General features: G+C 35.2%; 1 protein-coding gene across 1 annotated transcript; it reads left to right on the top strand.

Moving 5' to 3' along the window:
- The first annotated feature begins 10,023 nt into the window (after nt 1-10,023).
- Nucleotides 10,024-88,957, top strand: ANXA10 (annexin A10). Its single transcript, XM_044225970.1, has 12 exons — nt 10,024-10,044; nt 11,808-11,889; nt 20,464-20,558; nt 48,213-48,326; nt 55,596-55,686; nt 56,750-56,829; nt 79,348-79,401; nt 79,498-79,591; nt 80,264-80,359; nt 82,755-82,813; nt 86,579-86,701; nt 88,889-88,957. The coding sequence occupies exons 1-12, from the start codon at nt 10,024-10,026 to the stop codon at nt 88,955-88,957; spliced, it is 978 nt and encodes a 325-aa protein (XP_044081905.1).
- Nucleotides 88,958-144,179: the final 55,222 nt, after the last annotated feature.

Consider the following 144,179-nt stretch of genomic DNA (forward strand, 5'->3'; position numbering starts at 1 on the left):
TAATTTGAATCTCCCTGAGGGCTAATGATGATGAACATTTTTTCATGTGTCTGATAGCCAATTCTCTCTTTCTTAAACTACTTGACATCTATTCATTAAGTTGTTAAGACTTTTCAATGACCAATTTAGTAATTAATTCATATTTGTAAATACTTCTGCATCAATTTGAAAAAGTAATGTAACTAAGACTATCTTAATATCATTATCTGTATTAGTCATCTGATCATTAGGTTTTATTTTAATTATATAATATATACAAGTTTTCTTTGCAAGCATAACCTAGAAGTAAATTGAGGTCATACCGTCTTTTAAGATTTAAACTAAGTTCACAAAAAATATTATCTCTGTGACTCTGTCTCCCTAAATATACTTGTCTGAGTCTAGAGGAACACAGGGAATAAAGATTAACAAGTCTCTCATTTCAAGCTATGTTTCTATTTCTTTTTAGTCTAGCCCATGCATGCTATCCCCTCTCTACAGTTGATAACTCTATCATGGACACAACCCTAAATTCATTCACTCTCTCAAAATACCATCAACTAAAAGCCATCGCAACCAACATTTATTGGGGATTTATGATAACAGGTGGGTTGTTTTGGGGTTTCCACAAATACTTTGAACTTAAATATTACACATTCTGTTCTCAAATGCATTTTGGTGATCCAGCCAATGGAAATCTATTTTTGGCTATTTTTTAATATTCTTTCAATCCCTCCTTCTAACACACACGTACACACACCCCTTTCTTTTTCTCTTAGAACTGACCTAAGGGCAAGAGCTTATGCTTTTAGAGTTTTATTTTTACCTGCAAGATTCTTTGCAAACAGAAATTTTTTCTTACAAAGATGAAAAAAAAAAAAAAAAGGCCTCAATAGTACATGTTATTTTATTTTACATCAATTACAGCTATAATGGAAAGGGCACTAGCCATGAAGTTAAATTTGGATTTGAGTGTTGGCTTCATGACACACTGCCTGTATGGCTTTAGACAACTTACTCAGCCTCATAGTCTCATCATCTGTGAAATAAGATTAGTATTATCAGTCTCACAAGACTGCTGAGGTGATTACCAAGAAAGTGAAAGTGAAAATATGTAGAGCATAGCCTGCTTATATGAATAATGAATTTTAAAAATCACTGGATAAACTAAAGATGTCACTATGGTACATGTATTTTTATATTTTGTAAACATTCCAAAAGCCTGTATCTAAAGCACTAGCCCCGTGCTTTACAAAACAAGAAAAAAAAAAAATGTACCTGCCATCCAGAAGTTTAAAATTTAAACGAAAAGACAAATGCAAAAACCGCAAGGCCATGTATAATAGAGATGTAAAGTAAATGATAAATAATACCTGATACAATCTGAGAAGACCACATAATCTGGCGTTCGGGTAAGATATAATCCATGTAGATGGAGCAAGTGGAGAGTTCTGTTTTTTAAATCCAAATCTGAGAAGTATGTGGTCAATGAATATTAAACAGTCTAGTGACAAGTATGAATGAAACCCAAAGACTGAGATTAGAGGTTGACTAGTTTGGAGATTTTGCACAAAATCATTTATTCCAGCTTTCTTTCTCTGCAACTATCCCTCTAAGGACAAACTATTTTCAGTTTTCCTCCAAGCCAATTATATTGCACATGGTATAAGGTCAGTGATCATTTACTTTTATAAAAGTGAAGGTGTGATGTTTACCACTGCCTTCTCTATCACCAGAATAATAGAGCAAAAGAAGAATTACTATACCCCCAAATAAAAGAAATAAAAGAAATAACTTTCTCTGACTAAACTACTAGTTCTGATATGTCTCAGAGTAACTATAAATTTAAAAAAGGAACTATTTTTACATTTTATATGTTTACTATATAGAGAAAATTTTATTGATTTGCAAATCTAAAATATTCTAATAACTAAGAAAAGATTCTTTATAATAAATGGAACTACTAGAAATTTGTGTCATTCCTCCTAGAGGATGACTACCAGAGCTCAGTAAGGCAAATATTTTTCTAGAAGTTGGGATAGGTTTAAGCTAACTCCATTCACATTTTTTAATCCATTCATTTTGTGATCCCACTAGCTAAATGAAGTTTTGTTTATTGAAGCATAGGATAATGAAACACTATGCAACTTATTATCAAAATTTTATTTTCTATTTAATTTAATAATTGACTCCAGGTTCACTAATTTCACAGTGTATTTTTCACTAAAGGAAAAAAAAGGGGGGGAATTATCCAGCTACATTACTTTTTATATCATTAGTCCTGCTTTCAGCTAATTAGAAATACCAAATCCATCATTAACTGATGAATATTCAAATAGCTCTAAAAGCAATATGGAAATAGATGCCCCCATAAGGATACTTGAATTAGAATAATAGTGTGTACTCCAAAATAACTTCTTTTAAAAATGTACCACACTATTAAATAATAAATATATGTTGTAGTCTTCCAGTTTTTAGCAGGAATAAATCATATCATTCCAGGTTTCTTATAATCTTTGTCTTCCCAACTAAGTACCAAGCTTCTGGTGAACACATGTAGCTGTGCCTTTGTATCAAGGGTTGGGGAGTGTTGTAAAGCTATAAAAGAAAAGGCAAAAATGCACGTTTAGCCTTATTGGCATGGGACATTAAACAATAGAGCTTTCAAAAAGATCATATAATCATATAAAAACCCAAGTTCCTCTCTTTCAGCTGAAATAGTTACGAAGAGTACCATCTAATGATTAGTCTCACAGTGGTCCCAGCCTGTGTTTCTATTTTGGGGAGGAAGCTATTGTAACCCTGCAGGTTCTTTTTACTCACTTTGATTTATGCTGTGCTTTCAGGTCCTGAAAAATCCTTTAGACCAAACAAAAAGCAAAGTGATTGTAATGTGATTGCTCTCTCAGAGCAGGAGGGATTGCATGATGGCACCAGTATTCTGTCTTTTCTAATAAGTCAAACTAATGAATGGGGAGTTTTTGCCTAAATTATTCAGAATCCTTCCGGTGTTTCACTCAGAGAAAGATATTAAGACTTATAGATCATATTCTGTTCTATGGAGAATTTCTCCCTCAAAACCATTTCATGATGTGGAAGGAGGTTTTCAGAGATTTACTTAAAAGAAAGAAAAATATATATATTAAGTGAGAAAAAAGACAATTCTGAAGATATTGCTGAAATGCATAATGATACCTTTATGATATATTCTTTGTTTGGAGTAAAAGATAATATAAGAAATAAAAATGATTATCCATGTTTTTTTAATTCTCTAAATTTTATACTATTAATTCTAAACTATCTGGATAATATAAAATATTTGTGCAAACAATAAGAGATAATTAAAACTCCACTAGCTGAATACATTTAATCCTTATAATGCTTGTTTTTATATTTAATTATGAGTGGCTTTATTTTTATCGAATATTTTCCTTAGAAACATTATATATAATACAAATGTATGGTAAGGTGTATATTTTTTCCATGATGTGTAAGAATATCTTATACATCTTTTGTTCTCTTAGTTTCAAGCATTTAATATTATTTATAATTATGAGGAGAAAATTGGGCTAGAAATCATATGAAATAGCAAAAAATGAATAATATCAGTCCGTAAAACTATCTAAGGAAATGAGGTAGAACCTCATGAAAAAACATGAGACTTCCAAACAGCACATTTCCACTTCTCAAAATCTAATCAAATATGAGATTTTTGACTCAAAACTTCTTCAAGAAAAACTTCCTTTTACCCTTTCCTATCTTCACAGTTTATCTCTTTCCTCCAAACTCTGTGGTATTTTATTAGATTTTTATGATATGTTATCATCTGCCTTGGATCAGTTGTGTATGTGCATTATATTTACAGTAGTAAAGCTAATTATAATATATAGCACAATCTATTACACATATTGTTGCTTATTTTAACTTTCTTTAAAGAAAAACTGGATAAATTGATAGGAGATATGATAAGTTATTATATGTAAAGCTAAAATAAGTAAGTATTTAAAGTACCTTTAATTATGTAGTAAAGATCTGCATAAAAATAAATTATTCTACCTATGAACACAAAATAATTTATCTAATTCCTCAATATAAGACATAGAATATTTAAATTCTATAATACTACAATAACTATGAGCTGCAATTTTGTATATCAATATACACACTTCTTCAAGCTAATTGTCTTGTTCTATTTTCGATAATGTCAAGCTTAACTCCAAAAGTTGATTTAAAACACATTACTGTACACTAAATACTTAGAGTTAAAAGTTGAGAACATTTGCTGTGCTACTCAACTGAATTCCAAGTTTAAGCCTTTTAGAATATTAAAGATCACATTCTTATATTCTAGTGCATACACTAAAAATATTTTTATTTCCCATACAATCTCAATTTTTCCCCTTGAGTATGTCTTTTTAATTCACATTCATTCTTTTTTAGTTGCTCAACTTTTTTATCCTCCATTTTCACCCTGTACTAATAAGATTCATTCTCTGAAGTCCATGTGAACTGCAAGTCTCTTTGCATCAGTGACCTTGTTTGGATCTTTGGATCTTAACCTTGTTTCCAAGCCTCTTAATCTCATTAGAGATGTAAGGGTAATAAGAGGAGGGAGAGGGTGCTTCTGACTGAGATTAAGGTGATTCGGAAAGAATTACTTTTCTATTAGATTGCCTAGTAAGTAATTTTTTTTCAAGATTTATTTATTTTAGAGAGAGAGTAGGAATGGGAGGGGTAGGAGAGGAAAGAAGAGAATCTCAAGCAGACTCCCCCTGAGCAAAGAGCCCCATGTGGGGCTCAATCTTATGACCCTGAGATCATAACCTGAGCCAAAATCAAGAGTCAGATGCTTAACCACCTGAGTCACTGAGGACCCCTGCCTTGTAAGCAATATAACTGGGAATTTGCACATAATCTTGAAGTCCAGTCCATCACATTACATAGTGTAAAACTAAATTCCAGTTGTGAATTTTAAATGCTAAGAGGCAACACTTAAAATCGATGTGAATTATAATATATTTTGCCAAATTTTAACTCAATTTGGTGATATCAAAATTCTTACAGTCTATTGAAAACTTAGAAGAAGCTAACATCAGCAATGATGTCAAATCATATATAGCATCTCTAATAAAATACACCATACAATCTATGTTTTGGGGGACTTAAAAGTCTTAAAGGAGCAGAGAGACAACATAAGCCAGCATCTGTGTGGAGGGTGTACACATGATACTTCCTTAAATACCCTGATTATGTGAGGTAAATTCTAAAGCCTTCCTAAGGCTTCAAATTCTTAGCATCCTATATTGTCAAGATATGAACCTGTACAGCAACATATTATTTTTTTTCACCCAGACTGAACCCAAAGCCTCATCCTTTTTCCTAGTCTAAAAAGAAAAAATCCATATACAATACCTTTTAACAACTATTAATGAAAAATTGTGAATATCAGGGAGAAATCACAGAAAGTAATTCTTCCTCACTACCCATGCTTGCTGCTTATCACATCTCTTCCCAAATTGTTTCCTAGAAATCCAAATATTCTTCCTTTATTCATAAGAACAGCTCAATCTCCAAATTTGCGCAACCACTCACATTAAGGTTCATTCTCAACAAAACAAAGAAAGCCGAATTAATTCAACTCATTATTCTTAGAAACCTGGTAAAAATAGAAATGAGCATTTTCTGCCGATATACTACTGATGCTCTAACGGGATATACTACTGCTCTGGCACAGGATCAATTGTAGGCGCCAGGGTAGGAGTAGACAATTCTACTAGAAACATTAGGAAGGGCTCCCTATGAAAGATGACACTGGAACTAAAGCTTGAAAGTTAAGTCTTGAAATAGATGTTTACCAGCATCATAAGATGGAATCAAGAGATGAGTGTATGTGTTGTGGGATGAAGGGGGACTATTCCACAAACACCGAACAGAATAATGATATAGATGTCCCTTTTAGCTGCAGTGTGCAGCTGTGTGTGTATGGTATAGGAGTTGAGAGGTTCAGGAGAAAGAAAATAAAACATAAACCCATACAGACAGTGAAGGACCAGGACATAAAGAACCTTGTTTATTGTATTAAAATATTTGAATCAAATCCCACAAGTCATCTATGTTCAGACATAGGAATGAGTTGCAGTAAGCACTGAAAATAAATATTGCCATTAATACTAATAAGCTAAAGTATGAGTGTATTTTTCTATTCTTTACAATTCATGTTTTGAGAGTCTCATTCAGCATTACAGTATACTTTCTGTTGAGTAGACAAAAATAAAATGTCATTAAGGCTAGCATACTGGTATGTGTTCATAACCCAGATGTTCCCAGGGATGTTTCTTTCATGTGAAAATCATCCATTCTGTGTACCACAGTAAAAAACAAATATTGAGAAGTAATATTTTGTATATCAAGAATTTTGGGCATGGAAAGACAAATGATGTGTTTGATCTTTTAGAAGGATCATTGTAGTGAAGGAAAATTGGACCTACATAGCAGCATATTGAAATAAGTTTAAAAGAAAAGTGGTAAAAAGCTAAGGTAGTAGTAACAGAAGTTTTATAAAGGTGAAACACGTGAAAGCTATTGTGAGGAAAGGACTGATGGAACTGGATTGAAGGGCAGATTAGTTGTGGAAAGGTAAGAGAGAAGAACAGTATGTTTTTTTGGTTTTGGGGGTTTTTTGATTTTTTTTTTTTCTGAAAAGAATCTGATTAGCTACGTTATTGTATTCTGCCAGTATTTTTTTTCCAATTTATTTATTTTCAGAAAAACAGTATTCATTATTTTTTCACCACACCCAGTGCTCTATGCAATCCGTGCCCTCTCTAATACCCACCACCTGGTTCCCCCAACCTCCCACCCCCTGCCCCTTCAAAACCCTCAGATTGTTTTTCAGAGTCCATAGTCTCTCATGGTCCACCTCCCCTTCCAATTTCCTTCAACTCTCTTCTCCTCTCCATCTCCCCTTGTCCTCCATGCTACTTGTTATGCTCCACAAATAAGTGAAACCATATGATAATTGACTCTCTCTGCTTGACTTATTTCACTCAGCATAATCTCTTCCAGTCCTGTCTGTATTGCTACAAAAGTTGGGTATTCATCCTTTCTGATGGAGGTATAATACTCCATAGTGTATATGGACCACATCTTCCTTATCCATTCGTCCATTGAAGGGAATCTTGGTTCTTTCCACAGTTTGGTAACCATGGCCATTGCTGCTATAAACATTGGGGTACATATGGCCCTTCTTTTCAATGACATTGGGTAGCTTATCAGTGTTGACTTTGGAGGGATATGGTTTTATGGATCCTAGCCCCTGGATTAGTTGTGAATAAATGAAATATGAGGTACTTATTGATATACCTATTGATATGAGATGATGCAAATAATTTTTTCAATTTCATGAGAAAAATATATGTGAGTTTTTTGTCAGTTTGTATTCTGTTTCAGATAATAATTTAAAATTTTTTCTGTCAGTTAAAGAAATCTATTCATCATTTATTCAGGGTAGATTCTAGAACCAACTTTAAATCTATAAATTACTCATGCTCTTCTGCTTAGTGACTTTATGAGGCAGTTTATTCTGTCTTTTAAAAAGGGAGTATTTTGTATTCCTCTGTCAAAACCTAAATTCACAAATGACTAGAAGCAAAGATTATATTTTGATTGCCTTGTGGTAAGAATTTAAATTGAAATGACATACATTAGAATTTATTTTGCCTTAGACAAGTGATACTATTTCTAAATCTGTCAATTTTCAGAGCAAGAAAAAGAAAATAATTTTACCATATGCACATTATTTTTCATGTCACACTAGAAAGTGTCAAATTTTTCAAAATTTCCAATTTGCTTTAAAATGTGAAAAATTAAGAACACATATATAAAAAGTAGCACTGCTTTAAAAGGTTTATATGCTCAAAAACACCTGAAACTAAAGTCTATGCCTCTTTCAAAAAATTTAACTGCTGTTACTGTGTTAAGTTAAAATAAATCTTAAAAATTAGTAAGTTAAATTACATTCAGTTAACTAAGCAATCTATATTTATTAAGAACATGCTATTTGTCTCAGTTCAGGGATGCACTGAATTTCAAATGGGTTTCTAAATTAGCTACCTATGCCACCCATATTATTTCTTTTTATTTCATCCTTTATGCTGCTTTAGGATATTACTACTAGAACTCAAATCAGATTAGTTTACTCTCGCAAGAGAGTCTTGAGACACTGTGCTCCCATCTTCCAGATCACTTACTTGCTCATATGTAAGGCTGGGAAAAAATTTTGCCCTATCAAACTAGGAACACCTCCCTCCCCTGCATCCTCTTCTCCAGCTTAATTTTTGTTTGTCTATTTCATTTATTTGTCTCTGTTCAATTTTCCTAACATAAAGCAACAAATATGATAAGTATAACAAATTTTTAAAAATCTGCTTAATTCATGTATGTAATGTAGTTGTACAAAACAAGTTTTATCATGTTTATTGTGTATAAAACCAGGTCATTCAGCCAAAAATCTCATTTTTTAAAGAAATCATTTAACTTAAGTGACATCACCAGTAGATGTAAACATTTTGAAAAGAAGTTTCACATTGAAAATCACAGTATAGATTTGATATACCATAGTCAAGGGACATAAAATCAAATTAGAGGGACACTATGTTATAAAACATGTACCATGTATTACATAGTGAAATTATCAGTTTTTTGGTTTTTTTTTTAAGATTTTATTTATTTATTTGACAGAGAGAAATCACAAGTAGACAGAGAGGCAGGCAGAGAGAGAGAGGGAAGCAGGCTCCCTGCTGAGCAGAGACCCCCGATGCAGGACTCGAACCCAGGACCCTGAGATCATGACCTGAGCCGAAGGCAGTGGCTTAACCCACCGAGCCACCCAGGCGCCCCGAAATTATCAGATTTAAGAATAGATAGCAAATGGGAAAATATAAGGTACTGATTTTAAATAAAAATGCAGTAAGTTCTAAGGGGTTAGTAAAAGAAGAGGTCAGAATAGATTCATTTCATCAGAGAGACTGGTGTTGGATATTAAGGAATGCATAGACTATGGTTGAGCACAAATTTTGAGAAAACTATCCAAAGGAAATATCAAATTACCTTAAAAATAGATGAATATATACCTATAGGTATATCATAGTTATTAGAAAAAGTTTTATGGCCCAAAATAATTAATCAATTTTTTTTCAAATAACTTTAATTCAGGAGACAACACTAAAAACTAATAATTAACCATTTCAATAAATTTAACTGGTCAGTTTAGTCAAAATGATCATTAAAAGAATGGTGATTGCCAGGGCTTTGGAGGAGTGTATGTGATTGGTGGGTGCAGTGGGATTAGGAAATGTTGGTAACAGAGTACAAACTTCTAGTTATAAGGAAAATAAGTTTGGGGATCTAATGTATAGCATGGTGATTATAGTTAACAATACTCTATTATATACTTGAAAGTTTCTAAGAGTAGCTCTTAAATGTTTTCATAAGGGAAAAAAAAGGCAACTGTGAGGTGGTAGATGTGTTAATCAACCTTACTGTAGTAATCATTTCATAATATATCCATATATTATATCATGTTATACAACTTAAACTTATACAATGTTATATATCAATGACCTCTTAATAAATCTGGAAAAATATTATCATCAATAGACAAAATCAATATTCCAATGACAAAATAAGTAAAAAAGAACATTAATATGAACCATATATAGAATAGTGTTGCTCACCTGAGCTTAAATGAAACATAATAATTGGCATAAAAATAAATATAATGGTTTACTACTCTATTTAAATAGTAAATACATTCAAATGGGTTATTATTATATTAAAAACAAATATAATAGTTTGCAATATAAATGGGCATAAATGACAAATGCTTCCTAGAAAAACTATGTTTTGTGAATTACTAAGCATTTATAATTTTCTTTACTTGTCTTAATTTTTTTTCTGAAACATCTTTAGTGTATTATATGGTTGTACTTAAGAATAGATACCACCTCACACCAGTCAGAATAGTTAAAATTAACCAGTCAGGCAATGACAGGTGTTGGCGAGGAGGTGTGGCCACTCTGGGAAGACAGTATGGAGGTTCCTCAAAAAGTTGAAAATAGAACTACCCTATGACACAGTAATAGCACTACTAGGTATTTACACTAAAGATACAAATGCAGTGATCTGAAGGGGCATGTGCACCCCAATGTTTATAGCAACAATGTCCACAAAAGCCAAACCAATGAAAGAACCTAGATGTCCATCAACAGATGAATGGATAAAGAAGATACATTATATATGTACAATGGAATACTATGCAGCCATCAAAACAAAGGAAATCTTGCCATTTGCAACAACATGGATGGAACTAGAGAATAATATGCTGAGTGAAATAAGTCAATCAAAGAAAGACAATTATCATATGATCTCTTTGATATGAGGAATTTGAGAGGCAGGGTAGAGGTTTGTGGCAGGGGAGGGAAAAATTAACCAAGATGAAACCAGAGAGGGAGACAAACCATAAGAGACTCTTAATCTCACAAAACAAACTGAGAGTTGTTGGGGGTTGACGGGTTTAGGGATAGGTAGTTGGGTTATGGACATTGGGGATATTATGTGTTATGGTGAGTGCAGTGAATTGTGTAAGAGTGTAATTCCCAGACCTGTATCCCTGGGGCAAGTAATACATTATATGTTAATAAAAAAGAAAATATAGCCATATCACAATTATTATGTAGTTTCCAGTCTACTTCAAATAAACAACTTCATCATCATTAATAGTAATCAAATGAAATCCAAACTGAATTTTTTTTTAGTTTTAACTCAAGTGAACAATATTCTTAGTCACTCAAAATCTTTTCATAAGTATTTTGGTATAAGTATATGTATATTTCTTGGGCTAGATATTATGGTGCAATCTTAATTCTCTACTGTTAGAAAATGGGCACTAGAAAACTTTACCTTCTGTTAAGATACCATTCTTATAGAAGAGCTTCATTAATGCCAGATTTCTCGAGGGCTAGTAGACCCCATTTGCTATGGGAAGGCATTTTTTCCCAATGTTCCTAGACACACTGACAACAAACAGGGAGAGGCCCCATTCTTAATAAACTTTGACTGATGGTTCTCCTGTGCTGAGTGTGATGTTATTGTGCCTAGTCCTGACTGGCTCTGTCTGAAATAATAGACCATATGGATTCAAAGCCTAACATAAATGTGCTGCCATTTTTATTATTAGCAATAAAGAAAATTTAAATGAAATGTCTGTCAGGTTTTTATGTTTTTCTTTACAGCTGTAAATTCCAACTAAAAAAATCTCTGCCCTATCTATATCACCCATATTTTCATGAATCTCATAAACCAAATTCAAACATTTCAATTTTCTCTAGTACGATTTTAGGGCCCCTGATGTGGAAAAAAGCTGTGGTGGCAAGTGCTACTTCTGATCCATAAAAATGTCATGAATTCCCCCAATAGAGCTCTCCCATTCAGTTTTGTTAACTAGTCCCCAATTCCTAAGAAAATGTTCACTGCTTATTACAAAGATTTATATTTATTTGATTCTCACATTTTCTAGATGGCTCTAGTATTTCAAATTTCTAGATGGAATAGAGCCAATATAATAGAGGTCATTGGATTTTTAAAAATTCTATCAATTTGCTCCATATTATTAACATACAATTAACACATTTGTTTGATAGGCTTGTATGTGTGTTTTAGAGTAATTTAAACATATAGATTGTTTTTGTTTTCATTTATCTGCAAAAAAAAATGTTCAAATATTTCTTATAAAATACTGTTATCTCTTTCTCATTGACTCTTCCCATTAGGTTCAAGGAACCATCTTCCCAGCTCCAAATTTCAATCCCATAATGGATGCCCAAATGCTAGGGGGAGCACTCCAAGGATTTGGTAAGCCTGATCATTTCCATCATCTTTTATTGTAATTTTTTTCACTCTACCTTGTTTTAAGATTGTAATACGGGTGTAAAAAGTTGATGTGTAACAGAAGGCAAAAGCAGATTAAAACAAAAAGCTGGGCAAAGAACTAAAATAAGAAGAAAAATAATAGAAAAGGACAATCATGGTGACCTATTTGCTCTCTCAATTGCAAGTATGATCTTGACATGTTTTTGCCTTAAATCCTTAAATGTCTCATCATTAACTACATTAAATGAAATCCCAAACCAAAAATCATCCTAGGAAAAAACATCTTTCTTTGCCCTTGTTTACTAGCCATTTATTTACTTATTTGTTCGTTTATTTATTTATTTATTTGGAGGGGGTACTTCCATTTCCAGCCAAAACAAACTTTCTGCTCTTCCCCAAACTGGATCTGTGTTTCCTCGTCTCTATAAAACTATTCCAATAATCCCCAGCCTGGGATGCCATTTTCTTCTCCTGTACTTTGCTTCCAAATTATTTTCAAGATTCCGTTCAAATTATTCTTCCTTTTTGAACTGTACTTTGGGCACTCCAAACTCAACCAGCCATGCCAACGCCCAAGGCACCCTCCCCTACACTCTTGTGTCACTGATCTCATTTTCATTGTGCTTGTCCTTTTGTGTCACCGCAGACTTCAGAGTACTCCCAAAGCATGGAGTCTGGCATGCAGGTGCTTAATAAATGGATGTTCAATGAATAAAACTAGAGTTCAGAAAAGGAATGTAGAGATAAGGGAGGAAAACTGTTGAGTTCTTAAAAAAAAATTAATCTTTAAGAAATGAAATGGAGCTGGTAAGCATCCATATATTTTCCTTAACTAAAACTTGTTTGAAGACTTCTGGTGAGCATGAAGATAAACACTGAAATTTTGCATAAAACATACAAACCCTTTTATAAGAAAGCAAGCTCTTTGAAGACAAGATCGCCTTTATGAGAGCTGTACTGCCTGTGTATGTGTGTATGTGAGCACGAACACATGTATGCACGCTCATTTTCATGTTTTATTCACTAACAGAATCTCACAAGAAAACAGTAAAGGACTTTAAACATGCTCTATAAAGCTGACTTTAGGACTTTGTGATGCTTTTATGCCTTTTAAAATCTAGTCACCATTAGAAAAATAGAGGCAAGTTAACAAAAAGTTATGGATTAACTTTGTCTTCAGGAGAGTAATTTTTGCTTTAAAACTATACATCAATCTATTCACTGAAAAAAATTTCTATGCTCCAGTTTCAATTCTCCCGTCATAGCAACGTTAGGGTCCGAATGCGGATTCATTCTGACCGTTGTAAGTTTTTGCTTGTCAGTGTTTTAGACTGAAGAATTTCAAGGGGTTTAGGGCTTGATTGCATACTGTCCACTCCAGCATTGCAGAGCCAGAACACATCTCAAAATGCTGTGAAGTCTATCCATCCTGATGCCCCTGGCAAAGTGTAACTTAAAAAAATAATTGTTAATGTTTTCCTTGGCTACTATGAGGGTTTTTTTTATAGTTTTAGTGAGATATAATGGATATCTAACATTGTATAAGTTTAAAATGTACAATGCGATAATAGGACAGGGGTGTGTGTGTTTGTGTGTGTGTGTGTGTATACAGTGAAGTTATTAACACAATAAAGCTAGTAACATCTCTTTACCTGACAAAATGATAATTGTTGTTGTTATTATGGTAAGAATATTTAAGATTTACTCTCAGCAACTTTCAAGAATACAACACAGTATTGTTAACTATAGTCACCCTGCTGTGTATTATTAGATCCCCAGAACTTATTCCTCTTACAATTGAAAGCTTGTACCCTTTGACCAGCGTGTCCCCATTTCCTGACCCCTCAGCCCCTGGTTGTTTCTATGAGTTCAGCTCTTTTAAATTCTACATATAAGTAATATCATACGATATTTGCCTTTCTCTGACTCATTTCACTTAACATAATACCCTTGGGATTTATCCATGTTTTCTCAAATAGCAGGGTTTTCTTCTTTTATATGACTGAATAATATTCCACACATATGTATATGTGTGTGAGAGAGAGAGAGTCACATTTTCTTTGTCCATTCATCTGTTGATGGAACTTCAGTGGTTTTCACTACAGTGAATATGGAGGTACAGATATCTTTATGAGATAATTAATTCATTTATTTTAGATAAACGCCCAGAAGTAGAATTGCTATATCATTCTGTTTTTAATTTTTTGAAACACTTCCAAACTGTTTCCCATTGTGGCTATACCAAATTACATTCCTACCAATGGGAATTCCCCTTTCTTCATATTTCTTCTTTTTTTTTTATAATAGTCATTCTAACAGGTATAAAGTGATATTTCATTATAGTTTTGATTTGCTTTCCCCTGACAATTAGTGATGTTGAGCATATTCTCATGTACTTATGGACCATTTGTATGTCTTCTTTAGAAAAATGTCGATTCAGGTTCTTCACCCATTTTTAATTAGATTATTTGTTTAGATATTTAATTAGATTATTCTGCTATTGAGTTTTATGAGATTCTTATGTATTTTAGATATTAATCCCTTATCAAGTATATGATTTGCAAGTATTTTCTCCCTCTCTGTAGCTTGCTTTTTCTTTCTGTTGTTTTTTTTTTTTTAAGATTTTATTTATTTAACAGACAGATCACAAGTAGGCAGAGAGACAGGCAGAGAGAGGAGGAAGCAGGCTCCCTGTTGAGCAGAGAGCCTGATGTGGGGCTCAATCCCAGGACCCTGAAATCGCGACCTGAGCTGAAGGCAGAGGCTTAACCGGCTGAGCCACCCATGCGCCCCTCTTTCTGTTGTTTCTTTTGCTCTTCAGAAGCTTTCTAGTTTGATGCTGTAGTTCCACTTGGTGATTTTTTTGATTTAGCTGCTGTATTTTTCTTACAAAAATCAGAAAGCAAAAAGTACTCTAAAGCAAATGAAAATGAGTAGTTTTAATAATAGTTGCCTTAAGTTGTGTAAAAATTCACCAGTCACTCTAAAAGGGAATAACCTTCAGTTATAGTCCTTAATAGTTCAGTCCAATATCTAATTCCTTCCCATTAAAAACTACTTTCTCAATCTGTGCAGCCTTAGAATAACTGTGTTTATTTTGTCTCAATTTACATATGTAATTTCCAAGTCATCCATGTGAGATGCTGGACAACTGGAACTATTTTTAACCTACATTCTTAATTCTTGACAAAGCTACATACAAGTCAAAATTAATATTTTTTGGAACATTCAGTGCTATTTAGAATGGACATTTTTGCTTTGTTCCTGATCTTTGTCCCCTTTAAGTTCCCTATAGGTTTTGCTGAGAGTCTTCATTTTGAACAGGTGTTAGATTTTGTAAAACGCTTTTTCTCCATCTGTTGATACACTCAACAGTTTCTCTTTTTTATTCCATTGATGTGATGAATTATGTTAACTGATTTTTCAAATGTTGAGATAAGACTTGCACACCTGAAATAAACACCACTTGGTCATAATGCACGATTCTTTCTATACAGTGTTGAATTCAATTTGCAATATTTTTGAAGAATTTTTATATCTGTGTTCATGACAGATATTGGTCTATAGTTTTCCTTTCTTGTAATGCTTTCTCTGATTTTGGTATTAGAATGATAATAACTTCATAGAATGACTTAGGAAGTATTCCCTCTGCTTCTATCTTTTGGAAGAGACCATAAAGAAACAAACAAAAGAATCACATAATTTTATTCTTTAAGAGTTTGGTAGAGTTCACCAGTGAACCCGACAGGGCCAGGTGTTTTCTGTTTTGACAAGTTTTAACAAGTTTAACTTGTGTTTAACTTCTTTAATAGATATAAGTCTATTCATATGTTTATTTCTCTTTGTGTAAGTTTGGGTAGATTGTGTTTTTGAAGAAATTAATCCATTTCATCTATAGTATCAAATTTATGAGTACAGAGTTGTTCTTAGTATTCCTTTCTTATCCTTTCATATCCATAGTATCTGCAGTAACATACCCTCTTTCATTTCTGATATTAGTAATTGTATCTTCTCTCTCTCTCTCTTTGAGTTAACTGGGCTAAGGACTTATCAATTTTATTGATTTTTTCAAAGAATTAAGTTTTCAGGTAAATTGATTTTTCTCTTTTAATTTATTGCTTTCAGTTGAATTAATTTCTCCTCTAATTTTCATTGTTTCCTTCCTTCTGCTTACTTCAGACTTACTTTGTTCTTTTATTCTAATTTCCTAAGGTGGAAGTTTATATTAGTTAATTTAGGTCTTTATTTCCCACATATTTATTCAGGGCCATAAATTTTCCTCTAAGTATTCCATTGCCTCGTGCTCGCTTCAGCAGCACATATACTAAAAAAAAAAAAAAAAAAAAAAAAAAAGTATTCCATTGCCTCATTTCATAAATTTTAATAGCTTATATTTTCATTTTCACTTAATTTTTTTTTAATTCTCTTGAGCCTTCTTTGACCCATGTATTATTTACAAGTGTGTTTTTCAATCCCCAAGAATTTTAGGGTTTTCCAGCTATCTTTTTGTTATTGATTTCTGGTTTAATGACACTCTGGTCTAAGAACATAATTTGCATGGCTTCTATTATTTTAAACTGGTTAAGTGCTGCCTCCTGACGGTGCATGGGAGAAAAATGAGGCACAAACAAGTCAGCTGAAAGAGAATGGGAGCTGGGGATGACTATCTTTTCTACTCGCATTCTCTTGCAGCTGATTTGTTTGTGCCACATTCTTCTCCCATGTGCCATCAGGAGGCGGAAGTTGAAGTGTATTTTATAAGAAGTCTATCTTAGCATTACATGTAAGCTTGAGAACAATAGATAATCTGTTGGTTTTGGATGAAATATTCTATTGATATCAATGATACAAAGTTGACTGATGATGGATGATGTTGTTGATCAACCATATTCTTATAAGTTTTCTGCCTGCTGGATCTGTCCATTTATGATAAAGAGGTACTAAACTCCAGATAAAATATTGAATTCATCCATTTCTCCTAGCAGTTCTATCAGTTTTTGCCTCATGTATTTTGATGCTTTTTTATTGGGCTCACACATATGAAAATTTATAATATCATCCTGGAGAACTGAACCGTTTACCATTATGTGATGTTTCTTTTTATCCCTGATAATTTTCCTTCTAAAGTCTTTTGTGTTAAAATTAATAAAGCAGCTCTGTTTTTTTTCCCAATATGTTAGCATAGTATATCTTCCTCTATCCCATTATCATCTATCTCAGTGCTATTCAGATATAATTTGAAATTTTACAAATAATTATTTTCTTGTTTAGTAAACCCCTTTTACCTATTTGACCATATAGTCAATGTTTATTATTCACAGATTCCACACTTGCCAATTTGTCTACTTGTTAAAATTCATTCGTAACACCAAAATCAACATTTGCCTTGCTTTCATGGTCATTAACAGATGTTTGGAGAGATGTGTAGACTTTGAGTTACCAGAGTGCATATTCCAGCTGAGATTAGACAAGATGATATTCTGTCTTCTTGTTTCAGTTCTCATACTATAAATGTGTCCTTTTTGTGATCAATTTAATGCTACATATTTTTTTGTAGGTCTATATTTTTTGTTGATGATTATGTTCTTTAAAATGCCTCCCAAATGTTGTGCTGAAGTACTGTCAAGAGTTCCCAAGCACAAGAAGAAATATTATTGAGAAGATATGTACATCAGCTAAGCTTCATTCAGAAATAAGTTCTAGTGCTATTGGCTATGTTAATATAGTACATAGTACATCCAGAAAAAAAAGATAAAATTCACTGATCTATGGATGAAGCTATCCAGAAAAAGGCTAAAGTAACATCTGTTCTATGTTATAAAGCTATGGAAAAGCAGCTAAATTTGTGAGTTCATGAGATAATAATTGATAATATAAAAAGTAGTGATCAGCTCTCTTTTGAAAGTAGTGATAGATGGCTTGCATGTTTCAAAAGGTAATACAGCATAAAAACTGTTACACTTTTAGCTTAACGAGTTCTGTAGATCAGTAAGATATAGAATATCTCCTTAAGATTATTCTTTAAAAACATCTCCTAAATTTTATACAGGAAAAAAGCATGTGAGAAAAAGACAGAATTCAATGCTGAGGAAACAGGCTTCTTTTTATAAGGACATTGACAAACAAACATACATGTTGTAAATGGCATTTCTATTGACAAAAATATTGTGACCAGAGGTTACAGAAATCTAACTGTATATTCCCCCGCAGAGCAATAGTTCAATCTCTATTAATTCAACGTTCATAACAACTTTGTAGAAAACTACCACAAATAACAAGAATCAACTGTGTATCATAGAAACCTATAAAATTGCTATGGTTTGTTATACCAGGCTTTTCTGTTAAACCAGGTAATAAAAATTATCTAGAAATTCTTGTCAGAATACAACAGGATAGGAAAGAAAAATTTAAAACGATTGTAAAGAAGAAATCAAAATTCCTATTATGTGCAGAGTATATCATTTATATCTAGAAATCTAAGCTAATCAAATAAAATGTTATTAAAAATTGTGAGTACAATAATTTTTCTGAATACAAGGTAATTTTATGTTTATAATTTTTTTTACAAATTCAATATCATTTATTTAATTTAGCAATTATGTGTTAAAAAACAAAATAAAAACAAAGTAAATGTCAACATAAATGAAAATATGAGTATTTTTAACAAAATTAAGTCTCTTGCCATTTACAAAAACTCCACAAACCTTCACTAACTCTTTCAGAAAAGGAAAACACTGAAATAATTTAGCAGATAGTGACAAAAAGACAACTTTTTAAAATTGATTCCTAAATTTAGTTACTTTAATTAAAAATTCTTAGCAAAGATAATGACAAAAAGACAACTTTTTAAAATTGATTCCTAAAACTGACAATGGATATAACTGAAAGATCTTCTGTTTATTATTAAAAATGTCTTCCCTTTGGAATTCCCATCATGCAGTTAACAGACTCCATAGAACTATTTAGTGTCCTTTGTGTCCAGGCCATTAACCAGCTAGCTCCAGGGCCATACGTTGCTCTATGCCTCTCACAAACCATGAATCTCAGTGTTTGGAGCCAACTCTATGCCTCCTTCCTTCCATTTTATACCTTCAGATCATTCCTCTCACCTATGTAAAACATCCTGCTCTCCCTTTTGTTTCACAGGGCATAGTTATGTATGTAAATCCTGGTGACTAGCCTTTGTTCACTGGATATTTCAGTACCTGACTCAGCTTTCCTAAGAAACTAAGGGCATCCAGGATAGCTTTAATTTCCAAAAAGATGAGCTGCTTAATATCCTAGCAATATTCAATTCCTTTGAATATCCTAGGAATATTCAATTCCTTTTTCTCCTCTTCATTAAATATCTACTTTTGTCTAAGAAAAATTGTACTATACAGAATTAGATAGACAAGGAAGACTTTATTCAAGACAATTGCAATAGAAATCAAGACTTTACAATAGAGGAAAGAATTCAGTTCCTCTGAAACAAATGGAAAGAGAGTATTTAAGGACAGAAGGAGGTGGGGGTTAGTTGAAAAGTACTGGAGAATACTGAGAATTGAGGGTGTTTGTCAATGCGATTAGGACATCTGTGTTTGCTAATTAGTTCTTAAGAAAGTTGGGTTCCTATCCTCCCACAGAGACTAGAATGTAGGGATTCTATCTTTCCTGATGATTATATTTCAAAGAGATGACTCAACAATCTTTGGGGAAAGACATTTCTGGATTGTAAAACTGGCAAGTGATTGGCAGATTTATATCTTAAAAGAGTAAAGAAAAATTTACAATTGCAAGTTTTCCAAAGTAAATGCTCTCAGAAAAGGGGGATCAGAGGCATTCAATCCGAAAGAAACCTGTCTAAATTTTAGTCAAGTTGAGGGAAATGTTAAGGCCTTCTTAGTCACTCTACTATGACTATAATTAGAGCTAAATTTGTTTAAACTTGTTGCATATTTCAGTGTTCTACCAGTACAGTGTGTTGGCATATAAGGAAATAAAGGCCTCATACTTCCCAGAATCAGCCCTGGTTATAGGAAAAAGAGTCCACATTCCATGCCAACAATAAGAGGTTCACACAGTCCCTCAGAAGGTTACACAGCCCTTGTACTTTTATACTTTCATTCTCCATGACTCTTCCTTCTTCTGGAGGTTTTGAACTGTACCTGTTGTTTTTGTCTTAATGTATGTTCATTATAATTTACATCTCCTTAACTGTAAAATAAGAAAGATGTTGTACCCATTTAAATACTAATTAGCTTAAAGGTCAAGGAAGCCTTTTTTGGTGGGTTGGAGAGGTGGTTGAAGAAAGACCATATTTTTTGTTCTTCTGCATTTTTTAGTTGGATCTTTTTAAAGGAAAATCTGTAGGCATAGCACCAAAATGAGAGATAGGAGGAAACTAGCCTTCATCAAGTGTTGCTCTGTGATTTCCAATTTTAGTTAAAATTGCTCACTGCTTTAAAGTACCATCAGGGATAATGCTTGCAATATAGTTTTTGATCCTTAGATAATGGCTTCTTCCAAACTACAGAGTAGCAACTTTACTAATCTTCAAATATTATTCTTTTCCAGGCTGTGACAAAGACATGCTGATCGACATTCTAACTCAACGCTGTAATGCACAAAGGCTGATGATTGCGGACGCATACCAGAGCATGTATGGCCGGGTAGGGTCTCTTCATCGTGACCTGTTCTAGGGCAAACTCCTGGGAAATCACAACCCTTTCAGAAAACAGATACTGTTATTCTTTTCAGTCTCATAGATTCCAAAGATCTCAGACTCTAATGTATGTCAGAAACAGTTCCTATGCCTCTGACATGTTCCAAGGAATATAAGAAAGACGTATCTATGTGTGAGGCATGTTCACACTTACAGTTACTCCATCAGTCCTTTCTCAAAAATCATTCAGCTTCATAAAATGGAAGTTCTGATAGTCTTACACTGCTAGTTGGTCCAATTAGGCTAAAAATGTTGTACTGGAAACACCCCTGTGTCAAGCTTTAGGGAAGGCAGAAAGGGCTAATGATCACTAGGTCAAAAAAATAAGATCTTTCCTGCAATTCTCCACAGGTCTTCACCTAACTCTCAACCAAAGTGAATTCTGTACTAGCTTTTCTTCTCACAGCATGCTGTTATAGAGACCATTAAAAAAGAATGGCAGTTAAAAATAGTTTAAGGCAATAAAACTATCCATAGTGCTTTAAAGTAATCACATTCTAATTTCAAAGCAAGTACCATTAAAGATTCCTTTCTTTTGTTATGCATTTAAACCACAGATTCAGAACAAAAACTCTTCAGGCCAAAAGGGCCTGAAATAGCAATTACTTTGTCAACTGAGCATTATTGATGAAACACTATCATAAAACTTTCTCTGTAGAGTTAGCTCTTATAAATTCACTCCATCTCTAAACCTCAGTCTTTGAACAGCTATAATACATGAAATAAAGGGTAGTCCTCTGTTGTAGAATAAATTAATAATTGAAGATACTACTACTAGTTATATTAGTTGAATTTAGTCATAGAAGGAAACCAGTTTCTCTTTTTTTTTTTTTTTTCAGGTAAACTGCTACCGTAGCTTATGTTCCCATGATAACAGTGCTAGTTTTCTTTCGAAAGAGAACATAAAAACTATAAAAGTTCTAGCATCAGTAATCTAATATTGTTTAATATGCATATTGTTACAAGAGTGGTCATTTTTCAGTATTTTTTAACTCAAAGGTTTGCATACATCTTTGCATTTTATACATCAGGTTAATTTAGGTTGAAGGCATTACTTTATTTTAGTCTAGAAAATTACACTAAAGCAGATTAAAGCATTAAGAAATGAAGTACTTAAACTCAAGGAATAAAAAATCCATTGAACAATTTATACCCTCAAAGGTCTCAAAGTTTGTTAAACTCTACCTCTGCTGAATAATCCATATTGTGTGGAAAAGTTTGACTAATAACACAATCACACCAATGGAAGAAAGTGAGTCATGCTGGCCCCTTTCCTCTAAAATACCTTTGTCATACAGTCTTCAAGGCTTGAAAGTTATCTCTCCTCTCACATTTCTCTTTTTTTCCCTCACTTATACCATCTTGATTCATTTGGTACCCAGACTAACGTGAAACTTGTAACTGGTACCTCCTACCCTCGTGCTTTCCCGTTCTCATCTATCCCCACGCTGAAGCCAGAATGACCTCAAATCTAGAGTTCTGCTTTCCTCATTCGGTCCCTGAATATTTATCATATTTTTGCCTCACAAATATCCATAAGTCCATGGAATAAACCAATACCTTCCCAGTGCATACAAAGCTTACCTTGTTTCTGTTTTCCATTTTATTCCCTTTCCCCCTTCCTCACACAGTTCTGAACTACCTGTACTTCTACAAATTAATTGTACCTGCTCCCATACCTTTAATCAGGATGTTCCATCTACTACCATGTCCTGACTCTCCCCTCTGCAAGCTGCATACCTGCTCATCTTCCCAGACACTGTACACTACCTCACACCACTAACCCTAAACAGAATGGAATGAACTCGGGCTGCTACCGCATTCTTTAGCAATTACTTCCCCCTCAATACCTAATGACACATTAGTGAGCTTGCTTATATGTGCTTCCCTTACCAGAATTTAAATCCTCAAAAGGTGGACTGCATTTCATCCAGAAAGTTTAGCACAAGTATCTATCTAACATGCTAAGATTGTTTAATTATGTTTGTTGAATGACACTGTGAAGGTATAGTTTTGGCTGCTCTTATAAACTTTTTCTGCTGTCACACTCACCTTCTGCCCTGGGCTAGGTACTTTTTGCTGGGGTCCCAGAATCCCCTGTGCATACTGCTACCATGGCCTTGACACACTAGGTTGTATTGGTTTATTTTTTTCTCTTGATGACTAGACTGTAATCCCCTAGAAAACTGCTACTATCCCTGCAGAGCTCAGTCCAGGGTCTAACATAGAAGATGAATTTCATTACAGAATAAGGGAATCTAAGAAATTATATCTTGTCTATTTACATTTTTGTTTTAAAAAGTGGAGGGGACATCCACTTATATATACTAAAGTATTATATACTTTATATTTCTGTTATCTTCTGCTATCTTTCCCTTTCTGTGGTGAGAGTTTATAGATTTCCTATAAGTTAGTCTTTGATATTTTTTATTTTTTATTAATATGGATAATTAAGATTTGACAGAATTTATTTATGTGTTTATTTTTTTGGTTGCTGAGCAAAGTGGAAGTCTAGGCATGCTTCTTAAATACTTATTTCTCGGTATTTTACATTAATGGAAAGCTGCTAAATTTCATCAACTTTTCCTCACCCGAAGTACACTAATCCTACACTCAAATGAAAAACCTTTTGGAATGCCTCTGACTGACATATTTATCAACATAATTAACGAGGTCATTCCTGATCTTCCTCACCAAAGTAAAGTACTTCACTGGAGCCTTGCAGTGAAACCAAGGGAGCAATGAAACACCTCTGGGGCTAGGCGGGGAAACTACATATCTGATAAGTTTAGCAATTAGTCAATGATTGCTGAATGGGGTTCAAATTCAACCTTGCAGTAATTTATTCTCTCAGTGTTCATCCAAAACAGGGATAATCAGCTCTGAAATATCCTGGCATCTGGAATTCATTAAAATTGTAGTGGTGGTTATATAATTTAGTGCAGCAGCTAAGTTGCCCTGAGTCACATGAAGTTAGAACTTGAACCAAGGTTATCTGACTCTAAATTATGTATTTCAAAGTCTCTCAATATCTTAACTGAATAAACACCAGATATAACAAAAGCAGATACCTATCTATACTGTTAACTCTCTCATATTCTTCAAGGCTTTGCTCAATGTCAGCTACTCAGGAGGACCTAATCTGATTGCCCTGTTTAAAACTGTCACCTACCCCAAAGCCTATGCCAGCACCCCAGATCCCTTCCCCCTGTTCTTTACTTTTTCCTATAACACTCACTGCCTTCTAACATACTACATAATTTATTTATATATAATTATTATTTATTTTTCACCACCTCTCCCTAACATAAGCCCCACGAGGAGAATAATCTTTGTTTTGTTCACTAGCATGCCCAAAGCACTCATGACAGTGGCAGGCACATGGTTGGTATATCCCCTCAAAATTTAAATGTTGAAGCCCTAATCTCCCAAAGTAACTGTGTTTAAAGATAAGGCATTGAAGGAGTGATTAAGGTTAAATGAGGTCATAAAGGTGGGGCCCTAATTCTATGGGACTGGTGTTCTTAAATGAAAAGAGATACCAGCAGAGTGTATGAACAAAGGAAAGACCATGTGACCATACAGCAAGAAGACAGCCATCTGTAAGCCAAAAAAAATGCCTCACTGGATACCAGCTTCTCCAGTACCCTGATCTGGGACTCCCAGACCTCAGACTGTAAGAAAATAAATTTCTTTGTTTAAACCACCCAGTATGGTCAGCTGTTAGGGCAATCTGAGCAGACTAATGCAGCTGATACTCAATACAGAGATGTGGGGAGAAGTTCAGATGGCAGAAGAGTAGGGGTACCCTAAGCTTGCCTCATCCCTCAAATGCAACTAGTTAAATATCAAATCATTTTGAATACCTAAGAAATTGATCTGAGGACTGAGAGAGCAAAACTACACAACTAGAGATAGAAAATCAGCCACATCATGGAAGGCAGGAACAGAGGAGAGTTGATTTGGGGGAGAAGAGAATCATAGGTGTTGTGAAGGGGAGGGAGCCCCGATCACAGAGAAGTGAGAGAGAGAGAGAGCACACACAGGGGTTGCACAAGAAAAATTCTTCCCCGAAACCATTGACTGGAAAAAGGAGACTGACTACCACAAGTTTTTATATACAGTGGAACACAAAGTCTGAAGTCTTGGTGGTCCACCCCATCTCTAGAGTCATGCCCTATGGGCTTGGCTATGCTCTGGTGGGAAAGGAATGTGGAGACCTGGGAGTGGGCAGCATGGTCAAAGGATACCCTAGGTCATACAGGGAGAAACAGTTTCCCTGCTTGGAGTGCATTTGGGAGTAGTGACACAGCCTCTCCAGGGACAAAAACACTGGTGGTGTCAATATGCTGCCCAGTTCCCTAGCATAGGAACAAAAACACCAACTGGGACAACAAGCCCTGGTGCCAGCTTTTTGGCTAGACTTTACCATAAACTTAGAATGGTTGAGGGCTGCCTGGGTGGCTCAGTTGGTTAAGCATCTGTCTTTGGCTTAGGTCGTGATCCCAGGGTCTTGGGATTGAGCCCCACCTCAGGCTCCCTGATTATTGGGTATTCTGTTTCTCTCTCTCCCTCTGCCCACCCCCCCAACTCATGCACTCATGCTTTCTCTTTCTCAAGTAAGTGAATAAAATATTTTAAACACACACACACACACACAAACTTTGACAGTTGCATGGTTGCACAACTGAGTTCTGGGACAAACTGGCACCAGCTACAGTGGAACAAGACCTTCCCCCCAGGGGATCAGCATGGGTCCCTACCCCACAGATCTCTAAAATTTGGAGATGTGAAACTCAGCTGTCGCCTGAGATAAAACACAGAAGTACTGTGCGACTTGCCAGGTAGGTACACACCTCCGATGCAGGCAGGGTGAAGGCACAGGTCTGACAGAAGCCAGAGACACAAGAGAGGTACTTGTTTGATCTTTTGTGAGGGCATTCTGAAGAATAGCAGATGCAAACTCCCTGCTCTGTGGACAAGAGAGCGAGAGACTGGCACCATCAATTTCCAACAGTTCCCCCCAACTGACTGACTTCAGTGAGCTAAACAGTGCCACCCAGTGGAGGCTGGAGTCATTTACATCAGCCCCACCCCCCACCCCTGCGTGCTTCGTGCTTCAGGTGTATCTCCACAGGGTAAGTCCACCTGAGAATCAGCACAACATGACCCACCCCCAGAAGAGTAGCACAAACTTCTTGCAAACACCAAGTCTACTGATCATAGAGAGCTGCAAAGGCTCAACCGTAGGGAAAATAGAATCTAGCTGTCTTTTTTTGGTGGGGAGCAGGAGGGAATGGGATCTAGGTTTTTTTAACAAGCAGACCAAAACACATCTAGCTTTTATTTTCTTTTTCTTTCTTTCTTTTTACCTCTTAATACAGCTATTACTCATAGGAGCCAGTATAAAACAGACTTTCCTAATAATCACACACACACACACACACACACAAAATAGTGACCCAAACAAAATGACTAGATGGAGGAATTCACCTCAAAAGAAAGAACAGGAAGTCATGGCCAGGGATTTAACCAATGCAGATACAAATAAGATGTCTGAACCAGAATTTAAAGCAATAATTATAAGAATAGTAGCTGGGCTTGAAAAAAAGCAAAAAAGACCCTAGAGAATCCCTTATTAAAAAGATAAGAGAATTAAAAACTAGTCAGGCCAAAATAAATGTTATAACTGAGATGCAAAACTGAATGGATACAATGATGAGAACGGATAAAGCAGAGGAATGAATCAGTTATTATAAAAATACGAAAAATAATGAAGCTGAAAAAAAGAGGAAAGGAAGGTATTGGATCACAAATCTAGACTTAGGGAACTCAGTGACTCTTTAAAGCACAATAACATTCATATCATAGGAGTTCCAGAAAAAGAAGAGAAAGAAAAGGGAGCATCAGGTTAGCTTATAGCTAATACAGCTTATAGTTCAGCATGTATCTGAAAACGTCCCTAATCTTGGGAAGGAAACAGACATTGAAATCCAAGCAGCATGGAGAACTCCCATTAAATTCAAAAAAAGCCAGCCATCATTAAGACATATTATAATCAAATTCACAAAATTCACGGATAAGGAAAGAATCCTGGAAGGAGCAAGGGGGGAAAGCCCTTAACCTACAGTGGAAGACAGATTACGTTTGCAGTAGATCTGTCCACAGAAACTTGACAGGCCAAAAGAGAGTGACGATATATTCAATGTGCTGAATGGGAAAAATATGCAGCCAAGAATACTTTATACAGCAAAGCTGTCGTTCAGAATAGAGGGAGAGATAAAGAGTTTTCTACATAAACAAAAACTAAAGGAGTTCATGACCACTAAACCAGCCCTGCAAGAAATATTAAAGAAGGCTCTTTGAGTTGTGGGGGCAGGGGAGAGACCAAAAGCAACAAAGACTACAAAGAAAGAGAGAACAGCAGCAGAAACACCAACTTTACAGTTAACACAATGGTACTACATTCATATCTTTCAATAATCACTCTGAATGTAAATGGACTAAATGTTCCAATCAAAAGACACAGAGGATCAGAATGGATTAAAAAAAAACAAGACCCATCTATATGCTGCCTAGAAGAGACATTGTATCATAATTAAGGGGGGTTATCTACCAAGGAGATCTAACAATTATAAATACTTATGCCCCTAATTTGGGAGCACCCAAATATATAAATCAATTAATAACAAACAAAGAAGCTCATTAAAAACAATATGATAATATTAGGATACTTTAACACCCCCCATTTACCGCAATGGACGGATCATCTAAGCAGAAAATCAACAAAGAAATATGGCTTTGGATGACACACTGAACCATATGAGATCTATTCAGAACATTTCATCCTAAAGCAACAGAATACACTTTTTTTTTTTTGAGTGCACATGGAACATTCCCCAGAATATATCACATACTGGATCACAAATCAGTCCTCAACAATCCCTCAAGAAGACTGAGATCATACCATGCACATTTTCAGACCATAATGCTATGAAACTTGAAGTAAATCACAAGAAAAATTTTGGAAGGACCAAAAATACATGGAGGTTAAAGAATATCCTACTGAGGAATAAATGGGTTAACCAGAAAATGAAAAAAGAAATTTAAAAATACTTGACGCAAATGAAAATGAAAGCACCACAGTCCAAAATCTCCAGAATACCGCAAAGACAGTTGTAAGAGGGAAATGTATTGTAATACAGGCCTACTTCAAGAAACAAGAAAAATCTCAAACACACAACCTGACCTTATTCCTTTAGGAACTAGTAAAAGAACAGCAAATAAAGCCTAAAGCCAGCAGAAGACAGGAAATAATAAAGATTAGAAAAAAATAAACATATAGAAACAAACAAACAAAAATAGTAGAACAGATCAATGAAACTAAGAGCTGGTTCTTTGAAAGAATTAATTAAATTGATGAATCCCTAGCCAGATTTATCAAAAGGAAGAGAGAAAGGAGCCAAATAAAATCATGAATGAAAGAAGAGAGATCACAACCAACACCACAGAAATACAAACAATTACAAGAGAATATTATGAAAAATTATATGCCAACAAACTAGGCAATCTGGAAAAAATGGACAATTTCCTAAAAACATACAAACTACCAAAACTGAAATAGGAAGACATGGAAAACCTGAACAGACCTATGATCAGCAAAGAAATTGAATCAGTAATAAAAATCTACCAACAAACAAAAGTCCAAGGCCAGATGTTTTCCCTAGGAGATTCCAACACTTAAAAAAGAGTTAATACCTATTCTTCTCAAAATGTTCAAAAAAACTGAAATGGAAGGAAAACTTCCAAACTCAATCTATGAGGCCAGCATTACCTTGATTCCAAAACCTGATAAAGAGCTCACTAAAAAAAAAGGAATTAAAGACCAATATTCCTGATGAACATGGATGCAAAAATTCTCAATAAGACACTTGCAAGTAAAATCCAACAGTACACTAAAAGGATTATTCACCATGACCAAGTGGGATTGATTCCTGGGCTACAAGGGTAGTTCAATATTCACAAGTCAATCAATGTGATATACAACATTAATAAAAGAAAAGTTAAGAACCATATGATCCTTTAATAGATAAAGAAAAAGCATTTGACAAAATACAGCATCCTTTCTTGATAAAAATCCTCAATAAAGTTGGTATAGATGGAATATATTTCACCATCATAAAAGCCATATCAAAAAAAACCCAGAGCTAATATCATCTTCAATGGGGAAAAACTGAGAGCTTTTCCTCTATGGTCAGGAACAAATGAGGGATCTCCACTCTCACCATTACTATTTAATGTAATACTGGAAGTCCTAGGCTTAGCAATTAGACAACACAAAGAAATAAAAGGCATCCAAATCATGAAGAAGAAGTCAAACTTTTACTATTTATAGATGACATGATACTCTCTATAGAAAACCCAGAAGACTCCACCAAAAAATTGCTAGAACTAATACATAAATATGAAAAATTCATGGGATATAAAATCAATGTACAGATACCTGTTGCATTTCTATACAACAATAATGAAGCAGCAGAAAAAGAGATCAAGGAATCAATCCCATTTATAATTGCACCAAAAACAATATAACTACAAATAAACCTAGCTAAAGAGATAAAAGATCTATATCCTGAAAACTATAAAAACACTTAAGAAAAAAATTGAGGAAGATACAAAGGAATAGGAAGACATTCCATGTTCATGGATGAAAGAATAAACATCATAAAATGCCTGTATTTACCCAAAGCAACCTCTACATTTAATGCAAGCCCTATCAAAATACCAATAGCATTTTTCACAGAGCTAGAACAAAAAAATCCTAAAATCTGTATGGAACCACAAAAGACACTAAATAGTCAAAACAATCCTGAAAAAGAAAACCAAAGCTGGAGGCATCAAAATTCCCAGACCTCAAGTTACAGACTATAAAGCTGTAGGGATCAAGACAGGTATGGCACTGGCACAAAAACAGACACATGGATCAATGGAACAGAGTAGAAAATCCAGAAATGGACCCACAACTCCATGGCCAACTAATCTTCAACAAAGCAGGAAAGAATATACAATGGAAAAAATACAGTCTCCTTAACAAATGGTGCTGGGAAAACGGGACAGCAAAATGCAGAAAAATAAACTGGACCACTTTCTTACACCATACACAAAAATTAATTCAAAATGGATGAGAGACGTAAATGTGAGGCAGGAAACCATCAAAATACTAGGAGAACACAGGCAGCAAACTCTCTGACCTTGGCCATAGTAGCTTCTTACTAGACACATCACTGGAGGCAAGGAAAACAAACACAAAGATGAACTATTGAGACTTAGTGAAGATAAAAAGCCTCTGCACAGTGAAGGAAACAATCAACAAAACTAAAGACAGTCTATGGAATGGGAGAAGATATTTGAAAATAATGTCTAATAAAGGGTTAGTATCCAAAATCTATAAAGAACTTATCAAACTCAACACCCAAAATACAAATAATCCAAGTAAGAAATGGACAGAAGATATGAATAAACACTTTTCCAAAGAAGACATCCAGATGGCTAACAGACACATGAAAAGATGCTCAACATCACTCATCATCTGGGAAATATAAATCAAAACCAAGATGAGATCCCACCTCACACATGTCAAAATGGCTAAAATTGACAACACAGGAAACAACAAATGTTGGTAAGGATGCAGAGAAAGAGGAGTCCTCTTGTACTTCTGGTGGAAATACAAACTAGTTCTGTCACTATGGAAAAAAGTTTGGACGTTTCTCAAAGAGTTAAAAAATAGAGCTACCCTATCACTCAGCAATTGCACTACTAGGTATTTACCCAAAGGATACAAAAATGCATATTCAAAGGAGTACATGTGTCCTGATGTTCATAGCGGCATTATTGACAATAGCCAAACTGTGGAAAGAGCTCAAGGTCCATTGGATAAACAGATATTGGATTAATGGATAAAGTAGAAGTGGTATATGGAAAGGACTATTACTCAGCCATCAAAAATACTGAAATCTTGTCATTTGCAATAATATGGATGGAGCTAGAGTGTGTTATGCTAAGCAAAATAAGCCAGTCAGAAAAAGAAAAATGCCATATGATTTTACTCATATGAGATAAACAAATAAGAAGGGGAAAAAAGAGAGAAAGAGGGAAGGAAACCATAAGAGACTCAGCCATAGTGAACAAATTGAGGGCTGATGGAGGATGGGTATCAAGGAGGATACTTGTTATGATGAGCATTGGGAGTTATATGTAAGTAATGTATTACCAAATTCTACTCCTGAAACCAATATTACACTGTATGTTAACTAATTAGAATTTAAATAAAATTTTGGGGAAAAAAAAACAGACATGTGAATGTGTGAAGAGTTCAAGTTCACTCTTCAGACCCATCTTGTTCTCATAATACTTTTTTTCCCTATTATGTCTCAGTTTCATGGTTAAAAATATTGACCTTGAGCTATCAACATACCTAGGAAGTAGCTGGCTAAAAAATTACCTTAGCTACTTACAAGTAGCATTATGATGTCACTAGCACCAGTAATAGGTGTGACATCTTTTCGTCTATCCTCACTTTTACTTTAGAAGTGAGGGGTGGATATAGTTTTAGTCTCAAAAGTTTAAATTCATTATACAATTTGTCACAGATCAATTAAGCATGAAATAAGTAGTTTAAAATGGTACAATTACCTTATCTTTAAAATAAATAATGGATTAGATACACTCCTTTTGGTGAATCTTTACTACCAGGAAAATAATTTATAATTTTAAGAAAATTTTCTATAGAATCAATCAAAATTTTATAAGTTTAGAAAAACCTCTGTATATGTTTGTTACAGCCTGAGCAATTATTTATCCTTAAAATAACATACAATGTCTGCCAGAGAGGGATGGAGGAACAGGGAACTGGACGGAGGAAAGAAGGGAGGGAAGGAGGAAGAGAGGGAAGTAAGAAGAACAGAAAAAGAAAATTAGATACTCCTAAAGCCAGGCCTAATTAGTCTTCAAAACACTCTCTAAAACAGTTCCGTAAATTTATACTCCCACCTGCAATAAATATATAATGGTTCCCATTTCCCTTAAATCTTCATAAAACTTCTGAAGTTGTGACCAATTTCATAGATATAAATGGAATCTCATTATGATTTTAACTTTCATTTTTCCCTGATAAAATATAATGTTGATCATCTTTTCATGTTTTTTTTTAACCTCTTGGTTTCTTCCTTTTTTTTTTTGTTTTGAAAATTGTCTTTTATTGGTAATTAATGAGGAGTAGAAAATGAAACAAATCTTTTAAAGGAAATGATTTTTGTCCAAAGTATGAAGTATAAGTTGAATCTCAGAAGAATGGCAATGCTAGAATTCTTTCAAGGTTTCTCCCTTTTTTTAATTAACTCTACATTGTCTTATTTTCCTTTCAGTAGCTTGCCATTTATTGATTTGTATTTATTTATGTAATTTGGATATCAGTTATTTCTTGTGTATATAGACTATAAATATTTTCTCTAAATATATGAATTTCAAATTATGTTGTTGTACGATCGTCTGTCAAAAACTGTGAAAGGTAATGAGCCTTTGACATACAAGATAGCAAGCTAACCAGCCAAGATAATCACAGATATTGTTAGAAGACAGAAGACTACTGAATCAAAGACAAAATACAGTTTATCATTCACAGTCATAGTGGTTGCCAAAATGTCAGAATTTTTGCACCAGTTCCCTGAGCCTCAACCCCAAAATTCAAGGCAAAAATGACCAAATAACACCTGCACATGCAGTGGGTTCTACTGCAGAAGAGAAACCATGAGATTAGAAACTTCAGCCAGAATGGATGGCTGCCCATCACTCATCTCTGTTTCATGATGCTAATTACTATATAAACATCCTTGGAAAGCTGGTCTAGAACAAAGGCTGTCAGTGCCTCACTCTGTGTAACATTCAGAAACATAAGATCTACAGAAGATTGTCTTCTAACAACATCACCTCTCCTTTCATTTCACCACATTCCATTTTCACTCTTGGCTTTTTTTACCTATGAGCACACCAGTCCCCAGGCCACTCTTATCATTCTGACTAACAAAGGCTGAGACTAAATCCATCAATTTGTCTCATACAGTATTTAATTATCAAATAATTCCAAGCAGCAGGGGAGGTCAATTGGCAGTGTTGATTCCAACCATGCCCCCACAGGGACCTGGACCCAATGAATTCAACTAATCCCACAAATCATCAAGCCTATCTTAAGAAGCTGAGTGGCTTATTCTGAAGTTTTAGTAATGACCTTTCTACTTGGTTTGAGGTTTTCATCTAGATACAGCAAGATGTATTCGTGATGGCAGAGGCTTCAAATTGGCCCACAAGGAGGGAGTCTAGAACAAGTCTATCATCCATAACAACCTTGGCTAGTGAGTTGAAGTTGTCCTAAATACCTTCTAGAGCCAAAGTGGCGTGATTAGGTATTCCTACCCCAGGTGCCAAGGTGGTTGTTCTTGTTCCACCATTAGAATACTGTCACTTTTCCAGTAGTTGTAACTTCATCATTTTTCTTCTTTTTTCCAACTCACACTCAAAACTTTCTTTTGGAAGGCTCAGATGCAAGAGGGACAAACGTATTTTTATAAAACTTCAAAAAAGCCATTATGTCACACAAGCAGTGTACTCAACTAAATAGTCATTACCCTTATGATCTAGGACCATGAAAGTCCAGAGGTACTCTGGTGGCTTAACCAGAATTGTTTGAAATCCTGAGCCCACTTTTCCTTAGACTTCCACCCACAGAGTAGACCAACAAGTACACCCTGAGGCTGACAATGTTAGGAGAAGGAAAAGAATCATCATGACCAGGAATGGTCAGAATAGAATCCCAAATTTTCAAAATAGGTCTACATAGTTAGAGGAAAACTCCTGTTTCTCTCTACACCACGCAACACTTCACTTCTGACACCAAATATACAGATTATTTTCCTCAAACTAAATAATTCTCATACTAACTACCCAGAGTTACCACAGATCCTACAGGTTAAAGGCTGTCTTCCAAAATTTTCTCTCACTTCAGACATCCTAGATTGTCACCTATACTTCTGAATGACTGGCTGTAAACTGGAGGCTCCCACATATTCCTCCTTGAGTTCAATAATTTGCTAAAATGGCTCACAGAACTCAGGAAATTACTGTACTTATGATTCTTAGTTTATTATAAAGGATATAACTCAGGAACAGAAAAATGACTGAGATGTGCATAACAAGGCATGTGGGACAGGATGATGGATTTTCATATGTTCTATGGGCATGTCACTCTCCCAGAACATTGATGTGTCCACCAACCTGAAAGCACTTCAAACCTCTGTAGTTAGAGTTCTTACAGCGTCTTCATTATATAACCACAATTGATTGAATTACTGGTCATTGGTGAATAAGCCAATCTCCAGCCCTTCTCTCTTCCCTACAGATCAGTAGGGCTGAGGATTCCAATCCAATCCTCTAGCAATCAGCCCCTTTCCTCAAGATCACCTTATTAGCATAAACTCAGATGTGACTGAAAAGGGGTTATTATGAACAGCAAAAGATTATCCTCTCACTCCTATCCAAAAAAGGACAAAGTTTTAGTAGTTCTGTGCCAGACATGGGGGTTGGAGCTCATATATATACATATTTTTTTATTATATCACAATAATGGTCTCCCACACTTCATTATGATTATCCAGGAGAGAAAAATGCATTCAGTGACCAACTGCCCTACTAAGCTGTGTATATCAGAAGGAGGTAAAGAAGACAGAGCCAGAAATTTTATTGAGTCAATCAATTATCACCAATATCAGAAGCCTATGGATGGTAGAGACTATGGAAGTTCAATCAAATAGCTTAACTGTCAGTCTATTGTTGAGTGACTTTTGCAATATGCACTGAACCATGGTGAGACTGCAAATAGTCTGGAAAGTCAAACACATGACACAGATTAGATTCGAGGACCAAGCAGTGCTATAACTTGAAAAAGTGTTAACAATTTCCAGGACTTCTAGAAACCTCAAGAGGGGATCAAGTCTGATGCATTCCATTTGCCAAGGCTATGCAGGAGCCATGCCCTCTGAATGATGATTTCTCTCGCAATGAGTAAGGCAAGTCAGGTTTTGACTCAACTCACAAAGCTGGGCAAGAAATGCTAACCTTTGCCTCAGACACATAAAATACTTCACTACATGTTCAGTTTATGATGGTATATGTGTTGTGATGCCCAGTGTGATGATGGATCCATTATACTGTAGCAACAGTATAATCTGGGCAAATGCAGGCTTCATCAGTAGCTGAATTCTAGTTGGTCTCACCAGGAAATAAACCCTTAGTATGGACATCTGTGAGAGTGTGACACCAAAGTTCCTATCAGCAGCCACAGTTTGTTTTGAAAGACTACTGTCCTAAAGAAACTCCTTTTTCATATGGAAACTGTACTTTTCCAAGTGTTAAACCCTAGATAGGTCTAAGAGCCCAATAGTGAATAAAAATATTAGAAAATTTATCAAGGGGAACACTGGCCAGAACTATGAAAACAACCTTGATTTCTGCCCATTGAACAAAAATCGTCCATTTTTGGTTCCTCACAACTATTACTGATTTGAACCACAACAGCAGCCCTGTGGACATCATTTGGTTTTAGCATATCTGAATCATCAATAACCCAAGTCAAGGCTTTCAGGGCAACTGATTGAAGTCTCTGTTGATTCATCAGCTTGTTTCAAGAAGCAGAGTGGGGTAAAAGTTTCCAAAAAGGAAAAGCTGCCATTTTTTCATGTAAAATCATGATACTCCTGGGGGCAGGCCAGTTGTTTTCTTCAGGGTGCCATTTCCATTTGATGAGACTTATTGATATCTTCCCACCTTGCTAGTCATTGAGTCCCAGTTGGCCCACCAAATGAGACTATCAGCCATTCAGTTTCTAAATCCAGCAGCAGCCAATACTGCTTTTCAAAAGTCATGAACTCAGATGTTGTATGAGGAAAGCAGCAAGTTTAAGACACCAAGAGGCACCTGTGGTATGCTGCCTCTTTTTACCAGAGGTTCCAATCAACAAACCGTGTCACAGAGATGTGTAGCAGATAGTAGTTATTGAGGTTATGAGACCTTCCCCATTTGTGGTATAGGCAGAAGCACTTCCCTATACATGGCTCTTTTCTTATCAAGAGGATCTCCTTTGGTACTTACAAGCATTCCCAGAAGAGAAAAATAAACATAAATTCTAACTATATTCAATAACAGAAGTTATTATAAGAGTACAGTGGAAGCAGTCCAAAGGGCTTGATCACAGATTCCTTTAGCTTCCTTGAATTTGGGAAAGACCCAAATTCAACCAACCAGTCTGCACAGAATGGTGACTTGGCAGCTGTATCCAACAAATTCATAAAAAATTGAATCCTTCCATCCCCGGAAGTCCCCCAGCATCCTCAGACATCATGACTGTGTTAGTCTGCAATGGGACAAGAACACCTTGGTCCCACTTCTAATTATTTCTCTTCTAAAAGCAGTAGATCCTGGGGTAGAAGGGAGGGGAAAAAAGGGCACATGAGGAAATAAAGAGGATCTGCATCAGTAAGCAAGATATTTACTTTCTGTGTGTCATATGTACCCACCTCAATCAAATGCACTTCAATGTTTTGGGCCCACACAAAGCTCTATATTGAGTGGTAAGTTCATCACTGCTGTCACCATGTTTCAACTTTGTACACTCTTGACTCAATACCCAGAGCCACATTTCATTCTCGCCCAGGCACAGGGTTTGGTCCTTTTGACTTAATTGGAGTTGGTTAACATTTAAGAATGTTTTAATGAGTCCGTCTTAGAAATGGATTCTCTAGCAATACTGCTGTGTCTTTGCAATAATATCTCATGTTTAACTGGTTTTAACGTAAGAGCTAGGGGGACTTTTCCAGGCAATATACTATTATTGTTTAATATTTTTATTCTACCTTTTTTTATACTCCCCCAAATTAAACATTATTATGTTTTTGGTAAATTATTACTTGAGTTTTATTCATAATTTTCTATTTCCTTGTTCAGTTCTCTTCTGATATCCAATGCCATGTTTCTGATCTCAATGTCATTTTTCCTAAGGCATTTCTTAGCATTTTTTTTCCCCAGAAACAACAAATGATTATTAAATTACTTCAGTCTTCTGCTTAAGAATACCTTTATCTTTTTTCTTCTTTGCTGGATAATAGTTTAGATGGCTATAACATTCTTGGCTGAATTCCAGTTACTATTTCTTAGGTCTTTGCAGATATAATTTTAATTTTTTTCCTGGCCTTCCTTGGTAAATTTTGAGAAATCCCTTCTTTCATTAATAGTTCTCCTTTGTAGATTACCTTTTATTCTCTGTTTGCTTTTAAGATTTTTTTTTTTTAATCTTTGGTATTCTGTAGTTTCACATTACTAGTCAACAGGTTCATGTACTTTATAAAACTGAGAATTCACATATTATATGATACTTGAAATACTATCTCCCTGATATTGTCCACATTCTTTCCTGCTATAAATCCTATTCAACAAAAGTTTATTCTTGCCATTCAGTCTTTGCAGTCTCTTACCTTATATCCATATCTATTTCTTATCTGTTTTCTGTGGGATTTTTTACAGTTTTTTCAGGTAGTTTTACTAATTCTAACTCAGTTATTTATTAGCTACTCTTTGAAGTACACATCGTATTTTTCAATTCTAGAAGTTTTTCATTTCTAGAGTTTTATTTGCTTTCTTTTTAAGTGTCTTTTTTTTCATAGTGTTCTTTCTATTTTTATCAATTGTCTCAAATTGAGGTTTTAATTCAGCTGTTTGTAAAGTCCACTGTCTATCCTTCAGAAAATTGATTCTAAGCACATACTATATTTTTATTGTGAGAACTTTTAAAGTGATTGTTCATTTTTTTCAGTGTGAATTTTTTCTTCCTGGAAAGTAAGAGAATCTCTCTAGAATTGTTTGGCATTTTCTTCTTCCTGGTGTCCCAGGAGAATCGTCAGCCCTGGATCAACTTTCGTGATGATTTCTCTTCATGGAGGTCTCAGTTCACATGGGTACAGTAGAATGAATTTAAAAGTCATGCCCAAGGGAGACACAGCTCTATTACTTTGAATTCACAGGGAAAATATCCTTCTATTTAAAACTCAGAAAATGAAGGGTGGGCTTTCTGCTTGTTTTCCAATGCTGATTTTTTTTTCTAGTTCATACTTTTCTGTCATACTTTTACTGACAGTATAATTCTTTGAGGATCCCAACCTCATAGAGGTTTCAGACTTCATTCCTTGTACTACACTAGCCCCATAAATTCTCTCTTGTCCTCATATAATGTCCCACACTGGACAATGAAACCCAGTACAAATCTCAAAACCAACCCCCACTCTCCCCAGTCACTTGCAAGGTCATCTGCAAGGTCAGCTCCTTTGCTTATCCTCTGATTTTCATTTATCCCCTGGTTTTTACACCCAGGGGTTTCTCTTTATACTGAGATCAAGCATACTTTTAAAAGAATGTTATTATTATTGTGGTGTTAGAGGCGGGGAGCAGGACTTTGGCTTTAAAATACTATGTTTCTCTGGAAGACCAAAGTATTATCATCATTACACGACAAAAATTAGCTCAAATTTCTGAATTTTGAAATTCTGAAAATTCAATCATTAAGTAAACTGCAAAAACATCTATAAAATGGAGCTATTCAAAAGAATATTCACTTACCACTGTGATGACAATGCAGCTTACATAAGTGTTTTTATGATAGAATATAAAATCATGTGAGTATTTATACAATGAATATTAGGGTAGGCAGAATTAAGAGAAATTCTAAGGCACACTTTATATGGGCCTACATTACTGAGTGTTTAAAGAGCAAGTATTATTTTTTATGATAATAGAAAAAGGCATATAAGTTTAAAAGCATATAAAAATGTTCCCCTGAGCATATTCAGAAAAGCAAAATATCAGTCATATGTCTATTTCCTGCCCCTGATTACATATAATTACATAAAGGTAAGAGGAATAAGGAAGAAGAAACTACCATTTTACTTTTAGTTTAAATGGAGTGGTCAGAAGAGCTGCACCATGGGTAATCTACAGTTTCATCAGCAGCATAGAACAGCTCAATTTGAAAAGAAAGTACTCATTAGCTTAATGCAAGGCCAAGCTGTGATTCCCACAGAGTTCCTTTAGGGCAAATCTTTGGCAAACAAGAAAGCAGAGGCAGTCAGGCTGGGGAAAGTAACACTCCAAAGGTTCCATCCACAAAGTTATTTATATAACTCCAAGTGAAAATTTAAGGTTTTAATTAGAGCACCCATTTGAAGGCTCCTCTTTGAACATGCAGAGTTTAGCTATTTAAACATATTATTCAATATTTATCTTCCCCACAGAAAGTAATATCTCCTTCCATATGTGCTGATAATATCACACTATTTCCGCTAGATAGCTCTTAGCACATTTTGCATTGCAAGGTAATTGTAATTCCTGTGCTTTCTGGCCCCTCCACTAAATAAAACTGCTTGAGGATAGGGACCTTCCCTTTTTCATCTTTGAATAGCCAAGAATGACTCCAAACAAGTAATTGTTGAATTATAAGTAGTCTTCATTCATTTATTTATTGTATACCAATTTTATAAGTGCTTCCTATGCAGCAGGTAAAGTCCTATGGGCTGGTGAAATAGCCATGAATAAAACAGACCTGCTATGATGGAGCTTACATCCTACCTTTGCAAGACAGATTTAAAAAAAAAAAAAAAAAAAAAAAAATTAGTAAAATGTGTCATGTTAGAAAGTAAGCAGCGCTATGGAAAAAAAATAAAGCCTGGTAAAAATAGAGCTAGTACTAAATAGAACCAGGTAAAATTTCAAAGGGTGTGACAAAAGCAAGCTTTATTAAGGCAGGGAGGAGTGACCCATGTGAATATCTAGAGAAAGAACACTCAAGGAAGAGTGAAAGGCAAAAACAAATGCCGCGAGGTAGAAATAGGTCTGCTTTTCCAGGATCTGTAAGAAGCCGTCTGTAGGTGGAATAGAGGAATCAGGGGCATGGAGAAGATGAGTAGGAGATGAGGGCAGAGAAGTGCCCAAGAATATACTATGGACCATGTGAGTCACTGTAAAGACACTGGTATTTGCACGGAATAAATAGCTGGCACGTTTGCTTAATCTGAGATCAACTACATGAAAGCAGTTGTATTTTATCTTGGAGTGTAGAGCAGGAAAGGACACTTTGAGCAGAGGAGTGACTGATCTGATTTGTCTTCTTACAGGGTGTGTTGAGGGGAGGCTGTAAGGTGCAAAGACAGAAAGGAAACTCTTTGGAGGCTATTACGTTAACACAGGGGAGTGATGATGGCAGCCTGGATGAGGGTTATAGCAGTCAAAGTGGTAAGAAATCCTCAGTTTTCTGGATACATTTCTAGTTAGAGAGAACAGAATTTACTGACAATTGGATAATAAAAAAGTTGTGAGAAATACAATATAATAGACAAAATTCTGATGTGAAGGGAGAGAGAGAGAAAGAGAGGAGAGAGAGGGAGACAGTCCAGTATCCGCCATTTTTATCTGCCACAAATTAGTAGTTTTTGAAGAAAATAAAAACACATTTTTGAGTACCTAATATGTGCCAGAAGGTATTTTAAGAATTTCACCGGAGTTAAATATTTTTATACTTAGATCAAACCATGAAGTAGATGCTTTTATGTTCACTTTAGAGCTAGGAAAGCAGACACAAAGAGGTTAAGTAACCTGCCTGCAATCTCACAGCTGCTCTTTTACACAGCCTGGATTCAAACCTAAATACTTTACCTCCAGAATCTGTACACTCTAATGGCATTAGCTGATATCTGATACTGCTTCTTTCACAGAAATTACATAATTTTATTGACATCTTTTATAAAAACGGTTTACCACAGCCAGTTGTGTATTGTGTGTGTGCGCGCGTGCGCGTACACACACACTTGAGTTACAAAACAAAGATATTATACCAGCGCCATCTAGTGGTACCACTCATCTCAGTCTGCAGTGGAATACATAGATCCGGGTTCAGTATTCCAATACATAGGATGGCATAATACGCAGAGTAATTGAAGATGTCGTTATAAACATTGGGGAGGAATGATCATCATAGATATGTAACTAACGATAAGTAAACGACTTGCAATGCCCAGGTGATTGTCAGCTTGAACACTGACTTTATCCTTTACATATAATCAGTAAAATAGGGTTTTTCTCTAAATGAATGAACACTCACTGATTTATTCTTGCACTTCTTTATATGTTCATTTATACATTGTATATACTACATACTTTGTACATTCTATACTCAGCACTGTGCTACAGATTGATGATCAATTTAGTAAAATCTATGTGAAAATCTCTGTCCTGATAGACTTTGGGGGGAAAAATGCATATAATATAGTCATGAAAATCTAGTACAGTAAATGCAAAGACAGAGCAATGGTGGCAAAGAAATAATCAGCTTCACTTAGAGTTAAAGGAAAGCTCATAAGAAATGATAATTCTAATGTTTCTACTTTTCTATCCACTGCCAGCTACCATTATCTTCTCACAATAAAAGTATATTACATTGGTCTGTCTGCATTTAAAACTTTGATCCTCTGCCACTAGATTTAAAAGTTCATAAATACACATTCACCACCTATATGTTGTGTTCATCACCTTGCTGATAAATCACTAGTGGCTTTTTATGGCCATAACAGAAAAAAGAGACCAGAAGGCCAGAATCCTGGCTCCATCACTGAACTTGTTTAGTTACATGGAATTTGCTACTTAAGCTCTATGTGCCACAATTTTCTCACCTATATCATGGGATGTTTATAATTTCATGTTGTAAAGAACTATCACAGTTATTCTAATACACAGAATCCTGTATAACAGATACTAAACATTAAATCTTAGTGGTTAATGTTATCATCATACTCTTCTGCTTTAATGTTTTTCTCCATCTCAGTAATATTCAGTTGGAATGAAAGAATAAGCACCCTACCTCCAAACAGGATATTATATTACTCATCTGAATAACTTTACAAACTCTTCCTCTCACCTAAGATTCTCGTATGGGCCTCCAGCCCCAGCCCAATTAAATAATCATTGCTTTATGGCACCAATGTTATGATGGGTGTATAATTCTAGTGTGGAAAAAAATGCTAAAAACTACTAAATTATATGATAATCTGAAACTGGGTATTAACTAGTACAGCACATAAATACAGCAAAATAACTTTGTTTTCACAAATATGACAGTTCCAAGCCATCCATATCCTTGCCAATACCTGATATTATCAGTCTTTGTAATTTTAGCCACGCTAAAGAAAATGTGGTGTTATCTCATTGTGGCTTTACTTCCTATTACTCTAATGACAAATGTTAAGCATAATTTCGTGGGCTTATTTCCCATTGGCTTATTTTCTCAGGTTAACTGTCAGTTCAAATCCCTTGTCCATATTTTTATCAGGTTGTTTTCTTATTATTGAGTTTTAAGAAATTTTTATACCTTCTGGGCACAAGTCTTTTGTCAGACATGTGAAATGACACCTGCGGTTTCCTTAGAAGAACTGAAGTTTTTATTTATTTATTTATTTATTTTTCAATATTTTATTTATTTATTTGACAGAGAGACAGAGATCACAAGTAGGCAGAGAGGCAGGCAGAGAGAGGAGGAAGCAGGCTCATTGCTGAGCAGAGAGCTTGATGCGGGGCTCGATCCCAGGAACCTGGGATTATGACCTGAGCCAAAGGCAGAGGCTTAACCCACTGAGCCAACCAGGCGCCCCTGAAGTTTTTATTTTGATAAAGTCAAATTTATCATTTTTTTCATTTACGTTTTGTTACTTTCATGTACTACCCAAGAATTCTTTGCCACTTCAAGACTCAAAGATTTGTTCCTATACTTTCTTCTACTCGGTTTACAGTTTTAGCTTTTCTTTTTGGTGCATACCTCTCACACAACATTAAATACAAATAGTAAGAGCAAGTCTTTGCCTTGTTCCCAATCTTAGGGCAGGAGTATTCACTATCACTACTAGGTATCATCTCATCTGTAAAGGTTTTATAAATGCCCTCCATCAGCGTGCATCAGCGTGAAGGAGATTCCTTCTGTTCATTCTTTCCTAAGAGTTTTTACTATGTTTATTATTAATCTTTTTCAAATGCTTTTGCTATATCTATTGATATCATGCAGCTTTTCTCCTTTACTGCTAAAATGAGGAATTGTACTGACTGATTTTCTATTGTAAATTGACTTTGCATTCCTGGTCATTACAAGTCATTCCTTGACATATTTTTTATATTGGTGGCTTTGATTTATGAATATTGGACACACTTTTTTTTAATCTTTGTTCATAAGGAATATCAATATGAAACTTTCTTTGCATGTGCAGTTTTTTTTTTTTAATTTTGCTGTTAGGGCAATACTGGCCACATAAAATAGATTGAGAAGTCATCTTTCATCTACAGTTTTCTATAAGATTTTGTATAGAGTTGATTTTATTTCTACCTTAAATGTTTGATGGATTTTATCAGTGATTCCACTGGGGTCTAGAGATAGGCAATGTGGGGTTAATTATGAATTCAACTTTTTAAATTAATATAAGGAAATTCAAATTGAGTGTAAAATTCTGCTTGAGCTTTCTTTGATAATTTGTATCTTTCAAGAAATTGGTCCATTTTAACTAAATTTTTAAAATTTAGTGACATTAATGTATTCGTGGCATTTCTTTTTGTTTTAATGTCTGTAGTATTTTTACACACCACTCTTACATTCCCAATATTGATATTTTGTATTTTCTTTCTTTTTTTCTTAATCAATCTAATTAGAATTTTATTAACATTGCTGATGTTTTAGGGAACCAGACTTTTCTGTTATTGACAGTTTCTAGCATTTATCAATTTTCTATTTTATTGGTTTCTGATCCTCTTTTCTTCCTTCTTATTCTGAATTTAATTTACTTTCTAGTTTTTTGATATGGAAACTTAGGTCATTTATTTCATATGTTTTTCTTATAAATATTTATTTATTTATTTTAAAACTTTATTTATTTATTTGACAGACAGAGATCACAAGTAGGCAGAGAGGCAGGCAGAGAGAGAGGGAGAAGCAGGCTTCCCACCGAGAAGAGAGCCCGATGTGGGACTCGATCCCAGGACCCTGAGATCATGACCTGAGCCAAAGGCAGAGGCTTAACCCACTGAGCCACCCAGGCGTCCCTCTTATAAATATTTAAAGCTAAAAATTTATCTTCAAAAACTGTCTTCACTGCATCCCACAATTGTAACATGTATTTTCACCTTCAGTAAATTGAAAGTATTTCCTAATTTCCTTGTGATTTATTATTTTATCTTTAGACATGCAGAAATACATTTTTAACTTCCAAATATTTGAGATTCTCCAGATATATTTTTATCATTAGTTTTGAAGTTAATTGTGTTGTAGTAAAAGAACAAATTCACAAAGAGGTGCATTACAAGCCATATTGAAGGAAACCTCTCAATCATGGGTTATTCCAAATATGTAAGGACTGGCTACTGGGAAGGAGCTACAGCTGGACATGGGAAAGAGTGAAGGGGCAGAGAGGATTGAGAAAGCAAAGAAAACCCAGTCGGGACAGCATAAGTGGGCAGTTAAGTCCTCTATTTCCATGTCTAAGACAGAAAGCAGAATCCTAAGGACAAAGCTGAAGTTTGAGTTCCAGAGCCAAGTACCACACGTACTTGACTTGACCCTCAAAACATCCATGCAAAATACAACTGACTTAGAGATGAGGAAGAGTAAAGGAAATTAAAATTATTTCGTAATTTTTAAATAAAAGATAGTTATTAGATTTATTGCAAACTTTGGCAGATTCCTTACATGAATATGTGATTCCTTTTAAAAAACTATTTTTTGTAAAATTTTATCTGGGAGAGACCATTAAGAAAAGAAGTAAGTATTGTATCCTAGATGTTTAAAACAACTAAATAATGGGAAATTATTTGTGGAAATTATTCCAAGGGCACATTTGTTTTTATTTTTACATAAAAGATATGACATTAAAAATTTTTAAGGATTAGAAATTAAAGTTAAAATGGCTAATATTAAGATTCTTCTCTCTTGATGATACATATTGAGAAAAAAATTTATTATTTTGGGGGTGCTAATGCAGCTCAGTCAGTTAACCATCTGCCTTCACCTTAGGTCATGATCAGGGTCTTGTGATAGAACCCCACACTGGGGTCCCCGCTCTGTGGGGAGCCTGCTGCTCCCTCTCCTTTTGCCCCTCTCCCTGCTCACGTGTTCTCTCTCCCCCTCTCTCAAGTAAATAAATAAAATCGTTTTTAAAAAATCATCATTTTAAGAGCATAATGACTTGGTGAATTAAAGGAACATAGGTTTAGAGTTCCTTTGTCGCCAAAAGCTGCCCTGCTTCCTGAGCTCCCACAGGAGCAAAGAGCCAATCATCACATAATTCTGTGCTATAAATCTTACTTAATACTCATCTTCTCTTCAAGTAGATCTTTCAGTCCCTTCAGATTGACTTATTCACACTGCATATGAAAACACACATACGCAGACACAAGGATTACCCCCAGCTGCCCACTTCTCTTTTACTGACTCACTTAACTTTACGAATGTGGATCAGTGTTCTCTAGAGAAACAGAACTAACATAATATGCATACATGTGCACATCTGCTTGCTAGGTGGAGGGAGCCAGACTCCTTATGGACAAGCCTGGGAAGGGGGTCTCTGGCACCTGTGGCACACAGCTGTTTCTCATCCCAGGAATCCTGGGCAGCTGCTGGGCACCTGTGAAGGAGCTCCGAGATCCAGCGAGATGAGGCTCCCTCCGGGAGAGTGGTTCACCTGTGCTGCCCAGAGGCCCATTCAGCTGGGCTCTGAGCCTCCTTTGAGGCTCAGCACATCCCAACCCATCCTGGCCCAACCCTGCCATCTAGACCCACACCTACTCCTCCTACGTATCAAATAAAAGAAAAAAAATCTCTCTCTCTCTCTCCCTCAATCCCTCTCTCTCCCTCGCTTTCTCCCTGTTCAAATCATGAAGGACCTTACAGCAAGGATATAATGAGGAGCTCAAAATTTCTTGTAAGAGCAATGGCAAGCAGTTCAAGGAGGGCAGCATGACCTATCTCTAACTAGAGAGAGAGATTTTAAGGAATTAGCTCACGTGGTCCAGGTGACTGGCAAGCTCAAAATCTACAGATAGGCCTGCAAGCTGGAGACTGAGGGAGGAACTACAATTCAATTCCAAGGGTGGTCTGTTGGCAGAATTCTCTCTTCTTCAGGGGAGGTTAGCCTTCTTCTATTAAAGTTGTTAACTGGCAGCCACCATATTTTGAAGGATAATGCTTTACTCAAAGCCTACTGATTTAAATGTTAATCTTGTCTACAAAATAACTGTCACAGAAACATTTAGAATCATGTGTGATCTAATTAATACCTGGGTACTGTGACCCAACCAGGTTGACATATAACATTAACCATACAAATGGCTTCTCCATCTCCTGTCACAGTGCTACTCATGTTTTCTGGTCTAAAAGTGACCTAGTTCCCTAATCCTATAAATTCATTCTGATCTTTTATTTTAATTCTTATGTTTTGTACTACTGCTTTTGGATCTTATGCTGTGAAAAATGATATTGAAAGCCCTAGAACGTGTTTCAGCTCACTTTTTACTTGTTATCTCTGGGTTTGTGGAATGTGAATGTCCTTAAAAACAGAGACTCTTGGGGCACCTGGGTGGCTCAGTGGGTTAAAGCCTCTGCCTTTGGCTCAGGTCATGATCCCAAGGTCCTGGGATCCTGCGCCACATCGGGCTCTCTGCTAGGCAGGGAGCCTGCTTCCCTTCCTCTCTCACTCTGCCTCTCTCTCTGCCTAGTTGTGATCTCTCTCTCTCTGTCAAATAAATAAATTAAAACCTTAAAAAAGCAAAACAAAACAAAACCCAGAGACTCTGTTGCTTTTCTCCAGCACCTACCACTATGTGTTAGAAACAGTATTAAATCAAACAGTATTGAAAAACTGCGATCTTTCACTCAAAAAAATTTTTTGGACTCCTGCATGAGGATATGTTTCACTAGCTAATATATTTATATGTGTATATATAACATAAAAACATATATATGTGTTTTTAAAAACACATATATATGTTTTATTCATTGATATCAACCCCAGTACCTAGAAGAGTGCCTGGCTCATATTACCTTAACAACCATCTGGTAAAGAAATTAGAAATAGTCAACCGGTGCATAAGGAGGGAATTAAATACAATGTAAATTCTGTGGAAGAGAGTATCTTATGCTTCTTGTATATACTCCAAGCACACACAACTCTAGACATTATTAATTGCTCATTTAATGAGTACACTGACCTTAGCAAAAATTCAACAGATTCTCTGTATTACCAGTTACCACCTTATTAGATAAGTGCTTTTATTTGCTAAAAAGAAAATCCACAATATAGTAATGGTATTGTCAGATTATACTAAATAAAATAAAAATTATGACTATTTCATTTTTGTCCTAATAAAACTTGTGCCTCATTGGCATCTTTCACTTGAATTCTATCATTGAATCACCTCAGAACTAAAATATTGTATTTTTTAAGTAAAATTTAATATACTATATGTTTTAGCAAAAAATGTTCAGTTTTAAACATCTTTTAGATGCCTTTGTAACCTTACAAAAAATACATCTAACATATATATATATATATATTTTAAGATCTTATTTATTTATTTGAGATAGAGAGAGCACGAGCAGGGAGAGGGGCAGAAGGAGAAGAAGAGTGGAGGGAGAGAGAGAAGTAGATCTCCTACTGAGCAGGGAGCCTGACTTGGAGCTCCATCCCCGGCTCCAACCCAGGATAACTGGATTATGACTTGAGCCAAAGGCAGATGCTTAACTACTGAACCACCCAGGCACTCCTAACATGTATGTTTCTAAAATATCCATTCTACACTAGTAAAATAAAAGTCAAAATTAAAATGATCATCTGTAGTATGTATTCCAAGAACAAACATTTAGCATTCTTCTTCTTTTCCTTAACTGTTTAATTTTTAATATTTATAAAATATACATATTAATGTGGCTATTTGATGAAAGTTCTTAAATTACTCAACTCATTTATACAAGCTTTTTGGCAATAGGATAACCAGAAACTCCCGCTAAAAGACCCTGCTGCAATAACAAAATATAAATGCATATTTTATTTATGGTCTAATATTTCATTAATTCCACACAAGAAAACTAAGAATTCTCAACAACAATGTTTTTAGGTTATAATTTTTACTTATTTTCATAATGAGATCAACAGAGAAGTTGTAGAAGTGTAGGGATTAGGAAAAGAAGATCATTTTATTTTTACATGACTAGAATGTCCATGTAGATGACCTCTCATGCAGAGGTATTATTACATTCATCATTTTCAAGTCCATCATTCCTATAATCCATGTATGTGCATATATGACTTTTTACTACATGAAATGACATAGAAAAGAACATCCTAGTAGAAGACTTTCTGTAACTATCCCATTTCTCCTGTAAAATTGGTAACTAATGTAATAAAAGTATTTACTTTTCCATTCATAGGACCTAATTGGTGACCTGAAGGAGAAGCTTTCAGATCACTTCAAAGACGTCATGGTTGGCCTCATGTACCCACCACCATCTTATGATGCTCATGAACTCTGGCATGCCATGAAGGTAGTGGTCTAACACAAAAATATACCTGTAATAAGTACAAGGCAGTATTTCAGTAGAAAGGGAACTGTCCTGTGATGTTACTGTGTGATCAGGGGTAGGGGAGGGAATATCTGAGCAAAAATTAAACAATGAAAATACTGCACTCAGGAGAAGTGACCATGTTAGGAAGAGGGACCTCTGCACCCTAGTAGCTGGGATCAGCCTGTTTTGTCACTGTACAAACTCAAATCCACTGACCCAGCTCAATGCCAAACTACCAAGAGAAAAACCTGAATAAGTTTCCAGGGCTATTCATATTCATCTCTCCCTGGTATATACTCATATAGTAAGCAAAAATGTTCTAAATCATGTGAACCTCTCTAAATTATTTGTAAAAACTGTACTCACTAAGTAAAAATAGGATACTGAGTCAGAGACAAAATATAGATGATATCTTTGCTTATTATTGTGACCTTAAGTTACTCCTTTACAAAAACTATTGCTCAAATGTATAAAAATTTTACTTCTGAAGAATTTAATTCTTCCTTACAGAAAAGTCATTTCCGTGAAATAAATTGACTACAGATTTGTTAGAGACTTTGTTGGCTAGGGATGGAGTAGAAAAGACTTTTTAAATCTTTGCAAATGCCGATATTAAACACCTGCAGAACTGGTGCAATCATTCCAATACAATGCCTGCCAATGACCAGATTACTCAATCTGTGAACAATGTGTGACAGAAAATAGGAAAGGGGAACAAATTAAGGGAACCTGGATTTTGGCCATCATGTTTGCAGATGAGAATAGTCATTGTATAAAATTCATATACATTTCAACCAATTGCTTCTTTCTAAGTTGTAGATGGCAATTCCTACCTCTTGCAAAATGATGTGACTACAAACTATAAGAAGGAAGTCTTAGGTTACGGTTTAGATAAACTGTTGTATTTTATCAGTATCACATGAAATGGTAAGGATTTATGAAAAAGGATTTATGGAAGATGTGTTGTCTTTATAATTACTAAAGCAAAATAATGGATGCATAATAGATGTAAGAGACTGTAGAAAGTACCCAATCCAACTTAGACAAATGGTACAAAAATCCACATTTAGAGGAGGAGCAAGATAGTGGAGGAGAAGGAGGCCTAAATATCATCAGGTCCCAGGAATTCAGCTAGATAGATATCAAATGATTCTGAACACCTACAAAATCAACAGAAGAGAGAAGAAGAGAAGCAATTCTAGGAACAGAAAATTGACCACTTTCTGGAAGGTAGGAAATGTGAAGTGAATCTGAGGCAACATTTGGGAAGATAGACTGTGGGAGGAGGGGCCAGATCCCGGCAAGGGAGAGCACAGTAGAAGTCCACTCCACTGAGAGATGTTGCTCCAGAGGCTAAGAGGGAGGTGGAGACCTCATGGAGATAGCATGTTCTCAGGATCTGCAGGGTCACAAACTGATCAGGAGTGTCAGAGTATGGCAGAGCTCCCATGTATGGGAATGGGGAAGCCGGCTACAGAGAGAGAGCTGAACTGTGGGTTCTCAGCTCATTGTTACCCTAAACCATGATCCAAGGCACAGTCAGGCCACTGCTTTTTTTGGGCAGGGAGCAGCAGATCCAGGGAGACTCACATCCCTCCTCTGAGAGGAGTGGTGTGGGAGTGCATTGCAGGAATCTGCTGGGTTTGGAGACTCCAAAGAGAGCTGTGTACCAGAGATAGAAACAGTCACAGGCTGGGTGGACTCAGAGTGTAGCTGGAGATGAGGGAGACAGGAGGGATTGACTGTTTTTCTCTGAGGGTGTACTGAGGAGTGGTGCCCTGAGCTCTTGGCTCCTATGGGACCAGAGATTGGGAAGCCGCCATCTTCATTCCCATACAGAAAGTGTTAAGGGAACAAAAGCTACCAAGAGCAAAACAGAGCAGATTACTTAGCCTGACCCCTAGAAAGGTCGGTGCGATTCCACCTCAAGCAAAGACATTTGAGAATCACTGCAACTGGCTCCTCCCCCAGAAGATCAGCAAAAGCATCCAGCCAAGACCAAGTTCACTGATCAATAATAACTGTAGAACTCCAGATCTAGGGGAAAGTAACACATAGAATTCATGACTTTTTTCCCATGATCCTTTAGTCTTTCAAAGTTAAATTTTTTTAATTTTATTGTTTTCTTATTCTATTTTTTAAATTTTTCCTTTCCTATTTTAATGTTTTTAAACTATTTTATCTTATAATACTTTTTTAAAAATATTTTAAAATTCTCATTGTTATAGTCATATTTTATCCCTTCATTGTATTTTATTTTTTTGCATTTTATTGCATTTTATTTTTTGTATACATATAGGTTTTTTTTTCCTTTACAGTTTTGGGATAAAATTTCTTCTAATAGATGAAAATATAGTGCATGACTTTGTTCTAGACTCCAGTCTGATCACATTTTTTTTTAATTTTCTTTTTTCAATAAACTTCTTATCAATTCCTTTTTTAGAATCCTTTTTAATTTTCATCTTTACAATTTTATTTCTTCCCATCATGTTTACCCTTATTTTTGTATATATATATAAGTTTGTCTTTCTTTAAAATTTTGGGAGGTAGTTTATTCTAACAGACCAAAATACATCCAAAATCAAGTGTGTGGCTCTGTTTTATTCACCAATCTAAAATTTTTTTTTCTTTTTTTTCTTCCCTTCCTCTCCCCCCAGCTTTTGGTCTCTTCCAAGTTGGTTAGTGTATATTTTTCTGGGGTCAATGCTACCTTTTTAGTGTTTTGTTCTTTCATTCATCTAGTCTTATCTAGATAAAATGACAAGGTGGAGAAACTCACCACAAAAAAAAAAAAAAAGGCAATACTGATGGCTAGGGACCTAATCAATACAGACATTAGTAACATGTCAGAACTAGAGTTCAGAATGACAAGTATCAAGGTACTAGCTGGACTTGGAAAAAAGCATAGAAGATACTAGAGAATCCCTTTCTGGAGAAGTAAAAGAACTAAAACCTAACTGAGTCAAAATCAAAAAGGCTATTACTGAGGTGTAATCAAAAATGGAGGTTCTAACTGCTAGGATAAATGAGGCATAAGAGAGAATTAATGATATAGAAGACCAAATGATGGAGAATAAAGAAGCTGAGAAAAAGAGAGATAAATAACTACTGGATCATTAGGGGAGAATTCGAGAGAGAAGTGTCAATTACATAATCCAATTCATAATAAAATCAAAGGAACACATCAACAATAATACAATAATAACTTTATTATTTATTATATATTATTATTTATTATTAACACTCCCCTCACCAAAATGGACAGATCATCTAAATAAAAGATCAACAAGGAAATAAAGGCTTTAAATGACACAGTGGACCAGATAGACATTAGAGATATATTTAGAACATTCCATCCCCAAAAATAACAGAATACACATTCTTCTCTATTGCACATGGAACATTCTTCAGAATAGATCACATCCTGGGTCACAAATCAGGTCTCAACCAGTACCAAAAGATTGGGATCATTCCCTGCATATTTTCAGACCACAATGCTCTGAAGCTAGAACTCAATCACAAGAAGAAAGTTGGAAAGAACTCAAATACATGGAAGCTAAAGAGCATCCTACTAAATAATGATTGGGTCAACCAGGACATTAAAGAAGAATTGAAAAATTCATGGAAACAAATGAAAATGAAAACACAAGTGTTCAAAAATCTTTGGGACACAGAAAATGTGGTCCTGAGAGGAATGTACATTGGAATACAGTCCTTTCTCAAGAAACAAGAAAGGTCTCAAGTACACAACCTAACCCTACACCTAAAGAAGCTGGAGAAAGAACAACAAAGAGAGCCTATAGCCAGCAGGAGAAGAGAAATAATAAAGATCAGAGAAGAAATCAATGAAAGAGAAACCAAAAGAACAGTAAAACAAATCAACAAAACTAGGAGCTGGTCCTTTGAAAGATTGACAAACCTTTGGCCAGGCTTATAAAAAGAAAAAAGAAAGGACCCAAATTAATAAAGTCATGAGTGAAAGAGAAGAAATCACAAGCAACAACAAAGAAAAACAAACAATTATAAGAACATATAATGAGCAACTATACACCAGCAAATTTGACAATCTGGAAGAAATGGATCCATTCCTAGAGAGGTATAAACTACCAAAACTGAACCAGAAAGAAATAGAAAACCTGAACAGAACCATAACCGATAAGGAGATTGAACCAGTCATGAAAAATCTCCAAACAAACAAAAGCCCAGGGCCAGATGGCTTCCCGGGGGAATTCTACCAAACATTTAAAGAAATTTAAAGAAGAATTAATTCCTATTCTCCTGAAACTGTTCCAAAAAATAGAAATGGAAGGTAAACTTCCAAACTCATTTTATGAGGCCAGCATTACCTTGATCCTAAAACCAGACAAAGAACCCCATCAAAAGGAGAATTACAGACCAATATCCCTGTTGAACATGGATACAAAAATTCTCACCAAAATACTAGCCAATAGCATCCAACAGTACATTAAAAGGATTATTCACCACGACCTAGTGGGATTTATTCCTGGGCTGCAAGGTTGGTTCAACATCTGCAAATTAATCAATGTGATACAATACATTAATAAAAGAAAAACAAGAGCAATATGATACTCTCAATAGATGCAGAAAAAGCATTTGACAAAGTATAGCATCCTTTCTTGATCAAAACTCTTCAAAGTGTAGGGATAGAGGGCACATACCTCAATATCATCAAAGCCATCTATGAAAAATCCACAACAAATATCATTCTCAGTGGAAAAACTGAGAGCTTTTCCCCTAAGGTCCGGAACATGGCAGTGCTATCCACTATGACCACTGCTATTCAACATAGTACTAGAAGTCCTAGCCTCAGCAATCAGACAACAAAAATAAATAAAAGGCATCCAAATCGGCAAGGAAGAAGTCAAACTCTCACTCTTTGCAGATGATATGATACTTTATGTGGAAAACCCAAAAGACTCCATGCCAAAACTGCTAGAACTCATACAGAAATTCAGTGAAGTGTCAGGATATAAAATCCATGCACAAAAATCAGTTTCATTTCAATACACCAACAGCAAGACAGAAGAAAGAGAAATTAAGGAGTCAATCCCATTTACAATTGCTCCCCAAACCATAAGATACCTAGGAATAAACCTAACCAAAGAGGCAAAGAATCTGTACTCAGAAAACTAAAGTACTCATGAAAAAAATTGAGGAAGACACAAAGAAATGGAAAAATGCTCCTGGATTGGAAGAACAAATATTGTGAAAATGTTTATGCTACCTGAAACAATCTACACATTTAATGCAATCTTTATCAAAATACCATAATTTTTCTTCAAAGAAATGGAACAAGTAATCCTAAAATTTATTTGGAACCAGAAAAGACCCCGAATAGTCAGAGGACTATTGAAAAAGAAAACAAAAGTTGGCAGCGTCACAATTCCACCTCAACCTCTATTACAAAGCTGTAATCATCAAAACAGTATATGGCACAAAAACAGACACATAGATCAATGGAACAGAATAGAGAACCCAGAAATGGACCCTCAGTTCTATGGTCAACTAATTTTTGACGATGCAGGAAAGAATATCCAATGGAAAAAAAAACAGTCTCTTCAACAAATGGTGTTGGGAACATTGGAAAGCCACACGCTGAAGAATGAAACTGGACCATTTCCTTACACCACACAGTCAACAGAACCAAAAGACAACTGACAGAATGAGAGAAGATATTTGCAAATGACACGTCAGATAAAGGGCTAGTATCCAAAATCTATAAAGACCTTATCAAACTCAACACCCACAGAACAAATAATCCAATCACGAAATGTGCAGAAGACATGAACAGACATTTCTGCAAAGAAGACATCCAGATGGCCAACAGACACATGAAAAAGTGCTCAACATCACTCAGCATCAGGGAAATGCAAATCAAAATCATAGTGAGATACCACTTCACACCAGTCAGAACGGCTAAAATTAACAAGTCAGGAAAGGACAAATGTTGGTGAGAATGTGGAGAAAGGAGAATTCTCCTACACTGTTGGTGAGAATGCAAGATGGTGCAGCCACTCTGGAAAACAGTATGGAGGCTCCTCAAAAAGATGAATATAGAGCTTCCCTACAACCCGGCAATCACACTACCAAGTATTTACTCTAAAAATGCAAATGTAGTGATCCAAAGGGGCACATGCACCCCAATGTTTATAGCAGCAATGTCCACAATAGCCAAACTATGGAAAGAGCCTAGATGCCCATTAACAGAAGAATGCATAAAGAAGATGTGAGATACACACACACACATACACAGAGAGAGAGGAATACTATGCAGCCATCAAAAAATGGACTTTTTCCATTTGCAATGACATGGATGGAGCTAGAGGGTATTATGCTAAGCGAAATGAGTCAATAAGAGAGAGACAATTAACATATGATCTCTCTGATACAAGGAATTTAAGTAGCAGGGTGGGTGTTCATTGGGGGTAGGGAGAGAAAAAATGGAACAAGATGGGGATGGGAGGGAGACAAACCATAAGAGACTCTTAATCTCCTGAAACAAACTGAGGGTTGCTGGGGCATGGGGGGCGTAGGGACAGGGTGTCTGGTTATGGACAATGGGGAGGGTATGTGCTATAGTGAGTGCTATGAAATCTGTAAGACTGATAATTCACAGACCTGTACCCCTGGGGCAAATAACACATTATATGTTAATATAAAAAAATTCACATTTAGGGAGAGGCAGGGAGCGGGCCCTGAAATATCTTCAGAAAACTTGGAGACCCTGATTCTAATTCCAGCTTTCCAAAGACTGATATTCTAGCAGAAAAAAAAAAAAAAAGATGAGCGTCATGAGCCTTGTTGAAATATCTTTTACCATTTTATTTAGAAATGTCCATATTGTTTTATTATAAATGAAGGAACAGAGTTTTAGAAAATAGTATCAGGGCGCCTGGGTGGCTCAGTGGGTTAAGCCTCTGCCTTCAGCTCAGGTCATGATCTCAGGGTCCTAGGTAGAGTTCCACAAAAAAAAAAAAAAAAAAGAAAGAAAGAAAGAAAAAGAAAAAGAAAAAGAAAGAAAGAAAGAAAATAGTATCTTCCAAGGTTCAAATGACTAGTAAATAGCAGAGCCAGAACTAAATTGGGCCTATCTATCCCAAACACATTTTCTTTCTCTTCTGTTGCCTCTCAGAATACCAGGAATGTTGTAAATCCTTATTATATGTAAGATGTACTATTATTCCCAGTACAACTGTCTTTATATTTCTCCATTTCTCTGTATTACAGGGAGCAGGCACTGAAGAAAATTGTCTCATTGATATTTTAGCTTCAAGAACAAATGGAGAAATTTTCCAAATGCGAGAAGCCTACTGTTTGCGTAAGGAACTATATTTTACACACATATAAACCTTTTTTTTCAAATAACACACAAAATATTTTACACACATATAAACTTTATATTTTTCAAATAACACACAAAATATTTCAGTTTATGTGTTTTTAAATTTTTTTCTAAGACACTTTTATTTTGAAATATCACTCACTCAAGACCAATTAACTCAGTAAGTTAAATTGATGATTAGGTTATCAAAACTGAAATGATTCTCTAGACAATCAAGTTAAGCAAAGTTTCCCAGGAAAGTACTTGCAAGTTTCTATGAGGTGAGTGTTTATATTAATGCAGGCAAGTTTGTAGCACCGAGCTTCAGGAGCATTTTATTTCTGACCCAGGAGAGACCAGGTATATAGAAAAAACAGAGCAATGGACAATAACCGCTCAGCAAATTCTACGAATATGGGTAACTATTTCACTTTAAATCTCATAGTCACTGTGATCTATCTTAAAATCTGATTTTTACATATTTTAAAATTAGGAAAGTCAACTATCTTCATTTTCAAAAAAGTTTAAAGCCTTACGTGGCTTTGAGTGTGTATTACCTCTCACCGAATGTCAAGAAACTATTCTAGACAGTTAGCCCTGTTGCATTTGAACAAGAACAATGGGAATTTCCCAAAGGGAATGAAGTAAGAACCTTCATATAAAATATTAAAAGGATACAAGGCACTTGGGAAAAGTGCTGGGATGGGTAGCAGTCTATGGAAATAGAATGCAGTATTTCAAATTTTGAGAATTAGAAAACTTGAAATGACTCCCCATGTTGTTTTTCAATTTTGGAATAAAGATAATAGCTTTTTAAGAAAGAAGACTTTTCCTATGTTACTGTTAGGTGTCCACATGACTTTGGTGGAATCTTTAGGAGATTGACTTCATCTGAGTAGAAGGCAGTAAGTGACAGAGGAATGTCAATAGCTTGTATTTCCCACTCACAACTGGGGAAATAATATTAACTTATCCAAAGTATGTTGATATGTGGTTCTTTAGTAAATCTCGCCTTTAACATGGAAGGGTTTTTTTATTTCGTTTTGTTTTGTTTTCCTAGAATACAGCAACAACCTTCAAGAAGACATTTACTCAGAAACCTCAGGACACTTCAGAGATACACTCATGAATCTGGCCCAGGTACGAAATTCAAAAATTCACGTTTTTTTGCATTACTAGGAAAACATATGTTTCATCTTCAAAAACTAGGACAGAAAACTCCAGTTTAACAGTAAATTCTATATAATAATATTTACTGAATACCAGCTAAATACAGAGCGCTGTAATAGAAACTTGTCTTGGATATAGAAACAAATGAATATGAATAATACACCAGTTCTATTCTAAAAAAATCTACTATATATAAGATGATGATAATTACAGAAATATACATAAATAATTATATATTATAAGGATGTTAAAAGATTAAATTATTTTAAAAGATTAGAAATTAGAATTCTATTTTTTAAAACTACTAAAAAGGTAGGGTGCATACTAGCTCCTGAGATCTTAGTATGGCCTAGTACTGTGGGAGGAGAGAACTACAAAATGCTGTAATAGAAATATTCTTAGAAGCATTTTAGAAAAAAAAAAAAAAAAAAAAAAACAGAGATTCGGGGTCCTGGGTGTCTCAGTTGGTTAAGCGTCTGCCTTCAGCTCACATCAGGATCCCAGGGATTGATCCCCACATGGAGCTCCCTGCTCAGCAGGAAGCCTGCTTTTCCCTCTGCCTGCCCCTCCCCCTGCTTGTGCTCTATCTCTCTTTCAAATAAATATAGAAAATCTTAAAAAAAAAAAAACAGAAAATCAAAACTATTAGGTTCTAGCTTTCTGTCTAAAGAACTAATAAATAGAATTTCAGAATTGAACTGACCTATAGACTCCCAAGTGCCAACATGTGATCCTCAGCACTGCCTCTAAAAATTCTGCTGTGCCATACCTTACCCAAAAAGAGCACTACTTTAAATTAAAATTAAAATTGTGACTTGTTTTATTTTTCTGCACTGAAAACATGGTATGTGATTATTTCTATTCAGTTAGTATTTCTTGAAAACATCCCACATATTAGCATTCTAATAATATGTTTAGATATAGTTAACCTTTGTTTTATGCATATTCTTAAATATGACTGTCATCCAATTCAGCAAAGCCATGAAGCAACCTCTTGTGGACTTTGAGAAGTCCATAGCTGGGAAAAATGTCTGAAGAATCAGTTTTTTGGTTTGGTTTTATGTTGTATGAGTGTGTATGTGTGTGTGTGTGTGTGTGTGTGTGTGTGTGTGCGTGTGTAATGAAGAAGCATTTCTAAATCCCCCAAACCTGGGGCACCTGGGTGGCTCAGTTGGTTAAGCATTGCCTTCAGCTCAGGTCATGGTCCCAGGATCCTGGGATGGAGTTCAGTATCAGGCTCCTTGCTCGGCAGGGAACATGCTTCTCCTTCTGCCTGCTGCTCCCCCTGCTTACGGGTTCTTTCTTTCTTTCTGACAAATAAATAAACAATACCTAAATAAATAAATAAATAAATTCCCCAAACTTTTCTCTTTATGTCAAGAACATAAATCAAGTAGTTGGTAGTTACCACAAAATTTCACTAAGAACCATGAGTAGATAGAATTTTATTTAGAAAAGACTTCATTGACTTTAAAGAAAAAAAGAATAAATGATAGCCCTTTAAGGGAATAATGGTGGAAGAGTGATACCTAGAAAGAGAAAGATCAAGAAGAAGAAGGCTAGGCTGAGAAAGCTGCCTGAGGACTGGGGAATCCAGGACTCCACACGTTTAGGTGGAGAATCCAAATCATCAGGTGGAAAACATGGGGTATAACATTGAATGTTCTTTTCTCTGAGCCATTCCAGTATCAATTGTTTCTATGAGTTGCTGGATTTCTTTTAACCTAAACATTTCTATGGCCATTATTGACAAACTCTGAGATGTTCTTCCTCATTCTTTTTCCTCTTCCACTTTATCTGAAGTGGTACGGTGGAGTATATCCTCCCTGAAGGTTGACTCTCTTTTACAGCTCTATTTTAGAAAATTTAGAGATCTAGCAGTCTGTTTGCAGATTGAGTAGCCCACTTTCATTCAGTCTGGATTCATGATGTCCTTGAAAATATCAATCTCTAAGAAACTCAAAGGATTCTAATGTAACCGCTTCCAGGGAATAATGTATACCACTTAGCCATACTCAAACTTCTCTTCTAGACATATTTCTTTGCATCCTTTCACTCTCCCTGACCATACCTCTTGTTTTTCAGTTCCTTGAGAGTCCTCTCAGATAATAAAGATAATCCTATACTTACTGCAGGGTGAGTCTTAAAAAGGTGTTTGCTTTTCAAATCTTCTTCAAATCCCAGCTCACATCGCTTGGGATCAGTGATTTCTGAACTGTTAGAGACACCAAATATCTGGTGTCTTTCTCTCTATTCTCTTTTACTTCTGCTTGCAAACCAGCCAATTATTTGCTGAGCTCATCTCTTTCTGGTAATACATAGCCAAAAGCATAAAGTAATGTCATTTCTCAAACTCCCATGGAGACCAGAACAGGTGCTACTGATCAGATTGTAGCTGTCCTCCAAGAAGTGATTCAGAGACTCAATCTCTTTCCATCTAGTGGCTAATCCCTCTTTCCACCTTCCTTCTAATTTCATCGTGCCTGTCCTCAATCTACAGAAGCAGAAAGATACTGGAGGATTGTTCATGGGAATGTTCATGAGCCTCACTGTGATGTCTATCCCTTTTGCTCACATTTCATTGGCTAGACCATCAGATAACTCCCCTTAATACCAAGCATGGCAGTAAGATGATAGTCCAGTTCTTTGTCCTCAAAGAAGATGAAACAAGTTTGGAGATCAGCTATCAATGTGAAAACAAGACTTTAAAAGCTGCAACCAAAACAGGCCAGTGAACAACAGAAGATGGAAAAATGAAGATACATACAGCAATAAGCAGGAAATCTATGAGGATGATTATTTTGGTCAAAAAATAGAGAATGTCCCAAAGGATAGCAATATATAAACAAAGAAACAAATGAAATGTCCTGCATTATTTATTAAAAGAACTTTAAAAGGTAAATGTCTTTACATTTTTATTCATGCTTTGTGTTTTTTGGCATATCTATATCATGTCACCACTTTAAATGATCTTTAAAAGATCACTGTGTGGAAGTTTCTTGGCCCTACTCCTAATCTTACCTGTAGAATGATAGTGTTTATTATATATATATTATCTATATATTATATAGTATCTATAGTATCTATATATATATAGTATCTATATACTATATATACATTATATATATATATTTATATATCACCTACAATTTTAATCTGAATATATTAGATATATTTTAAATTTCTATATAACTAATCCTATCATGAATAATTAATTCATATGAGATTTTAAAAACTCCATTTTAATCTTTTATTCTTTCTGTTTCGTTCTTGGCCTAGATAAACCATGAATGTGTAAAAAAAAATTAGTCCAATATTTACTTGTATTTGCTTGATTAATTGCTGAGTTGTTCCAACAAGCAAAATTCAAAAGTGCTAGTATGGAAGCTAGTATGGAAGTAATCATTTCTCATGAGACCTCTGACTGAACCTACTCTTCAAAGCCTCCTTCTGCTCCATACAACAAGCAAAATTCAAAAGTGCTAGTATGGAAGCTAGTATGGAAGTAATCGTTTCTCATGAGACCTCTGACTGAACCTACTCTTCAAAGCCTCCTTCTGCTCCATAGGAATTGCCCTTCTCCAAGCCTGTCTTATGTATTTCTATTCTATCTTAGCATATAATGTGGGATGTGTTTACACATCCACCTCTCCCAGTAGCTTTAGTATCCCAATCATGAGAACTATGTCCTATTCAACTTTATAGTCTTAGAACAAGGGTTTGTATATGATACATGGAAATCAAGTCAGATTTTTTTTTAAAGTAAATGCTGCAAAGAGCAAATTATTTTAAAAGTCTGAGTGAATATATAATGGATAAAAGACCTCAACATGAGACAGGAATCCATCAGAATCCTAGAGAAGAACATAGGCAGTAATCTCTTTGACATGAGTCACAGTAACTTTTTTCAAGATATGTCTCCAAAGGCAAAGGAAACAAAAGTGAAAATGAACTTTTGGGATTTCGTCAAGAGTCAATTATCATATGGTTTCACTTATTTGTGGAGCATAACAAATAGCATGGAGGACAAGGGGTGTTAGAGAGGAGAAGGGAGTTGGGGTAAATTGGATGGGGAGGTGAACCACGAGAGACTATGGACTCTGAAAAACAATCTGAGGGGTTTGAAGTGGCAGGGGGGTGGGAGGTTGGGGTACCAGGTGGTGGGTATTATAGAGGGCACGGCTTGCATGGAGCACTGGGTGTGGTGAAAAAATAATGAATACTGTTTTTCTAAAAATAAATAAATTGAAAAAAGAAATTAATTAATTAAAAAAAAAGCTTATGCACAGCAAAAGAAACAGTCAATAAAACAAAGAGGCAACCCATGGAATAGGAGAAGATATATGCAAATGACAGTACAGATCAAGGACTGATATCCAAGATCCATAAAGAACTTCTCAAACACAATACATACAAAACAGATAATCATGTCAAAAAATGGGCAGAAGACATGAACAGACACATCTCCAAAAAAGACATACAAATGGCTAACAGACACATGAAAAAAAGTTCATCATCACTAGCCATTAGGCTAGTGATCAAAACCACATTGAGATTCGCCTTATAACAGTTAGAATGGGAAAAATTAACAAGACAGGAAACAACAAATGTTGGAGTGGTTGTGGAGAAAGGGGAACCCTCTTACACTATTGTTGGGAATGCAAGTTGGTACAGCTACTTTGGAAAACAGTGTGGAGATTCCTCAAAAAGTTGAAAATAGAGCTACTCTATGACACTGTGATTGCACTACTGGGTATTTACCTCCAAAGATACAGATATAGTGAAAAGAAGGGCCAGATGTACCCCAATGTTCATAGCAGCAATGGCCACAGTCACCAAACTGTGGAAAGAATCAAGATGTCCTTCAACAGATGAATGGATAAAGAAGAATGGTCCATATATACAATGGAGTATTATGCCTCCATCAGAAAGGATGAATACTCAACTTTTGTATCAACATGGAAGGGACTAGAAGAGATTATGCTGAGTGAAATAAGTCAAGCAGAGAAAGTCAATTATCATACGGTTTCACTTATTTGTGGAGCGTAAGAAATAACATGGAGGACATGAGGAGATAGGAGAAGTGAGTTGGGGGAAATTGGAGGGGGAGACAAATCATGAGAGACTGTGGACTCTGAGAAACAAACTGAGGGTTTTGGAGGGGAGGGGAGTGGGAGGTTGAGTGAGCGTGGTGTTGGGTATTACGGATGGCACATAGTGTATGGAGCACTGGGTGTGGTGCATAAGCAATGAATTCTGGGACATTGCAAAGAAATTTTTTTTTCCAATTTATTTATTTTCAGAAAAACAGTATTCATGTTTTTCACCACACCCAGTGCTCCATGCAAGCCGTGCCCTCTATAATACCCACCACCTGGTACCCCAACCTCCCACACCTCCGCCACTTCACTCCCCTCAGATTGTTTTTCAGAGTCCATAGTCTCTCATGGTTCACCACCCCTTCCAATTTACCCAAAAGCACATACCCTCCCCAATGTCCATATCCCTACCCCCCTTCTCCCAACCCCCCTCCCCCCAGCAACCCACAGTTTGTTTCGTGAGATTAAGAGTCACTTATGGTTTGTCTCCCTCCCTATCCCATCTTGTTTCATGGATTCTTCTCCTACCCACTTAAGCCCCCATGTTGTATCACTACTTCCTCATATCAGGGAGATCATATGATAGTTGTCTTTCTCCGCTTGACTTATTTCACTAAGCATGATACGCTCTAGTTCCATCCATGTTGTCGCAAATGGCAAGATTTCGTTTCTTTTGATGGCTGCATAGTATTCCATTGTGTATATATACCACTTCTTCTTTATCCATTCATCTGTTGATGGACATCTAGGTTCTTTCCATAGTTTGGCTATTGTGGACATTGCTGCTATAAACATTCGGGTGCACATGCCCCTTTGGATCACTACGATTGTATCTTTAGGGTAAATACCCAGTAGTGCAATTGCTGGGTCATAGGGCAGTTCTATTTTCAACATTTTGAGGAACCTCCATGCTGTTTTCCAGAGTGGCTGCACCAGCTTGCATTCCCACCAACAGTGTAGGAGGGTTCCCCTTTCTCCGCATCCTCGCCAGCATCTGTCATTTCCTGACTTGTTGATTTTAGCCATTCTGACTGGTGTGAGGTGATATCTCATTGTGGTTTTGATTTGTATTTCCCTGATGCCGAGTGAGATGGAACACTTTTTCATGTGTCTGTTGGCCATCTGGATGTCTTCTTTGCAGAAACGTCTGTTCATGTCCTCTGCCCATTTCTTGATTGGATTATTTGTTCTTTGGGTGTTGAGTTTGTTAAGTTCTTTATAGATTTTGGACACTAGTCCTTTATCTGATATGTCGTTTGCAAATATCTTCTCCCATTCTGTCAGTTGTCTTTTGGTTTTGTTAACTGTTTCCTTTGCTGTGCAAAAGCTTTTGATCTTGATGAAATCCCAATAGTTCATTTTTGCCTTTGCTTCCCTTGCTTTTGGTGATGTTCCTAGGAAGATGTTGCTGCGGCTGAGGTCGAAGAGGTTGCTGCCTGTGTTCTCCTCAAGGATTTTGATGGATTCCTTTCTCACATTGAGGTCCTTAATCCATTTTGAGTTTATTTTTGTGTGTGGTGTAAGGAAATGGTCCAGTTTCATTTTTCTGCACGTGGCTGTCCAATTTTTCCAACACCATTTATCGAAGAGGCTGTCTTTTTTCCATTGGACATTCTTTCCTGCTTTGTCAAAGATTAGTTGACCATAGAGTTGAGGGTCTATTTCTGGGCTCTCTATTCTGTTCCATTGATAAGAAATTGAGGAAGACACAAAGAAATGGAAAAATGTTCCATGCTCCTGGATTGGAAGAATAAATATTGTGAAAATGTCTATGCTACCTAAAGCAATCTACACATTTAATGCAATTCCTATCAAAGTACCATCCATCTTTTTCAAAGAAATGGAACAAATAATTTTAAAATTTGTATGGAACCAGAAAAGACCTCGAATAGCCAAAGGGATATTGAAAAAGAAAGCCAAAGTTGGTGGCATCACAATTCCGGACTTCAAGCTCTATTACAAAGCTGTCATCATCAAGACAGCATGGTACTGGCAAAGAAATTTTTAAAAAATAAAATATTTTTTAAAAGTCTGAGTGAATAAAGTTCAATGCTTGCTAAAGTAAGAGGCTTCATCTACAATGGGTTTGTACCAAGGTTCTGGAGAGTGAGCATCATTCGCACATCTGGAGAGGAGGAGGAGGGAAGGTGGTTCAGGGTGAATGGAGAGGTCCTGCATGAGCATACTAGCTGGCTTGAAGGACTCCTGCTGAATAGGAAAAATTTGTCTGATTAAATTGCTGGTTGAGATGCCAGGCTGACAAGGTTCTTGTAAGCAGTAGAGAACCACAGGGACATATTTTTGGTAGCATGTGAGATGATTGGGAAGATTTTATCTATTATCATCTCTGTATAAGCAGGAAAAAAAAATTAAGTTGCATATGTCATGATAATTTACTACAACAAATAGAAAGAAACTTATAGTGAGAGCCTCACGTATGACTTAATTTAAGAAAATCTGACTTATTAAAAATAAAAACTAACTTCCCCTTTTTATCATCTTTAAGTCTTAATTCCATTCTTTTTGAGTTCATATTGATCAAATCAAACAGATATACCCTGAATATATGCTGAAGTGAGACAAGAAACAATGAGAAGTCTCAGCAGGAGACAAAAAAACATGTATTTAGGAAGAAAAAGCTATTAAAAATTCCTCTCTTTTATGATTCAGATTGTCTTACTGGCCATCTTCCAGCAGGAAGCAAAGTTAGAATTCTTGATATTCCGCTAAGATTAAAGAATAAAAAGAAAGAAGGAAGCATTCAGTTTAGGGAAAAAATACAGAATACTGGGTGTGGTGCATAAACAACGAATGCTGGAACACTGAAAAGAAATAAAATAAAATAAAATAAAATAAAATAATGGAAAAAAAAGAATATTCCCCAGCTTTCCAGGAAAATAGACCCACAGCCATATGCTGATTTTTCCCCAAAATTACAAATTCAAGTAATTTTTAAAGATTTTACTTATTTATTTGATGGGGGGGGTACAAAAATAGGGGGATTGAGAGGGAGAAGCAGGATTCTCTGTCAAGCTGAGAGCTCAATGTGGGGCTCAATCCCAGGACCCCGAGATCATGACCTGAGCCGAAGGTAGAAACTTTAGGATTGAGCCCCCCGGGCACCCCTACAAATTCAAATATTTACAGAGATTTCTATTTTTTTAATTCTATAACAAAACAGTTTCTTAAACTTTTCTAAAGTTAAAGTATTGTATTACTACACACAAGAGAGATAAAAATTAAGAATTGTTTCTACCTTGTCTAGAACTAGTGTGTATACAAAAGTAGTTAGAAAGCATCACTATTATTAAAGAATTTTTCCTTTAAGGTGTCAATAGCAGTAAATTACTGCTTCATTTTCCTTCTTTTCTTGTTATGTTATTTTTCTGTCTTCCTCATTCAGGGTGGATTAACATGTCTATCAAACACAGGTGGTATGGTTTCCCTTAATATGTGTCCATTGTGATTAAAAACTTCATTGTACTTCACACCTATTTTGTAAGATTGAATTCAAGAATTAATAAATATATTAGATTGGAACACTAACTCTCCATTCATTGCCAGACAACATGGATTTTAATTTTTTTTTATTCTTATATGTGGTATGGGTGTGTGTGCCCAACTTGTTCTCAGTTTTGAATTAGGAATAAAAATTCCTCAGGAAAACATTGCTGAGAAAGCCAAGTATTAACTGTACCAAATCAAGGAGAGATTGGTAATTTGGACTAATTGGATTTCTTCAAATTGTTCACTTGAAAAAGATGATATAGTACTAAGCAAATCCACTTTCAATTAAATTTAAAATTTTCAGGAGCTCCTGGAGGGCTTAGTTGGTTAAGTGTCTGCCTTCAGCTTGGGTCATGGTCCCAGGGTCCTTGTGATGAGCCCACAATATGCTGAAAGCACCAAAATGCTGAATCATTGTGTCATTACATTAATATTATGCTATGCATTAACTAACTGGAATTTAAACAAAAATTTCTTGAAATTCTCTCAATTTAAAAAGGTCATAATTCTTTAAATTTTCAACAAGTAATGCTACAAAATATAAATTAAAAGAACAATTTCCCAGTCAGAAATTCATATTGGCATAGGCATTGCCTAATAAAGGAAAGCCAACATCCCATTGTAAATCCATAAGTTGAATCCTAATATCAAACAAGTTTTTATTTTCTTAATATCCAAATAGAAAATTATTTCAATTTATTGATGAAAAATATACATTGTCTGGTAGGAAATAAAATGTATTTTATTGGGATAACTTTGTATTCCATTAAAGCTATATCACAGTCCAGTTTCTCTCAAATCCTGCTTCCTTCCTCTCCCTTCCATAAGTGTTTCTCCCAAGCACACTCCATAATAAATAAGACACGTGCTGATCTCCATATCAGAGTCAGCTCTCCAAGGAACCCAAAGGCTATATCCCCACCATGTAGAGACAAGGAGAACCAGGCCTAGAGGGATTATGTTTACATATCTACTGAATGAGAGGGACAATATGAAAACAGGCCTAAGTACTATCACCCCATTGTTTAAATCTAATTTCTATCTTCAGCCCCATTTGACTCCACTCCAGTTCTACTTCTATTTGATAAAATGTCAATGACCAATACCCAAATAACCTCTTAAAATTTCTATACCTCTTAAATAGTTGAGCTATAAATCACTTAGAGGTACTGACATCTCAGAATCAGGATTGCAGTGGATTTTTTTAAAGCAAAGATTCTTATGTTGCAGAAAAAAAAATTTCTGAAAATTAAGAATGACAGAAAATAAGTCATGAGGGAAATAATCAGTGAACAATGTCTTCTCAATGTAATTAGGAAATCAATCTTATTCATAATTGTGGTTCCTTTTCCAGAAATTAAATAATAATGCTTTATTATTGATAAAGTATATATGTGTTTATGCATATTTATATATATAGTAATATTATCAATATAGACATACATATTTTAAAACAATGCACTAATTTATGTTAACATGGTTTTACCTAATTTGGATTATGACTTTATAGTATAAAGTATTATTAATTAATTTTAATTTCTAGAGTTGGAACATTAAATTGTATTTGTGTGTTTAACTTTGAAATAGCTTTTCAATGTAGTATAAGTTTTTCCTTCCAATAGAGAACATCAAAAAATGAGGGTGAATAGAAACCTAGATTTTATAAGAAGCCAAGGAAAAATAATTGTTTACTTAAGGATTAAATACTTATAAAGTTTCATAGTACATTTCTCTTAAAATGTAAAACAAATTTTACAAGTATAAAACAATATGCATTTCATAGAAATTACTTATATTACAATAGAAAAATGGAAGTAAAAAGAGGTATCTTAGTATAATTTCCTCTAATAATAGTCTTTTTGAAGATCAGAAGTCTCATGTTAATCCATACTTCTTATGTATAAATAATTATACATATAATTAAATGTACAATTTCTCTTGGATTTTTTTAATATTTTAAAGATTTCCCATTGACTCCCAACTTCTACATTAATGTTCTTCTGTTTGGAGCTTCTGATTTACCATTTGGATTAGTAAATCTAGAAGGTTGGGAAAAGATAAAAGGTGAGTTAGGGAACTGAAAAGTTTATCATTTTCCCCTCACCACTGTGTGTGGTGTAAATCACTTCAGAGAGAAACTGGCTAGACATTCTACAAAAAGGAAATGGAATTCCTTCCTAAAGGTTGTGCAATTTAGACTGATGGTTCCAGCCAGATAACTGAGGGTTACTTCAGTGTGAACAGATCTCTTCTACCCTGTAGTTGGAATCGTTATTCTCTCTCCCAATCTCTCTATGTCTGTCTTTGTCTTTCTCTTTCTCAATCTACCTTTTTCTCATATAGATGATTTTCCTCTTAGCCATGGTTGTATGTTCTTATATTTGTTATTTACCTTCTTGAGATTCAGATGAGATTTACTTTGTAAATTAAGGAATGTGAACCATTCTTCCCTCAATTCTCTTCCAACACAAATATTCTAAAATTCGATTATTGTAATTACATCCACTACTTCCATCTACATTTATTTGACTCTCAGAATCCAAGTAAAGACAGTAAAGAGTGCTTTAGTAAAAGACAGTAAAAAGTGCTGTGGCTTTCAACTTCTTAACATCATGAAAATCAGGCACATCTCTTTTGTGAATTAATAGAGACCGAGAGAATTGGAGCAAAGGAACCTTAAGATATTCATGAAATGGAAAGTGTTGAAAATTATTGTCATATTTTTCTGGGAGAGAAGATTTTTTACTTAATCTTTAAAGTATTTTCCAAAAGGGATATTTCTAATAAGGAAACAACTCAGCTGGAACACCTTCTTCTTGAAAACTAATGCCAATTATTAAATGGGCTTACAACATTCCATGCTTGCTTTTATTAACTTTTATTACAGGAGATGTAATTACCTGTCAAATAGTAAAAAATTAATCACTTGGAGATTAATTAATGTGCAAATCACACAGGAGATGATAAATGTTCTCAAGGAGGGGGTGGAAATGACCCAACTGAATGCTTACTCATCATAGCCGTTAGGATTTTTCTTACGATGGTTTCTCAAACTTGTACAACGAGACTTCTGGGGATGTTATTGCCATCAGATTTCAGTAATCATCTGTAGTCAACTTACACATTTCAAATATTTTCAGCTAGATTCTCATTTCCTTAACATCTTTTTTTCACAGTTTTATTTTGCCCCAACCCAAATTCTGTACTCATATATACCATTTCTCTGTTACACACACCATGCTGTTATCTTGGGCTTTTTACATAACAGCTTGACTCTGACAGTGGAAAAAGCTAAAACACAAACTTACCTATTCACATTTTTAAATCTACCAGTCTGCTTAAAGTGCTTTTGGTAATTAACTGCACAAAAAAGTAGACAGACAAGCACCACTTCAAGTTCGATGTCAAAACTTACATTTCAAAAATATTTCAGAAACAGAGAACTGCAGAAATTTCTTAAATATTTCTCATAAACTTTGTAAGGGTAGGTGTTTACTTAGCCATGTAGTTTGGTCAGAAATCACTAAGAAAATTTCAATGATCCATAAAATTTTCCTACATCTACTAACTGACCTTTATTATTATTATTTTTTTAATCCAGTGTTGTTAACATACAGTGTTATATTAGTTATATTAGACCTTTTTTTATTATTCTTTTTTAATTCCAGTGTGGTTAACATACAGTGTTATATTAGTTTCAGCTCCACAATATAGTGATTCAACAATTTCATGTATTGACTCAGTACTCATCAAGATAAATGTATTCTTTTTTTTTTCCCAATTTATTTATTTTCAGAAAAACAGTATTCATTATTTTTTCACCACACCCAGTGCTCCATGCAAGCTGTGCCCTCTATAATACCCACCACCTGGTACCCCAACCTCCCACCCCCCCGCCACTTCAAACCCCTCAGACTGTTTTTCAGAGTCCATAGTCTCTCATGGTTCACCTCCCCTTCCAATTTACCCAAATTCCCTACTACTCTCTAACGCCCCTTGTCCTCCATGCTATTGGTTATGCTCCACAAATGAGTGAAACCATATGATAATTGACTCTCTCTGCTTGACTGATTTCACTCAGCATAATCTCTTCCAGTCTTAATCCCCTTCAACTATTTCATACATCCTCCACCGGTAACCATCCATTTGTTCTCTATATTTAAAAGTCTGTTTTTTGGTTTGTCCCTTTTTTTCCCTTTGTTCATTTGTTTTGTTTCTTAAATCCCATGTGTGAGTGGAATTGTGTGGTATTTGTCTTTCTCTGACTGGCTTATTTTGCTTAGCATTATACTCTCTGGCTAGATTCATATCTTTGCAAACAGTAAGATCTCATTCTTTTTATGAATGAGTAATATCCCATTGTGTATATATAGCACATCTTTATTCATTCATTTACTGATGGTCACTTGGACTGCTTCTATAGTTTGGCTATTGTAAATAATGCTGCAATAAGCATAGGAGTGCTTACATCCCTCCAAATTAATGTTTCCATATTCTTTAGCTAAACACCCAGAGTAGTGCAACTAATGGGTCATAGGGTAGCTTTATTTTTAATTTTTTGAGGAACCACTATATTATTTCACAGTGGCTACACCAGTTAGGATTCTTGATGCATTCTCTGCATCAAGGTTTCTTTTTCTCCACATCCTTGCCAACACTTGCTTCTTGAGGGTTTTATTTTAGCCATTCTGACAAGGGTGAGATGATACCTAATTGTGGTTTTGATTTTCCCTGATGATGAGTGATATTGAGTAGTATCTTCTCATGCCTCTGATGGTCATATGGATGTCTTCTTTTGAGAAGTGTCTGTACAGGTCTTCTGCCCATTTTTAAATTGGATTTACATGGGGGTTTTTTGGTGTTAAGTTGTATAAGTTCTTTACATGTCTTGGATGCTAACCTTTCATTGGATGTATCATTTGGAAATATCATCTCCCATTCAGTAGGTTGTCTTTTGGCTTAGTTGGTTGTTTCCTTCAGTGTGCAGAAGCATTTAACTTTGATGTAGTCCCAGTACTTTATTTTTTCTTTCGCTTCCTTGCCTCAGGAGACATATCTAGAAGGATGTTGTTATGACCAATATCAGAAAAATTACTATCTTTGTTCTCTTCTGGAGTGTTTAAGGTTTCAGGTCTCACATTTATGTCCTTAATTCATTTTGAGTGTATTTTTGTTTATGGTGCAAGAAAGCAGTCCAGTTTCATTTTTTTCAAATGCAGCTGTCCAGTTTTCCCAATACCATTTGTTGAAGAGACTGTCTTTTTCTCATTGGATATTCTTTCCTGCTTTGTTGAAGTTTAATTGACCATATAATTGTGAGCTTATCTCTGGACTTTCTATTCTGGTCCATTGATCTATAAAAATCTGTTGTGTTTCTATACACTAATATTGAAGCAGGAGAAAGAAATGAAAACAATGACATTCACAATTGCACAAAAAATAATAAGATACCTAGGAATAAACTTCACCACAGAAGTGAATGACCTGTAGTCTGAAAAAATGTAAAACACTGATGAAAGAGATTGAAGACAACTTAAAGAAATGGGAAGACAGTCCATGCTTATGGAGTGCAAATATCGTTAAAATGTCTACACTACCCAAAGCAATCTACAGATTTAATGGAATGCTTATCAAAATACCAACCACATTTTTCATAGAACTAGAACAAACAATCTTAAAATTTGTGTGGAACCAGAAAAGACCCCAAATAGTGAAAGCACTCTCAAGGAAGAAAAACAAGAGTGGAAGTATCAAAATTCCAGACTTCAAGTTATATTACAAAGCTGTATTAATATAACTGATCTTTGAATTCTGTTATCTAAAAATTATTTCTTTAGCTTTCCTGCATTCATTTAGTATTGATTTAATTAGTATTTGTTAAGTTCCTACAATGTGCCAAGCATGATTCCAGGCAACAGAGAATTGTCAGTGAACAAGAGACAAAGACCTCATCAGTGTTTGAGAAGCTTGCATTCTAATGGGGGAATAGGAAAAATTCAAGAGAAATCTAACAAACAGGTACATTATATAGAATGTTAGAAGGCAGTGAGAAATATGGCAGAGAAGAATAATGGAAATGGACATCTTGGGGCTGGGCATAGTAGGTAGGTTGCAGTATTATATAGAATGGTCGGATAAATCTCATTGAGAAGAGGTTATATGAGCAAACATTTGGAAAGAATGTGTTGACAAATGAGTGATGATGATAGGACATTCCAGGCAAAGGGAAAAGTTATGGGAAAGTTCTAGGATAAGGGAATGGCTGCCAGTTGTGAAGAATAGCAAGAAGGGCAGCTAGTGCCATCTGAGCAAGCCAAGAAAATGTTCTATAATAGTGGCAATGTCAGAAAGGTAACAGGTGATTAAATTTGGTCAAATCTGTAGCCTCGTAAGGATTTTTACTTCTGTTCTGAATGAAATGGGGAGAGGAGAATCATTACTGGATTTTGAGAAAAACAATGATATGATCTTATGCTTTAAAGTGTTCACACTAGATGCAATGTTGAGGAAAAAGTAGGGAGACAGGATAGAAACAAGCCTGTAAGGATGCTACCAGCAAAGAATTTTGTCAATCTTAATTTGGACCCATAGGAGAGCTCTGGCAGTGATGAAAAGTGCCCAGATTCTGCATGTATTTTGAAGGTAGTGTCTATGTTATTTCCTGAGAAATTAGGTGTAGCATATGTAAAAAAGAAGGAATAAAATGTTACTCAATTCTTAAGTCTGAGCAGTAGGAATGATGGAGTTGTCATAAATCGAGTTGTGGAGGTTTATGGATATAAGAGGTTTTTGAGTTCGAGGGAAACCAGGAAATAGATTTTGAACATGTTTTGTCTAATATGTATATTAGAAATCCAAGTGAAGATGTTAGGTTGGCAACTGGAATATATGCACCTGAGATTCAGATGGTAGATCTAAGCTAGTAATGTAAAATTGGATATCATTACAACATAGATGGAATATAAAGCCACAAGAACAGTTAGGATTAACAAGGGAAGGACTGTAGATACCAACAAGAGCAGTACCAAAAACTGAGTACTAAAACTTTCCAGTATTAAGAGATTAAAAAGTAAAGGGGACCAATACACAAGATTGAGAAGGAAGTAGAAGGAAGGAGAATGAGAGTGCAGATTCTAGAAGCCCGGAGATGAAGACATAGCAAGGAGGAGAGTGAGCAATTACATCAAATCCTACTGATGGTCAAATAAGATGAAGACTATGAATTACCATGATAAGTTTATGTTATTAAAGAAATGGCATATAACCATGGAAGATATAGCATATTTATTGCTTTTAGTCATTTGTTGCTTGAGCAAATTAAAACCATAAGGGACTGACCAAAGGATATTATCTGAAAATATTGAATTCTTTAGGCTAAGGGGAGAGTATAATAACCAAATCTCAGGCCAGAAATGGTACTGAAATTTAAAAATCTGTATCAACTTTTCCTTCGCTGGACACCTCTAAATGATACATAACTTCCAAGTTATGATTAAACATATTAACTTTTCCAGGGCTACATTTACTTAGAAAAGTTTGTAGTTTATTTATTTCTCTATGAATAAGTTGATCTTTCTCATATGCTTCCAGCCTTGGGTTAGCAAGGGAAAAATCCTAGTATTTAATTTAATATAGCAAATTTAATTCATACAATACTTTGAAATAGGTAAGGTGATGCCGCCAGCTTTATTTTTGTTTTTCAACATTTCCTTAGCGATTTGGGGTCTCTTCTGATTCCATACAAATTTTTGGATTATTTGCTCCAGCTCTTTGAAGAATGCCGGTGGAATTTTGATCGGAATGGCATTAAAAGTATAGATTGCTCTAGGCAGTATAGACATTTTAACAATGTTTATTCTTCCGATCGAAGAACATGGAATGGTCTTCCATCTATTTGTGTCTTCTTCAATTTCTTTCATGAGTGTTCTGTAGTTCCTCAAGTACAGATCCTTTACCTCTTTAGTTAGGTTTATTCTTAGGTATCTTATGGTTCTTGGTGCTATAGTAAATGGAATCGATTCTCTAATTTCCCTTTCTGTATTTTCATTGTTAGTGTATAAGAAAGCCACTGATTTCTGCACATTGACTTTGTATCCTGCCACGTTGCTGAATTCTGTATGAATTCTAGTAGTTTGGGGGTGGAGTCTTTTGGGTTTCCCATATAAAGAATCATGTCATCTGCGAAGAGAGAGAGTTTGACTTCTTCATTACCAATTTGGATACCTTTTATTTCTCTCTGTTGTCTGATTGCTGTTGCTAGGACTTCTAATACTATGTTGAACAAGAGTGGTGAAAGTGGGCATCCTTGTCTTGTTCCTGATCTCAATGGGAAGGCTGCAAGCTTTTTCCCATTGAGGATGATATTTGCTGTGGGTCTTTCATAGATAAATTTGATGAGGTTCAGGAATGTTCCTCTATCCCTATACTTTGAAGCGTTTTAATCAGGAACAGATGCTGGATTTTGTCAAATGCTTTTTCTGCATCAATTGAGAGGACCATGTGGTTCTTCTCTCTTCTCATATTAATTTGTTCTATCACATTGATTGATTTGCGAATGTTGAACCATCCTTGTAGCCCAGGGATGAATCCCACCTGATCATGGTGGATAATCTTTTTAATGTGCTGTTGGATCCTGTTGACTAGGATCTTGTTGAGAATCTTAGCATCCATATTCATCAGTGATATATGGGTTGAAATTCTCCTTTTTGGTAGGGTCCTTGCCTGGTTTGGGGATCAGGGTAATGCTGGCTTCATAGAAAGAGTCTGGAAGTTTTCCTTGCTTCAATTTTTTGAAACAGCTTCAGGAGAATAGGTGTTATTTCTTCTTTGAAAGTTTGGTAGAATTCCCCCAGGGAATCTGTCAGGTCCTGGGCTCTTGTTTTTTGGGAGGTTTTTGATCACTGCTTCAATCTCGTTACTAGATATCGGTCTATTTAGGTTGTCGATTTCTTCCTGGTTCAATTTTGGTAGTTTATAGTTTTCCAGGAATGCATCCATTTCATCTAGGTTGCTAAGCTTATTGGCATATAACTGTTGATAATAACCTCTGATGATTGTTTCTACTTCCTTGGTGTTAGTTGTGATCTCTCCCTTTTCATTCATAATTTTATGAATTTGGGCTTTCTCTCTTTTCTTTTGGATTAGTGTGGCCAATGGTTTATCAATCTTATTGATTCTTTCAAAAAACCAGCTTCTAGTTTCATTGATACGTTCTACTGTATCTCTGGTTTCTACCTCATTGATCTCAGCTCTAATCTTGATGATTTCCCTTCTTATGTGTGGAGTTGGTTTGATTTGTTGTTGATTCTCCAGTTCTTTAAGGTGTAGAGACAGCTGGTGTGTCCTGGATTTTTCAATTTTTTTGAGGGAGGCTTGGATGGCTATGTATTTCCCCCTTAGGACCGCCTTTGCTGTATCCCATAGGTTTTGGACCGAAGTGTCTTCATTCTCATTGGTTTCCATGAATTGTTTCAGTTCTTCTTTGATCTCCTGGTTGATTCAAGCATTCTTAAGCAAGGTGGTCTTTAGCTTCCAGGTGTTTGAGTTCCTTCGGAACTTTTCCTTGTAATTGAGCTCCAGTTTCAAAGCATTGTGATCTGAGAATATGCAGGGAATAATCTCAGTTTTTTGGTATCGGTTGAGTCCTGATTTGTGACCCAGTATGTGGTCTATTCTGGAGAAGGTTCCGTGTGCACTTGAGAAGAATGAGCATTCTGTTGTTTTAGGGTGGAATGTTCTGTATATATCTATGAGGTCCATCTGGTCTGGTCCAATGTGTCATTCAATGCTCTTGTTTCTTTATTGATTTTCTGCTTCGATGATCTGTCTAATTCTGAAAGAGGCATGTTAAGATCTCCTACGATTAGTGTATTCATATCAATATGACTCTTTATCTTGATTAACAGTTTTCTTAAGTAATTGGCTGCTCCCATATTGGGAGCATAGATATTTACAATTGTTAGATCATCTTGGTGGATAGTCCCTTTAAGGATTATGTAGTGTCCTTCTGTATCTCTGACTACAGTCTTTAGTTTGAAGTCTAATTTATCTGATATGAGAATCGCTACCCCAGCCTTCTTTTGAGTTCCATTGGCATGAAAGATGCTTCTCCATCCCTTCACTTTCAGTCTGCGTGTATCTTTAGGTTCAAAATGGGTCTCTTGTAGACAGCATATGGATGGGTCCTGTCGTTTTACCCAATATGCAACCCTGTGCTGTTTTATGGGTGCATTTAGGCCATTCACATTGAGAGTGATTATTGATAGATACGTTTTTATTGACATCGAGTTACCTTTGAAGTCTTTCTTTCTGTAGACTGTCTCTATATTTCTGTTCAATGCTATTCTTGGGATTTTTCCTCTTTTATAGAACCCCCCTTAATATTTCCTGCAGTGCCGGCTTGGTGGTTGCATAGTCTTTTAAGCCTTGCCGGTCTTGAAAACTCTTTATCTCTCCATCCATTTTTAATGTCAGTCTTGCTGGATAAAGTATTCTTGGCTGCATGTTCTTCTCATTTAGTGCCCTGAATATATCTTGCCAGCCTCTTCTGGCTTGCCAGGTCTCTGTGGACAGGTCTGATGTTATTCTGATGGGCTTTCCTCTGTAAGTAAGGAGCCTCTTTGCCCTGGCGGCTTTCAAGAGATTGTACCTACAATTATAATTCCTCAATTTGACTATCAGGTGTCGTGATTTTTTTTGGAGTGTATAATCTTGGGTGGAGACCGTTCAGCCTCTAGTACATGAACGCTGGTTTCATTCGCGAGATTCGGAAAATTTTCATGAAGGACTTGTTCCACGATATCTTCTAGACTTCTTTCTTTCTCCTCCCCTTCAGGGATTCCAATAATTCTGACGTTGGAACGCTTCATGGCATCATTTATTTCCCTGATTCTGCTTTCGTGGGATCTAAGCTGTTTGTTCCAGGCTTCCTCCTGATCCTTTCTCTCTATCTGTTTGTCTTCCAGATCACTAATTCTATCTTCTGTCTCAGTTACCCTAGCTTTGAGAGAGTTTAGATTAGATTGGAACTCATTGAGAGCATTGTGGACCTCCTCCCTGGTAGCTTTAAGCTCCGCCCTAACATTATGAACATCCTGTCTGGTCGCTTTCAATTCGGCCCTAATCAATTCTGTTTGGTCATCCATGGCTTTCTTCAACCTAGCTATTGCCTGGATAATTGTTAGCCTGAATTCTCTTTCCGACATATTGTCTATGTTGATAGCCGTTAGCTCTGTTGCAGAAGGTCCATCCTCTGTATTTTTCTTCTGTTGGGCATTCCTCCTCCTAGTCATTTTGGTGGGAGATGACTGAACAGATGTAGCTGGATGTATCAACTCTGGTGCAGTCAAGGTGCACCCTGGAACACTTCTGAGCAATCAGGATTCCCCACCCAAATGAGAGACTAAAGAAAAGAAAAAGAAAAAGAAAAAAAAGGAGAGGAAGAAAAAGAAAAAGAAAAAGAAAAAAAGAGAGAGAGAGAGAGACAGGAAAGAAAGGGAAGATGAAAAAGAAGGTTCAGCCCAGATGGGCCCCAAGGTAAGATTTATGAAGTAGACAAACAAAAAGAGATAAAAAGACTGATACAAGTATATGGCAAGAGAAAAATATATATATATATATATATGCAAATAAAGAAAGAACCTCGTCAAAAAGAACCACAAGTGTAAAATTTATATGCTATCAGGACAAACACAAAAAACACAGAAACATTGGTGGAAGAAGATGGGAGAGTTCTTATAAATTCTCAGTGTGTGCGAGGAAGGTTGTTTTGATTCTTCCTGGATGTATCTTGATATCTTTGTTAAAGGACTCAACTTTCCTAAGATAAAGGGGATTAAAAATTGGTTTACCTATAGGGGTAGTATTGATTGGGGAAAGGGGATTACTTTGAAGTTAACTCTATATGAATATTAGAGGATAAAAATAAAAAGGAATATACTAGATAAATTAAACTAAAATTTTTAAAAAAGGAATTCCAAAAATAATAATGCAAAAGAAAAACATAGGTGTATGTATCAAAAAGTTCAGGTTAGAAAGATATTATGGAATTTGATGTACTGTACAGCTCGCTGTGATGGTAAATAGGTTAAAAAAATTACCTATATGTAAAAAAATATATATATATGAACCGGAATAGTGGAAACAAGTGAACAATACAAGTTTTCCTATGAAGTAGTGGTGGTTCTCTTGTAGTCCTTTTTTTTTTTCTTGGTTTGTTTTCTGGGGGAGGGGCCTGCCACGTGGGTTGTCAGTCAATGATGTTTCCTGAGTTGAGTCCTCCCCGCCCCCCTCAAGGGGGTGGGCTCTGGGGAAACTGGTTTTTTTCAGGCTTTTGTTCTCTGGCAGTTTTTATGCTTGTTCACTTTTTTTCCTCTCACCTTGACCGCCTTTGATGGTTTTTGTAGTATTAGAAGAAATCAAACTGTACCCTGATCTCCCTCTCAGAGAGAAGCCTCAGTCTGGGTGCAGAAGCTGAATAAATTTCCCCTTGGCCGCTGGCAGAGCAGGTTCCAAGTTGCAGACCCTGGGGGCGCAGGATCTTTTGCTGGTACCCAAAGCCAAGGCAGTGGCGGCTGTCTGGGAGCTCCCGGCCGCCAGAGAGGTTCCAAGCAGCGATCGCACACTGAGATTTTGCCGCTGGCCCCGGGCTGGGAGTGCCCGGCTTGCGCGCACCTCTTTTCAGAGGCGGCTGTGGGTCGGGCGCGCGTCTGGGGCACTGAGAAAGGGGCGCTGGTCTGTAAGCCCCAGGCTGGGCTTTTGCGCGCCTCTGTCTGCATGGTCCTAAACAACTCCATCTGTCAAGCTTCCCAACCAGGTTCTAGCTAACTTGCAAGTTCGTCTGTTAGGAACAGATAAGAAATTTGGGGCCTATTAATGCTACTTAGGGATTGAGATCAATTCAAGAGAGTTGTATTTAGGACTTCCCTCTGCTTGATCTTGCTATATCACTGAGTTCCTAGCAATGTGGTTATTTCAAGTGTCCAAAAGATGATAGGATCAGAAGCCACTGTATTCTCAATGTTCTCTCAGCATAGTTAAAAGGGAAAGAAATAGGAAGAGAAGGAAAAAGAGAAAGAAAGAGAAAAAAGGAGAGAGGGAGGGAGGAGAAAAAATAAAGAAGAAGAAGAGAAAGACAAGAAGAGAAGAGAAGAGAAGAGAAGGGAAGGGAAGGGAAGGGAAGGGAAGGGAAGGGAAAAGAAAAAGCCTTCCCTCCAGATCTCAAGCCAAGGGCAATAGTAAATGAATGGTCTAATCACATGTCTCTTTGACCTCTTCCCCCCCAGACCGTATAGTCATAATCCTTGGAGATCAGAAGCTCCTACACTGGCTAGCCCTCCTTCCCTCCTGTTTGTAATGGAATCTCTAATCAACTTGGCCATATTTATTCTTTATATGATAAATGGATGGGAGTTGTGGTCATGATACAAATTTGTAAAATATTCTTACTCCACAAAATCTGGATTTCATTATTATTTTGTTGCATGTATCCTATTTGACAAGTCAGAGACTGAATGTTAACTCATTCTTTCTCTCTGCATTTTCACTCCAACAACGTTAAATCCAATAGTACTACCCACTGCCAGGCCTTGGATGATGTCCAGTTTGATGGGAAGAAGATACTGCACAGAGAGTCATAAGAGTAAAAACACTTCAATGCCTTTGAAAGATTACCACTGGTGCAAAGAAAAGATAAAACCCACATTTTTAAAAAGGACCTATGTTTCATATAATATTCAACAAATGTAGACTAATTTCAAATAATGATAAAATTTTTTAAGAAATTACCAATGTTTTTGGTGATTCAAAGATTTTTGTCCAAATAATCCTATATGGGTTGTTAATTAAGAAAATTTACAAGGGAAAACCTGTGCTTATTTTACAGGGAACCAGAGAGGAAGGATATACAGACCCTGCTATGGCTGCTCAGGATGCAATGGTAACTAGAACCAGACCTCAAAGTGACTATGAAAAACCTTTGCTAAAATGGTCTGTGGTGGTTATGGGGCTGCTTCCTAGCAATATGATGTTTCAGGTCCTGTGGGAAGCCTGTCAGCAGAAGACAGGGGAACACAAAACCATGCTGCAAATGGTCCTGTGCAACAAAAGCTATCAACAACTGTGGCTTGGTAATTATTAATCAGGTTTCTTTTCAGCTACTTAACTGATAGTTTAATAGAAAGCAAGTAGTTAACTAAAAGGGGAAAAAAGGGAAATGTTACATATAGAGGAAAGTCCGTGATCACAAAGGTACTTATTTTGAATTATATTTATACAGAATGTCTTACCTAATGATATTACTAAGGAATAAATTTTTCTTATAATTTTATTTTTTCCAAAAATTGAATTATGTAAACTTTAAATATTGAATCTTTCAAAATCATCTGTTTCTGATGGAGAACTTACCCAAATAGATTAGCTACTTTATATTAGGCCTATTAGATGTTTTCTTGAAGAGAATATAGTAAACATGGTTTAACTAGTTCATTACAAGTCAAGGAGATTATCATTAATGTCATGATTTATGTGAAGCCATCATATTTGTCTTAGAGGTGCACTCACATTAGTTTGTATATTGTTTGGCTTCTATACTTTTCTGTTTCTTTTAGTTAAAAAATTGTTTTATGTTTTTTTCTACATATATAAAACACTATAAAAATTGTGAAAGATAGCCTACTCCAACTCAACCTGTACTCCTATACTTTATTTACTTTCATTATGTGTAACAAGCTAACCAATATTTATATTTTAAAATCATAATATGCACAAAATCTCCTTTGAATTATATCAATTTGTTGAAGTTTTCCAGGAATTTCAAAATATTTCTGGGCAAGACATAGTAGATGCCATTAATGAATGCTATGATGGATACTTCCAAGAGTTGCTAGTTGCAATTGGTAAGTAATGATTTATTTGGTGTACAGCAGACCTTGGATTCCACAATAAGTGCTGATTAGCTCTGATTGAATTAAACATGCATAACTCTGCTCTTCATTGAGTTACTTTCCCTGAATTTAATTATTTAGGGAAGATGTTAACTCTATAGAGGAAAAGTACATTAGCTACTCATACAGTGCACTAAACTGGCAATGTGATGACTTTAATGAACTAATACCCTTCCCTAATAGCTGGTTCAACTTTCATACTGGGAAACATTGAAATCTCACTCTCTCAGGTAACTGGGATCTCATACCTTTGAACTCATTTATATGTAGTGATTTCCATTCCCTTGTTAAAAAGCAGATAAATGTTAGAAATCTGGCTTCCTTTTCTCCAAGTGGAAGAGTCTTTTTTTCATCATCTTTAATATTTTGCCTTTAGGAGTAAGTTCTACCACAAACAAAAATTTACCAAGTTGTTACTCAGTAGTGATTTCTCCAGGCTATTGTGAAAGGGACATACTTCCATATCTTTCCTAAGAAAAGATATCTTCCCATAGAGAGGAAAACAGTGGCAGTTATCCATAATAACTACTATGAAACCACTATGCTGTACCTTGTTCTGTGCTGTGACTTGACAGCATACATTGTAGGAACTACAAATGAAATGTCTTTGTGAAATGTCCCCATAAAGAATACACATCAAGTAACCATTTACATTTGTTGAATAAATGTATATTATGATTTCCCATTCCTAGAATGGCACAAACATACATGGGCATTTGAGATGGCAAGGAACACAATTTTTATACTTTAGCTTCTAAAGGAGTTTCAAGCTAGGGTTCCATTAAAAAGGTTTGGTGGGGTCTATGAAATCCTTAAAATAGTATAAAATATATGAGTATGTGTGTGTTTTTCTGAGAATATGAGACATTTGTTTTGGCTAATTTTCAAAATAGTTCAATAACATATCACATTGCAACTCATTTAACAAGGCCAAGGAGGTTAATTGACTACTTCAAAGCCCATCAACTAAAGAGCAACAAAGTTATGACTAGAACCCATGTCATTTGAATTCCAAGATTGCTCTCTTTCCACTATATACCATACCACAAACAAAGCAGTAGGTAAGAGGAAATAGTGGACATGAGAAATAGCAGAAAACAATTTAACTGATTCATTCATTTATTCAATAAACATTTCTTGAGTCATCCACTATTGTGGCCATTGATTTAGGCTGTGCGAATGGAACAGTAAAACAACAACAAAAGCAACAACAAAATCTCTTTCTCCTGAAAGTGTCCACATTCTAGCAGAGACTCAAGAGTGTTCTATGAATTTCACAGTTATAAATAAATGTAAAAGATGAAGGCATGATCTTACAACCTAAAATTATTATTTGAACTATAGAGAAAATACTGTTGTGATGACTTTATTTTGCTCAGAAGTTATAGCCTCACATATGTTACTCATTTGTTTATTAATTTATTTACTTATTCAAATAAACATTATTGAATGTCAATAATAATCAAATGACCTCCATTAAGGACAACTGTTCACTAGGCTCTAAATGGTTCTAATGTCATAATGGTTTTGATTAGATGACTCCTAACTCCAGGCCCCTCCAGGCCTAACTCCAGTTAGTACTCCCAGCCCCTTATCACCCATCCAGGTTTTTGTTTGTTTGTTTGTTTGTTTGTTTCTTTTTAAGAGATCTCAGACTTGGGACGCCTGGGCTGTTCAACTGGTTGAGCATGTGACTCTTGGTTTTGGCTCAGGTCATGATCTCAGGGTCAGAGATTCAGTCCCATGGGGCAGGCTCCACACTCAGTGGGGAGCCTGCTTGAGATTCACTTTCTCTCTCCTACTCCCCACCCACTCTCAGTCTCTGTCTCTCCTTCGCTCTCTCAAATCAATTTAAAAATCTTTAAAAAGAAGAGAGAAAGACCTCAGATCTATTCACAAGTCTATGAGGGACTAAAAATAGTGTTTGGGAAAATGAATCAATTGTATATTGAGTTTTATAATAAAAAAAAATCTATAATAGTGGTGATAACCTGGGTCTCTTTGAAGCTTTATTTAATTTTCAGGTAAAAGGGACACATTTTTCTTCACTAGACATTGTGAAAGAACTAAGAGATCCAAGAGAAAGACATAGACTAAATGAAAACCTGAATGAGTCATTATAATATTGTTGCTTTACATTTTTCTATAGGTTATGGTTTTACCACTATTTTAAATATTGAAATTTTACCACAATCTACAATGAGGTTTTCCACATAGGACTCAAAAAGTTTCACTCTCTCAGGATTTTAATGGAAAAAAAAAGAAGTGTTTTCATTGTTTCCCAAATTCTGAAGAAAATATATGTTATCATTCTCAAATTTTCTTTTCTTCCTCTGATTTTTCCTAGTTCTCTGTATTCGAGATAAACCAGCCTATTTTGCTTATAGACTATATAGTGCAATCCATGTAAGTATGACCCACATATTTTAAAAATTTTCCCAGATAATCATGTTTACTTTCTCAAAGCACTAGGTTTACTTTTATTATTTAAACATTTTTGAACTTGTATACAAACATATTCATTTCAAACAAAATGTGCTCAAGTGGGGAAAAAAATGTATTATACACCAAAATGAGAACCACCAAATAAATAATGCTCTGCTTTCTGCATCAAATTGAGTTACTTGAGAAGTATGACTCTATGGGATCTATCTCCCCCATGTGCTTTAGCACTTCTTAGCATATGAAGAAGCTGGCAAATCCAAAAGCTTTTGTATTTTGCCAAAGACCCCTACTTCACACTTAACTCAAGCACAAAACATATAGTATCAAGCAGGAATGTCAAAACATTATAAACCCTTAGTAAGAAATTGCTACATTTCTGAAATTTTTTAAAAAAATGAAATAATGCCTGTGGTTATTTTTAAACTTAAAGTGTTATTTTAGAAAGTACTTTAAGAAGAAATGGCTAGATAACAATAATCTATTTTGTAATTAAATGAGAATGTTGTTCATATTTAGTGTGATAGTCAATCACACTTCCTTTGGTGCATTTATTTTCAAAGAAACAAACACTTAAATGCATGAGACAATGCACATTTTATCCATAATGTGCATAACACATTTTTAGAAAAAGAAAAGTTCTGATACAAATCATTATACATATATCATATCTCAAAAACTCTGTGAAAATTATTTTTTTAAAGTTCAGTAGTTTTAAAAGTCTGTTTTATCCTCAAAGTTGTTTTTACAGACCAACTTCTTAAAAGTAGCTAGCAAGCTGGGATAATACAATAATAGCTGAGAATATTTCTATTATATATCTTTTGTAAAGAATATTTTTTATTTACATACAAGAACCAACCTATGTATCCTCAGAACACATGTATCCTATGCTCATAGCTCTCTGCTTCTATTTTATTCTATTTCCAAGCAGAAAAAACTTAACTTGATTTTTTAAAAAATTTAAATAATTATTGGGCAATGCTATGGAATGATCTCAACAGTGTCCTTCTCCAAAAAAAGAATGAAGTTTCACTTGTGAATGACCATAGGGAAATAAGCACAATTAGCTTGATTCCAAATCTGTCCAAGTTGAGGGCTACTTATTCTAATAATAAATAATAATTCTTTCTGTGTGTGTTTCAAAGCAAAAATGAAAATGCATGTACTTACAACTGGTTTAGAGGTAAAGAGAAGGATTGTATATTCAAATAATTTAATTTTTGACATATGATGACCTCAAATGTAAAATATTGGTCAAAGCTGTTTACACTACCTCTAACCAGAGGAAACTGCAGGTATTTTTCTCTAGTGCACTCTAAGTGAATGATATACAATTTAAATATGGAAATTTGGGTAAATAATTTATTTACCTCAAATTATGAAAAGATTGCTTAGAGGTCTATACCCAAAACATTCAGACATCAAAAATTTTATTATGCCAAAAATACACACACACACACACACACACACACACACACATATATATGTGTATCTCTACACACATATATATATTATGCTCCTTGGCCACTGGATGTCCCCATTATTCCATTTGAAAAGACAAATTGAACTTGGTTTATAAAGCAATATTCTTTCTGGAGCTAGTATACAGGAATTGATTTTTTATTTTTCAGTATTTGAGTTTAAATCCAAAAATATTTCAAATACCTGGAATTTTTATTTTTACAATTTTTGGTAATAAACTGTAAATTTAAAATGTAATTGCTGTTTCACTCAGTCATATCAATGTTCCTTTAACATAATTCAAAACCCCCTCCCTCCCTGGCCTAGAATTTTTACCTAGAAAGAGCAAATGATCAGATTTATAGTTTATAATGCAGTGTGAGGGAGACAGTGTGAAGGTTGACCAGGCTAAAAGGAAAGAACTATTGCAGAATCAGGAAGGAGAGAATGTGAAGGTTGGCCAGGTGGTGAAAGGAAGGAACTACTGCAGAATCAGGGTGAAATGATAAGGGCCAGCATCAAGGTAGTGACAATGGAAATAGATTTTACGGGACATTTAAGAAGTAAAATAGGAAGAGGGCCCGAATGCTAATATAGTAAGATCCTGAACTCACTTCCTCCCACCGACACACCAAATCTATACCTACATATGAAGCAATTCCTCCTAAAGAAGAACTGAAAGCTGAGCAGCATCTGCACAACAAATAATGAAGGGTCCACACAGAGAAGGATAGGAGAGTTGGAGACAGAGTCACCTCTACACAAAGACCTATAGTAGGGAGGGATATCACTGAGGTGCCTGTGCACAGATCACTATGCACCAGATTCACTGGGCACAGTGATGACACAGCAGTATAAAGGGCAAATATACTTTAAGTAAAGGAAATTCACTCATTAACCGTAAAACATCCACCACATGGGTGAGGAACAGTTGGAAGTCTCTCCAGGGTCAGAGGTGTGAACAAGTACCAACTTTCACATTTCTCCTCCACCTTGATAGCAGAGACAGAAACAGGGTGCAGATGCTCTACCCAGCCTGCTAGCGCAGCCCCAGCATGCCCCAGGCCCCTGACCCACACCACTCCAGCAGTTCCACTACAGGCAATATACAGATGGCCAACTGGCCAACGGGCTTGAAAAGATGCTCGATATCTCTAATCATCAGGGAAATACACATCAAAACCACAATGAGATATCACCTTGCACCTGCCAGATTGGTTATTATCAAAAAGACAAAAAATAACATGAGTTGGCAAGAATGTGGAGAAAAGAGAATCCTCATACAGAGTTGGTGTGAGTGTAAATTGGTGCAGCCAATATGGAAAACAGTATTGAGTTTCCTGAAAAACTTAAAAATAGAACTACCATCCCATTCAGCTATTCTACTTCTGAGTATTTATTCAAAGAAAATAAAAACACCAATTTGAAGAGATATAAGTGACCTTATGTTCGTTGTGGTATTATGTACGATAGCCAAGAAATAACCTATGTTTCCATCAATAAAGAGTGTTTCACACACACACACACACACACACACACACACGCATGCACACAGACACAGGAATATTACTCAGCCATTAAAAAGAATGAAATCTTCCCATTTGCAACAACATGGATGGACCTAGAGGGTATTATGCTAAGTTAAATAAGTCAGAGAAAGACAAATACCATATTATTTCATTTATGTGTAGAATCTAAAAAACAAAACAGATGAATAAACAAAACAGAAACAGATTCACAGATACAAGAAACAAACTGCTGGTCACCAAGGGAGAAGGGTGGGGAAACAGGTGATATAGCTAATGGGAATTCAGAGGTACAAACTTCCAGTTATAAGATAAATAACTCACTCTGATTTAACATACAGTTTAGGGAATGCAATAACTGTAAGGCAAAAAACTGTATGGTGAAAAATTAGATTGATGGGAAACATTTTGTAATGTATAAAAATACTGAATCACTATGACATACATCTGGAACTAATAGACAAAAGTATGTCAATTATACTTCAACAAAATAAATAAATAAAGGAAAGGAAAGAAGTCAAACAGGTAGAATACTTCACTGTGTGTACAGCGCATGAGAGAAGGCGAAGTCTCGGAGGATATGGGAGTCTGACTTGGGCACTCCCCCGATCATCATGCCAGTGTTTGAGGAGTACAGGATGAATAAACAGCCACAGAAAAGAGGTTGAGTCTATATTAGATAGATTAACTTTAAGGTACCGTTTTCCAATTTTTTTCTCTCCTTTTCTGTATCTTTTAGGACTTCGGTTTCCATAATAAAACTGTAATCAGGATTCTAATCGCCAGAAGTGAAATAGATCTGATGACCATCAGGAAACGATACAAAGAGAGATATGGAAAATCGCTGTTTCATGACATCAAAGTAAATCTCCTACATGTGATTTATTTTCACCCAGATTTTATCATTTTTAAAACTGATATGAGAGCTTTAAGTAACCTTGTGTTAGAATCTAAAAAGTTAACTATTCTGACAAGATGATCTACTTTAGTCCATCGGACAGTATTTAGTGCATCAACAAGGGCTAAATGAGGAACTCCCTTCATCTCAGTAAGGGAATTTTTTATGTGTTTCAAACAAAAATTGTTGACAGAGTCATGTAAAGTATTCTTCCCTTAATTGTGTAATTGGGCTTTGTGAGTTAAATTTTGAGCATGATCAGTATCAGGAAAGATACAATTTACAATAAGGCCACACTAATTGTGAAAAGGCTTCTTAGATCAGTTCAGTTTTCTTCTCATATTGTCATAGAAGGCAGGGCAGCCAGTGGAATCTCATAAACTGGTAACATGCAGGAATTTAACTTTGATAGTTATGTAAAATTCTATGCACCCCTTTAGGTGTTGAAGGGCAAAGCAGCAGCGATTCTGAAGTAAACAAACAAATTTGTCCATTCTAATATGTCTAAGCTTTAGTCTGGATTTTGATAAAACTTAGCAAAGAATTATTAGGATATACAGGGCTACACATGTAATTTTGGCACCCAATCTAAAATTAAAATATTTAACCTCTCATTCAAATAATTATAAAGAATTTTGGGATGGCATCACCAGAGTATTAAACCAAGCACAAGGCCCTGATAATATATCTTACCTTATACTTTGCATGTAGCTGAGTGCTGTTACCTGTTCACATTGCTTTACACTGAAATTTTCAATTGCATAAAATAGCTTTTTAGTTTATTAAAAGTGATCCAGAAGCAACTTGACAACCTAAGGACCAAAAGACCATAAAAATAACAGAAGACACTGTAAGCCTTTGCATAACCAAAGTCACTCCAAAAAAGACATCGCAGGAGTTAAGAGACATTTTATTCCTTTATTTTGATAAAACTGCCCTTGCACCTACCTTCAAAACCCTAAACTTTAAGCAGCGATGAACATTTCTCATTGAGAAATGTCATAACTCATTTTCTAAATGACTAAGTGAATTCTAACATATATACTTCAATTAACCAAGCCACCTCAAAGTCTACATGTAATTAATATAACTTTACTAAATGCATTTAAAACAGTGAATTATAGGGGCACCTGGGTGGCTCAGTGGGTTAAAGCCTCTGCCTTCAGCTCAGGTCATGGGCCCAGGGTCCTGGGATCGAGCCCCGCATCGGGCTCTCTGCTCAGCAGGGAGCCTGCTTCCTCCTCTCTCTCTGCCTGCCTCTCTGCCTACTTGTGATCTCTGTCTGTCAAATAAATAAATAAAAATCTTTAAAAAAAAACAGTGAATTATAATTGCATGACTTTTGTAAGAGAACATTAATATGATAGTTGATTTTTAACATAGTTTTTATAATCCCAATTATTTCTTACTCTTATTGTTTTAAAAAACTTAGAAACTATAGAAGATCATAAAAAGGAGATAAAAATTGCCATTATTCTTCACCATAATCAGTAATGAAATGTTGTAGATGCTATGTTTTTAAAAATATATATAAAATTAATATGCTTTACTACAAAAAGGAATACTTGTACTGAATCATTGTATTCCACTGTATAAGTTATAAAATACATAAACTATCCCAAATTTTAAATATTGATTTTTACTTTTTCACTATTATGCATAATGTTGTCTATATTTTTTAGTGTAAATTTTTGTGCTCATCAATAATAGATCATTTTTTCCTTAGGATACATTTCTTGAAGTAGAATTACTGCATTGGTGAGTGTAAATGTTTTTAAGTCTTTGGAGGCATATTATCAATTTGCCCTCCAGACTCTAAGCTGATTTATAACAACAATATTAGTACACCTCTTTTAAAGTTGAGGAGATTTAATTCTACTATGAGTTATTCTTTTCATAAACACACATTAGGGTTCAATCAACTTTATATAAACCCTATTCTATTGACTATAACCATGCTATTATTTTCCAATAACTTCCACTGGGAATAGTTCTCAGAACATATTAAATTTTTAGATAAAAAGAGTGAACAGTTTTGGAAACGGTAATGGCCTATGGATCTTTCTCGTAATTCAGAGGAATCATGCTTCTTTTTAGAAATGCTATGATATTTTATTTCAAATACATTGTTTTTTTGTTTGGTTGTTTCAGAATTTTGCTTCAGGGCATTATGAAAAATCTCTGCTTGCCATCTGTGCTGGTGATGCTGAAGACTACTGAGTCAAAAGAAGGAGGCAGAGGACACAGCACTCCTATTTACAGACCTGTCTAAATAAAGAGTTTGTGAGAAGTATGCCATGTTAGAAGCATTAGCTAAATTATAGAATCAATTTTCTCTTCTATCTTTAAAATCATTCTAAGCCAAAGAAAAATCTATTGATAAAATATATGACAGTGGATATGTACTTATCACCCAAATCAGCAATTTACTAAATGGAATAATAAAATAATGGAATAATAAAAATAATTTCATTGAAATATATTTTATCTAAATGCAAACTGTCAGTTGCCTACAAAAAAATCTGCTTATACCTGTCCTTAGCATGGTTGGGGAGAGGAAAACATGGTGTGGGGCCAACCCTCTTAGAGAAATTTTCAAGATTTGTGTACAAATGCAATAAAGTTAAAGTTAACAACTAAAGCTGTGTCCATTTAAAAGAAAATGAAGATATAAACCAGCAAAGTGCAGCCATACAGATCCTTGTCAGGCTTTGATATGTCAGAGACCTGGATGTAAAAATGGGTGTATGTGTCTGTGTGTGAGTGTAGGCGTGTGTGACTGGTGGCTGTATTTGACAACCATTCTAATAAAGGCAGTTTATCCCTACATAACTTTTTTTTTTTTTAAATACGAATGCCTAACCAACCCAGTATTTGCCCGTCAGTGTCAGAAAAGTCATTGCTCATTGCTTTTGTCTTCCCTGCTTAACATCAAGATCAAAGCCATTTAGAAGCTATTATGTGCTTTGTACCATCAGTAAAGCCTGGCTCCTTATGTGTCTGAAAATTCAGTAAATTAGGAACAGCAAAGGAAAAACATTGAAGTAGGTTTGGGAGAGATTCTAGACTGATGCTACAAACTAGCTAAGACTAAAAGCAGAAACAGATATGGATGAATCCACAAGAGAGGGCTCCCAATATATGCAAAGGAAAACACAAAACCCAAGATCACAGGAAGCAGCAGTAAATGAAGTCAAGCAAGGCAAATGAGGACACATGCAATAAATCTAGATGACCTGGCAAAGTCGATGGGAGTGCTCTGTTCCACATGGAAAGTTCTTTTTCAATAGCTTATAATCCAGTTCCTGTAGATCTGTCTTCACCAGTCTCAGGAGAAGTGAAAGCTGTATTCAGAAACTGTTTTCTTACAGGCAAAATGATATTGGACATTTAGAACACAGTGACTGGGCACAACATGAAACATGTAAGAATAATTAGACTTCTGAAATCACTTTCGAGGTTTGAACTTACTGCTGTGACAGATGATGTCACATCATTTTAAATTGGCTTTGATTTTTATCTTTTAAAAAACTTTAATATTCCAGTCAAAAGTAGTAATTATTTGAGATATTTAGCATAGTTATTCTTCCAGATAATTTTTTTACATAAGAGTTTTAATACAAGAAAAATGTTAGAATTCCTACTGAGAATTTAGATATTTAAATGAAATGTTTCCTCACTAGGACATTTTTGTGTAAGTAGTTCAATAAATTCTAAAATTTAACTTTTGCTAGGTAATACCTCTTATTTCTTTGGTAAGGCATGGTGTTATTAAATCAAAAACAAATCTGGAATTATATAGGAAGGGGTTTTATTCAAAAAGATATTGCAGTAAGTGGGAGGAAGAACTGCAATAGCGAAAGAGGGACTACGGCCACAAAGAGGGTGTTCTGACTGTGAGATTTACAGGGGTCTCAAGGGCCAGCCAGAAAAGGATTTTTACGTTATAGGAATGAATAGACATGGCTAGAAAAAAAATCAGTTGTGGGAGAAGGGATGAATTTGTGGTGTGATTGGACAGTTCATCTGGGAAAGCCTCCAGGTAGTTTTCAGCAGGAGCTAAAGGGTGGATTAAAGTCCAGGGACCTGTGGGGAAGGAAGAAACCTGAGTTAAGTTTAGTCAAGTTGTGTATTTTGTCCAGATTGGTCAGTAGGGGAAAACAGTTCAGCTAATCATTTATGAGGCAAAGAGTAGGAATTTGATGGGTGTGTTGAGGACTATTATTGGTAAACAGGGGATCATCAGCAAGTCTTGTCTGAGTCATATGAGAAAGAATGGTTCTAAGTTTTAAGCCATTTTCTGAAATACAAATGGGAGGGAACATTTCTGGATCATTTCTATTTTCCAGGATCACAGTGCTTAGGTAAAGATTAACAACATCAATGTCTTTTTTTTTTTTTTCCAAAGTTTTGTCTTGAATGCTTCACTTTGGTTGTTTAAATGCCAATACAACATTATCATCTTCACCATCATATAATTCACATAGTGAAGTCCTCTAAAAAATCAAGTATTTAAATTATTATCATTGTTATTTGTGTTAAATGATATTTGGCTGTTTATATCATCTTCAAATGTTTACTACACCTGATAGACTGAATAACAAGTGAAATATGTTTGATTTAATTAAAAACTTCTCCCATATTTAACCTATAGAGAAAAAAAATTTTAAGGAATAAATTTGCTTTTGGTGTGTTACCAGTCTACAGTAAAGGAAAGTAAATGACCACTGAATTGCTGGCCATTCCAGAGACAAAATAAAATCAGATATGGAAAGACTGCAGATAGGTGTTTATGTCCACTGCATTCAGTATTTTACTATGCCCAGTTTAGCTCTAAATCAGTTAAACTTGTAGTGTTCTTATATAATAGCATATTGTTATTACCAAAGTTAAATATTTCACATATGTTAACAACAGTGCCAAATATGTAATGTCACTGAAAATGGCACAGTAGGTTGCTATAAGGACCCATCTCTCCACAGAAGCATCTCTCCACAGAAGCATCAAAAATAATCATGCAAAAACTGTCAGTATTAAATTTTCCAGAACTCTGGAAAATAGTAATAAACTCTAAGTCAAGAAAAAAGTTACAGAAGATAAGAAAAGTTTGTGACATTTTTATTCATTCTTTCCCCATTCTCCTCCTAGCTAAATGGCAATCTTGAGGACAGCAACCTGTCCCCAAGGTGGACCTCTGGTTCCTTGTTCTAGAATGAGCAGATTTGGCTTATTAACAAAGAATATGTTTGTCTGTTCTGTCTGGGATCTCCCTAAAGGACCAAGGTGAGGCACTTGTCTTTGTTTTGTCCAATTCAGAATTCACTCAAGGAGGAAAAATCTTAAGACAAATGAACCACTTGTAGCTGTCTAGGGCAAAAGATTACAGTTGAAGCAGTACAATGTTTTCATTAAGTAACGAAAACCTGTGAAGAAAATTTGGGAAATTTGTACATTCCCCATATATAGGGGATTTAGAAAGCCATGCACATGCCTAAGGCAGGACTCATGACTAAAATCACTTACTAAGTTTTCAACTGACTGGTCTCTAGAATTAGTCCAAGCGGAAAGTGAAGGGCAAGGCAGAGTTGTAAATGGTCTAAATGTTGAAAGGGGTAACCCAGTGCAAAGCCAATCTACAAAACATGGAAGATTTTTTTTTTTAATTCCTCCTCCCCCATCTCTTCTTCTCTCTTTCTTGTTCATTCCTGTGTTCAAAGAAATATCTGTCAAAACAGTGGCTGAATATAAGCTAAAGAGACAAGGGCTTCAGAGACCACATAGGATGAAAAATAAAGACATTATAAAAATTGTTTATAAAAGTCACTAAATAAAACTACAGCTACAGTGAACAGCTAGAAACAAAAACAAATGTTAAGAAGAAAAAAAATTCTAGAATTACCACATCATAATATTCAAAACATATAGTTCTCAAAAAATTTTATGAAGCATGAAAAAACACAAAAGTATACTCATTAACAAATGAAATTACTAGAAACTATCCCCAAGAAACAAACAACACAAAGGCATAAAACTCATAAAAATCAAATATTTAAACAACAAAAGTAAGTTGTTCATTTCAGTAATTATTTTAAATGTAAAATGGATTAAATGTAAATGGATCATGAGGGGTTTGAAGTGGCGGGGGGGTGGGAAGTTGGGGTACCAGGTGGTGGGTATTATAGAGGGCACAGCTTGCATGGAGCACTGGGTGTGGTGAAAAAATAATGAATACTGTTTTTCTGAAAATAAATAAATTGGGGAAAAAAAACTGAAAAAAAATGTAAATGGATCAAATGATAAAGATTGTAGAATGGATTAAAAAAAACACACACAATTCAACTATATGTTGACTATAAGAGACTCACTTTTGATCCAAAGACAAAAGGTGTTAAAAGTGAGATGATGGGAAAAGACATTCCCCACAAATAACAAATAAGAGAGAGCTGAGTAGCTTATAGTAATATCAGACAGAATCGACTTTAAGTCAAAAACTGTAACAAGAGGGGTGCCTAGGTGGCTCAGTCAGTTAAGCATCTGATTCTTGATTTTGACTCAGGTCATGATCTCAGAACTGTGAGATCAAGCCCCACATTGGGCTCTGCACTCAGTGGGGAGTCTGCTTGGGACTCTTTCTGTCCCTCTCCCTCTGTCCTTTCCTCTATCTATCTATCTATCTATCTCTCTGGAATAGATAAATAAATCTTAAAAAAAAAAACTGTGACAAGAGATTTTAAAAAGACTATATATTGATAAAACTTTTAATTCATCTAGAAGATATAATAATTAAAAATGTGTAAACCCCAAACAAAGCAACCTTCAAATATATGAGGTAAACATTACAAAATGGAAGGAAGAAACTGGCAGTTCTAAAATAAGAGACTTTAATATCCTGCTTCCAATAATAGATAGAACATTTAGACAGAAGATCAATAAGGAAATAGCTAACTTAAACAATACCATAACCAAGTAGACCTAATGGACAATATACCCAATACCCAACAGCAGAACATACATTCTTCTCATGTACAAACATTATCCAGAAGAGACTGTATGTTAGGCTACAAAACAAGTTTCAATATATTTAAAAATACTTAAGTCATACAAAGTATCTTTTCAGGCCATAAAGAAGTGAAGCTAAAAATCGTTAACAGAAGGGTCATTGGAGAACTGACAAATATATGGAAATTAAACAGCACACAAACAATGGGTCAGAGAAAAAAAAATCACATGAAAATTAGAAAAAAAAATCAAATAAATGACAGTAAAAGCACAACATACCAAAACTTATGGGACACAAGGAAAACAGTGCTCAGAGGAAATTTATACCAGTTAAGGCCTTTTTCATTGAAAAGAATGAGAGATCTCAACAACCTAATTTTATACTCCAAAGAACTAGAAAAAGGACAGTAATCTAAAACTTAAGAAGCAGAAAGAAATAAATAAAAAATATTAGTTGGTGATAAATAAAACAGAGAATAGGAAAACAATAGAGAGCTCAATAAAACAAAAGTTGGATCTCAGAAAAAAAATAAACAAAACTGACATTTAACTAGATTGACAGAGAAAATAAAAATGATGTAAATAAAATCAGATAATAAAATCAAATAAATAAATAAGAAATGAACATGGAGACATTACTACTAATGCTACAGGAATACAAAATATGAAATACAACTAACGGTACACCAAAAAAATGATATAATCCAGGCAAAATGGACAAATTCCTAGAAATACATGAATTAGCAAAGCCAACTCAAAAGAAATAGAAAATCTAGTAAAACTTATAATAAGTAAAGAAATTGAATCAGTTATCAAAAGCCTCCCAACAAATAAAAGACCAGACCAGCTAGCTTCACTGGCAAATACTACTAAACATTTAAAGAATTAGTACCGGGGCACCTGGGTGGCTCAGTGGGTTAAAGCCTCTGCCTTCGGCTCGGGTCATGATCCCACCGAGCCCCGCATCGGGCTCTCTGCTCGGCAGGGAGCCTGCTTCCTCCTCTCCCTCTGCCTGCTTCTCTGCCTACTTGTGATCTCTGTCTGTCAAATAAATAAATAAAATCTTTAAAAAAATAAATAAATAAATAAAAAATAATTAGTACCAATATTTTTCAAACTCTTCCAAAAAACAGAAGAAGAAGAAATATGTCATAACTCATCTTACTGTTAGCTCTGTATTGCCTGATACTAAAATCATACTGAGACATCACAAGAAAAGAAAAGTACACACCAATATACCTTATTTTAGACTATTTTTAAAACATAAAATAGTTGAGGATGCAAAATCCTCAACAAAATACCAATGGAAAGTCCAACAGCATGTTTAAAAGATTATACACTATGTCTCAGTGGGATTTATTCAAGAATGCGTGAGTAATTCAACATAAGACAATCAATCAATGTGATATACTATATTACTAGAATGAAGGTGGAAAAAAAAAGCCATGGGATCACCTGAGTTAATGCAGGATAAGCATTTGAAAACAGCCTTTTTCACAATAAAAACACTTATCATACTAGGAAAACTAGAGAACTTCCTCAATATAAGAAAGAACATTTATGAAGAGCTCACAGCTAATATAAAGTTAAAAGACTAAAAGACATTTCCTAAAATCAGCAACAAAACAAAGATGTCTGCTTTCACCATTGCTATTCAACATTTTACTAACAGTACTAGCCAGAGCAATTAGAGAAGAAAAAAAGAAGGCATCCAAATTAGAAAGGAGAAAGCTAAACATCTCACGGATGACATGATCCCATGTATAGAAAATCCTGAAGAGTCCAAAAATAAGTATCAGAGCTAGTAAATTTCCTAGTTGTAGAGTTCAATATCAACACTCAAAAATCAGTTATATTTCTATGCACAAGCAAGGTACTTCCTAAAAAGGATACTAAAGAAAAATATCCAATTACAATAGCATCCAAAAAATAAAATACCTAAGAATAAATTCATCCAAGGCTAAAGACTTGTATGCTGAAAACTACAGCATTGCTGAAAAAAATTACAGAAGAGCTAAAAATGGAAGTATGCATTTTGTTTATGGATTGGGAGAGTTAATATTGATAAAACAACAATGCTACCAAGTGATCTATAGATTCATTACAATCCCTATCAGAATTCCCATAATCCCTCTTGAAGAAGTAGAAAAGACAATCCTTAAATTAAATAGAACAGCAAAGGACGTTGAACACCCAAAACAATATTGAATACAAAGAACAAATTTGGAAGAGAACTCCCCTGGCTTAAAAGCCACACACACACACACACACACATATGTATGTACACACATACGTGTGTGTGCGTGAGTATATATATATACATCAGTGATACAAATCAAACTTATTCAAATGGATTCAATAGCTAAACCTTAAAATTCCTAGAAGAAAACATAGGTAGAGGGGCTCCTGGATAGCTCAGTAGGTTGAAGCCTCTGCCTTCGGCTCCGAGTGTCCTGGGATCGAGCCCCACGGTGGGCTTTCTGCTTTGTGGGGAGCCTGCTTTCTCCTCTCTCTCTCTGCCTGCCTCTCTGCCTACTTGTGATCTCTCTCTGTAAATAAATGAATAAAATCTTAAAAAAAAAAAAACCATAGGTAGGGGGTGGCTGCATGGCTCAGCTGGTTAAGCATCCAACTCTTAATTTCGGCTTAGGTCATGATCTCAGGGCGGTGAGATTGAGCCCTGTTTCAGCCTTTGTACTCAGCAGGGTATCTGCTTGAGATTCTCTCTTTCTCTCCCCTGCCCCCTTAGCTCCCCCCACTCTCCCTCGCTTTCTTTCTTTCTTTCCTTCTTTCTTCATCAAAATTAAAACGTTTGTGTACCAAAGAACATTATCAAGAAAAGAAAAAGATATATTCTAGGAGAAAATATTTGCAAATCATGTATCTGGTAAGGGTTTTTATATAAAATATACAAAGAATATCTACAAATCAAGAACAAAGAGAACAACATAATTGGAATTTGGTAAAGAATTTCAGCAGACATTTTTCCAAAGAGAATATATACATTGTGTCATAACATGAAAGGGTGTTCAACATCAATGCAAATAAAAACCACAATGAGTTATATATCACTTGATATCCCCTGGAATAGCTATTTTTTTTAAAGGAAAATTATAGATGTGGTGAGATTTCTTAGAATGTTAAGCACACAGTTACTATATGACCCAGCCATTCTATTCCTAGGCATATACCCAAGGAATTGAAAGCAGGCACTCAAATAAATATATGTACATGTTCATAGAAGTACTATTCACTATGGCCCCAAATGGAAACAACCCAAACAGTCATCAGTTAGATAAGCAAATTGTATATAACATACAAAAAGGTAGTATTCAGCTATAGAAAGAAGTGCAGTACTGTTAATGCTGTAATAGGTATGAACCTTGAAATATTATAGTGAAAGAAATCAGACACAAAATGTTACCTATATTGTATGATTCCATTCATATTAAATATCCAGAGTTAGCCAAGCCACACAGACAGAGAACAGATTGGTAGTTGCCAAGGTCGTGTCAATGAAGAAATGAGAGAATGGGAGTTACTACGTAATGGGCACAAACTTTCCCCTTGGTTAATGAAAATGTTTAGTGACTACATAGAGTTGGTTGTTGCACAACATTATGAATGTACCAAATGTTGTTAAATAATTCCCTTCAGAGTGGTTTATTTTGTTTAATTCTATGTAAACTTTACCACAATAATAACAATAGTAAATCACGTTTTAAAAATAGTTTAAAATAATTTGGATTTTAATGACTTCTTACATTATTGCATCTTTTTTTCCAATTTATTTATTTTCAGAAAAACAGTATTCATTATTTTTTCACCACACGCAGTGCTCCATGCAAGCCGTGCCCTCTATAATACCCACCACCTGGTACCCCAACCTCCCACCCCCCCGCCACTTCAAACCCCTCAGATTGTTGTTCAGAGTCCATAGTCTCTCATGGTTCACCTCCCCTTCCAATTTACCCAAAAGCACATAACCTTCTCAATGTCCATAACCCTACCCCCCTTCTCCCAACCCCCCTCCTCCCAGCAACCACATTATTGCATCTTAAAATTATTCTCAGGTTATAATGTACCAGCACATTAAACATTAATTACACAAATACATCTCTAAAGAATGTTAAAATAGAAGAGGTCATACCAATTACCCCCAATCAGTGAGAACAAGGAATCATGTTTGTAGAAGTCCAATACATAAGCATTCAGTGGACACCTTGCTTACATTCACATCAACTGTTTGTAATATGGCCTGTGGATATGCAGAAATTTTAGCTTGGTTAGCATTTTTCTTTTGAGATATAACTTAATCTATATAAAATTAGCTTACTGTGGTTCATTACATGTAGAGAACTAAAGCAATAACCCAATACATTTTAATAAAATATTGTCAAATGTTCAGTGTATTAGGATGCTCCAAACTTTAAATGATCAAATAAAATTAATAAAAATGCCAGTACTTAAGATATTAAAACTATTTTTGAAACCACAGAAAAAATGTCTCTAATTTATTCAAGATTTGAAGCTACGTAGTTAACTTTTATAACCTCAGAAATATACTGCATTTAAAAAAATCATTTTTCTTGAAAAAATATTTGTTAGTCCACAAACTTATATTGGCATCAGATGCACATAACAGTAATAGTGTTTGTTCTTCCCCTATCCATACGCAGCTATTTTTTCTTAAACTGTTTTTCAGGATATAACTGTCTGATTTTGGCAAATGATATGAGTACAATCATGGAATTTATTTCCTATCGATGTGCTATGGGTACATTGTCAGAAGTCCAGCTAAGGCTGGCAGTGTCATTATTTCCAACCACATGGGGCAGTAAACAAAGTGGTTCTTATGATAGTTTAAAAAATTAAAGTATTTTATATATGTTTATTGAGTTTCTTTTTTTTTAATTTTATTTATTTATTTTCTACAGACAGAGATCACAAGGAGGCAGAGAGCCAGGCAGAGAGAGAGCAAAGGAAGTAGGTTCCCTGCCAAGCAGAAAGCCCGATATGGGGCTCGATCACAGGACCCTGAGATCATGACCTGAGCCGAAGGCAGAGGCTTTAACCCACTGAGCCACCCAAGCGCCCCTGTTTATTGAATTTCTACTCTGTACCATACACCATGTTTAGGTGCAAGCATCATAAAAATAAACAAACGCAAACTGCCCTCAAAAGCCTTATGGCAGAGCTTCTCAAATGTTTGTGCATTTTGGACTCACTAGTTTTGCAACGGCTCCCAAATTCATTTGTAGCAGGTAACACTGATGTTTTTGGTCTTTGGTTCACACCTGGAGTGGCAAGGACTTATGGTATAGTGATTCACATAGTAAGACATAATTCTAATTGAGAAACCACCATTCTTTTATCTATATCAATTCTTTTTATTCTAAAACTACTCAAGTAGTTTAAAAAAAATTTTTTTTCCATTTCAGTGCAAAGTACTACTATTCTGGAATGAGCAAGATGCCTTTGTTTTACTTGACACTTTGCTATTACAATGACATAAAAACAATTTTCCTTAAATGAATAAACAGCATAAAATAAAGTTAGATGCCAAAATTCATATACATCATTTACTACATTTATATTGAATAAATCTTGATCAGTTTTATTAGACAGGCAAGCAAACGGGAGGACAGCCTTTCTATTTTCAGTCCCAGAGAGCAAATGAGAAACCAGTTTGGAGTCTTCACATTCTTTACCTAAAGAGTCTAATAAGAAATTAATTAGAAAATCAAATAAATGAATTGAAAACAGTTCTATTAAACACAAATTACTTAAAACAATTTAAACTTTTTATGCCACTATTACTAAGAAAATTATTGACTTTTAAAAAAAAGTAAAATGTTTAAGGTGAAAATTTAAGAATTATGTTGCTGGATCATCATGAGGAAACCTTTTTTTCCTACACTAAACTCATTCTGGCATGTGCTAGTGACATTATTTGTAGTCATCAGTTGGTCCTGTTGGATAATTCCACGTCTATCCACTCAGAAATTAAATAGATGCCATTTGCAATGTAGGAAACACCCTTCGTTGGACACTAGAATGAGCTCTACCCATTTGTCCTTTAAATACGTTTCATTGCCAGCTAATTCTTCTCAAGATCCTATGAAGCTACAAAAACTGCAAATTTTCACCTAATAGAGTAAAAACTGACATCATTACCCACTTTCTTATGTTAACTCTCATAATCTATAAGAAGGGAAGAAATTCCTGCTAGCCACCAGGAGGCAAAAGCAATGGAGGAACATTTCTCGCTCTTCTCAAATTCACTCCTGTCACTTCAGGCCTGAGTGGTGAGTTTGGGAGAAGGAGCTGCTATTGTCATTTGACTTATATCGTTCCCTCTGTCTTCTTCCCTCTTTTCTTCCCTCCACTTCCTTTCTCTTCTCTGACTTGACACCTGGCTCTGTGTGTTTCATTGTTTCTCTTTGAATAACAGATTGCCTGTCTTCTGTTGTCTCTCTTTTCTGCTCATTCTCTTTATCTTTCTCTGTTAATCTCTACATCTTTCTCACTCCGTCTGTCTTTTTGCCCGTATTTTCATCTCTATTTCTATTTTAGTCCATCTCTCTCTGTCTTTCTGTGTTTGTGTCTCATTTTTTTTTAAGATTTTATTTATTTGTCAGAGTGGGGAGGGCACAAGCAGGAGGAAGGGCAGGCAGAGGGAGAAGCAGGCTCTCCTCTGAGCAGGGAGCCCAATGTGGGACCCCATCCCAGGACTCTGGGATCATGACCTGAGCAGAAGGCAGAAGCTTAACTGAATGAGACACCCAGGCATCCCACTGTGTCTCATTCCTTTATCTCTCCCTACTTCTCCTCTTCCTGATGGTCTGTCTCTGTATCTGTTTTTGTTTCTCTCATTATGTAGCTCTGCCTTTCCTGCACACATTTCCTTGTGTCTTCCTCTGTCAGTCTTTCCGTCTTCCCCTTTCTCTTAGTCTCTCTCTATTTCAGACCCACCTCCTACTAAGAAGATACACGCTTATATTTTCCCTATTATGTAGTAATGTAGATGATAGAATTTAGAGAGGAGGATATTGCTGTTTTACTTAGGAGACAGGTAATTGCAGTTTCACGCAAGACTATCCTTTATAGACCACATTTGACTGAGAATGAAAATCATGTTAATTCAGCTTCATCCATATCACTTCCACATTAATTGTTCTGTTAATCCCAACTTTAGAGGAGAAACACAAAGTTTTGAAGTTTGACCCTTAAGCCCCCAAATTAAATACATGACTTGGATTTATGAATAAGAAACTTTACATTTTTAACAGTTACAATCATATGATCCGTTAAACAGCTGGAATTAACAGAAAGAAATAACTTAAAAAAAAAGAACAGCTAATCATTGGATTGTATTTGTTTTAATTAGATAGAAGGGTGATAGATAGATAGAAAGATCACACAACAGATAGATAGAAAGGTCACACAACGTTTTTACCATACCAAATGTCCACAGAATTATACACTTTAAAATGATTAATTGTATGTTATATGAACGTTACCTCAAGAGCTTGTGTTGGCTCCTTCCAGAGGCCAGTGGGGAGAATATACTTCCTTGCCTTTCCCAGCATCTACAGGCTGCTGCACAGTCCTTGGCTCATGGACCCTTCCACATTCATAGCCAGCAAGGGTCAGTTAAATTTCTCTGGCTCTCACATCTCTCTGACTCTGACTCTCCTGCTACTCTCTTTCATTTATGAGGACCCTTGTGATTACATTGGATCAATCCAGAAAATCCAATCTGCAATATTAGTTCCCCCTTTGCTACATAACATAATCACAGGTTCCCAAGATTAAGATCCAGACATATTTTTAGGGGATAGGGATTATTTTGCCTACCACAGAAATCATTCCAGAAGAAAAATAATTATACTCACCCTCGAAGTCCCAAATGCAGGCAATTGCTCTGGAACAGTTAAGTTCTTTTCCATGAAGTTGATTCATTATTAGTTAATTTCTTATTCCATGATTGAATAAACTGACAATTTCTCTTGTCCTTCATAAGCTTCTACATTCCAACATAATAATCTACCCAGAAATATGAATAAACCAAAGAAGCCCTTACTGCTCCATTTTTTTCTCCTGCTTCTGGAAATGAGGGAAGGGAAATTCTGCCACCTTTCCATTTTCCTTTGTGTTCTCTCTCCTTCTCCCCTTTTTTACTTTGGGGCGCTAAGCATATCCTCTACTTCTAATTCCTTTACTCTACCTGACATACATTACAGAATTATCGCTATATTTTTGTTATTTTCTTTGTCTTTTATTCTATCCTTTACTCAAAGACATGGGAAATACTTTCTTTGCTACCCCTCCATAATACTCAGGGAAATATAAGACACTAATGACCCTTAATAAATACACCAAAATTCCTTTTCATTTATTTTCAACATTATCCAGATTTAAAAGTTTAACTAGTTAAGAATGTCAGTATCTACTAAAAGGCAAACAGCATCAACTAGAGAGGAGATACTCTAGAATAAACTAAGACCATGCAACAGTCTGTTAGCCTATAATGACACTAGAAAATACAGACTTATTTTACACATTTAGTGTCAAGTCAAATCCATGGTGATTTAACTAATTCCAAATAATATAAGACCTGTCTGGTATAAAATTTCTAGAGAATAGATCTGAAAGATTGTTTGTTTCCTATGTATTTTATTTGCAATAGATTTATCCTCATTTTCTAAAGTTTAGTTTTATCTCAAAATATTTACATTTATTTTTTATTGACTTCCTGTTCTGTTCATGCACAGTCTTACCAGTTTTTGACAGAAGTAGTTGGTATGCTTTTTTCATTCAGACAACTTAGAAATTATTAGGAAGAAGGAATAAAAATTCTTTTGAACTCTGTCGTTGTATTCCTCACCCACTATAGCAAAGTCCTTAACATTATCATCTAGAATTACCTGGGAACAATGAAATGGATGAATATAAACATTCAAAACAAAAACAGAGGATTACCAGAATCTGTGAAACACAGAGTCAAATATTTTTTTAAGTCTGGATGGAAATATATTTCTAAGTATGAATTTTATTATTTATAGGAAAGTATAATATGAAAATTAAAGAGATACAGAGTCATAGAGATTTTGGTATATAGTATTCCCTTCCAGTCTTGTATATACAAATTTATGATGTAGTATTCTAATATTTATGCTTAACACTATATCGGGAGCATTTGCCATGTCACAGATTATTATTTGCAAAGATGAATTTTAGTGGCTATAAAATAGAGCCACATACAGGTATGTTAAAATTTATCTAACCTTTCCTTTATTGTTGGAAATATAGGTAGCACCAGTTTTTAATTATAGATAAGTATGATATGTTATAGACTGATCTGTGTTCCTCAAAAAATCATGTTGAAATCCTAAGCCCCAGTATCTCAGAATGTAACCACACTAGGAAAAATGGTCACTGTAGTTGTAATTCATCAAGATGAGGTCATATTAGAGTAGGATGGACCCCTAATCTGATATGACTGGTGTCCTTATAAAAAGAAACTTGGACACAGAGCCATGTACACAGGGAGAACACCATGAACATAAAGGCAGAGATTGGGATGATGTGACTACAAGCCAAGGAATGTCAATAACTGATAGAAAACTACCAGCACTAGGAGAGAGGCAGGGATTATTCTTCCTCAGTCTTCGGGGGGAATGAATCCTGCCTGGACATTTGGCCTCCAGAACTGAGAGCTTACAAATTTTTGTTGTTTAAGCCACCAGTCTGTGGTGCTTCGCTACAGCAGCTTAGGAAACTAGTAAAATATTTTTTTAATTTATTTTCAGTGTTCCAGAATTCATTGTTTATGACCACTCCATGCAATACGTGCCCTCCATAATACTCACCACCGGGCTCACCCAACCTCCCACCCCCTTCTCCTCCAAAACCCTCAGTTAGTTCCTCAGAGTCCACAGTCTCTCATGGTTCATCTCCCCCTCCAATTTCCTCCAATTCCCTTCTCCTCTCCATCTCCCCATGTCCTCTGTGTAAATTTTTACATCATTTTTGTATCTTTGATTATATAATTATATATTTCAATATATATATACTTCTATATCTATAATTATATACTTCAAAATTATATACTTCAAAATATGTTAAAAATATTTTTAACCCACTGAGCCACCCAGGTGCCCCCTTTTTTTTTTTAAAGATTTTATTTATTTATTTAACAGACAGAGATCACAAGTAGGCAGAGAGGCAGGCAGAGAGAGGAGGAAGCAGGCTCCCTGCTGAGCAGAGAGCCCGATGCGGGGCTTGATCCCAGGACCCTGAGATCATGACCTGAGCCGAAGGCAGAGGCTTTAACTATGTTAAAAATATTTTTAAGGGATATTTCTATTTATAGTCCTATCAATATAACTGGTAATTGCAATCTTTGCCAAATTAACAAATGAACTGTAGTATATTGTGAATTTCCATATTTTTACTGTTAGACTATTTCACATTTTATTTTATCTGTAACTTTAGAATGTAAGAAAACTATACAATTTATTATACTTATTTTGCATTTGAAGACTTAATAAACTGTCATTAATGTAATCATTTTTCTGTTGATTATTTTGGCTTTTTTAGTGGCCAGTAGCTTTATCTGAAAATAACACTAGTTATGAAAAATAAGAGCTAACAGTACCGATTACCTATATTAATTATTTTAATCTTCACAACAATTCTTCGAAGCACATAGTACTATGATTCCCAATTTATAGATAAGAAATAACTCCAGATACTACATGTTAAGTGACAGAGCTGGAGTTCACAAATCTGGCCATTTTTTTCTAATCTTTTTCTTTCTTTCAACTTCTCCTTTTTTTTTTTAATTTAAATTCAAGTTAGTTAAATGCACTATAATATTAGTTTCAGGGGTAGAATTTAGTGATTCATGGTATAACACCCAGTGCTCATTACATAATGTGCCCTTCTTAATGTCTATCACCCAGTTACCTCATCCCCTCAATCCCCCTCCCTCCAGCAACCCTTAGTTTGTTTCTAGTTAAGTGTCTTTTATGGTTTGCCTCTCTCTCTGTTTTTAGGTTATGTTATTTTTCCTTCTCATCCCCTATGCTCATCAGTTTTGTTTCTTGAGTTCCACATATGAGTGAAATCATATGGTATTTGTCTCTCTGACTGACTTATTTCACTTAGCATAATACACTCTAGTTCTAGTTATCTGCATCATTGCAAATGGCAAGATTTCATTCTTTTTGATGGTTGAGTAGTATTCCATTATAGAAAATCATTAAAAATAATATTATATCATTAATGTCATTAAAATAATATTATATCAATATTATATCCTTAGAAACTACTAGATCACATCATAAAAACTTTGATCTATAGGAGTCTATATTTTTCCATGAAAGTATCATAAAAAAGTAGTCATGGTTGAATTATACTTATTTCATAAATATTATAGATATTGTGTTACAGCATTAAAGGAATAAAGAACTAAAAACACTTTGCTATAATCCTTTCAGTATAAGCGCACTGTCTAATGAATGGAAATTTGAGAAAGGAAAACTTGTTTACCGTCTATGTTTCAGAATACACAACCTGTGGAAAAAAATCTTTCACTAGAAAGCTTACTAAAACAAATTTCACAGGTTCATGGTAGTGTAAATGGGATACAAGTCTACAATATCCAATGGGAATACATTCCTGGTATATATACTCCTAGAAATCAATTTTAACATGTTACTCTCAGTCTCTTGATCTCAGAAATATTAAACAAATCAGAAATATCAAACAAATAAACTAATCAGGGAGATGTTAGTATAGTAGGGGTACATACAGGTACTAACATCTTGATTTAGTGAAAAATAGGTTTAAGTCTTACCTCTGTGACCAAGAATTGCAAAGAATATATAAAATAAAATTTTAACATGCACTTGAATGTTGGAGAACTGATAATGTCTATACGACAAATATCGAAATATCAAGTTAGATATTAAGCAAATTCTATAGAGGGTCTTCCAAATGTAATATCCAAAATGACAATTAAAACATTTCTATCATAGAAAATGTTATTATATATACTTATGTATGCTATACAACGTGTGGTATATTTTTACACTTTATTTTTTTCCATTTTATTTTATTTTATTTCTTTTCAGTATTCCAACATTCATTGTTTATGCACCACACCCAGTGCTCCATGCAATACGTGCCCTCCTTAATACCCACCACCAGGCTCACCCCACCCCCTACACCCCCCACTAAAACCCTCAGTTTGTTTCTCAGAGTCCACAGTCTATCATGGTTTGTCACCCTCTCTGATTTTCCCGAACTCACTTCTCTGCTCCATCTCCCAATGTCCTCTGTGTTATTCCTTATGCTCCGCAAGTAAGTGAAACCACATGATAATTGACTTTCTCTTCTTGACTTATTTCACTCAGTATAATCTTTTCCAGTCCCATCCATGTTGATATAAAAGTTGGGTATTCATCCTTTCTGATGGAGGCACAATACTCCATTGTATATATGGACCATACCTTCTTTATCCATTCGTCCATCGAAGGGAATCTAGGTTCTTTGCAGTTTGGCGACTGTGGCCATTGCTGCTATGAATATTTTAAATGAAGCATTGCATTTTATTTCTTAATATTACTTATTATATTATTATAACTTATTATGATTAGATATTTCATAGTGTTTTATATTAAATACATGTGTGTATAAACAGAAAATGGTAAGAAAAATTCAGGGGGAGAGAGGAATAATTACAATTGCATGACACGTGAGAAGTAAACATGAAAATTTAGAACCAAGAATTATGAACATTTCAGTATTTTGTAAATTTTTTGAACCGTTATTCCTTTGAAATTTGATTTTTAAAATGTTTTAGATTGTATATATTTGCAGAAAAAAGTTTCTTATTTAATATATGCAGAGTTCAGGGATAATTATAACAGAAAAATCATGGGCTTAATTTTCCATATGTTTGAAAGCATGAAAGTTAAAAGCATTACAATTAAATTACATTTAAGTTAATTTAAAAGCATTAAAATTTAATTAAATTAAAATTTTAAAAATTAAGAGTTAAAAGTTAAATAAGGGTCCAGTAAAATAGAAACAAATGTTACAGTGAGTTTATTTACAGCACATTGTCATTTTACTCCCTTCATGTTATGTAACTTATAAAGTTGAGCTGAAATAATTATATTCATTAAAATAATTTAAATAATATGAAACAGTTTATCTTTGCTTTGGCATCCTCTTTGTCATTTGCTTTAGCAACTAACAGTATAAATCGGAGAACCAAAGATATGCTTAGAGGAAACTGACCCCTCCATTTGGGCACATTAGACTTTAAGAGCCTATCATAGGTACTGGAATATCATAGAGGAACACATTTCCTATAAGATCTTCTCCACGTCCTCCTGCATGACTGGACATCTAAAGAGATGATCACATAAATTTTAAATAATTTCATGTCTTATGATGTTGATGATGTTGATGTCTAACTTACCTATATCACATGGAATACTAAACTTTCCAAAAATCTTGAAAGAGTTCTTTGTTGGTTGGTACGCTAATTTTAGCAAAGTTTAAAATATTTTGTTTTACAAATATATTATTAAAATTTGGTTGCTCTTTTAGAAATACCTGTTCAAAGATCATGATTTTTAAGCAAGACAATTCTCATCTTATTTACCAGTGTATTTCTAGAAACCAGTCTGAACTGAACATTGTAGACAGTCCATTTATTTATTCATTTATTTATTTTAAAGATTTTATTTATTTATTTGACAAAGAGGGACACCGAGAGAGAAGGAACACAAGCACAAGGAGTGGAGAGGGAGAAGTAGGTTTCCCGCTGAGCAGGGAGCTGGAAGCATGGCTTGATCCCAGGACCCTGAGATCATGACTTGAGTTGAAGGCAGATGCTTAACTGACTGAGCTGCCCAGGCACCCACAGACAATCCTTTTATACTCACTGGTGCCTGTAACCAATCAAGTACTCCAAAAATATGGTTATCTCTTCTTCATACTACTTTTGTTCAAGTTCAATAATATTTACCAAAGCAAGAATATTTTCAAGAAAACTAATCTTTTTAGCCACTCAATGATTGCTTAAAACATCTTTTTTTTAATTATGTTTGGTTAGCCACCATACAGAACATTAGTATTTGATGTAGTGTTCAATGATTCATTAGTTACATATAGTTATAGTTATATATATATATGTGTGTGTGTGTGTGTGTGTCTGTGTGTGTATATAAGATAAGACATGAAAATGTTGTAGCTACCATTTTATATTGTGCTTTCTATTTGTGCTTTAAATCTTTCTGTCTGCTTTCTTGATTACTTTTTGATTGGTTTAGATGTTCATCATGCTATTTATTTTTCCTTCTGCAGTTTGGATATTATACATTCAAATTCTTTTCTCTTGGTGGGTACTGATAAAATTACATAATCTGTATTTATCTTATTAAAGTTAAAAACTAGGATGCCTGGTGGTTCAGTCGGTTAAGTACCCAAGTCTTGGTTTTGGCTCAGGTTGTGATCTCATGGGTCGTGACACTGAGCCCTGAGTCAGGCTCTGTGCTCAGCAAGAAATCTGCTTGAGTTTCTCTCTCCCTCTCCCTCTGTTCCCCGCCCCCACCCCTGCTCTCTCTCGCTCTCTCTCTCTCTCTGAAATAAATAAATAAATAAGTCTTTAAAAGAAAAAAGTCCAAAATTGATCAATAATTTATCCTCCCTTTGAACATTACTTCAAACAACTCTCATTTCTGAAACATATACTACTGTAACATATTTTATCTATTTATTTTAAGATATTATTTAAAGTTTTTTATTTAGATAATAATAGTTTTAATTTATCTCCATTTACCATTTTCTAAAATCTTTCTTTTCTCTATGTTTGACCAACTTTCATTTTCCTGAAATCATTTTTATTTTGCCTGAATTGTTTAGAGTTTTATTTTGGTGAACAGGTGAGATGACAAACTCTCTCAGTTTTTATTAGTTCAAAATTTTCCACTTGCCCTCATTCTTTTTTTTTTGCCCTCATTCTTGAAGGACAGCTTGCTTTGTATAAAAATCTAAGTGGACAATTACTTTCTTCCAGTTTTTATGGATAAATTTTTACTTATACCTGGATTTAATTTTTTCTTTTCAGGAAGTTAGATGTCACTCTGTTTCAGTAATCTCTTTATTTTCCTCAAGGAGCTTTCAATGTTTTGTCCCTAAGGCTATATCCTTATACAATATAATTTTTTTTTTTTTTTTTTTGGTTAAAAATTTTTTTTTCCCTTTTTTTTTTTTTTTTGAAGGTTTGCTGTGCATTTTATTTATTTTTTTCCCAATTTATTTATTTTCAGAAAAACAGTATTCATTATTTTTTCACCACACCCAGTGCTCCATGCAAGCTGTGCCCTCTATAATACCCACCACCTGGTACCCCAACCTCCCACCCCCCCGCCACTTCAAACCCCTCAGACTGTTTTTCAGAGTCCATAGTCTCTCATGGTTCACCTCCCCTTCCAATTTACCCAAATTCCCTACTACTCTCTAACGCCCCTTGTCCTCCATGCTATTGGTTATGCTCCACAAATGAGTGAAACCATATGATAATTGACTCTCTCTGCTTGACTGATTTCACTCAGCATATAATTTATGTTAAAACATAAATTAAAACTGGCAGAACTACAAAAGGAAATAAAAATGTTTATGGTAAGAATGAGAGATTTTAAAACTTTCTATTCTCAATTATTCTACACTCAGTAACTGATAGAAGACCAAAAAAAAAAAGTATAACTAAAACAGATTTAAATTAAGAGCCCCGATAGGACACTACAGCCAGTACGTGTAGAACACAACTTTTAATTCATGTATGGAACACATTTCTAAATAAACTCTACTTTTAGAACCTTTTTAGATTTACAAAGATAGCACAAAGTTCCTAAATACTCTGTATCCAGTTTCCCCTATTACTAACATTTTAAATTTGTACTTATATTTGTTACAATTAATGAAAACTATTGGATTATTAACTAAAGTTCATACATTTTTTTCCCAATTATCATAGTCTTTACCTAATGTCCTTTCCCTGGATCCATCCAGAAATCACTTTACATTTAGTACATAAGGGTCACTAGGCTCTTCTCAATTATAACAGCTTCTCAGACTAGACTTAAAAAATCAGGTCTCTTTGGAAAAATGATCCATTCTAAGACTGGGACAAGAAATATACAAGGTGAGCTTGCAACATTTTTTTTTGCTAGTAAGTAAGAAATTGTTCAACAACAATGACAACAATAACACACAATAATGGAAACATGCTGAAGGAATGCAGGATGCAGGTAAAAGGGCTCCCAATGGTCAAAACTGGAGTAATTTGAGCAATAAAAATAGTAAAATAGCTCTGAACTATAATCCAAAGCATTAAATAAATACCTATATGTCGATACTGATATAAATAAATGTTGGATACATAAATAAATGGAGGAGAAAAGAAATATCACTTGTACAAAGGAATTCCAAACAATTTATTGGGATACTCCAACTATAAAGTGGTAAAACTACCTACTCCTTAAGTGGGGCTACAGAGAGTGACTTCCTTTCAAAGAAGAGAGTATGGAAAGCAGGAATAAAAGGTAACTTTATAGTGGAAAAATACAACAAATATTATCTTTGCCAGGTGCCCAAAATTAACATCAATAGTGCTAAGTCACGTCAGTCGTCTTATCCTTGATTTGATATGGTAAGAGTGGGACATTACCCCTGTAGTCCTCCCACAAGAAACATATAACCTTAGCCTAATGCTGAGAAAAATACCAGAGAAATTCCAGTAGAGGCATGTTCTACAAAACACCTAGCCAATAATCCTTAAAACCACCAAGATCTTCAAGAACAAGGCAAATCTAAGAAAGTGTCACAGCCAAAAGCACCAAGGGGATCCAACAACTAAATGTAATGTGGTATCCTGATTGGGATCTTGGAACTTTCAGAAAAAAGACATTAGGGGGAATAACTTAGGAAATATGAATAAAGAATGAACTTCAGTTAATCATAAATAATCTGTATTATTCAGTAATTGTAGTGAATGTATCCATACTAATGTAAGCTATTTATAATATGGGAAATTGGGTATGTGTTATATAGGATACTCTTTGTGCTATAAATACTACTTTTAACCAAATACTACTTTTTAACCATAATACTCAAAATCTGTCAAGGTGAAGTAAACAGTCATTCTGGAAAGATATCTGGTAATATATTCTCAGAGACTTAAACTTACTTTTGCCCTCTGAAATGTTACTTCACTTTGCAGAATCAATTGATTTTTAAGTCCAAAATCAATAATGCTGATATATGTTTATAGTTTCAACTTTAGCAGAATGTTTAAGTAAATTTTATATGTGTATATTTTAATGCAATCCTAAAATGTTTACTATGTAATGCCAATTAATATTGTTAGTTATTTACTATTGGGCACCTAGACAGTATACCAAATTGTACACACATTACATATTAAGTATCTGCAAATGTGTTTAAAAGAATGGAATAAAATATGCTAAAAGCTTAGCAAAGCATCCATCTAAGTGGAAGGATTATAGAGAAGGTAGATAGGGTGACTTTCCTATAAGCCACCAGAGTACATTTCTTTCCCCTACTTAGTCCAAAGGAATGAAAGCAGTGCTTTTAGGACAATGATCAACAAACTTTACCAACCTTGATGTGTCTCAGTCTGGAAAGCATCTCTACGATTTGTTTTGTTTATATTCCATTGATCTCTGATGATATCCAATGTTTCACTGTAACAGACAATGCAATTTGTAGCATTGTCTTGTTCCTCTCAGTCTACCAAGATATTCCTTAAAGTCTGAAATACCCAGAGAGTACACAATACCAAATTAAAGCATTTATTCTTCAACTTAACAATTGTGTCATATGGTAGGGATGGGGTAATTGGGTGATGGCATTAAAGAGGGCACTTGAAGTAATGAATGAGAACTGCGTATACTATGCAACTGATGAATCACTAAAATCTACCTCTGAAACTAATAATACAGGATATGGTAATTCAATTGAATTTAAATACAAAATTTTTAAGAATAATGTTTAGAAATCAGTGCAGAATTAAACACACTTCTAAAAAGAGTAACTGTGTTTTGGACTAGAACCCAAAGACTATTTAACCTATAAAATATATGATACATGGTATTTAAGTAGAACAGTTCTATAGTACCCCACATTCAAGCTTGAAATCTGATACCAGTGAATAAACACAAATACAAAAAGGGAGTGATGTGAAGATAGAGAAAAAAGACAGCCACCTATAAGCCAAGAAAAGAGAATTGGAATAGAGTCTTCTTTTATGACTCTCAGAAGGCACCAACCCTGCTGAGAGACTCATCTCAGAATTCTACCCTGCAGAACTAAGAGAAAATAAATTTCTGTTGTTCATTTTTAATTGGAACATCCATTTAAATGTTTTAATTTCATTTAAAAATGAACATTATCTAGCCCTAATCTACAACCCAGTTGTGCCCCAATTTGCCAATTATTTAATTTGTGTATATCCTTGGAGTAAGAGTATTATATTAATTATATTAATAATTATAATAACTATTATTATATATAATATAATAATAATTATTATTATTATATAATTATAATAATTATATTAAGAGTATTATATTATATTATTATATTGCTCTTCCACTGACATTTGGGCATAATTTGTTCTCCTAGAAACTTGATTTCTTATATATAATATCAGGGTAATGGAAGCTACTGTAAGGAATTATGAGAAATAAATAAGAATGTATACATTTATAATGTATTACTAAATTGTCAAATATTATTTTATATTATAAATGATAATTTATATAAATAATGAATTGTATATAATAAAATTCTTTATAATTTATATATAAATTATTATGTTTTTATAAATGCATAAAAATTAAATACATATAAATATATATATATGGTTGTAGTTTCTGTGTTACGTTGTGGTTAGTTAAGCATATGCCTGAGTCCCGTGAGAGACTGATTATTAACCACCTTCAGAGCAGAGCAAGTGCTCTTCTCTTCAGAAGCCCCATGGTCACTTAACAAGGTACTCAGCTCATGACTGATCTTGAAGAACTGTTTCCTGAATTGAATTTCAGGCTGAATCCATCCACCAACACTTATCACATACACAAATAGCCATGCTGTTATTATTGGATTAAACAAGAGAAAATCTTATTCTTTAGACATCAAAAAATTTCCCAAAGTCATACAGGACTGATGAATGAGAATGATGTGGCCAGTACCGATTCTTTTGGCCTTTTATTTCAAAAACATTTCTAAAATTAACATACTTATATACCTGGTTTTGAACAGTGTACTATGCATAATTTGAAGCAGGGATCTGATCCTACCAATTGTGCAGTAAATTTTGTAGATTCAACAGAACATGTCTGGAGAAAACCTAGTCTTTTTATTCCAGAGCTATGATTTTCTTTAATTTACTTTTCAATATATAGGGACAAATTATTCCATCTTTCTTCTTTTCTTTTATCTAGTTTAGCTATCTCTTGATTTTCTTCAATAACTCCTTCTGCATTTGCCTTCTAAAACACAAAGAAATAGAACAAAAATTACCAGAAAAATAAATGTTTGGGGGATAATACATTTTTATTTTTGAGACAAATCTTTAATATCTCAGGCCATTAGTTTACCATTTAGGATATTCAAGTAGTACATCAAATTGGATCCTGGGATTCCCAAATAAAGCACAAACATCTATACATTATATAAGCATGATAATTTGCCATTCCCTTCTCGGTCTCCTCAGCTATTATTTCCTTAGTTCATTATGCTGAAAATCAGTGTTCTGGCATTTCAAGTCCTTGGGGTTGAGTTTAAGAAAAAAGTCTATTTCAAAGTAATATTCAATTGACATAGATATCATTTGTAAGACTAGAAAAATTGTGGTATAATCACAAAAAAACTGCCCCGCCTTGTTGCATGCTGTACTTCATAAAAGAAGAAATAGAACTTTTGCCCAGTGATTCCCAGAAGAAATCTAATGAGTCTGAATGTGGTACAATAGAAGCAGACATATGGTCTAATATTTTAATATCTAGACTACCATATGCAATAGAGAATGCTGTCAGAGCTAATCTCTGTGACAAACTTTCCTTTCCAGAACTCAGGGCATGTCCTTCTTCAGTTCTCCTTCACCCTCTACCTCCTCAGTATGGAAACAATGGACGCAAGGACTCCCGCCTTACCAATGAAGTAATGTTAGCTCCTGGGAAGGAGCACAGATTAACCAGGGGTAAAAAGATAACCTTGAAGAGTGCAGTAGCAACTAGAAACATGATCTTCCTTAAGCACAAAATAGAGAATGGAGAGGAAGAAAATATTTTCATCCTATACAACAGGGAATATTAAGTTTTAAATATGTATGGCTGCAAGCAATGAATAAGCAAAAAGAAAATACTGCAGCAATAGCGGATAAAGGACATGCAAAAGAAATTATTAAGGAGGAGACACAAATGAACTCTAAATTTTGAAAAGATACCCATGTCACTGGTGTTCGAAGAATCAAGATTAAAAACCCTTGTTGGAGAGGAATTCAGGAAGAAAAAGCAGGAACTCTCATACACTTGAGATGGAAATTAGAGCTGACTGGTCAGTGTAAGAGGGTTCCCCTTTCTCCACATCCTCTCCAACACATGTTGTTTCCTGTTTTGTTAATTTTGGCCATTCTAACTGGTGTAAGGTGATATCTCAATGTGGTTTTAATTTGAATCTCCCTGAGGGCTAATGATGATGAACATTTTTTCATGTGTCTGATAGCCATCTGTATGTCTTGATTGGAGAAGTGTCTGTTCATATCTTCTGCCCATTTTTTGATGTGTTTGTCTGTTTCGTGTGGGTTGAGTTTGAGGAGTTCATTATAGATCCTGGATATCAACCTTTTGTCTGTACTGTCATTTGCAAATATCTTCTCCCATTCCGTGGGTTGCCTCTTTGTTTTTTTGACTGTTTCCTTTGCTGTGCAGAAGCTTTTGATTTTGATGAAGTCCCAAAAGTTTATTTTCGCTTTTGTTTCCTTTGCCTTTGGAGACATATCTTGAAAGAAGTTGCTGTGGCTGATATCGAAGAGATTACTGCCTATGTTCTCCTCTCGGATTCTGATGGATTCCTGTCTCACGTTGAGGTCTTTTATCCATTTTGAGTTTATCTTTGTGTACGGTGTAAGAGAATGGTCGAGTTTCATTCTTCTACATATAGCTGTCCGGTTTTCCCAGCACCATTTATTGAAGAGACTGTCTTTTTTCCACTGTATATTTTTTCCTCTTTTGTCAAAGATTAATTGACCATAGAGTTGAGGGTCCATATCTGGGCTCTCTACTCTGTTCCACTGGTCTATGTGTCTGTTTTTATGCCAGTACCATGCTGTCTTGGTGATCACAGCTTTGTAGTAAAGCTTGAAATCAGGTAACGTGATGCCCCCAGTTTTATTTTTGTTTTTCAACATTTCCTTAGCGATTCGGGGTCTCTTCTGATTCCATACAAATTTTTGGATTATTTGCTCCAGCTCTTTGAAGAATGCCGGTGGAATTTTGATCGGAATGGCATTAAAAGTATAGATCGCTCTAGGCAGTATAGACATTTTAACAATGTTTATTCTTCCGATCCAAGAGCATGGAATGGTCTTCCATTTGTGTCTTCTTCAATTTCTTTCATGAGTGTTCTGTAGTTCCTCAAGTACAGATCCTTTACCTCTTTGGTTAGGTTTATTCCCAGGTATCTTATGGTTCTTGGTGCTATAGTAAATGGAATCGATTCTCTAATTTCCTTTTCTGTATTTTCATTGTTAGTGTATAAGAAAGCCACTGATTTCTGCACATTGACTTTGTATCCTGCCACGTTGCTGAATTGCTGTATGAGTTCTAGTAGTTTGGGGGTTGGTGGGAATGCAAGTGGGTGCAGCCTCTTTGGAGAACAGTGTGGAGATTCCTCAAGAAATTAAAAATAGAGCTTCCCTATGACCCTGCAATTGCACTCCTAGGTATTTACCCCAGAGATACAGATGTCGTGAAAAGAAGGGCCATCTGTACCCCAATGTTTATAGCAGCAATGGCCACGGTCGCCAAACTATGAAAAGGACCAAGATGCCCTTCAACGGGTGAATGGATAAGGAAGATGTGGTCCATATACATTATGGAGTATTGTGCCTCCATCAGAAAGGATGAATACCCAACTTTTGTAGCAACATGGACGGGACTGGAAGAGATTATGCTGAGTGAAATAAGTCAAGCAGAGAGAGTCAATTATCATATGGTTTCACTTATTTGTGGAGCATAACAAATAGCATGGAGGACAAGGGGTGTTAGAGAGGAGAAGGGAGTTGGGGTAAATTGGAAGGGGAGGTGAACCATGAGAGACTATGGACTCTGAAAAACAATCTGAGGGGTTGGAAGTGGCGGGTGGGTGGGAGGTTGGGGTACCAGGTGGTGGGTATTATAGAGGGCACGGATTGCATGGAGCACTGGGTGCGGTGAAAAAATAATGAATACTGTTTTTCTGAAAATAAATAAATTGAAAAAAAATAAATAAAATAAATTTTAAAAAAAAGAAAATTAAAAAAAAAAAGAGCTGACTGTTCAAAAGGGCAGGTTCTAGAGTCAAGCCTGGGTCAGCGACTCACTAAGTAACTTAGCATAGTGTTCTTCACATAAGAGTTAGATAAACTGATAACATGTTACTATTATTACATGTATTAGTATTAAAATAAGGACAGAAATTGTTAATAGTCTTTTAAATAAGAATGTATCAGCATACATGAAAAAAAATCTTAAAATTTTTATAGTCCTTGATCCAGCAATTACTTCTTTAACTAATTAGAAAAGGTAGAAAGATTCATAGCACAAGCTATCATAGTAAAATAATGAAAACATAATATTATTATTGGATTAAACAAGAGAACATCTTATTTTTTAGATATCAAAAAGTTTCCCTAATATAAATAAAAAATATAAATAAATATTTATTTTTTATAAATATAAATTATATAAATAAATACATCATAGAATATAATGCGAATACTAAAAGGAAATTTTTATTTCTAGTTCATTGAAACAGAAGTTTCTTCAAAATACATTGTGTAATGGGGAAAATAATAAAACCACATGTACATTTTAAAATTTTGTATATATTTATGAATATGTACAGATTGAAATATGGGAAGGACAATCACCAGAAAGTTGGTAGACATAACTTTAGGGGGGTAAAATTTTAGTGATTTCTCATTTTTTGATATGTTTCCGGATAATCTAAATTTACTAGATGTGTTTGGCCTGTATAATCTTTTTTTTTTTAAGGCTATCTAAAATTTGGGAAACAATGTGCTGTTATGGAAGTATATTTAATAACAGAAAAATGTCCATTATATGTTGATAGGTGGGGGAATATGTTAAAAATATGTAAGGGGTTTTTCTTGTAAAAAAATAAACCATATGAATAAAAATGACTGAACACTTATATGTCAAAACGTTAATAATGATTATCTGTGAGATGGGAGCATGGACTGTTCCTTTTTGTTCTTATCTATTTTTCCATATTTCAAAAGGAAATAAGCACATAATAGCATGGCCATATTATAAATTATACAGCTACAAAATTGCGTTTCAAAAGATTTTTAATAATATGAAAGGGAAAATGACTACAAAGAAATGCACCAAAATGTTAACAGCACTTAACTCTGTAGGAAGATCCTATTAGGATGTTTCTCTTCACCATCTGTTTCTTCATTCTAAAATTATTCTAAAAGGAGAATAAATTATTTTATCTTTTGTAATTCATGGTTAGTATTTAGAGTATACTTGATTTGCAGCTATTACTTTTTTTTAGAAAAATGATTTTTTTTCTTCTCTAATAACTCAAGATTATCAATGTTACAGTCCTGGATATTTTTTTTTAAGATTTTATTTATTTATTTGACAGAGATCAGAAGTAGTCAGAGAGGCAGGCAGAGAGAGTGGGTGGGGGGAGAAGCAGGCTCCCTGCTGAGCAGGGAGCCCTATGTGGGACTTGACCCCAGGACTCCGAGTCATGACCTGAACAGAAGGCAGAGGCCTAACCCACTGAGCCACCCAGGTGCCCCAGTCCTGGATATTGTTAAGGAGGACCTCACATGGAAAGAGTAGAGTCCGAGGACCCCCTTGCTGCATGACTAAGTCCTGCTAGTCAAGAATGTACCTAGTATTTTCTTTCCTTCTACACAAAATTTTCTGGAGGTGGCAGAGATATTTCTCTTAAAATCCTTACTGATCTGTTACCTCATACCAAAGAGTTTCCAAAGATGTGATAAAATGATGTAATTTCTGTATTTCTTTTCTTTCTTTGGCATCTTCGGATTTAGCTGTAGGAAATAAAGCAATTATTGAAATATGCTGACAATGCTATTTATGAGTCTCATTAATGAGAAAGACTTTAACAGATACCCTTACAACTCACATTAATCTAATTATAAACATCTTAGAGACAAAGATATAGAAACTCATATTATTTGAGCCATATTTAAGTATCTTGGAGGGATCCAAATCAGCATCTGGTATTTGCATTTTCACTTTATTACAATCTACTAAGCATTATGGGTATACCCCATAGAAAAGATGATGTGTGTTTATGCCCTTCTTTTCTTCCAGGCCATCAAAAGCATGAGAGAAAACACCAGCTCTTTGGCATTGTTGAGGGCAATAGCACAAGCTCAAGAACAAAGCATGTGAACACTCTGTAAGAGTACTACATATGGAAATAAGAGTCTCTGAAAACTATCCTAGAATTAAGTCAGAAATTACTGGTTAAAACAATTAAATCAGATTCCAGGTGATATCATAGAATAGACTTTGGAAACCAGGTATTATCAATTTTCAGACTTCCCTTAGTCCTCAGCAGTACTGCACACAACTAAAATATATATCCCTTTTCCATACGATGCCAAAGCAAATCTTTTAAAACGTAAACTTGATCATGTCTCTCATGTGCTTTGAACATTTCAGTGGCTTCCTGTTGCTCTGATGTTCTTCAAAATCTTTGTTAAGGCCTACAGAAGTTTGCATGATCCAGATTCCTGTCACATCACTCTCTGTACTCTGAGCTCAATGGCCACTTCCTGTCATGGTGTCCCTCTACTGACTGCATCACTACCCACGCCCAGATAATTACCCTCATCTTTCAGATTTGGCTTAAAAATTTCCCAATCCTTCTAGCTTACCCTCTTCAAACCCTTTGCACGTAACTGTAGTTATCTTTAATTTTAAAGAAGTATCTCTGCTTCTTCTATGGTCTGCTGACTATCTGCTCTGCTAGACTATGAGCACTGCAAGATCAGAACCTGACATAAAGCTGTGCACATTGTAGGTCTCAGTTCATAGGACAGATGTTGACTGAGTGTGTCAGAGATCTGCAATACCAATCTGGCTGCCTCTTTCCAAGCTGTAAGAAATCCTAATTGTGTGCAACTGATTTTTAATTTTTCCTACACTGATTTTCCTGTACCAGTTTGAAATCCAAGAAGAGAACAAGATTACCAAACTATACTGGCCCATAATATCTTATTGCCAAAATAATTATTAGGTTATTTGAACATTTAAACCTTATTTCATTCAATAAACACAATTATTAAACAATATTTTAGAGCAAATAACTAATGTAGTTAGTAATTTGGGAATATAACATGATTAATGAAGGTGAAGACATTGGATCCCACAAGATAATGCAACAGGAATTTTTAACCAAGAAAAATGAACTAAAGAAACTTCAATAATAACATGTAAATTTATGGTAGCAACCTAAGACAAATAAAAAGCTAAAAATCATGTCTAGACAAAACAGCTTTTTAGCCCAATAGATCAATCAAAATCTCATTTTTCATACTATGGAAACTAGCTTCTTCCCAGTTCTACTATGAAACACTGGGAATTTGCATGGTGTCAGAGAGAAAAAAGGAGAGCATAGACTTCATTCATCTCAAAGAAGTCATTTTTTTTCTTATACGTATGATATAATTCTTTAATAAATAAGAATGTTGAAAATGTTCACTAGATATTAGTTATATTTCATTACTGTTGTACCTAGTCCTTTCAAAATCATCACTGAGGGGTCTGAAAGAATGCCATTGTGTGAGTTCATCAGATACTTTCATCTTAAAAAGAGATAAAATAGCTGGATCTTCACTGGGGAAAAAAGGCCTACAGGATAATATGCATATATATATTTTTTATTTTCTACTTTAAAAAGTTCTAGTCATGAACTTATGTAATGATTTTACATTTTATAACTATGAATAAGCAAAATAGATTTTAATAAACAATATATTTCCTGAAGAAATAGTCAATAATGGGACAGGAATATCTATAAAATTGTCTCTATGGTGATAAAGAGGACATACTAAGAATTTATTTGTATGTGGGATTGAATTAGTACCAAATAATGTTGAAGGATATATAACCTCATATAGATTGATATAGATATAGATTGATATTTATGAAACTGAGATCCCTTCTGGATTGCTTTAGCTTGTTTATTTATGTGTATTTATAAATTATTTCAAACACAGAAAAAAGATTAGAGAATAGAAGATACCTATGAACATACTATTTTTTTTCCAATTTATTTATTTTCAGAAAAACAGTATTCATTATTTTTTCACCACACCCAGTGCTCCATGCAAGCTGTGCCCTCTATAATACCCACCACCTGGTACCCCAACCTCCCACCCCCCCGCCACTTCAAACCCCTCAGATTGTTTTTCAGAGTCCATAGTCTCTCATGGTTCATCTCCCCTTCCAATTTACCCAAAAGCACATACCCTCCCCAATGTCCATAACCCTACCCCCCTTCTCCCAACCCCCCTCCCCCCAGCAACCCACCGTTTGTTTCGTGAGATTAAGAGTCACTTATGGTTTGTCTCCCTCCCTATCCCATCTTGTTTCATGGATTCTTCTCCTACCCACTTAAGCCCCCATGTTGCATCACCACTCCCTCATATCAGGGAGATCATATGATAGTTGTCTTTCTCCGCTTGACTTATTTCGCTAAGCATGATACGCTCTAGTTCCATCCATGTTGTCGCAAATGGCAAGATTTCGTTTCTTTTGATGGCTGCATCGTATTCCATTGTGTATATATACCACATCTTCTTGATCCATTCATCTGTTGATGGACATCTAGGTTCTTTCCATAGTTTGGCTATTGTGGACATTGCTGCTATAAACATTCGGGTGCACGTGCCCCTTTGGATCACTACATTTGTATCTTTAGGGTAAATACCCAGTAGTGTTAATTTACATTTCAAGTTCTTGTCTAATGAACAAACATACATATCACTGCCCAGTTGAGCTTCCTGAATACAACTTTCCTTTCTTCCTTCCTGTATATTCTTTTATATATTCATACTTAAATTCAGTACATCTTGGTTACATGCTTACTCCATGTCATGCACAGCAGGAGACACTGATCAAGTAGGAAGACTGAGGTAAGTAGATATTTACATTAAAGGAAGGATGCAATAAAATGTAGTCATAATTTTATCGTTGGTATGTGCTAAGTAATTTACAGAAATTATTTCCTTTAATCCTTAAAATAAGCCTTGAGATAGATCTAATTGTTATTTGCATTGGATAGATGCAGAAATTAGATGCACAGCAATCAGATAACTTGTCCAACATCATGCAGCTATTAAATGTAAAGCTCACTTCTTTTGGGGGAATTTGAACTGAAGTATTCTGGCCTGAAAAGGTGCTCTCTTAGCTGCCATAGTGTACTCCCAGCTGACAATAATGATAGTAACAATTAATTTTTATTGAGAACTGACAATATTCTAGGTACTGTGCTAAATGTCTTACAGGTAATATATCATTTAATTCTTAAAGCATCTTTGGGAGAGAAATATCTATAATACCATAATTTTTGTGAGCACAGTTATAGGTACTTGGAATTATTGAGCAAGGCATTACATAGGAAGTTTGACTTTATTAAACACTTAGTGGAGATACATTGGAGGCAGTAAAGCAAGTGGGTAAAAAGTCCAGATTTCTTTTTTGGGATGAAACTCTAGCAGTTGTGTAGTGGCTGAAATAAACAGTAATACTGGAGACATAGACCAGTTAGGATCCCTTTAAAATAGTCAAGTGAGAAGTTATAAAACAAGATCCTTACCTTATCAAAGGCAGTGATGCTAGGCATAGAAAGAAGGGATGGATATGAAAGATATTTAGGAGATACAATTAACAAGGTCTGATGATAACTTCAGTATGGGTCTTATAGGAGAGGAGATAGGCTTCTCATTTGGATGAAAGAATGGAACATAAGAAATGGTGTGGAGGACCACAGGGGAAGGGAGGGAAAATCAAATGGGAAGAAATCAGAGAGGGAGACAAACCAAAAGAGACTCTGGACTCTGGGAAACAAACTAAGGTTTGCAAAAGGGGAGGGTTGGGGGGGGTAATAGGGTGAAGGCATTAAGGAGGGCACACAATGTGATGAGCACTGGGTGTTATACTCAACTAATGAATCCTTGAATACTCCATCAAAAACTAATGATGTACTATATGCTAGATAACTGAACATGATTAAAAAAAAAAGAAGAATGGATTAGGATGCCATTAAACTAAGCCAGGTATATAGGGCAGACATTTTAGGAACTAAACATAATGATTTAATTTGGAGCACATTGAGACTGAATTTCCTCATTAACATTTCTGATAAGGATCTGAGGTTCAGGAGAGATATTCAAGCTGAGGGTAAAAGTTAGGAATACCGAAGTCATCAGTGAATATTTAATATTTGGAGTCTTAGAGGCATATCTTATGCTCAAAACCTCATGACATTTAATCATAAAATCATAAGTTGACTTTATCAAAGGTAAAATCCAAACTCTTTGGAATGCTGTTTAAGACCTCTTTAATCTGGCATTAACTTGTCCTTCAAGTTATATTGTATACTTTTTGTCAACATGTTATATCTTTAATGACCATGTAACATATGATAATATATCACTACATTTAATGTAATGCAAATATAATTTTTATTTTTCTCTTTTTAAGACCAATTCTTTGGCCCTGAGTTTCTCCCTCTTTATCTAAGTCTTAACCATACTTTACAACTCTCCTCAAATATCATCTCAGTGCAGCTTCCCTACCAGATAATTTTTTACTCCTTTTTAGATCTATTAGAATGGTGAAAACATAAAAGTACCTCTTCCAATATTCAACTCTGAGTCTTTACCAGTTAACTCAAAATCTAATCTCTGTAATTAGATACATTCAAAGTTATATCAAGAGTCAAAATCTTTTCTGTAGAATGCACAAGCAAAACTCTTCACTGAGAAAGTGTCTAAAGTGTCTATTTGCTGTGAAGCAAATGCTAAAAACCTAGTTAAAAAGAGCATATAAGGGGAGCCTGAGTGACTTGGTCAGTTGAGTCTCCTGCTCTTGATTTTTGGCTCAGATGATCTCAGGTCCTGGGATTGAGCCCTGCATCAGGTCGCACACTCAGCAAGGAGTCTTCTGGAGATTCTCTGTCTCTCTCTCTGCCCTTTCCCCTGCCCACTCTAAAATAAATAAAAATTAAAGAGAGAGCACATACCCTCCCCAATTGGAAGGGGAGATGAACCATGAGAGACTATGGACTCTGAAAAACAATCTGAGGGGTTTGAAGTGGCGGGGGGGTGGGAGGTTGGGGTACCAGGTGGTGGGTATTATAGAGGGCACAGCTTGCATGGAGCACTGGGTGTGGTGAAAAAATAATGAATACTGTTTTTCTGAAAATAAATAAATTGGAAAAAAAAATTAAAAAAAAAAATTAAAGAGAGAGAGAGAGAGAACACACATGAAAGATAATATGCAAACCATTTGTGAAAAAAGAGGGCACCAGAAAGGGTAACTGGATTTGGAGGCTTCTGTTCTGATGGTTGCCAAAAGGAAAGAGGTAAGGGAATGGGTAAAATAGGAGAAGAGGATTAAGTGGTACAAATCTCCAGCTATAAAATAAGTAAGTCACAGGATTGAAAAGTAAAGCATAGGAACATAGTTATAGTCTTAAAATATTGCAGTATTTGTATGATGACAGATGGTAACTAATCAAGTGAGCATTTTAATATGTATATGAATTTCAAATCACTATTGTTGTACACCTGGAACTAATATATTCTATGTCAACTTTATTTAAATTAAAAAAAAAGAAACATTGAGGGAGATTCATTGTGCTAGCTCTCCACATAGCACTGTTGCAGAAAAAATATTCTCCACTGTGTGGTTTTATCTTTCATTGGATATTAAACTCCATTCAGCAGATCAGTTTTGAGCATATATCAAATGTTAGGTTCTAGTCCACACTGATTCTGGCTTTTGAGGTGATAAAAAATTTTTAGTGACTCTCAAGACCCCAGTTAATTATCCCATGACTTCCTTTCTCATTGCTTTGATTTCTGTAGAATTTAAGAAGCAAATAAGAGAAGAAGGAGAATATAAGTGTGAGTTGAGCTAATTTCTTGGAATAGTTGGTAGCTGGGACTATGCCAGGGCAGTGAGGAAGTGAGGCAGGTATGTGTACACTTTCAACCTTTGCCTTTAGTGTTCTTTATATATATTTTCCTAGAGGATGTGGCCTGAAGAAGTGGAATATAACCCTGAAAATCTGTAATAAGCTATTATGCCTTCCTCTTTTCTCAACATCTGAAGGAAATGAAACTGAATGCTGGGGGACTTAGATGGTGCTGAAGGTGCTGCCATTGGTGCAGTTGGAGGAGTACAGTAGCTCTGTCTGCCTTTCTAGGTCTTCTCAGGAAACCCTTGGGAACTCACTCTACCATCATGTGCCTGCTGCTGGTGGTCGGACCATAAGAAGGAAATTACAGACCACAGGTAGAAGAGGGTTTGATGCCTTGTGTATAGATGAAGTGGTGAGGAAAAAAAAAGTGGATATGTGTAGGGACCGTTTAAGAAAAAAGAACTGACTACAAAGAGCTGAGTTAAACTTGAATGTTCTACATAGGACAGAATAGTGGTGGTGGTTTGTGTCCCAAGACCAAGTATTTGAGCAGCAATGTCCACAATAGCCAAACTATGGAAAGAACCTAGATGTCCATCAACAGATGAGTGGATAAAAAAGATGTGGTATATATACACAATGGAATACTATGAAAATAAATATTTTTTAAATTTAATTTCATTTTTTCAGTGTTCCAAGATTCATTGTTTATGCACCACACCCAGTGTTCCATACAATATGTGCCCTCCTTAATACCCACCACCAGCCTCACCCATTCCTCTCACTTCTAAAACCCTCAGTTTGTTTCTCCGAGTCCACAGTCTCTCATGGTTCATCTCCTCCTCTGATTTCCCCCAATTCACTTTTCCTTTCCTTCTCCTAATGTCCTCCATTTTATCCATTATATTCCCCAGGTAAGTGAAACCATATGATAATTGACTTTCTCTGCTTGACTTACTTCACTCAGCATAATCTCCAGTCCTGTCCATGTTGATACAAAAGTTATCATCCTTTCTGATGGAGGCACAATACTCCATTGTATATATGGACCATATCTTCTTTATCCATTCATCCATTGAAGGGCATCTTAGCTCTTTCCACAGTTTGGCGATTGTGGCCATTGCAGCTATGAACATTAGGGTACAGATGGCCCTTCTTTTCACTCCATCTGTATCTTTGGGGTAAATACCCAGTAGTGCAATTGCAGGATCATAGTGTAGCTATTTTTAATTTTTTGAGGAATCTCCACACTGTTTTCCAAAGTGGCTGCACCAACTTGCATTCCACCAACAGCGTAAGAGGGTTCCCCTTTCTCCACATCCTCTCCAACACTTGTTGTTTCTTGTCTTCTTAATTTTGGCCATTCTAACTGGTGTAAGGTAGTATCTCAATGTGGTTTTGACTGGAATTTCCCTGATGGCTAATGATGATGAACATTTTTTCATGTGTCTGTTAGCCATTTGCAGACATTTCTCCAAAGAAGACATACAAGTGAAAAAAATTTAACTCTAAGATCCATTGAGATTAATGTTAAAATGGTCCTTTTATATTAAATTTATATTTTTTAAATATGATAGGACTTTTCAGTACCAGCTCCATTATTTAAAAAGAATGTGATATACAAATTTACAGTAAGCTTTAGACTTAATGTAACTGATAAAATGGCACAAACACACACACATACACATTATATATTTTGTTAATATTTTGTTAATTTGCATATATCTATTTTGTTAATATTTCTATTTTGTTAAGTCAAGTGCTGGGAAGTAAGGAACTTAGCAGGACTGTAGAGAAACAGTAGTGCTAATAAGTGAGAAATCTACCTTAAATGGTGATTTGTAAACTTATATTTTAAAATACTATTAACATAGTTAAGTCTTGAATATATCTTTAAGTTTAATGGTTGGGAGTTATATTTTACTTTAGGATGGAGGTGATATACGAATCGACTAAGTTGGGTTTTTCTGAACTGTTAAGGTTAAGTTTCTGCAATATTTCAGTAAAACTGAAAATCAAAGGGAAAGTTATTATCTCAGGTTATTTCTAAACTTAATTATGACACTCACAGGAGTACCCACTTGCCTTTTAATGACCCCAATAATATTGTTTGTCTATTGAAAAAGACAGAGGCCTTGAATCAGAAAAACTCAAATTTTTTATTCTATTAGCTACATGACTTTTTGAACCCTCTCTGATTCTCTGATTTCTCATCTGTAAAATTAGAGATAATAATTCCAACAATATAGGATTATTCAGAAGGCTATAGAAGAATGTATAGGATTTTTTTAAAAAACACGTATTTTTATATTACATGTGGTAGAATACATAATTTTTACAAAAAAAAGCAAAGAATGACATGATAATATATATAGAAAACCCAAAATGCCACCAAAAAAACTACTAGAACTGAAGAAAAAAAAAGAATGAGACATCAATGAAATCGCGTCTTTCGAGGATTGCTATTTAAATAATTCTCTGGGTCCTTTGTTGCGTATTTCAGGGGAAATGTTTGAGGAAAAATGGTATTGGGTTCATCATTAAGACAAACATGATTGTCTTAGATACGCTTCCAATTATTTTGTGATACAATTGACCAGTGGGCTTAATCAAATAAGATTTATACATATTCTGTCTGTAGACTAGGAAAATATTCTCTCTTTTTAGAAAAAAATGATTTTACTTATTCATTAGAAAGAGAGAGCATGAGCACAAACAGGGGGAAAGGCAGAAAGAGAAGCAGACTCCCAGCTGAGCAGGGAGTCCAACACAGGACTCAGTTCTAGGACCCTGGGATCATGGCCTGAGTGGAAGGCAGATGCCTAGTCGACTGAGCCACCCATGCTCCCTAGGAAGATACTTTCTTTAAGAGGTATATTCTGAGCAAATTTGTGGAAGAGCTCCATTCGAACTTCGCTTTCTCAGACCTGCTGTTGGTCACTGAACATACTGTTCTGTTTTTCTGGAATGCCCTTACCTTTTGTTTATCTGACAAACTCCTGATAATCCATCAAAACCAAGTTCAAATATTATCTCCTTTGAGAAGCATTTTCAGTTCTCCTAAGAACTCCTTTCTTTGTATTTTATCCTGCTGAATTTATTTACTAGCTATAATACCACCTTCAGCATATCACCTTTAACCTGCTAACTTATCTCTCTCTTTCTCTAGACTGTGTGCTTCTTGAGGCTAATTGTCTTGGGGATACTGTCTAAAATAGTGTCTAATACTATAGTAAATTCCCCAGAAAAGATGGTTGACTGGATTAATTAATTACATATTTATCAAAATTAAATTATATTTGTGGGAAATTTTATTTGCTGAAAAAATCCAGAACCAGGAGGTGCTGAAAATGCAAGAATTTGTGGCAGAGTGGTCAACATTTATTTTTTTTAGAGACATGTTTATTTATTTTAGAGAGAAGAGAGAGAGTGCAAGCAGGGGGAGGTCCAAGGTAGATATATATATATATATATATATAGAGAGAGAGAGAGAGAGAGAGAGAGAGAGAGAGAGACTCCTCAAGCAGATGCCCTCCTGAGTGTTGAGCCTGAGGTGGGGCTCTGTCCCGGGACCCTGAGGTCATGACCTGAGCTGAAATCAAGCATCAGATACTTAATCTACTGAGTCACCCAGGTGCCGCAGAGTGGTCAACATTTTTACATCATTTCATTTTATACTTACACTTACTTGCTTTCCTTTTTTTTTTCTTTTTTAAGTATAGTTGACACATATTATTATAATAGTTTCAGGTGTACAACATAGTTATTAGACAAGTTTATATATTATACTATGTTCACCACAAACGTAAGTACCATTTGTCACCACACAACACTATTACGATGTCATTGACTATATTCCTTACAATGTGCTTTTTATTCATATGATTTATTCATTCCATAACTGGAAGCCTGTATCTCCTACTGCCCTTCACCCATTTTGGTTATTCCTCCACCCCCATACCCTCTGACAACCATCAGTTTCTTCTCTGAGTTTATAAGTCTCATTCTGCTTTATGTTTATTCATTTGTTTTTTTAGATTCCACATATGAGCAAAATAATATGGTATTTTTGTTCAGTATGACTTACCTTGCTTATCAAAATACCCTCTGGGTCCATCAGTGTTATTGTAAATGGCACAACCTCATCCTTTTTATAGTTAATAATATTCTATTATGTATATAATACATAATACATATGTATTATATACATAATGGAACATTATCCTCCTTATTCACTAATCTATTGATGGATACTTTGGTTGCTTCTATTAGCTACTGTAAAGAATGCTGCAATAAACACAGGGGTGTATATATCTTTTGAAATTAGTGTTTTTGCATTCTTTGGGTAAATACCCACCAGTAGGATTATTGGATCACATGGTATATAGATATTTTTAAAATTTTTAAGGAACCTCTACAGAGGCTGTACCAATTTACACTCCCACCAGTAGTGTACAGGGGCTCCTTTTTCTTCACGTCCTCACCAACACTTGTTATTTCTTTTTACTTTTTAAAATTTCAGCCATTTGGACAGGTATAAGGTGGTATGTCATTGTGGTTGTGATTTGCATTTCCTTGATGATTAATGATGTCAAATGTCTTTTCATGTGTCTGTTGGCCATCTGTACATCTTCTTTAGGAAAAAGTCTATTCAGGTCCTCTGCCTGTTTTAATCAGATTATTTTTTTAGTATTGGTTTGTATAAATTCTTTATGTATTTTGGATATTAACCCCTTATTAGAGATATCAATTGAAAATATCTTCTCTCATTTAGTAGGTTACCTTTTTGTTATGTTGATGGTTTTCTTTGATGTGCAAAAGTTTTTTTATTTTGATATAGTCCCAATAATAAATTTTTGATTTTTTTCCCCCTTTTCTTAGGAGACATACCTAGAAAAATGTTGCTACAACAGAGCAATGCCAGAGAAATTACAACTTGTGCTCCCTTCTAGAATTTTTGTGGTTTCAGGTCTCACATTTAGGTCTTTAATCCATTTTGAATTTATTTTTGTGTATGATATATGAAAGTTGTCCAGTCTCATTTTTTTGCACATAGCTGTCCAGCTTTTCCAACACCATTTTGAGACTATCTTTTCCCCATTGTATATTTCTGTCTGCTATGTCATAGATTAATTGACCATGTAAGTGTGGGTTTATTTGTGGGTTTTCTTTTCTGTTCTATTGATCTCTGGTCTATTTTTGCTACTATCCTACTGTTTTGATTACTACAGCTTTGTAGTAAATCTTAAATCTGGAGTTGTGATATTTCCAGCTTTGTTTTTCTGTCTCGAGATTTTTTTTTTGGTTATTTGGGTTTGTTTGTTTGTTTGTTTGGTAATTCTATACACATTTTAGTATTATTTATTATAGTTCTGTGGAAAATGTTATTGGTATTTTGATAGGGAATGCATTAAATCTGTGGATTGCTTTGGGTAGTATGGACATTTTAATAATAATAATTCCTCCAATTCATGAGTTTGGAAAATCTTTCCATTGATTTGTGTCACCCTCAATTTCCTTCTTCAGTCTATTACAGTTTTCAGAGTATAGATCTTTAACCTCTTTGTTTATGTTTATTCCTAGATATTATATTCTTTTTGGTATAATTGTAAGTGGAGTTATTTTCTCAATTTCTCTTGCTACTATTTAATTATTAGTGTATAAAAACACTACTGGGGGCACTTGGGTGACTCAGTTGGTTGGACGACTGCCTTCAGCTCAGGTCTTGATCCTGGAGTCCCAGGATTAAGTCCTGCATCGGGCTCCCAACTCCATGGGGAGTCTGCTTCTTACTCTACCTTCTCCTCGCTCATGCTCTTTCTCACTCTCTCTCTCTCAAATAAATAAAATCCTTAAAAAAAAAAACCACTACTGATTTCCAGGTATTCGTTTTATATTTTGAAACTTTACTGATTTGTTGCTTCTAGTTTTTGATGTAGCCTTTAGGGTTTTTCTATGTACAGTATCATTTCATCTGCCAATAGTGACCGTTTAATTTCTTCTTTCCCAATATGGATGCCTCATGTTTCTTTTTCTTGTCTGGTTCCTGTGACTAGGAATTCCACTACTATTTTGAATAAATGTGGTGATGGTGGACATCCTTGTTTTGTTCCTGATCTAGAGGAAAAGTTCTCAAGTTTTCCCTATTAAGGATGATGTTAGCTGTAGGTTTTTCATATATGGCCTTTATTATGTTGAGGTTTGTTCTCTCTAAACCTACTTGGTTGAGGCTATTTATCATGAATGGGTGTTGCACTTTCTCAAATGCTTTTCCTTCACCTATTAAGATTACCATGTGATTTTTATTCTTTGTTTTATTGATATGGTATATCACATTGACTGATTTGTGAATATTATACCACCCTTGCCTTCCAGGTATAAGCCCCAGTTGATTATAATGAATTCTTCTTCTAGTATTGTTGAATGTATTGTTGAATGCAGTTTTCTAATTTTTTTGAGGATTTTTGCATCTATGTTTATCAGGGATATTGGCCTATAATTTTCTTTTTTTGTGGTATCTTTGTCTGATTTTGGTATCAGGATAATGCTGTCCTCAAAGAATGCATTTTGAAACTTTCCTTCCTCTTCTATTTTTTGAAATAGTTTGAGTAGAATAGGTATTAACTCTTCTTTAAATTTTCACTAAAATTTACTTGTGAATCCTTCTGTTTCTAGACTTACTTTTTGATTCTGAATATAATTTCACTACTACTAATTTGTTCAGATTTTCTATTTCTCCTTTAATACTTTTATGCTTTTTAAAGGAACTACTATTTTACTAATATTTTATTTTATTTTTTAAAAGATTTTATTTATTGTGGCACCTGGGTGGCTTAGTGGGTTAAGGCCTCTGCCTTTGGCTGGGGTCATGGTCCCAGGGTCCTGGGATCGAGCCCCACATCGGGCTCTCTGCCCAGCAGGGAGCCTGCTTCCACTCCTCTCTCTCTGCCTGCCTCTCTGCCTACTTGTGATCTCTGTCAAATAAATAAATAAAAATTTAAAAAATTCTGCCTATAACTTTTCACTCCCCCCAAAACACAATTACTAATACCCTACAGTTGACCAGAACCCCAGGATCACGACCCCGGCCAAAGGCAGACACTTAACCGATTAAGCCACCCAGGTGCCCCTTTACTTCTATTTTAAATAAATGGAACTGAAATAAAATTAATATAAAATTATAACTATTTTGTTATTGTATTTTGCTGATGTTAGTAGTGATAGGTGATGAATCATAAAGATTTAAGAATACTCTTCTTAGAAGTTTGATGATGCATGATTAAGTGTAGAAAAAAGAAGGGTTGTTTAGATATTTCAAGGGATGTGATAATGGATCAAAATAGAAGAAAGTTTAAAAAAAAAAAAGACCTGAAATTGAATGAAGAGTATAACAGAGATAGCAGTATGATTATTTTAGGATACAAAAGACGTGGCTATGTTTATACACTGAAGGAGAAAAGCCAGGAGAGAGAGATGAGGGAGGAGAAAATGAGCTAAAGGGAAGTAACATTTAGAGGGTCCAGGAGAGAATGAAAAGGATTGGAGCACCGATAAAATAATTTATATATAAGAGGAGACACTATAATTCAGTTTTAGATACAGAAGAAAGAAGTGGCTGGAACACAAATAGTTATATATGAGGGCAGTGGCAGGAAATTGAGCCTAAAGACTGACATCTTAACAGTGTAGAAAATCAGTGTGATAATCTTTGGAATTGTCCATGTTGATTAGAGTACAGACTATATTATGATAGATGGCAGGAAATTTAACAGAACTCTGAGACAAAATGGTATTCTCAGGAAAATGTGAACTGCTTTTGATCTTTATTGATAGAGATTGAAAACAAATGCATTTATGAATGTAATAGCACAATGCAAGTGCCAGAGACTATAATTGTCTCTCTCAGTAAAGATACTCAGTTGGGAAAATAGGTATGATTAAATGGGGAGACCACTTGGTTAAGTTTTTTGGTAGGTCATCCTTATCTTTTCTCATGTCAATAAATTCTACTCTTCAGCTTTTAATTTGACTCCTCAAGAGACTTTAATAACTTCAAAATCCATTTCCATACATATTCCCTCCATCCCTGAAAATACATTTTAGCTAACTCTTCGGTTCTTTGGGCATAGAACTATTCCTCCCTGAGCACATGGGCTGTCTTATTCATGGACTCTGATTAACTGCCTTGAGTCAATGAAGGGGTAGGGATCGATCTTGAGGAAAATAAACATTTTGTGACATATGTACTTCAGGTGAAGTTTTTGCATGGTGTCTAAACAAGCAGAGGCTGTTTTCCTCTAGCAAGGGGTAAAGCACAGCTCTCCATGCCTAAAGGATTTAGGGGAGTTGGAAATTTAAGATTCTTTAGCTTATCCACCCAAATATCCTACAGCAGGGTTTTCTCCTGTTAGGGTTTTGACATGAAGACCTGTCAAGATTGTGTACTCTCCTTTCAGTGATGCTGTTTTTATAATGAGATTTAAGTACGATCTTCAGCACCATTTGCCCCAAGGCAATAGGAGATGAGCATCACTTTAAAAACTGTCGCTGAGACATTCTGATTTCCATAGCATGCTTTAATTTTACTTAATTTCAATGCTCAATCTATCATGTTCTGTATGAAAGTGTTTTCAGTGCTTAGGAGAATATAATTCATCCCACTCTTAAAATTATCATTGCTCCCCTATTTTCAAGTGCCAAGTCTAATAAGTATTCTCAATGCCTTAACTACCACCAACTTCATTAGAATGAAGCATAGAGGAAAGCCTTAGTAATTGTCATTCTCCTATGTGCCAGGGTTATTAGTGCCTCTCTTTGCACCAGCAGTGGAATCACTGTTGACATCACACTAAGGAATAATCCAACTGCAAAATCCTATCCTGAGAATATTCTTTCAAGCACCACTCTGATTATCAACTCTTTTTTGAGTTATAACAAAGCAGAGCCCAAGACAAAAAAAGTAAAAAGTATGTGCTAATAAGTTATTAAGGCATGCAAACTGAGGAAGTCAAAGGTAAAAGAAAAGAAGAGGAATGAAGAAGAGAAAGAAGAAGAGCCAATATAAGAGTACATTGGTGAGTTGTCTACGGCTTAGTATCATACAACTAATAATTCATTCCCTTGGTGCAATCTTGTAAGAGACCACTTACAGTAATACATTCCAGGACAATCCATGCAGGGAAGGATGGGAGGACCTAGGCTCTGATTGCTACAATCATTTGTCAAATATCTGCCACGTAGGGCATCATACTGTTGGATATAAAGTGTTCGTGTGGGTGTAGTGTTCATGCCTCAATGGCAGCAGGACAATCCCCAAACAAGGAGCAAGAGACATATGATGTAGCCAAGAGGCAAAATGCTGTTGAATTTTGCCTTCCTGAATCTGACTGATGCTCATGCAGAAATGTTTGCCGCATTGGTGGCTGGAACAAAACAAGGGCCAAGGGCCCTGGAGATGGATGAGGCTAGGAAAGATCTGAAGTGTTATGTAAGAGTTTTCTGACCCAATTAAGGTAAGCAATTTATTAATCAACATATAATATGTAAAAAGTAAAAAGTACACATTTTAGCCCTTCTAACAATTTTTTTATCTGGGCCCTTGAGAGATGCTATAGTCAAATGACTCTCAGATGCTCTTTTTGCAAAAATAAAACATTCAATTTTGTGACATCTGTATAGTTTCTTTTCATATAATTTGATATAATGTGATTTCTCCTAAAGAGATACTGTGAAAATATCTTGGTGACACTAATAATCCTATTGTTGATTAGAGTTTATTTAGAGAGATCTGTGTGTAACTGTGCTATGAATCTAAGTACCTATAGTACTTATGGTTGTATCTACTTCCCTTAGGTTTACAGTGGCCCTTTATGAGTTTGATTTCTAAGGAACCACAGTGACCTTTTCCTCCACAAGCTGAAGACTAAACATTTTGGTGTAATATGAAGTTAGGCCCTCTTCCAACCAACAAGGCACTGTCCTCAGTTGTTGGGATATTTCTTGGTGAACCACTTAAATATTTTACTATTGGAAAAAGAACAAATGAAGAGTACGCATATTGATACATTGAGAGAACATATAGTTTGTAAACTCACATAAGGAAATGATGGATGTCGTTGGGCACACAGAAACCAGCAGATTTTTAGCTTTAACGGGGTGCTAATCCAATGTAATCTGATTTACTATGTGCTCAACTGGGAAAGAAAAGCATAAAATTGAAATAATATTTGAAATGTGGGAAAGTTACCTATGAAGTCTTCCAAAGTTAAGGCATACATAGAAATTTTTACTGTTTTCTTACTTTTCTTGGATCAATTCGTCCTTTAAACATATATATTCTTTTTTGTCTTTGGAAATGTGACTTTCAGATTTATTTTTTTTTCAGGAAAATGTTTTGTAAGACTGTGATTTTTTTAATTTATTTTTTTTAAAGATTTTATTTATTTATTTGACAGAGAGAGATCACAAGTAGGCAGAGAAGTAGGCAGAGAGAGAGAGAGAGAGGAAAGCAGGCTCTCCGCCCAGCGGAGAGCCCGACGTGGGACTCGATCCCAGGACCCTGGGATCATGACCTGAGCCGAAGGCAGCGGCTTAACCCACTGAGCCACCCAGGCGCCCCAAGACTGTGATATTTTATCTTCCCTTTTGAGTGACCTTACTGCAAAAGTGTGTGGGGAGAAGATAGTGAAAAGTTGTCCTCATTAGGAAACTAGGGATTGAAGAGATTTAGAGAAAGAAGGAATCAAACGCATTTTACCTTTGGAAGGAGTAAACTACACTGGGATATGTTATTTCAAATAAAGTTACACAAAGTGGTCTTGTTTTCCTAAATCATGGCTTCTACACCTAGTATGTCAGATGAGAAATCAAGATCTAGTGACAGTGACAGTGGCATTGATAACTGGAAGTGATAGCTATAATGTCAGTGAGACCACAGAGAGTTTGTTATCATTTGATGTGTCTGAAGAAGAAAACATCTAATCTTAGAAGACATACTGGGGGAGCCAGCTTCTAGGCAACTGACACGTGAGTTTGAAATAAATGAAGAGAAACTTTCAAAAGCTGAAGCTACAGATGTTAACATTGTGATTCAGAAGGATCAGATGAAGCATTACCTATAGATAAATTTTTCTCCCTCCTTCCTCCTTCCCCTCCTCCTCTCCTTCTCCCTCTTCTTCCTGTCTGCCCTCTATCTTTCTCTGTCTCTCTCAAAAACACTGATGCCTTCCATCATTTTCCCCTCTGATATTAGACAAGATTTTTTTTTCTTGTTATTCTTTAGTTTGCTTGCTGGTTTGAATAGTTTGCTTTTATTGGAATCTATATTGTGAAAACAAAAACAAAAACAAAAACAAAAAAGAAGTGTTTAGAAATTTTATGAGAGTATGTAGTTGATTTTATTTAAGCTAAATATGGATCTGTTAAATTCCATTCTAGCATAGATTCTTAGACTTTTCATCAGCCCCATCGAATCAATAATTCTTTCAGGACAAGGACTGGCAATCAAAAATTTAACAAGGTTCACACACAATTCTGATTATAGGACTATAAATTTAAAAGCAGGTCTCAAGAGTTTGAAGAGTAGTCTATTAATCACAATTCCTAAATATACTATATATATGATATATATGTACTCTATATGTGATAATATATCATAAATTCCTCAATATACTTTGAACCTAATGAGATACAGTACATTCTTAATTTTTTTAAAGATTTTATTTATTTATTTGACAGACAGAGATCACAAGTAGGCAGAAAAGCAGGCAGAGAGAGAGAGGGAAGCAGGCTTCCCGCTGAGCAGAGAGCCTGATGCGGGGCTCGATCCCAGGACCCCGGGATCAAGACCCAAGCCGAAGGCAGAGACTTTAACCTACTGAGCCACCCAGGCGCCCCCAGTACATTCTTATTTTTAACTAGACATATTCCAACTGTTCTTTTCACTTCTCAGGCATTTCGATGACATTCTTCTTTAATTTTTTGAAAGATTAAATTTTAATATAAATACTATTAATGGGAAAAAAGAAACTCCTTTTTCTAGGGTTAAGTGTCACCTAGGCTTTGAATATTGACTCTAGTAATCACCAGACTTTTTATAAAAAACTTTACTGTAGGTACATCAAACCTTGTTTGCTTCAGAATCCGTGGCTAGGAGCTGATAGCAGAAGTGTCCTTTGCTCTGTGATACTAAAACTCTAAAAAAAAGTTACATGATGCGTAAGACTGTGAAAGCCTAAATACATGCACCCAAAATCATAACACACAGGTGAGATTCCTTCAAAAATTAATATTTAATTTTACTTTTAAACCTGTGACACTGCTAAAGGTGTAACCTAAAGGTGTAACCGCAGCATCATACAGAAAATATGTGTTTGTTATGTGTTTGCTCAACAAACATTAATATAAATGTATTGGTCGTATTTTTATGAAAGCATGTAGGATTCTTTTCAAAACAAGTTAAGATTTTTTTTTTCCTCTTGTGGTGAGCTTGTCACCTCTTTCTTCCTTGACCAAAGAATAAATAACTCTTTTCTTCTTGACTCAGCTGATCATCACTGCTGCTGAAATTTCATAGGCTGATTTCAAGGCCTAGGTGGCAATATCACACAGGAGATTTAGCTTTTATAAAAGCTCCTAGGAACGGTGTTGCTGGTGGCAGTGATTATGGTGGTGATCAAGATATCTAGCCGTCTCCTCTGTTGCTTAGAACCCATGTTTTCTGTTAAGACCAATAATAATGGTGAAATTACTATTAATAGCCGTTAAGTTTTATTGTGTCTTTATTATGTGCTCATACCAGGTACATTATTCACATTATCATTAATCTTCACAGCCATTTGGCACATTAGATATTCTTGTTATCCTGCTTTGTAGGTGAATTAGAGTGATAGGCAGGGTTGGGATACAAACCCAAGTTTTTGTTTGTTTCTGCTGGTATACAGAGCATATCTCCTACTCAGCCCTGGTCTTCCACATAGGAACAGGTATAACAATATGAAACTTTATCAGCTTCCTTGTATTGCTGCTTTGAGATTGTAAATAAATACATATCAGACATACCTTCAATGTGTGACCATCCTCTACCTTTTTAAAAAAATGCAAGTATTAGATACAGTGAATGCTGAGGCTCTACTTATTCTGAAAAATCTTCACTCAGGCAAAATGACTAGTTATGCAGCTTAGAAAAATAAATTATACACTTGTTAAATTTTTTCTAAAAATGACTCTGTAAAAGATAAATCTGTCTTATGGGAAAACTTTGCATATCTGAATTTTTACATTATCTGTAGGTTGATACTTCCTTAAATGTATGTTTTTCTAGGACTTGGGAATCACCAACACTAAATGAAGTAGTAGATCTTTGCAGAATGTACTGCCTTAGTGTGATTATCCTTCAATACTTAACCTCTGTTTCAAAGAGCTAAGAATAAAGTTTCTATATGGTACAGAACACTTACACCATTTCTAAAAACGGCAGGTCAACAACATGGAAATTCACAAACATTTTAAATTCAATAAGGCAAAAGTTTAAAGGCATAATATTTTGGTTTTCCAGATACTACTTTTTTCTTTATTATGCATCTTAAAAATTGCTACATGCATGTTTCTAGGAAAAATAGTTTAAAAAATAGTTTAAAAAAAGTTTAAAGGCATAATACTTTGGTTTTCCAGATACTACTTTTTTTTTATTATGCATCTTAAAAATTGCTACATGCATGTTTCTAGGAAAAATAGTTCCATCATATATAAATGTACTCAACAAGAGAAAGTATTTTAAACACATATAAAATGATACATATTCCTAAGAATTCCAGATAATCGTATAATTTCTTTGAAGAAACAATACTATTGATATACATTTACATTAAAGTAATAATTTACATAAATTTTGTGTTTATACTTTATTAATTAAAACAGAAAAAGGAACGTAAAAGTCATTTGTCAGCTATTGTGAAACTAAAGAAACTTAGTTTCCATAGTTAGCATAGCGCTTCCCAGTTTGATAATACTTTTGTGTAGTTCATTGGAATCTCATTTTGGATTGACACCTTAGCTGGAAAAAAAGGATACTTTTTGGAGCTGACTTCAACCAAAGAGAACATGAAGTGGGAGAGAGAGAGGTTGTTTTCCCATGGGGTCAAAGAATAAATCTTGGATCTCATGGACAAAGGAGAGTGAGTTAAGCAATAGAGTTTTATTAAGGGAAGATACAGAAAAAGCTTTCAGGAGTGAGAGGGGTCCCAACAGGGTTGCCAGGGAGGGCTTTTAGGGTTGGTCTTTTATAGAAAGCTAACCAGGTAACTTAAATCCTTTTAACGTCTCTGTTGATAGCACCTTGGAGTAAAGACTAGTGATCACACCTTCAATGGCTTACTTCCTTTTCAGGGTCCAGTAATTCTTTGTTGGTCACAAATAGCTGTTATAACAAGCCCCCACCTCTGACACCTAGACCCGGATGGATGGTCTGGTTTATTTCCTTGTCCCTGGTTTCCTTACACCTCTACATTTTTGGAATTTTTGTGAGGCTGATCTCACAGCTACCTCTCTCTACCTAGCACCCCTGCCTGTCCCTTCCTCAAACGTAGCATAATATGTTTTATAATGACTGAAGCCTGTAAGAGAATTATTCCCATTGCCTTAGCACAGTACAAAAGGATACTAAGTTACATGAAACTAAAGCAATGCCTTTGTGAATGTTGAGAAACCCACCTAATACAATACATTAAAGCACAGTTACATAGTTGTAAAACTCCATTGTTTCTGTCAGCACAGTATCACTGCATGCAGAGGACGTTCCACTGTATACTTAAGAAATCCCATCTGATATGTACTTGTGTTTATTTAAGTCCTAACTAATGAATTAATGCCATAAACAACATTTTAAAAATAATTCATTTATTTTTAAAATTTTGCTATTTTTTTCTTTATATATAGTTGACATACAATGTTATGTTGAAGGGGAAAACTACCCAGAGCAGGCCCAGGCCAGGATGCCCCAGAAGATGGAAAATTACTAACAATAAGCTAGAGATAACCAGAAGCCCTACTGGGAACGAGAGATAACCAGCTCTTTCTGCTTCTGTAAACAGGCTTCGTGCCACAGGCTCCCTGCTGTACCCTTCCCGCCTCTGCTCCCCCTGTTTAAACCCACCTACCAACAGCCCTCAAAGCCCTTGGAACCTGACTGCCTAAGTCCTTTGTACAAGCCCTGTAACCGTGTTGCCCAGGGCTCAGACCTTCGAGCATGAGCTCATCTGGGTCCGCCGTCATAAAATAAACGTGCATTCTCCTATTTCTCCGAGTGTCACTTCGCCTCTTGAAGGTCTCACTTTTATTTTTTCCACAACAGTGTTAGTTTTAGGTGTATGCCATAATGAAGCAACAATTCTGTACATCGCTCAGCGCTTATCAGGAAAAGTGTATTTACCATCTGTCATCACATGTTATTACAATACTATTGACAATATTTCCTATGCTGTACTTTTCATCCCCATGACTTAGTCACTTTATAACTGGAAGTTTGTACCTCTTATTTCCCTTTATCTATTTTGCCTATTCCCCTATCCCATTCCAGCCATCATTGATGTGGGACACAGAGGCAGAAGAAAATCATTAAAATTTCTTACCTACTGACAAGCCCTTGAAACAGGCAGAGTGGCTCTGCTCTAGGGACTTAACTGCCCTCAACTTGAGGTTTTGCTAAGGACAATCCTAGCCTGACCAACCCCCTCATCCGGCAGGTCCAACCAGGATCCTGTAAGTCTACTTTAACAATTCCTTTAGGAAACTTTATCTCTAAACCTCCAAGATAGTGTTGAGAATCATTCCCAAGCATATGGCCCACTGATATATATCTAAAGGGTGTCACGATTTTTACTACTGGTAATAAATAACCTTTCTCCCAACAATAGCTAGCCCCTCAAGGTCCTGGAGACCTTGCTTTCAAAATTCCTTAGAGACTTACATCATCCCTAATCCCCTTTGTCCTCACCCACCACCGAGTCCACCTCTACTCTGCCTTTAAAAAAACTCTGACTATAATTTGGTTCGGGGTCCAATTCCCTACTCCTCTGTGTCGGGTATACTTGGGCCCAAGCTTAAGCTTGTCAAATAAACCCTCGTGTGATTACACTGGTGTTGGCTCCTTGGTGGTTTCTCAGACCTGAAAACTCAGGCGTAACAATCACTAGTTTGTTCTCTATATTTATGACTGCTTCTGTTTTGTTTTTTTGATTTCACAAGTAAGTGAAATCATATGGCATTTGTCTTTGTCTGTCTGACTTCTTTTTTTTTCCTTTCCAATTTATTTAAATTCCTGTTAATACGCAGTGCGAGTTCAGTCACAGGGCTAGAATTTAGTGATTCATCACCCACATACAACACCTGGTGTTCATTACAAGTGCCCTCCTTAATCCCCATCACCTGTTTAACCCATCCACCACCCACCTCCTCTCTGGTAACCATGTTTATTGTTCAATATTAAGAATCTGCTTCTGGATTTTCCTCTCTCCCCACCTCCCAATATTCATTTGTTTTGATTCTTAAATTCCACATATGAGTGAAATCACATGGTATTTGTCTTTCTCCAGCTGACTTATTTTGCTTAGTACAATATTCTAACTCCATCCACATCATTGCAAATGGCAAGATTTCATTCTTTTCTATGGCTGAGTAATACTTTATTGTAGATATATACCATATCTTCTTTATCCATTCATCAATTGGTGAGTGCTTGGGCTGCTTCTATAACTTGGCTGTTGCAAATAATGCTGAAATAAATCTATATACCTTTTTGAGTTAGTGTTTTGATTTTCTTTGGGTAAATACCCAGCAATGGAATTACTGAGTCATATGGTTTTTCTATTTTTAATTTTTTGAGGAATCTACATTCTGTTTTCCGAGTGGCTGCACCTCTTTACATTCCCACCAACAGTGCATTGACTGTTCCATTTTCTCTTTATCTTGTCCAACACTTGTTTTTTCTTGTCTTTTCAATATTAGTCATGCTAACTGGTATGAAGTGATATCTCATTTTGGTTTTGATATGCATATCCTTGGTGATTAGTGATGTTGAGCATCTTTTCATGTGTCTGTTGGCTTGTATATCTTCTGTATATTTGTGTATCTTCTTTGGATAAATGTCTATTCAGGTTCACTTCTCATTTTCCATTTTTAAGGCAGATTTGTTTCTTTAGTGTTGAGTTGAATAAGTTCTTCATATATTTGGGGTATTAACCTCTATCTAATATATCATTTCCAAATACCTTCTCTCATTTAGCAGGTTACATTTTTGTATTATTTTTCTCAGGTAAAGAAATGTACATTTTTCATCTTAAAATAAGGAGAGGCTAGACATAATTGGAATGTGAATTTCACTGGCCTGCCTGACTTAACTGATAACATTTTGTGGAAAAAATATTGCTTATTATTATTGAATTTAATAGTATGGAGGTATGTTTTAGATGACTGTATAATGAAGCCTTTTATTCTTTTTTTGGTGAGTGGGTCGGGATTGTATTTGACAAATAATTATAGTAGACTATGAGTCACTTAACTTCAGTTGGGTAGGAAGCTTTCTTCACAGATATTTTCTGTGGAAAATCTATATTTTCACAAGGGATAAATGGTTCTATTGAAGGTCTAGTAACTAACTATGAGGTCATGCCAGCTATTTGAGAAAAAAAGACACAGGAGGTTAAATTGGGAAAAAAGGGCTATAAGGGCTACTATAAGGGCTAGCCCTAGAATACCAGACAGGTGTTACCATTCATTGTGTTGCCTTTCCTAAATCAGATATTTTGCATATAAAATAAAATTTGCTGTTGATCATCTTAGAAAAGGTGTTGTTTCTTGAAATTGAAGAGGAGTGTCAGGTTGGAGTATTATCTGAAGGACGATTATCTGAAGGAAGAGATGGACAGTTCAAGATCCCTGCCCTGAAGTGGCGGGGGGGGGGGGGGTTGGGGTACCAGGTGGTGGGTATTATAGAGGGCACGGCTTGCATGGAGCACTGGGTGTGGTGAAAAAATAATGAATTCTGTTTTTCTGAAAATAAATAAATAAATAATAATTTAAAAAAAAAAAAAAGATCCCTGCCCTGCTTCATCCAGCATGACCTTCAGCATTATATTGATTTCTGACTCCATCACCTACCATATTGGACCCATGGGTGGCCTTCTCATTGTCCCATCTGATTTTGTTTTCTGAGTGAGAGAAAAATAGAGCAACACCTGTAACTAAGTTCAAAGATACTTTACTATCTTATAACACTAGTTCCAACATGAAAAATATGCAAGGATCTATTCTATTTTATTTTAAGCATCCAAAATGAGATATGGACATAAACTTATGAAATAATTTATATACTCATAAAACATAAGACATGGTGACTATCACTCAGACTTTGAATATATTTTCTTCTTCCACACAGGGCTAAATTTAGGATTGAGTGACAGTTTGATGCAGGAATATCTGAAGCTGGGGAACACAATCTTAACACTATCAGGGGATGATAACTTTGGAAGACCCATGCCCTTGAGGACAACATCCAGACCATTTCTTACACAGGAAGACTCATGTCACCAAGAAGTGCTGACAATGTTTTCAAGTTGATCTCATTCAGGACAGAAAAAGATTAGCAGTATAATCCTTGTGTAGAAAATAGATCTTGCCCTTTGAAGTTTTGTTGTTTTGCAGCACTGGTCCTGCCGATTAGCTGCCATTTCTATAGCACCTTCTTTGCCTTCCTGTTTTATTTGTTTAAGTGAGAACATGAGAAAGGAAGCTAACATTTTTTTTAAGATTTTTATTTATTTATTTGACAGAGATCACAAGTAGGAAGAAAGGCAGGCAGGTGGAGAGGGGGAAGCAGGCTCCCTGCTGAGCAGAGAGCCCGATGAGGGGCTCAATCCCAGGACCCAGAGATCACGACCTGAGCCAAAGGCAGAGGCTTAACCCACTGAGCCACCCATGTGCCCCAGGAAGCTAACATTTAATAAGCACCCATTCTGTCAGGTATTGTTCTTTGCCCTTCACATGATTGTTGAATTGGGTTTTCAAAACAGCCCTACTCATATTAGTGTCATTCTCTATTTACAGATAAGATCGTGGGAAGTTGTCTTAAATCGCAGAGCAAATTCATGGTAGAGAGAAGATTGGAATTCATGTCTGTCTGTCTTCGTAGCCAGGCAGAGAAGATACCTTATAGTAATATCTTTAGTGTTTTTCTACAAAATGTAATAGTTTTACTAAAGCATATTTGCAGAAATCAGTTTATATTTAAGTGGGTCTCAGGGGATTGTGGTTGACAGATTAAACCAGCCTATTTATGTAGGAAAACTTAATTTGGGATTTAAAGGAAATATATAAAGGTTCTTTAAGCTTCAACTATTCAGAGATATAGAATTAACTTTGTTACTATTTCATTTTTTAGTACTGATGATTAAATTCAGAAAAAAATTATAAACTTTACAGCTTGCTTTCTTTGTTCTATGGAAAAATAGGTATATTTCTTACTGTGGTTCAGAATAAATACTTGTCTTTTCTAGGTTGCATATTGACATTTTGATATTTCTCAAATGTGTTCAACTGCAGTTGAAAGGAAATTTCTTTTTTTTTAAATATTTTATTTATTTATTTGACAGAGAGAGATCACAAGTAGGCAGAGAGGCAGGCAGAGAGAGAGGGACCCAGGCTCCCCGCTGAGCAGAGAGACCCATGTGGGACTCGATCCCAGGACCCTGAGATCATGACCTGAGCTGAGGTTTAACTCACTGAACCAGTCAGGTGCCCTGAAAGGAAATTTCTACATTAGTTCACTCAGTATATTTTTACATTGTGATTTAATAAGTGTGATACAAATTTTATTAAAACATTCTGATTTGCAGCAATTCTATTGAAGTATTGTTTA

This window comes from Neovison vison, chromosome 11, assembly GCF_020171115.1.
Source record: "Neovison vison isolate M4711 chromosome 11, ASM_NN_V1, whole genome shotgun sequence".
Taxonomy (NCBI): Eukaryota; Metazoa; Chordata; class Mammalia; order Carnivora; family Mustelidae; genus Neogale; species Neogale vison.

Bases quoted from the DNA above. Each gene is read 5' to 3' on its own strand.
- ANXA10 (XM_044225970.1), top strand. From the start codon at position 10,024: ATGACAGGTGTTGGCGAGGAG. The intron at 79,402-79,497 runs GTAACTAGAACC...ATGATGTTTCAG, and splicing joins TGGCTGCTCAGGATGCAATG to GTCCTGTGGGAAGCCTGTCA. The intron at 79,592-80,263 runs GTAATTATTAAT...AATTTGTTGAAG, and splicing joins CTATCAACAACTGTGGCTTG to TTTTCCAGGAATTTCAAAAT.